Below are 120,774 nucleotides of genomic sequence, written 5' to 3'. Positions count from 1 at the left end.
GTATGTGTGCTGCCATTGGCTAGCTTCAGCTGTAATTACACATAGTGGAAGCTGATAAACGAGTGCAGGGTACGCAATGTCTTCTAGCAACCGCTGATCATCAGGCAGAGAGACAGAACTGCGATCTGCCTATGTAAGCAGCCTCCCTAATACTTACCTGAGCCCATCTTTATCCAGCGATGTTGCAGGAGTGTCTCAACTACCTGGGACTCCCCTCCTCATTGGCTAAGACAGCAGCGTGGCCCAGTTGGCTCCAACTTCTGTCATTCAAACTCAGTCAGCCAATCGGAGGACACAGGGGGCAGTGCTGGGCTGTGTCTGAATGGACACAGGGAGCTGGGATTTGGTGTGGATGTCCCCAAAGCAAGCTGCTTGCTGTGGGGGCACTCAACAGGAGTTCTTTATTGTGGAGAAATTCGATTTTTTACAATTTTTTGATGGGATTATGTTTTATAGCAGAAAGTAAAAAATATTGTTTTTTTTTTTTGTTTATAGCGCAAAAAATAAAAAAAACGCAAAGGTGATCAAAATACCACCAAAATAAAGCTCTATTTGTGGGAAAAAGGATATACAGTACAAAAATGGCCTGGTTATGAAGGGGGGCAAATCTCCCAGAGGGCAAGGGGTTAAGGAAATATTCAGATAAGCTAATTTTTAGGTTAGCTTAGATGTTAGGGCTTGATTGTCAGGCAGAGTCTCCCTTAAAGGTAGAGTTTCAACAGTAGTTTTCAACGGGAAAGAAGAAATTGCCAGGCAACTCAACTAACATCCTAGCACTCACGGTTCCTTGCCAGGAAACACCTGCAACACAGAAGTCTTTAAACCATTTGCTTCTGTGATGGATGGGGAATGGAATTTCATACAGTTCATCTTACATTGCTAAAATCCCCCAACCACACAACCATCACTGCACCTTTTGCCTTCCTTCCTACAGAAACTACTGTAACCTATTTTCTCTCTGCCTGGAGTTCTCAGTGCCTCCAGGCCATTCCTAAAGGGCCATACACACTATAAGATTTTCTGAAGACTTTTTCCTTCAGATTTACCTTTTCTTTGTAGTGCAAGGGCCTGCCAGATTGCATACAAATTTAAAGTGTTTAGGTTTGACCTCATATTATATGGTTTTGGTAAATCTAAAGGAAAAAGTCTTCAGACAATCTTATAGTGTATATGGCCCATTAGTCCCCCTGCTTTCCTCATCTCCATTGCAGGCTTATTGCGCTGCCATAGATTAACTGCTTCAATCAAGTCTTGTAAATATGTAATTTCCCAGTTCAATTCTCAGTGACAGCACTTGTCATTCTGTGTTAGGTAGCACATCCATGTTAAGCTAGTTGCTGTTCTTTTCCTTAACACTTTCTCAAAATTAGGGTGCCTTTGATTTACTAAAAACTTTATTAAAACTGAACTCCAGGCAGAAAGAGAATAATTGTTTACCACGTGATCCCCAGGCTTTTTCTGGCGCTCTTTATTTACATGTAACAAACAGGTTTTGTTTGCTGGAAAACTACTTAGAAACCCCAGACATTTGATATTTTTTTCCAAATCAGAGGCCCTAGAAAATAAATTGGTAGGTTTTGCAATTTTTTTTATTTCACACCGTATTTGCGTAGCGGTTTTTTTTTTTTTCATGAAAAAATACATTTTTGGGGAATTTTATTGCAAAAAACACAATGCATAACCTGATTTTTTTGTAAAATATAAAATATGAAGTAACACTGAGTTAAGAGATACCAAACATGTCACAATTTAAAATTTTGCATGCCCATGCAACGGCAACATAAATGTTACTATACAAAGGTGACGCTTTGAAAGCTTTTACAGGTTACCACTTTAGATTTACAGAGGAAATCTAGTGCTAGAATTACTACCCATGTTCTGATGTTCTCAGCGATACCTCACACGTGTGGGACAATCTCTGTTTGCGTGCATGTGGGACCAATGTGCGAGTTCCCCTTTACGTGCTAGCAGGGGGGGGGGGGGGCAGGGGCACTTACATTTTTTATTTATTTTTTACATTTGTTTATTTTTACTCTGTTGCTCTACATTTATTTATTTTTTCTCACTTTTATTGCTTTCACAAGGAATGTAAACATCCTTTGTGACAGCAATAGGAATGTTATGGGTACAATTTATGGAGAATATAAGGCTCCGTTCACATCTAGGCGTTTTGGGGCGTTTTTGGGGCGTTTTTCTGCTCTAGGATCAGCTCTCAAAACGCCCAACAAGACAAATCCTATTCATTTCAATGGCCCCTGTTCACATCTGAGCGTTTTGACGCTGTATACAAAACGCCCAACGCTCAAAAAAGTACATGAGCTTCTTTTTGGGCAGATTACAGGCGTTTTCCATTGATCTCTATTCAATCTAAAAACGCCTGCACAAAAATCGCGGTAAAAAATGCTGCAAAAATCGCGGTAAAATCGCGGTAAAAAACGCGCGAAAAACGCTACACTCAGGTGTGAATGTAGCCTAAGGGTCTGTAAGACCAGCAAGCTGTAAAAGGCGATGGGAGGGACATCCCCTCCCACTGCTTGTAAAAGCAATCAAATGGCTAATGAGATTGAGGTGCTCTCTCTGGCTGTTAGTGGGCAAACCATGCCAGGTGTACAATTAGCATCTCTACTGATTTACGGGACTCCGGAGCCTCCTGATGCAACTCCTGTTTAGGAGAATCTACCACCCTTCAGTGAATTCAGCTAGCAAGGATAAAGAGACTCTTTGAACTGCAGATTGCAGCACCAGCCAGAGTGACCTGGCTATCCTTACCCACGGAATAGTACCTTATTGCCCTGTCTGGGCTTGACCCGGTCTCACCTTTAGTCCTCCTGCGTTTGATGCAGCTCAGCCCATCCATCCATCCATATGGGATTTCTCCCCCTTGTGACTGTTTGACACTTTATACCAGAGCCAACCCCTTACTACGAGAGACACTCAGCTGATCCAGGGCTTCCGGAGGGAACTCTTTATTAAAACATACACACAAGCTTACACTGCAAGGATCATTGGCAATTGATGAGTGCAGATGTCCTCCTTAAGTTTGTACAGCTGATACTGCTGAGGACTCCTGCATCTCACCATGACAGATCAATACACTGCAGTTGTTTGCTACTTTGCTCTATTTGCTGTATCATACTGGTGTATGAGTGATCCCGGGTTGTGTGTTTTTTTAGTGGCAACGTTGTCATATTAACCCTTCTATGTAGCCTGCTTTTATTATTATTTGTGTTTGATTTTACATATTATGCAACAATAAAGATTGTTTTACATGAGGTCACTGCGGTCTGCCTGGTTCCCTTTCTCCACTAGAGAACTCCTTTGGGTTTCTGTTCCCCATTTCCTTTTTGACTACTGTCTGTGTTCTGGAGTTTGAAGGGCTAGGCGCCACCTTTAGGTTAGCCGGTTTCCCAATTTTGCTGGCAGTGTTACTACCCAGCAACGTGATACTGGGGTGCCGTATTCTCTTTCTTGTACATTATTTGTACAAAGAACCCAATTGAAAGCTGCCCTAAAAAGGTGTAAAAAAGTTTTAGATAAACCTGCACCCACTTCCAACATTGTTCATAAATGGACTGTCAGGAACCATTAATTTAGACTGAGACAGAAAATGCAGTAAAAATCACACCTTTAATGTAATGGTAAAAAATGGTACAGAAAAGTAAACATAGTCAAAACATCAGCCAGGGGTCGGAAGTAACAGGGGAAGTCAAATGAGTCAGTGATCAGGAAACCAGAAATAAGGGTAGTCAGAGGAACAGGATCAGGAACCAGAAGGGACATTAGCCGGGCAAAGTCTTTCACAGGAACACAGCAGAGAAACTCCAGATATGTTGACAAGGCAAAGGCAAGAAAGGAATGAACAAGGCAGCTTAAATAGGCAGAAGGCTGGCTGTAGGCTGGACTGAAGAGCACATAATGATAACCAGGTGAGCCACTGAGGAAACAATGAGTGCTGACAATTATCTGACAGCTGAGCAGCCTGAGCACAGAGAAGAGAGCTGCTGAAAGCCCAGCCCTGAGAGCATCCCCTCCTCAATGACCCCTCCCCCTCGGTGGGCACCAGGCTTGAGGAGAAAACTTCTATGGAAAGCACGGAGGAGGACGTCTGAGTATGAGACCCAAGTGCATTCCTCTGAACCTACGGGAGTTAATGAATGATTGTATCTCATACTCCTCATGGGTCTCAACCTGAACCAGGCAAGGACATGGTACCAAGGTGGTGAAGCGGTTGCACACCAAAGGAAACGTGAAATACATTTGAAATACGCATGTTAGTCTAATGTGTAAGCCACTGGGTTGATCCTAGGGAGTATACAAAAAGGCCCAATATACCATGGTTCCAGTTTCATTGAGGGAACGCGGAGTCAGAGGTTACGAGATAACAGCCAGACCCTATCCCCAACCTGGTAAGAAAGCGCAGGTAGGCGTCAGCAGTCAGCATAGAGTCTGTACCTATCACTGGCACGTCACAAGGACTTTTGGACATGCACCCAAGTGGAACAGAGATCACGGAGATGCTCCTCTAATGCACAAATTCTTTGAGGAACAAATATGTCAGGCAACATGAATGGTTGGAAACCATAATTCGCCAAAAACAGAGACAATCGGGAAGCGCCATTGATGGCACTATTGTGAGCAAACTCTGCCCAAGGTAGGAGGTCTGACCAGTTGTTATTGTGGTCAGAAAGAAAGCAATGTAGGAACTGCTCCAAGGATTGGTTGGCTCGTTCTGCGACCTCATTGGACTGTGGGTGATACGCAGAGGAGAAGAAAAGATGAATTACCAACTGTGCACAAAAAGCTTGCCAAAACCAGGACACAAACTGGCTACCCCTGTCCGAGATGATAACCTTGGGTAGCCCATGTAACCCAAAGATCACCTGAGTGAAAATAGATGCCAGTTCTTTGGACGTAGGCAAATTCTTAAGTAGAATACAATGAGACATCTTCGAGAACCAGTAAATCACCATAAGAATAACTGTGTTAACAGGTTATTATCTCTCAACCTCTGTTGCACATGGGGGACATCTGTGTGGCGGCACTCTGGGGATTTTGAAAATATGAGAATATCATTGAGATAAACCACCACACATTGTTGCAACATATCTCGGAGGACATTGTTGATGAATTCCTGAGCATTGCAGAGACCAAACAGCATTACGAGGTATTCGTAATGTCCGGTCCTGATATTAACTGATATTAACTGCAGTTTTTTTATTCGTCGCCCTCCTTGATCCTCATGAGATTGAATGCCCCTCTCAAATCGAGCTTAGAGAAAACTGTGGCTCCCTTAAGTCAGACAAATAATTTCCTAACCAATGGAATTGGATAAGCGTTCTTAATCGCAATGCGATTGAGACCCATATAATCGATACAAGGTCTCATTTCACCACTCTTCTTTTTCACAAAGAAGAAGCCAGCACCAGCAGGAGATGAGGACTTGCGAATGAACCCTCTAGAAAGTGAATCGGCAACATAGTCCTCCATGGCTTTATCCTCCAAGACAGACAAAAGGTGGACCCAGCCACGAGGGGGCAAGGCACCAGGTTGAATGTCACTTGCCCAATCATACAACCAGTGTGGAGGCAAACCTTTGTCAAAGACAGTGCTAAATTTGTGGTACTCCTCTAGCAAGGAGGAGAGAGAAGAGGTACACAAGACCTTAACCACTTTCTGAAAACATGTCTTACTGCATTGTGGTGACCAGGAAAGAACCTTAGCACGTAGATAATCCAAACAAGGGTTATGCATCTTTAACCAAGGATAACCAATGACCACTGGGAAATGAGGTGAGGAAATGACTTGGATTATCTCATGGTGCAGAGCTCCTACGACCATGATCAATGGAGCAGTCTCATGAGTCACATGAGCAGGCTATAAAGGTCTCCCATCAATAGCCTCAATGGCAAGTGGGGTCACACAAAGCTGCAGTGGAATCGAGTGCTTAGACACAAAGGCACTATTTATGAACAGGCCTGCAGCCCCAGAATCAGTTAGAGCCTGTGTATTGATGGATGACTCAGACCAAGAAAGGGTAATCAAAACTAGAGGCTTATCCTTTAGGAAAACTAGGCAAAAAAACACCACCTAAGGTCTGTCCCCTACAGGACCTCAGGTGCGGGCATTTCCCAGACAGGTAAGACAAGGCTTCAATACATGACCTGCCTGGCCACAATAAAGGCCATCTCTCCCTCCTTCTAAAGGTCCTTTCCTCCGCAGAGAGACATGTGAAGCCAAACTGAATGGGTTCTACTTCACTGGCTGACTCGGTACCAGCAGACATGGCAAGTGAGGGAGGCAAGGATTGGAATGCAAAGCTCGGAGCCAAATGTACAGGAGGCATCCGCAAGCGCTCTTTAAAGGAAGGTATCTCTAGGAGTCTGGAGTCAATGAGAATGGCAAGTGTGAATAATTTCTCCAGATCCGTAAGTATGTCTCGGGCTGCTATCTCATCTTTATTTTTATCCGAGAGACCATGAGAAAAAGCAGCTACGAGGGCCTCATTGTTCCATGCAACCTCTGCTTCCAGGGTACGGAATTCAATGGCATAATTGGCAGCAGTTTTCATACTCTGTTTGATGGGCATAAGGGTCTTGGCAGCAGAAGTGGAGTGAGCAGGAACGCCAAATACCCTTTTAACCACTTCTGGACCGGAAGGATTTTCCCCCTTAATGAACAGGCCCTTTTTTGCGATTCGGCACTGCCTTACTTAAATGGACAATTGCGCGGTCGTGCGATGCTATAAATAAAATTGATGTCCTTTTTTTCCCCACAAATAGAGCTTTGATCACCTGTGCAATATTTTTTCACTTTCTGCTATATTACATTCCCCAAAAAAAAAAAAAATCAATTTTTTTCATCCTTTTAGGCCAATTTGTATTCTGCTACATATATTTGGTAAAAAAAAATCCCAATAAGCATATTTTGATTGGTTTGCGCACAAATTATCATTTCTACAAACTAGGGGAAAGATTTATGTCTTTATTTTTTACTAGTAATGGCGGCGATCTGCGATTTTTAGCGGGACTGCGACATTGCGGCAGACAGTTCGGACCCCTAACTGACATCTTTGACACTTTTGAGGGGACCAGTGACATTACTACAGTAATCAGTGCTAAAAATATGTACTGTTACTGTATTAATGACACTGGCAGGGAAAGGGATAACCCAGGGGTGATCAAAGGGTTAAATGTGAGCCTAGGGGAGTATTTTCTAACTGTATGGGGGAGGGACTTATGAAATGAACACAGAGACCTGTGATCCTATATAGGAGGATCACAGGCGTTCTGTGATCATTTCAGAGAGAACAACGGTCTGCTGTGTTTACAACAGCAGATTGTCCTTCTCTCTGAGCGGGGAGCGATCGCGGGTGCCTGGCGGCAATCGGTTCCATCAGTTTCGTAGATCAGCATCCCTGCTGCTCTAGTGAGGGCGGGCGCGCGCTGGCGGCGCATGCTCACCCCCAGGAGCGCACCCGCGTACCACCTAATAGCTACGGCGATTCGCGCAGCTGAGCCATCCTGCTGCAGTATACATGCGGCGGGCGGTCGGCAAGTGGGCAAACCGATGTAGTACTACGCCGCTGGCTCAGGAGACTCTAGGGGTCAGCTGAGGAGCCAGTGCGTTTGACAGGCGGCTCAGATGGCTGTCGGCCACTCACATCCGTCATTCTTCCTGAAGTGATCACAGAGGCTATATGATCCTGCTATATAGGATCACATGTCTCTGTGATGATCTCACAGATCATGGTTTGCGCAATTGGTTTGCGCAAACCAATCAAAATACGCTTATTGCAAATTTTTTTACCAAAAATATGTAGCAGAAAACGAATTGGCCTAAAAAGGTAAAAAATTTGGATTTTTAATTTTTTGTTTTTGGGAATGTTATATAGCAGAATGTGGAAAATATTGTTTTTTTTTTTTTTTCATAATTGTCGCTCTTTTTTTGTTTATATAATAAAAATATAATAAAAATCGCACAGGTGATCAAATACCACCAAAAGAAAGTTCTATTTGTGGGAAAAAAAGCATGTCAATTTTATTTGGGTACAGCGTTGCACGACCGTGCAATTGTCCGTTAAAGAAAAGCAGTGCCGAATCGCAAAATAGGGCCTGGTCATTAAGCAGCAAAATCTTCCAGTCCTTAAGTGGTTAAAGGAAGCCACAAACTCAGGGTAACTCAGGACAATGGGTTTTTGCATCTCCCCTAGAGGGTTTGCCTAGGCCAAGGCTCTATCAGAAAGCAGAGTAATAATCAATTGAAACAAACAATTGGCCGCGCTTTCAGTGCAAATGACTAAAGTGACAAAGTGAAATAAAGTACATAATGTCCCAATTTAAATCAATTCATGAAAAACACAGTCCCATATATGATTGTTATCCTCCAAACGCCCGAAAATATATATATATACTGTATATGATATGAGTGTGTCTCCTTTCCTCCAACATTCATATGTGCATTACACTCACAAGACGGTATTGACCCCCATTACAGGTAGTCTAAACCAGCATGAAATAGGAGTTTGCTTTTATGAAGAGATGAATCTGAGAGAGCCTGTCAATTACGGTGTTCCTGTATGTCTAGATACTCATAGTACCCATGTAGAGGTGAAAAGAGACAAGCCTCTCATAGTGCAGTAAGTTCAAGTATATTTATTAAAAACTGTGACCCATGATGACATCAGATGCACACTAACAAAACGCTTAGGGTGGGACTAAGCGTGACATGTCACTTCCACTTCCTGGAACGCAGGTGGAACACATTGCGGCCTCCCCTGGTTCACGATTATACTTGAAAACTTTCATACATTGTAAGTGTGTTTTTAACCTTTTTTTAATAAATATACTTTAACTTACTGCACTATAAGAGGCTTCTCTCTTTTCAACGCTACATGAGTACTATGAGTATCTAGACATACAGGAACACCGTCATTGAAAGGCTCTCCCGGATCCATCTCTTCATAAGTTGAAACTCCTATTTCATGCTGGTTTAGACTACCTGTAATGTGGGTCAATACCGTCGGGTGGAGAGGAGACAGACCATATCACTGGTGAGTCATCAGTTTCGGATGTTTGGAGGTGATCCAGGAAGAGATAGATCTTGATGAAGCTCTTGAACCCTTGTTCTTCCCATTGAAAGAGACAATTAGATACTCTGACTGCCGGAAGGGAACCGTAGCTTGCAGATACTACTTGAGGAAATTACCCACATCCAGTGGGTGGATATGTGAGCCCTCATCCTGCCTGAAGGTGGGCAACACAATTTCTGCATTTTCATGAAAGACATAGGTAACCTTTGGTCTTGCTTCCAACATAGGAATTAGGAATACTCTGTCCGGAAAAAAAGGTCAGGAAGGGTTCAAGTGCCCCTAAGGCCCCAATCTCAGAGACCCTTTTTGCCGATGTAACGGCTACAAGGAAAACGGTCACCAACTTCAACTCTTTGATGGTAAGAGGCTCAGTTGCATCATGAATGCGTTGAGCTAGGAAGTCCAGAACTAAAGGGAGATCCCATTTAGGAAATCTTGGCTTCTTCTGGGGTCTGAGTCTTACTGCACCCTTGTGTAACGCTCCTGCGTTTTACGTATGATGTGGATTTTCAGCTGCAGAAATATTCCACTTCAGTAGTCATGTAGAGAAACGCTGAGACACCAATCCCAACTCTCAATGACTCATCATGTGTGGATGATCTCAATTCAGCAAGTAAATACACACACTCAATAAGATGTTTCCTAGAGTGACTTATGTATATAGTAACACAGTGATGATAGGCTGAAGAGACAGGTTGGGTAGAGATGGTAGATGACAGACACTTGAAAGGAAATGTTCTTGAAAGTAAGATAGTAGCAGATGGGATGCAGATAGGTTTAGCAATCATGTATGGTAGTAGATGACAGAGTAGCAGGTGGACATACAAGAGAGATCAATCCAGTGCAAGAACAGGTGGTAGTAGGCTCAAGAGCTAGCAATCTTAGATAATGCAGATGTAGTAATAGTCCTTAGTATGCAGAGCTAGATAGTGTAAGCTTTAGTATAAAGGTTATAGAGGTTTCCCCTGTGGGGTACTTATCACTAATAGCAATGTAGCAGAGGAGAGGTTCGGCAAGAGCGGATGATCCGGTAGCGGGATACAGGGATCAGCGCAGCGTGGTTCCGACAGCAAGGTATGCTTGCAAGCATGAGAGCTTCAAGACAGGTTAGCATCAAGGCACAAAGCAGTGTAGTCGTGAGAAGGGTGAAGGTGAAAACAGCATGCCAGGGTTGATCGGGTGGCGAGACACAGGATCCGAAAACAGAGGTTCAGGTAGCGAGATACAGGAACGTGTAGATTTGACATGCTGAACTCAGAGATCTGGACGCTCCAACCATGGCGGTTGAACGAACACATGTGAGTGAGAGCCGGCGATCTAAATAGCCATCCAGTCCGGCGCTCAGTGATGACAGCATCAGTCTTAAAGGTGTATGCGCACCTTACCAAAAGAGAATGGTGGGGCGCATACACTTATGAAAGAGTAATTAGGGTACCTAAAGGTACCAGAACATTACACCTTGAAGAATTAACGCACCAGAGTATGGCTAGCCCAAGAAATGCCAGTAAACGCTGAGATGGCCGATACCTGGACTCTGAGTGAGCTCACCGAGAGTGGAAGATCCAGACCAGACTGCAAAAAACTCAGCACATCTTGAATTTTAATAGAGGAATGAGGGTTAGGCCTCGCGGCTAGATGTGAGGAGAATCTTGACCAGATCCTTTCATACACTCTATTAGTTGAACTCCTCCTAGTACTCTGGAGTGTAGAAATAGCCTTCTCAAGGCACCCTAAGTTCTCTTACGTAGGCGACCGCCGAGGTGTTGTCCAGCCTGAGCATCACTGGAAGTCCCTTTGTCAAGTGGGCTTGAAAGGCTGCCCGTAGCTCCAGAACATTGGACACCATCCCCTGAGAGGAGAAGTTCCACCTGCCCTGGGCCACCTCCGTGAGGCAGTGAGCACCCCATCCTGTGCTGCTGGCATCTAAGGTCACCACCACCCACAAAGTTGGCACAAGAGAATCACAGTTCAGCAGATGTTCTCGATGCAGCCACCACGGGAGACTGGCTCTCATGTTTGGGGTCAGGAAGATGGGCTGATCTAGATGCAATGTGTCCCACTGCTGCAGGAATCCTTTCTGGAAAGGTCTCATTCTCAAATAATAATTTCACCATGGGAGCCACTGCGACCATGGTCCCAATAATTTTCAAGTACTAATGAGCTTGGAGATGAGTGGTTGAGAGGGCGCAAAGAATTCTATCCCGGACCACTGAGACTTTCACTTCTGGAAGAGACAGCGTTGCTCTCACTGTATTGAGCAAGGCCCCGAGATAGAGGAGGGACTGAGTTTGAGTTAAATATCTCTTCTCTACATTCAGCAGCCATTTGAATGTCTGGAGAGTAGACACAACATGATCTAGGTGTTCCAACAACTGATCTTTGTTTTGAGACAGAAGGAGGAGGTCGTCCAGATAATGATGGAGCCAAATGCCTCTTGTCCTCAGCAGAGCTACCACAGCCAACAAGACTTTTGAAAAGGTCCGTGGAGACGTGGAAAGCCCGAAGGGGAGACAAGTAAATTGCAGGTGCGAGTGACCTACGGCAAACCGGAGATACCTCTTAAACTCCTCTGCAACAGGGACATGAAAATAAGCATCCTTTAGATCTATGGACACCATCCAGTGTGCTGGCTGGACAGCTTGCTGGATAGATAGAAGTGTTTCCATCTTGAACCTTTCCCTCTTGAAGAACCGGTTTAGAAAAGTCAAATCGATAACTGGTCTCCATGAGCCGTTTTTCTTCTAGACCAATAAAAGAGGGGAGTAAATTCCCTGGCCTCGCTCGGGCTCTGGCACAGAAATGACAGCCCCTTGAGACACCAGAGACTCTATGTAGGAAAGTAGTACCTGGCGTTTCTTTCCTGAATATGGTAGAGATGTCGGCAGGAATCTTGACCTGGGTGTTTCGCCAAAGACCCAGTTGTGTCCAGATGAGACTTTCCTGACAGTCCAGGGGTCCCGGATTGAGGCCGCCCAGACATGCCGGAAGTGTAGCAGCCGAGCCCCCACCCGACATACCTGAGCAGGCCCAATCTCAAAAGGACTTCGTAGGTTCACGGTCACCAGAAGGGACACTCTTCAAAGTCTTCCGAGAGGAGGATTGTCTTGACCTCCAATTGCGGCCAAACTCTCTGCCGGGCCTGTAGGTGCGTGCCTCTCTGGTGTGATCTGGGACATATCTCCTGGGTTGCCCCTTCTTCATATTAAGAAGGCGTCGATCCTGGGGAAGAAAACCCGACTTACCGCTTGTAGATCGGGTTATGGCCTCATCCAGCTTATTCCCAAAGATTGAGGAACCCTCAAAAGGAATCCGACACCAGACTTGCTTGGATGCTGAGTCTGTGACCCAGGGGTGGAGCCAAAGAGCCCGCTTTGCTGTCACTGAGGACAACATAACCCTAGAAAGAAGATGGATCAGGTCTATAGAAGCCTCCCCCAGAAAAGACGTGGCCATCCTTAGTTCCTGAATCGGGGAACTTCTGGCCACCTCCTCCGACACGCTACGAAAGGATTCATCCACAGAATCGGCCCACAACTCCATAGCCTTGGACAAAGCTGCTAAGGCCAAGGCCGGTTTACAGTCCATACCTGCCATTAAATAGATCCTCTTCAGATCCGAATCCATCCTTCTGTCCAGAGGATCCTTAAAAGAGACTGTGTCCTCTAACGGGAGGGTCACATGTTTGACCAGCCTCATTACCGCTGCGTCCACCAAGGGAGGAGATTCTAGGTTTTTCACATCCTCTTCCTTGAAAGGATACAATCTGGACATCTTGGAGAGCATGGAGTTCTTCCTCTCCACCTTACTCCATTCATCTGAAATAATCTCCCCCAACTCACCCAGAAAGGGGAAGTTAAGACGCTCCTTGCTGAGTTGTTTAAAGAATTTCTTCTGTTTTGGAGGCGATACAGCTGGATCTTCCTAATTCAGAGTCTCTCTGACCGCTTTAACGAGGGAAGGCACGAGGGCGAATTCAAAGCCCAAACAAGGGTCCTCAACCTCAGAGTCACTGTCCGAAAAGGAAAGCTGATGGGTGACTGGGATGAGAGGATTCAAAATCTTCCTGAGGCTGTACTCTCGCAGGAGGAGAACTTGGAGGAATCACCTCAGAGCCTTGGATCTGGCCGACACCCAATGCCGCTAAGGAGTCCTTGACAACTCTCTTCACAAGGGCTTACAGACGTTGATCGGAGCTATCCCTCTCTCCCACAGCCTAGGAGAAGCATTTGTCACACATGGACTTGCCTTCAGGGATTTGGGTGCCACAACCCCAACAATCCGCTCTGTCCGGGTGTTGTGAGGGGCCAGCTGATGCAGACGCCTTCTTATGACGCGGGGACCTCCGAGTGGATCTTGAGGAAGAATGCCGGTGATGCGATCTTGATCGATGCTCATTCCTGTGAGAGGAGTGTCGAGCATCCGACCGGGAAGGGCTGTAAAACAAAGGAAACAAAGCGGACAATGACTGGGAGCCAGGAACATAATTGATGCTCCAATCCCCCCCTTTAAGCACCCCAACCCCCAAAGCCCTGAGTACCTGTTAAGGGCGGGCTGACTACAGGAGGGCGGAGAAGTTTCCATTCTGGCGCTGACCTGCAGGGATGAGCCGGACAACGGGATCAGAGAAGGAAGAGGGTGATAGGGGACACCCATAACCCTGGGAGCCAGTGTACTCACGAGACCAGAGAGGCTTGAACACAGAGCAGCAGCAGAAGAAGAATCGATTCACAGCAGCAAAAAAAATGGCCTTCCTACAGCAGAATGTGTATACACACACTCTGCTGACATTCTGAGAGATTTTAAATATGGCGCCCGCTGATGTCGCTACTGCGAATGCGCGAAAACCAAGCCTCGTTCCGAGGCGCTCGTGCATGCGCAGTAGGCCGAAAAACTGGCGGCCGGTCAGGAAGTGAATGCTGACCGGCCCCGGACCACTAGCCACAAGGAAAAAGCAGGAAAAAAACAGGTAACATAAAAACCTGCCCCAAATAACAATTAGCTGCCATGGAGTGAAAAATAAAGGACACAGTACTCACTGCGGACCACTAGCCACCAGGGATCCTTTAGCCACCAGGGATGGATATGCACACACCGGACTTTCACATGGGGACAGGCCACCCGCAGCAGCTGGGTTCTCTGGCCAAGGCCGCATGTAGAAATTCTAGCCCTACTCAATACCCCGCAGCAGCTGGGGCTTAGTGGACAATACTTAATACCAAGCTGGCAGAATCATCCATCTCCTGGGATCCAAACGGGTAGGATACAGGTAATCCTTAGGAGGACATAAAAGGAACACGTGTGCTGAACAGGTGCAAAGATTTATGAGAGTGGATGTCCTATAGGGTAGGTTTGGAGGTGGGACTAAACCCGATACGTATGCTGCCATGGAGTCTGTCAGGAAATTTCCATTTCCAAAACGTCCCTTCCTGTTCCAGACAATTAACGCTGCTTTAGTGGTTAGGGGATTCCCCTAATAGACACCTGTACCTCAGAACAGTCCCTGTATGAGGATTTCTCCTTACATTTTGTTCTGGAGACAACTCTAAAATTGCATTTCCTCTCACTTTTTGTCTTTGTGACAATAGATATCAGGGCAAACAGAGTGGTGGATCTCTCCAGTGTGGACATGGATAGCAAAAAAAAAAACTTGACACAGGTTCGACCTTCCAGACAATTGGGGAAGACTTCCAGGTTTTTTTTTTCTGTCTGTGGGGATATTTTCCTTGGATCACGGACATCCTTGAAAGAAGTGGGGAGAGCAGTTGTCACCAGGACAGGAAGACACAGGCAGCACTTAAAATATTGGCAGAAGTTATAACCGTTTCTTCACAATTCTAATGTAGCTAGGTACTGGCACAAGGACTTTAAAATGATGTTTCAAGTTTACTGAACTGATTTTCTGTGGGACAGCATACCTATTTGTTAGGTGTCAATGACTTTTATTACTCTATTCTGATAGGCCCAGATCAGGTGCCAGAGGGGAGGATGTGTTAACCACTTAAGCCCCGGAGGATTTTCCTGCTCAAAGACCAGGGCCTATTTTGCGATTCGGCGCTGTACCCAAATGAAATTGACGTCCTATTTTTTCCTACAAACAGAGCTTTCTTTTGGTGGTATTTGATCACCTGTGCGATTTTTACTTTTTGCGCTATAAACAAAAAAAGAGCGACAATTTTAAAAAAAATAACAATATTTTTCACATTTTTTTATATGAAATTCCCCAAACAAAAAAATGTAAAAATCAAAATTTTTTAACATTTTAGGCCAATTTGTTTTCTGCTACATATGGTTGGTAAAAAAATTTGCAATAAGCGTATTTTGATTGGTTTGCACAAAAGTTATTGCGTCTACTAACTACCGGAAAGATTTATGTCATTTTTATTGTTTTTTTTTTACTAGTAATGGTGGGGACATGCGATTTTTTTTCTGGGACTGCGACATTGCGGCGGACAGATTGGACCCTTGACTGACATTTTTGACACTTTTGGGGGGACCAGTGACATTACTACAGTAATCAGTGCTATAAATATGCACTGTTACTGTAAAAATGACACTGGCAGGGAAGGGGTTAACTTTATTGGTGATCAGTGGGTTAAATGTATCCCTAGGGGCATGATTCTAACTGGCTTGTGATGTAAACACAGAGACATATGATCCTACATGGCAGGATCATATGATCTCTGCAGGTACATCAGGGAGAATAACAGGCGGCTTTGTTTATATTAGCCGCCTGCCTTTCTCTCTCTCCAGCGGGAGATTGCGAGTGACCGGCGGACATCGGAGCTGCCGGTCACTCGCGCGGGGATGTTAGTGAACGAGTGGGGGCGGGAGCGTGCCTCCGGCAGCAAGCGCTCGCCCCCTAGAGGCTCGTAGGCGAGCGACGTAGCCCTACGTTGGTTTGCCTGTACGGGGCTGACTGCCGCAGTAAATAGTCGCGCGGGGGTCGGCAATCGGTTAAAGAAGTGGATCATGGGATAGCTAGTTCTGTTTTCCCTTTGCAGAACTGTGCTTTATTGGCGAGAAACTACCTTTTCTAGAAGGCTCAGTAGCAGTATACTGGCTGTTACTACTGTGCCCTAAGGTGTGCTTGCTACAGTTTAACCTGATTTGCTGATTTATTTAAGAAAATCTGGGACCAGTCATTGCTAGTCTTTGGGAAAGGGAGGGGTATTATTAGCATAGTGGGGGGGGGGTTATTATTAGCAATATTAGGATAGTGGGTCTCTGTCTAGAGTTATTTGTTAATGTGTGTGAGCTGGTTTAGCAAAAACAATTGCAGTCATGCTCACATTGGTGTCGGTAATCTCTGTTAAGGGGTGTGTCAGAGTGGTTGCGGCAGTGTTATTGAGATACTTGGGTCTTAACTCATACTCAGAGATTGTATTTATTCTGCAGCTCCTTCAGGTGCGCGCTACACTAAAAATGATAATTTTTATGTCCTTTTTGGAAGGATTTTCCATCATTTCTTGTCCTTACAGAAATGAGATATCTCCCTAATGGAGACACAAGTGGAAATAAAAAACAGACAGAGGTTCTATCCCTTCAATGCTCTATCCAAAACAAAGCAAACAAAATAAATGTTGGAATTAGGCTTAAAAATGTTGAGGTGATAAAAATACGTGAAATTAAAATTCCATTTTTTTTTTAAATTAAAATAAAAACAAAGTTATACTTACCTGCTCTGTACAATGGTATTGAACAAAGTAACCCCTTATCTCCTCTCCTGGGGACCCCCACCAGCGCTGTTCATTCCTCTTCTTCTAAAAATGCCCGCAGAGCAAGTCATGCTCTAGGGGGGAACTCAAATGGACGCGCTTCTGAGCTGGACTGTATGGGTCAGAAGGCACACACAGCTTGGCTCAGCCAAGCCCTCCTACTCCTTTCTAACAGGATTTGGCTAACAGCAACATAAGCCAATGGCTCTCAAAGCCTGTAAATGCAGGAAGAGAGGAGAGCGGGCTGCTGGTGGGTAAAGCAGTGGATTAATAATGGTGTCAGGTAAGGGTTTAGGAACAAGGGGGTGTAAAAAGAGCTATGGGAACGTTTTTACCTTAATGCAGGAACATGCATTAAGGCAAAAAACATTTTACCTTAAATGACTCGCTCATCCATACAGATAGCAAAAACGAGGTAGTATGTAGCAGGAGGTCAAGAATTCAAAATCATACCATCTTATAATTTATGTAAAAAGCCGGGAACATTGCAAAATACAAAAATTACACTTCTGAGCCAACCCATGCAAAACAATACAAGTGTGATATACAGAAAATTCTTATATTTCATTTTAATTCTTTTGACTGGGCATAGCAGAAACAAGCATTTCTGCAAACGCGTGAAAAACACACTAAAACGTGTGACACACTTGTGCTGCTGTTGTTTCCTAATGGCACCCCAAATGCAGGTAGTTTGGTACATAAGCTTCATCAGCGCATGGGGAAGGAAATTGGCTAAACAGAGTAGCAGTCATGAGTTTTGGTGAGCATTTTGTATGTGACAAAAGTGAAAAATTCACTTGGATCAGTGCCAAAATTTGGTATATGAGCTTCTTTAGCGCATGGGGAAGGAGATCGGCTACACACACAGACTAGGTAAATTACAGGGAATGAGGGAGGGGGAATAAGGAGATGCAGAGATACTGAGGAGAGAGCTGGATGATAGAGGCCACGCTATCATGGATCAGCAGCCATGATAAGCGTGGATAGTACACACAGGGGAACAGAGAAAAAAGGCAGGATCAGCCAGGTATTGTACAACATAGAAAGGGACAATAGACATGGCAAAAGCACTGTGTGTTAATCTTGTGCCTTAAAGAAACAAAGGCTTTTCTTTTTCTTTTTTTACAGTTACAACCACTTTAAGCATTTTTTTTTTCACTAGATAATTTTCCCATATTTTACATCTCAGTGACAATGATTAGAGATGGGCCAAACACCCCCCAGTTCGGTTCGTGCGAGAACTCTAGAACATCACAAAAGTTTCGACCTGAACAGTGAACACTATTGAAGTCTATGGGACCCAAACTTGAAAAATCAAAAGTCCCCATTATGAAGGTTTATATGCAAATTATTGGCCATAAAACAATATGGGGGCCTGGCTACTGCCCTGGGGGACATGTACCAATGCAAAAAAAACTTTTAAAAAAGATTGTTTTTAAAGAAGCAGTGAGTTTAATGATGCTTAAAGTTAAGCAATAAAAATGAAAAATTCCTTTAAATATAGTGCTGTTGTTCCCTTAGTCTGCTTGTAAAGTTATGCATCTGTACCATGCACAGAACCTGCTGCAGCAAAACTGACATTTCTAAACAAAAAAATATTGACATTTAAATAGATTTTCCCTGCAAGATTTCTTAATGTTGTAAACAACAGCCTGGGGAGCCAGTCTGTATGATGTGCCACAATTTAGTGCACTCGGAACAAGATTCAAGGTTTTTTGGATAAATTCTTGGGTCTCTTTCTCCGACTTTGGATGGGAATAACAAATGTTTGTACCACAGTTAGCAAGCCTTATGTGAAGAAGCCAAATTATAGTACACTCAGGGCAAGATTAACATTTTTTTTTTAATTTAAAGTCTGGTGTCTCTTTCCCAGACTTGGCAGGTGTGGAAAAATTGGGGTTTGGGTGTTGGTGGTGCCTTCACTCTATAACCCCATATATATAGGTTATATTCTTGAAAGCAAGAATTGGCCTTGCTGTAAAAAATTAAAATGTGTTGCCCTGGTCAAACAGATGTGGAAAAATTAGTCTTTGGGTGTTGGTGGTGCCTTCACCCCGCAACCTCCTAGAGGTACTCTTGATAAAAGTAAGAATTTGGCCTTCCTGTAAAAAATATAAATTTGATGCCCCAATCAAACAGTTGTGAAAAACTGGGCTTTGGGTGTTGGTGGTGCCTTAACCCTGTAACCTTATAGAGGTACTCTTGATTAAAGCAAGAATTGACCTTGATATAAAAGATTTAAATTTGGTGGCCCCTCAAACAGTTGCAGAAAAATTGGTCCTTGGGTGTTAATTGTGCCTATGAAACCTATACCAAAAAATGAGTTCAAGATGAAATTAACACCCACAAAGCTAGGCAGCCTAGACAGTCTTGCAGAGATCTGAGAGCCCAATAACACTTAATCAGCCACATTGGCATCAGGGGCTTGATAGCTGCTGCTAATCCAGGACTGATTCATTTTGACAAATGTCCAATAGAGTTTAGGGACAAACGTGCTTTTATCTGTCACAAAATCTCCGGCAGCACTGAATGCCAGTTCGGAAAGCACGATGGATGTAGGGAAGCCCAGCAGCTCGATTGCATACTGGGCAAGTTCTGGCCAGGGGTCTATTCTCATGACCCAGTAACCCAGTGTATCTTCTACTGGAAAGCTCTCCCCTTCTCCACCGCTCCTCCTTTGACCAACAGAAGCCTTAAAACTAGTTTTTCCATGAGACTGTAACCTACCAGAGTCTGGAAAGGCGTTACATAATGTAGTAAAGTGTAAGGTATTAGAGAGGTGTAAGGTATTATGCTTGGGGGCAAAAAACATAAATGCAAATTATACTCTGGGGGGGGACCTCTGGGGGAATCCAGAGTGGAGAAGGATTTGGGGTTTCTAGTGGAAGATAGACTAAGTAATAGCATGCAATATCAAGCTGCAGCTGTCAAAGCCGGCAGAATATTAGCATGCATAAGGAAGAGGATATACTCCAGAGATAAAGCTATAATCCTGCCAGTTTATAAAACCCTGGTTTGGCCACACCTGGAGTATTCTGTCCAGTTCTGGTCACCAATCCTCAGAAAGGATGTGCTGGAACTGGAAAGAGTCCAAAGAAGGGCAACAATTTATTCTCCTTAGAGAGGAGACGCCTGAGAGGGAACATGATAGTGATTTACAAATACATCAATGGCGATCCTAGCATAGGTAGAAAACGATTTAGTCCAAGGAGTGCAAGAAGGCACGTGGCCACACAATGAGATTAGAGGAGAGGGGTTTATTCTTAAACTGCGTAAGGGGTTCTTCACTATAAGGGCGGTGAGAATGTGTAACTCTCTTCCACAATTAGTGGTAGCTGCGGAGAGTATGGCTACTTTAACCACTTGCCGACCGAGTACGGTAATAGTACTGCGGCAAAGTGGTTCGTTATCGTCTGACGACGTAGTATTAACGTCGTCAGACACTCCCCCTTCTGGGCGGCGCTTGCGCGCCGCCGGAGGCTCGCTCCCGCTGTTTTCATTCACAGCGGGAGTCGGGCCAGGGGAGGAGCAGCGGCGATCGCCGCTGCTCTGCCCCGATCGCCGGGGATCTAGTGTGGAGATCCGCCCGCTGTGTGTAAACACAGCGGGCGGATCTCCATAGTGACAGGGAGTGACAGATCGGACTGTTCAGCATAGCTGGACATCCGATCTGTCCATGACTCACTCAGGCCCCTCCCCCCCTACACGTCAGTAAGCACCAGGCATACATTAACCCCTCCCTCTCCAATAAAATTAACCCCTTCCCTGCCAGTGTCATTTTTACAGTAACAGTGCATATATATAGCACTGATTACTGCAGTAATGTCACTGGTAACCCCAAAAGTGTCAAAAATGTCAGTCAAGGGTCCGATCTGTCCGCCGCAATGTCGCAGTCCCACAAAAAAAATCGCAGATCGCCGCCATTACGCGTTAAAAAAAAAAACACCAAAAATGACAGAAATCTTTCCCTTTGTTAGTAAACGCAATAACTTTTGCGCAAACCAATCAAAATACGCTTATTGTGATTTTTTTTACCAAACATAGGTAGCAGAAAACAAATTGGCCAAAAATTTTTTAAAAAATTGGTTTTTACATCTTTTTTGGGGGGAATTTCATATAAAAAAATGTTAAAAATATTGTTATTTTTTCAAAATAAACGCTCTTTTTTTGTTTATAGCGCAAAAAGTAAAAATCGCACAGGTGATCAAATACCACCAAAAGAAAGCTCTGTTTGTGGGAAAAAAAGGACGTAAATTTCGTTTGGGTACGGCGTCGCACGACCGCGCAATTGTCAGTTGAAGTCGCACAGCGCCGAATCGCAAAAAGTGGCCTGGACGGAAGACAGCAAAATCCTCCGGTGGTAAAGTGGTTAAAGACTCTTGGACATGCATCTCACAGATCACAACATTCAGGGTTATGGTTAAATGAGCAGGCCACTGACACACACACACACACACACCTGTTCAGGTTGAACTGGATGGACTGATGTCTTTATTCAACCTCAACTACTATGTAACTATGTAACATAAGCTTCATTAACTTCTTCTTACTCCTCTTTAAGGTGTCCTCAAGATATTTTATCCTGTGCTCCCTCTGCGAGGGCAGGATGAGTTCCAAGACTTTCCCCTTGTAACGGTGGTTGCACAAAATATCGGGTCCTTTCGTAGTCTTTGAAGAATAAGAGAACCCATGCACCATAAGTTTGCGGTGGCATGAGAAGCAGAGTCTTCGGGGTCACTGAAGATTATAGTATCTGGTACTGCCTGCTCCCAGCCGCGTACTACACCCAATGTTTCTGGGGACTGAAAACCATCTCTTAAGGTTTGATATATGTCTTCCTCTGCTTCTATGCCTCCAAAAATGCCGGAATCCTTCCCCTCTTCTTGTGTGTTCTGTGGCATCACAAGAATGGTGTCTGCATGAAGTGGGCCTTGGGAGGAAAGAAAGTCCTCTTCTTCCTCCCGCTGCTCTGCCTTGAGTGCCCTGTCCATAATGCCACACAGAGTATGCCCCAGAAAGAACACAAGAGGGATTCTGTCACTGATGCATGCATTGTCGCAGCTCACCATCCTTGTCGCCTCCTCAAATGGTGACAGTACAGCGCATGCATCCTTTATCAGCAGCCATTGATGTTGGGAAAGAAAACCGAGCTGCCCTGAGCCTGTCATTGTTCCATACTCACACGGGTACTCTTTGATGGCCCTCTGCTGCATGTGCAGCTGCTGCAGCATTGCCAAAGTTGAGTTCCACCTGGTGGGCATGTCACAAATCAGGCAGTTTAAGGGCAGGTGGAATTCCCACTGAATTTCAGCAAATTGAACACTGGCTAAACATAACTGCCTGAAATGGCTACAGACTCTTCTGGCCTACCTTAGAAGATCTTGCAAAACTGGATGGTTTAGTAAGCCAGTTCACCACCTCCTCCACATGCTGTGGCTGGATAGCACAGGCAACCTCACTAAACAGAAACAAGTGCACCCTGCCTTAGGACGGACCACATCTACCTTTGCCTGTGGACACAGACGCTGCTGGCCCCCTCATAGTGGCATGAGAAAGTGTCTGCCTCTCCCTGTTGGCCTCCCAGACATGATGCGGGGGGGGGGGAACTGATTACTCAAATTTAATAGAAACTGGGAAGTGTGTGATTGGATGTGCTTTATAGAATTAAAAGCAGTGTTTGGTGCACTTTAAATTAAGTACTGATGGTGATAAAAAAAGAGAAAACTATAAAAAAAATAAATATATAAGAAAGGGTGAACACCAGCGTCACAGTAAGAAAAACTGCAGCTGAAAATTTAAAAAAGAGAGGCAGGCAGGGGACAAAAGAGAAAAAGACAAAAAAGAAACATACAGCAACCAAAACAAAAAAGGTATACAGCACTAAATGTTATGTAATGCTGTGTTAAACACTGCACTACACACTAACACTCTACACTGATACAACCTTTTACAGTGTGGGTGGGACTTTGAGCACTGAGCCGTGATTGGAGAAAGTCATCATCACTTTGTCCAATCGGGGCTCTGACAGTGCTCTGTGCCCCAATTAGCAAAGGCTTGCACCTGACTTCTTTATCCAATTAGGGCCCTAGAATGCACTACGAAGTGTGCAGTGCATTGTGGGGCGCCTGGCAGGCGAACATCCCACCGAGCGACCCGCAAATTCGGGTGTTCGCTAAACAGGCGATGTTCAAGCCGAACTTTCTCAGGACCCAACTGTTCGGCCAACACTAATAATAACCACTATAGAGTTAGGGGGAATTCCCCAACAGGGAAAATAAAGAGGTTTTGTCCTTATAATACTGTGGATGGAGCTCTCAAGCTTTGTCCATTAAGAGCAAAGCAACAGATTTGATTTAATCCCCCACTCACAGTACAGGTATATGCCTACCTTTCCTTCATTCTCCCACAACTCTGTTCAGTACCTGGAGCCAAATGAATTATTTAGTACTTTTAGGTATAGAGGAGCCACTTGGCCTGGTGCTATATAGCTAGCCAAACATGGTTTGAAATTCAGCCAGTTCAGCAGGTACCAGCTGAAGTTCAACCCATGTATGGACACCCTGGTTGAACACAAGTTGATCTATTGTTTGACTTGTGTACAACCAGCTTGTCGTTTTTTTTTGTACGACTAGTGCCGGCAGCTATTGGCGGCAACACTAATCATTGTGTTCTGTTGGCAGGGAAGGCTCCCCTGCTCCCCGCCTGCAGAACACAATAGTGCTGCAGGAGGGATTCCATCATCAACACTGACTGTGTTGATGAGGGAATTGAGCAATTTTTTATCCTTCCACCAAAGAAAATTGCATGACCTATGGCCTGCCAAACACAAATAGTTTACAATCCTGTGTAAGCTACAACTCCAGAAACTTGTAGCTTGCTGTAGGAACCACTCAGATCCAGTGATTTGGAAAACAAGAGGAATTTGTTTATTTACATGCGCATGGAGATATATACAGAGTTCAGTCACAGCCTGCCTCGTGCATACAAATCTACCCAGACAATAGGGTTTGCACTTTTTATAGTGATGAATATTTATGAGGTCTAGGTGTGTTCTGGGCTGGTCCAAGGTGTAACATTACATTTCCATCCAATCAATGTCCACTTCTCTTAACTGGCAATGTAACGGTTACTTCAACTGTCCCATCCTTTAGCGGTTATCTCTCCGGTCAGAGCTAGTTCTGGAAATTGGTCCTGGAATGTAGCATCTTGTTTCCTTATCTCTCAAGGTTTTCTCTGTAGGAACAAGACACATAAACTCTCTTTTCATGCATGCGAGGGGGATGGGGGCCTCTATCACTAGAAATAGGTTCATCATAAAGCATCACTCTAACTGTAATTTAGGTAAAGTATAACTTCTATCTACATTTATAGGTTCATATATACGTTACTTCAGCTGCATTTATGAAAGATTCCTGACTCAGCCAATTCTTCCAACACTTGCGCAGGACTTTTCATGCTAGGGAGGAGCTTGGGTCTGGTCTGAACAAATGTTTGTCTGAACCCAGAAGGAAGCTGTCAGTGTCAGACCAATCAGCTGTGGGAGGGAGGTTCCCCCCCAGCTGCACATGTACAAAGGAGCAGACACACCATTGACCCATACCACCCAACGTTTTGAGAGGGACACCTATTAGCAACAGTATGTAGGAATAGGACGCATCCCCTGCCAAGCTCCCTTGAGGGAGAATTATACAAAAAAAAAGATCAGCCAAACCCACAAGTGCTTATTTTTTTTTTTTACCACTACTATTCCTTTATACTGGCTTTTGAAATTTACAGATGCACCAATTTTGAAACTGGATAAAAGGATAAGCATTGGGAATTTTTTTTATGAAAGATAAAAAGTGCATTTTGTATACAACTATATAGATCAGACCTAAATGAGGAGGAAAGAGAGACAGAGGAACTTTGTTCCAAATCAGGGACACTCCCTCAAAATCAGGGACAGTTGGGCACTTTGATTTACCTAATTTGGCTATGTGGCCATATTGAAAAAATGATATAATGAGCATCCCTCTCCCTTTGTGTATGTGCAGCTGATCCCCCACCAGCAGCTGATTGGCCTGGGACTGACGGCTCCCTTTGGATTTGAACCAGAACTAAACTCACCTTTACTCCAGATGGCTGATTATAGCATCTGAGCAGATTCACTTTATTAGTATGTCACAATATATGTTGTACATTTATTCTGCTCTAAGAAGCCTAATGTACAACTAAATTGCTCCACTAAGTGTATGTAGGATTTTGAAATAAATATTACAATGAATGCTCTATGCTCTTCTATCTTGTGATCTGAGTGCATTACATCACTGCATTCACTGACTGCTCCTCCCTTTGCAGATAGTCAGCATAGAAGAGAGAAGGGAGGGGGGAAGGGTAAACACTGCTAGCTGGAAACACAAATGATGGAGACAGGACAAGTGCAAGGTTTATGCTGTTTCATAATTGTAGGCCTTTTACTAATCACTGTGACCAGCTCCGCACATGCTAGATATATATCATCATCGGATCCAGTGACCCCATGTGAAGCCCCTTTGCAGTGGGAAGGCAGGATAGTAGTGTACGATCACAACACCGGTAAAAACGTTAGGGCAAATGTCACTTATGATGCCAAACAGCAGAGAATTCGGATTCTGGAAGACAGAAAAAGCCTGATACCCTGCAAGAGGTAGGTTTTATTAGACATTTAGAGAAAAATAGAAAACAGTCATGTCTATAGATCGATAGATTATCACAAGGCCTGTTGTGTCATTTATGTTAAACTTCTCATCGCTAATTTTGTATCTTTTTATTGTCTAATATTTATCTGTTCTAAATGTACTAATTTAGAACACATACATTCGGTGCTTGCAATCAGGGTCAATTGGTCCCGAACAAGCCATCACATGTTTGTGAGTAATTGCAAAACCTAAATGGTTCTTGTTGACCATATTTTATTTTACACATTTCATAAAGGACTAGCCCAATATTACTACCAAAAAAAAAAAAAAAATAGAAAGTGGTAATTTCACTTAATGTCCCTCTTTTTAACCACTATACCACCGGAGGATTTTGCTGTCTTACGTCCAGGCCACTTTTTGCGATTCGGCACTGTGCGACTTTAACTGACAAGTCGTGCGACGCCGTACCCAAACGAAATTTACGTCCTTTTTTTTTCCACAGAGATTTCTTTTGGTGGTATTTGATTACCTGTGCGATTTTTTTACTTTTTGCGCTATAAACAAAAAAAGAGTGTACATTTTGAAAAAATAACAATATTTTTCACATTTTTTATATGAAATTCCCCCCAAAAAAATGTAAAAATCAAATTTTTTTTTAATTTTTGGCCAATTTTTCTGCTACCTATGTTTGGTAAAAAAAAATCACAATAAGCGTATTTTGATTGGTTTGCGCAAAAGTTATTGCGTTTACTAACTAAGGGAAAGATTTCTGTCATTTTTGGTGTTTTTTTTTTTTTTAACGAGTAATGGCGGCGATCTGCAATTTTTTTTTTTTTTTTTTTGTGGGACTGCGACATTGCGGCGGACGGATCGGACCCTTGACTGACCGTTTTGACACTTTTGGGGGTACCAGTGACATTACTGCAGTAATCAGTGCTATAAATATGCACTGTTACTGTAAAAATGACACTGGCAGGGAAGGGGTTAACTTTATTAGAGAGGGAGGGGTTAATGTATGCCTGGTGCTTACTAACGTGTGTGGGGGGGAGGTGACTGAGTGACACAAGAACAGATCGCAGGTTCAGCTATGCTGAACCCTGCAATCTGACCCTGCCTGTCACTTAGGAGATCCGCACGCTTGTGTTTACACAAGCGGGCGGATCTCCACACTCGATTCCCCGACGATCGGGGAATGGCAGCGGCGATCGCCGCTGCTCCTCCCCTGGCCCAACTCCCGCTGTGACTGAATACAGTGAGAGCGAGCCTCCGGTGGCGCGCGCGCGCCGCCGAGAAAGGGGAGTGTCTGGCGACGTAGGTCTACCTCGCCAGACTATAACGAACCACTTTTCCGCAGTAGAGCTCTAGTGAGCAGACGGAAAGTGGTTAATAGCATACAAAACTGCAATTATAAGTTGAACTCCCAGGCAATGAATGAGATATCTGCTATTACGGTGCATGCTTTTTTTGCCTGGGTGTCTTCAAAATTGAATGCTTTGAAAGTGGCCCAGAACAAGCATACTAATCAGTAAAGACAGAATACCTAATCTGCATAATTGTGTTAATCAAACAAGACAGCACTGAAACCATTGAGTCATCATGACATTCAGGGAATTCATTTTTTTAGGAGGAGAGGTCAGTAGTGACAACCTTCAAACTACTTATTCCTCAGTATAGGCTTTATATTGCATATGAAAGTATAATATACAAGACATGTAACTCATTTATTTGTATAAGGTACGAGCTTGCAGTTCTACAGTATGTTGAGTGTTGTATCTCTGATGGAGTGCTGTAGGTGGGTTCTAAAACATCCTGACCACTAACACTGGCACATCTGCCATTGGTGTATGGTTGTAGCTACCTCTGAGGCCAAAAAGATACTAGGCTGTATATCATTCAGCACCAGTTGTCAATAAATAGGAGGCTTTGTAGTCTTTTACTTCAGCACTTCCTGTTCCTACTCCCCAGGTATATAGTTGATTACATTTAAAGAGAAAATAATGCAGCGTCATAAGGTAATGTAATGACATTGACATACTTCTCTGAGTGACGCTGCATAATTTTCTCTTTAAATGTAATCAACTATATACCTGGGGAGTAGGAACGGGAAGTGATGACACCATTGGCCTTGGGAGCAAATCAATATGTTTCTGCCTACAAGTTTTTAGTGTAGGAGGTAAGTAGGTTATCTAGGAAGGTGGGATTAAACTCCAGTCCCTGCTGGGAGTAGAAGAAAAGGCTGCCACAGCCTGAATAGATAACAAGTGTCCACGTTTATTGTAAAAAAAATGTCCACATAGCAATGGCAGTCTAGCTCTATGATTACTCCTTTAACGCATTTCACCAAATTAGGGTATAATTATAGAGATTAGTTCTGATTGGATGAAATTGGTCAGAGGGACGGACTTAGGGCAGGGTCTGCCATTGCCATGTCTATGGACATTTTCGAGAGTAAACATGGATGATTACGATCTATCCAGTATTTGTCAGCCTTTTCTTTTACTCCTACTTGGAGAGTTCAGAAGGCTTAGCTTGCTTCCTGCACCTAGATTTCAAGTGGCACCAGGGAGCCGTAGCTTAGGGCAGAGAGTCTGATCTGAATCTGATGCCACCCCAGCCCCTGCTAACATACTGTGATCCTCCTGTTTATTTGAGAAGATATCAACAAGTTATGGGCTTAAGTTGCACTGCTGTATTACTGTATCTAGTACTTTAGAATGTGTCTATAAAAATGGAATCCTCATTTGTACAGCTCTCAACTGTTCCCTATTTATAGGGACTGTCCCTCTTTTGGAACCAAATTCCACTCCTCAGTTTTTTCTTTTTCTGGTCTAATGTATAGACCTCTGTAAGAATGTACGGCATTAAACCTTAATTTATATGACTGCATTGTTCATGATCTTCACAACAGGGGTTGTGGCAAAGGGTGTGTACTAGTGATGAGTGAACTGAGCAAAGTTCGGTTTGCTGGATGTTCACCAAACCCAGCATGAAATCTGCAAACCCCAAACATAGAAGAGAACCGTACTGAAGTCTGTTAGTATGGCTTAATGGCAAAGTTTACCTTTTTTTTTTAAATTCCAGCTTCCCTATGCAACAGTATTCTATTAATATACCTCTGATGCATTAAAGAAAAGGCTTTCGTTGTATTCTAGGATAGGCCTTACTTCAGCCTCCAGACTATTGAAAACTCCTCTATTACTTCCTGCTACCTGTCCCTTAGGTTGGGAAAACTGTTATGATTTAGGAAGCAATTCAGGAGCTGACCTCATTAACACACACCCTGCACCTGCCTTCCCCCTCCAGGAGATTGCTCTACCACACGCTGTACTCGCGTACAGTCAATGACAATGAACACCATTCTCACTAAATACACAGCTAGAGTAGTTCTCATTTTGTACCTTACTGTCCCATATTCCTATCTGTGACAAATGCATAAAAAAGCACAGTAAAAAATGTACCATACTCCGCTCCTAAAACATTTTGGAGCTTCTTTGGCACCTTTTTTGCACATAGGACAGCCCATCTAAGTGAATGGGCTGTCCTATGTGTAAGGAACGAAAACACTTTGAAATGCCCCCTCCTCCCCCAAAAAGAAAACACAGGCAAGAACACATATTCCTGTTGTGTGAACAACTGTGGCAAATGAGGCATGTGGCGAAATGATGGTTGGCAAATGAGGTTTAATGTTCATAAGTGTTGCACTTGAGGGCTAAGAATATGCGTGCATCTTACATACTAGGGGGAGCACAACTGGGGGAATCCATAGTAGATGAGGTTTTTGCAGGTCATAAGCTTAATAATAGCATGCAATGCCAAGCTGCGAATTCCAAAGCGAGCAAAGTACTTTCTTTTATTATTAGAGGTATGGTCACCAGAGAGAGAGGTATAATTTTGCCCCTGTACAAATCATTAGTAAGACCTCATCTGGAATATGCACTTCAGTTTTGGGTACCGGTTCTCAAAAAGGATATCGGGGAACTGGAGAAAGTGCAGAGAAGGGCAACCGAACTGATAAGCGGCTTGGAGGAGCTCAGCTATGAGAAAAGATTAGAGGAGCTGAATTTATTCACTCTTGAGATGAGGAGGTTAGGGGGGATATGATCAACATGTATAAATACATAAGAGGTCCATTTAGTGAACTTGTTGTTGAGTTATTCGCTTTAAGGTCATCGCAGAGGATGAGAAACAAGTATGTTTTGTGATTTATAGTCTTTAACTTTCTGTTATTTTGTTTACCTCTACCAAAGGTTTTTGGCCAAACATTCATTGTTCTGATATAAAAAAAAATAGTTTGGACCAGAAAGTTGCCCATCTCTTTTTGTATCCAGGTAATAAAATTACTGCATGTTTAAAATTCCAACTTGTGACAGTCTGCCCTTTTGAAAATCATAAACATCACAAAATGTGTGTGAAATATTTCTTACAAAGCCAGTTATTTTTTTTTTTATTTCAGTTTTCATTTGGAGTCAGTATTAAGGGAAATGCATGCTGAATAAAACAGGCAGTTGAACCTGGCAATTCTCAAAACACAAGAGATGTGTTAGGATCGTCACATTTGATCAACAGCCAAAACTTTAAGATGTGTAAAACCAACCAGGTCCCTTGAGCTGATTTACATAAAGCTCGCTATTATTACACATTTCAGAAAAATTATCTCACTCTTTCTAAAGCAGAACTCTATCATGCACATACCAAAAAAAATTGGCAGAGTAGTCTCTTGGTTAAGAATAATGTAATATCTGTTCCTGGGAACTGCATATCAACGTTGACGTCAAAAATAAAGCTTTAATCACCCATCCTAGCTGTTTAGTCCAAAACAAATATTTTGATTTCTTTTTAGAGCATGTTTCTTTTCCATTCTATTCTTTGAGCAAATATTTCAAAATGACACACTTCATCTTTTTTCTTTTTGTCCAAGTACACGTTCAAAATTATTGACTGTAGTTGTTCCGAACATTTGCGCAGGTTGCCATCTGTAATATTTTAACATGTTTACCTAATAGGTCATGTCATAGTAATATTTAATTATGATTACCTTGGACCCAAGAGGTTATTAAAATGTCCAAAAAAGAACACAAATACGGGAACTGCTATTGATAATTTGTGTAATAAAGGTAATCTCTGGACATCAAGTCCCCCCCCCGACTAATTGCTATGTTAGTTCCAAAAAAATCCTAATTTAAGAGCCCATTGCTTATCAAATCCAGGGTCTTATGGCACTCCAGGTCTTGAGCCTTCTCTATTCCTACAACAGAGAGGAAGGTTACTTCTTTGAAGAAATTCTCATCAGGGCTGGTCATGCCCTGCAGTGAAGTATGTAATATGGATAACAGGAGGCTAGTTAATTTAGGTTAGTATTAGTTAATTTTTAGAAAATTAGGAGTGATTTGTTATTAGTTGTAGAATTCGTACCCTTTAACACCCAACTGAAAAAAATAAAGCACATTTGGCATTGTTTTTAGTACATATGGTAAATATTTTGGCTTCAAAAATACTTTATATCGACACCTACAGTTTGCACAAGCTTGGTGGCTTTCTGGATGGCAAGGTTTTTAAAGCGGAGTTCCAGTAATTTTTATGTTTATTTAAAGTCAGCAGCTACATAAAGTGTAGCTGCTGACTTTTACTAAACAGCCACTCACCTGTTCCACGATCCAGCGGTGCACTCACCCCACCTGTTTTCACCCTGTGTCTTCCCTCGGCACTGCCGGCATCTTTATTATGGGCACCCAGCTGTGACAGCGTGCAGCTTCACAACCAGGTGCCCACTACGCATGAGCTAGTGGCACTGCACTCTGTTACTAGTCCCAAAGTCATGTGTCCCAGAAGACTTCGGGAGGGAGGAGGGAAGGAGAAAGCTTGGTCTCAACTTCAGCCTTTATCTCTTCAGTTCACATTGGTGAGTCCCTACACATCTAATTTGTGGTAGTCTGGCTTTTTATATGCTACAATTTCCCGTTTAGTTATTGCATGCCCTCTGTTTTTCTGTTTATGCACGATTTACCTGCTATATGGGACGGATACAACCTTCTTTGGGGTCCCCTCTCTCACCACGGCTCCGGTTTCATCTCTCTCCTGATTCTGATCTTTCATCTTGGAATCCCCTCAAAAATAACTCGTTATCACAATCAACCTTTTCACTCTTACCTGTCCCCTTAATTCACGCAATAATATCACTTGCTCACTACTATGTTTGACATGTATTTCCATAGCGTTGGCACTCTCTCTGGTGGCTTACTGACTTTTATTGACCACATAGAGTTTTTTCCATATCTAGACACATTCTTTTCTCCCCCTTCCATTACTACCAGATATATCTCCGTTTATTAGAAGAATCAAAACTAAACTAAGTCTATTTTATTATATATTTTCAGAATTTATTGGTATTGAAGTGTTTATCATTTCATTCCTTGACGACTTCCCTGGTTTCCTATTGATTTCTTCATTCTCATATGGGGCTTTTACTTTTTCACTGCTCATTCCCATGTTATTGGATGTTGTCCATGCCTCAGCCCCGGGTCAGGCGTTTCTCGGCCCAGTCCTGCACCTCCTCTCTGGGATTGGCCTTTTGTAGACATGACACTGCTCAAGGTAGTGCTAACTCCATATATACTTTGATACATATCCCCATTTCCCTTGTGTTCATATCATTATTCTGATATATATCCAAACTTATATTTTCAGACACACAATTTAGTTCCTATGCTCCTGATGAGTGGACGGAGGTCCACGAAACGTGTCGAGCCTACAATTATTCAGCCATCATGTACAAATCTGTTATAATGAAAAATCATGTATCTACAAAGAATATATTCCTGTATTTTATCTGCTCCTTATGAATAATCAGTCTTGAAATGTTACCAATGTGTTTTTGCTTATGCAAATCTTTTAAATACATGATTTGTTATCGATATCAATATATGTTATATTTTAGGTTATGAATTTTGAATTTAATATGTGAACCATGTGTCAGCTCTCTGTAGGTCCCCATTTTCTGGGTCTTAGTAATTGATTTATATATATTAAAAGATTGTGTACCTACAGAGACTTAGTTGTCACAATAAATCTGTTATTTATTAACAATGATTTTGTATATATTTTTACTGCATTTATTCTCGCCTAGATTAATTATATATATGACTTATCATTTATTCATGGCATTTCATTCGTTGTGAATGTCATATTTGGTGTCAGGTCATCATGGGTCCCCCATTCGGGATTTTATTCTGTGTCCATGACATCTAATACAATCATATATATACATATATCTAGCTGCACTCACTCAAAGTCCCACAATCCCCTCTGTTTTTGCTAAAGTTGGAGCAGGTACCTGTCAAAATCAGTGTACCCGCTCCCCAGCTCCTCCCCAAAAGCACCGTTTCACAAACAGGAGCCGGGGAGTAGGCCCTAACTTGGAAATTCCCCTTTTGGGTGGAGTTCCGCTTTAAGTACTATAAAGTTGCCTCAGCAGATGTGCTTGGCACCAAGTATGCTCATTTTGCCATGCTTTTAAGAACATTGCTTGGTCAAAAAAGTTGCCAAGGAATACCACACATATTTGATTGGCTCTAAAATGGTTATATATAGTGACAAAGTGCTTACTCTTGCCTTACTGTGCTCAGTGTTGCCAACCTACTAGATTGAAACTTACTGACACGAAACCAAAAATTTACTGGCAGTTTTTAATAGAATTTCCAAAAGTTACAAAATTACAGTATCAAGTACACATTTCAGTATTTAGGCTACAAACAAGTACAATATGCAATTAGCAATGTGATTTAAGGTGGGTATTAAAGCAAAGATCATGTTTATAATTTTTTTTTTTCCAATATAGTAAGTAAGTAGCTCAGGGGCAGGACTCAGGAGGGCAAGAAATTAGAATGGGCAGGCACACACACATGAAATTGACTCTCACTGTGACACTGTAGGCAGTGTGCCTCACCGACACGTCATGTCCCCTCCTGAGTCACAGTCTCTCTCCACGCCAGATGGTCCCTTCAGTCCACTCCAGTCCAAACAGCACTGACAGTCCCATTCCTGGCTTGCCTTGTTTCCGTCCCGCAGACCCTTCGGCTCCCTTGCACCATGACATCACGCACGCTCGGGCACCGCCTCCACCCCCCCTGCTGGTGCAGTCTAAACACACTGTAGTAAGCACTCGGATGGTCTCACAAGCACCACAGCTGTATTTCTTTTATTGGCAATCTTTTCCTGTTACTGGCATTTACTGGCAGGAGAAAAGTGCCCATTTTTTACTAGCTGCCAGTAAAATATTGACAGCTGGCAACACTGAGCCATGTTCTCATTGACTCTGGCCTATAAAAATATAAGTAACATATGTACAAGGCCATGGGGCATACCCCATATGTGGCCGGTAAGCACAATAATTTACGTGAAAAAATATACATGAATTTTCATTATTGTATATTATATTAATGCACCCCCCACCAAACAAAAACAGCTTGACAGGGAAAATGGTTCAACACCCTGACTAACTTTACTACAAAAAACATTTGTACGAATATACAGAAATGGGCCATGGACAACCTCCACAGAGGGATGGAGACTCCTTGAAAACACAAGCATGTAGCAAATTTACATTCCATCTACTTACAATAAAACCATGCTCTCCACAGAGGCGACCTTCTAACCTGAATAATCTCTATCACTATCAGTCATGTTGTTAGGACCTGGACTTGAACCAATGACTTCTGCTGTGTCTGGCCACCTGGAATGCTAGACAGTTCCCTGGACAATTCCTTGAATGATCCTGCTGTTAATCTTGGTTGCCTTGAACTCTTTGCTCCTCCCATGAACTTCCTGATTTAAGCCATGCCTCTGCACTTCCTGGTTGCCAGAATAGTGTGCCTTCTTCAGCCAATATCTTGCTTTTGTCTCTCCTGCTGCCGTCTGTATCTTTGCTACCATTCATTACCAACATTTAGCTTGCTCCTAGACTACGCTTCTGCTTAATCCCAACCTGCAACTATTCATTACGGACCTTTGGCTTGTTTCTCAACTACGCTTCTGCTTGATCCTTACCTGCTATATCTTCTACTGGACCCTGACTTGCTCACTTCCTGGTGGGGCAATCCTGAGGCCCGTGACCTGGTGCACACATGCAGCAAAATCCATCTCCACAATCAGGAGCTCTGGTGAACATCATCTGCCAGGGTGACCTGCCTGTGTTCCTATCCTGCTGGTTCCTGTGTGAGCTTCCACTGCTATAGCAACTGGTCTTCGAGCCTGACCCCTGATCATGACACATGTAGAGACAGCTGATGCATCCAGCGGCCTAATGGCAACTCTTGACTCGTCATCGTGGTGTGTCTGTAATAGACAAACAGAACAACCTACCATTCTGACTGACTAAGCATATTCCAAATTTGTTCCATTCAGGATCCACATGACTAGCAATAGGCAAAGGCCCTCTCAATTACCAGGCTACTGACCCTTTCCTATTCCAGCCAGACCCACAAGTTAGGATGAAGAGGTTTAGAGTCCATCTGACTGGCGCCCGCAGTGTCCTTCCCTCTGCAACACTGAGGCAACACATCTTCTCCTGGCAGCATGCTGTCATTGCTGGAGTCTTAGCAATAGCTGGCCTACTTGTGAATGTCTGTAAGAACTCTTCAAGGGGCCCTTTCCCACTGGCCCCCCTCTCTAGGGGTTTACCCCCTTCAGGTAGCAGCCCCTGGCTTTAACAGGAGAAGTCCTCTGTGGCAGAAGTTCTTTTTTCCCAGGGGATAAATCAATGGCAGTTTCAGTGATCCCCTCATTAATTTGCAAGAATAGAAGGGAAGCCCCAATATCAACATTTCAATGGTGGTAATGCTCAGCCTCTTTGTAACATGCAACTCTTTAAACTGACCAAGAACTCGGGATACCTCAGTAGTATTAGCCAGGGTGAGGTATATGAACCATCTTGCCTTCAGGACTCAGAATGCTGATGGCGCAAGCTTGGCTTTTCTTGTCTGGATGGTTGACTTCAACTTGATCAATATATATGGACCGCCTCAGATTCCAATTTTTTTTGATGGATAGGAAGGTTTGGCAGATGGGTATGCAAGTCTGCACTACTAGCCCTGGCCCCAGCAGTGTTCTCGTCACTCCCCGTCCTCTTCCAAAGGGAATAGCCACTATTGGTGTTAACAGTTCAGAGGTGGTCCCTACCTCCCTGTTCACATATAGTCTTCTGGGCTGGCAATCGCTCTGCTCCAACATCAGCAACATGTCACTGCAGTGCCCACACTGGCCCCATACTCGCAGCTGCACAGATACAATCAAGCATCTGCCACATACCAGTCCAAGATGCTCCATGTCCCCTCCACTGCACAGTGCCAGACTTTATTTGGACATTAATCGGACTCCTGTGTCCAGTAGGGTCAGATTCTATGTCTCAGTCCACTCTGAAGGCTCTCCGCCAACACATGGGATAGCCTCCGTGCTGCGACTCACTCCGGCATTCGCCATCTTGCTCCTCCACACACGTGTCTTCTCCTCAGCTACACCCAATGGTTGAAGTGACATCTCAGCTCCCTTCCTCCGTTCGGATTGCAAGCCCGTGGACGGCGGCTCCGTCCACATCCCCAGACTAGCTGATGGCCCTGGCTCCACCTGCCAGGCAGATCTCTTTGGTGCTCTCTCTCTCGCCTGGTAAAATAACTTCTTCGCTGCTGCCATAACACTGCTCAGCCTGCAGAATAATACTGCAATGCAGATTGTGTTTCCTGCCACAGACACACATACATCTGCCTCTTCTGTCTTTACTTGAGCTCCGGTTACACCTTTTCGTTCACATGTCAACTGAACTTCCCCACTGCTGCTGGAAACTGTCCTGCTGTTACCAACTGCACGGCAGACATTTTTTTCTACAGCACATGTACTGACACAACTCCCGACGTGCTGTTCACTGTGTCCCAGATTACTGCATTCTTGACCATAACTTGAAAGCACACTTGCACTGATCACTGTGAAGCAGACATTACTTTCTTCCTCAGCACAACACATCCTTTTCTTGGTATTTATTTTTTTTATATTTATTATTGAACTTGGATGGGAGAAAGGAATAATGGGATACTCCAACTGAACTATTCACAGTAGATAAGGACAACTCTCACTTTACCTCACCCGATTACTTGAGGAAGCAGACACACTGCTTTAACCATACTGCCAATTGTATGGAAGAATTAAGTCTTCTTACTCTCACTAGCAGCAGACTTGATGCAGCTAATTTACCTTCAGGACACTCCCTAGGATCCCTTGGATTCACTCCAGTCCACTGCCTCTTCCTCGTCAAGGGATGACCCTCACAAGACAGGGTCAGTGAGATAGATCTGTACTGTACTGTACTGTAGGCAGAATCAGATCCTTTCTGGTGTCTCCCTTCTAGTCAGCTTTGCAGGACCTCTGGGTTCAGCTTCTGTCTGACTTTCAGGCCCTCAGGTCAACCACCAAAGACTGCATGGCAGCTTCTACAGAGGAGGGGCAGCCGCTCCCTCCCTCCAGGACCCCACTCTCAACCTGAAGACCCTGAGCACATGTTCCCCTGGCATTTATACAGTCACCTCTCTGCCAATCACTAGGACTGTAATAATGCCTGTGCCCTCACTTGTCAGGTTTCCTCCCATTGTCCAATATGCCTCCCTATTGGACCAGTGTGAAACGTTCAAACAAGCTAAACTGCACCTGAGCACCATGAGCAGATCCTACCAATAGATCCCACTCCCTGGTAGGCAGAGAGCACTATTAGGTTACTTGCCAATCTTCCTGGTAAGCAGAAAGATCCAAAAGCTATATTCTCTTCTAGCACCTACCTAGGAGGGTGCTACATTATATTTGCATAAAAGTTTCAAAAGTTCAAGCGGTCCATCACTTTAGACAGCAGGGAAATGAGGTGAAGACCAGGCACCTTATCCTGCTAGCTTCACCACTTATGTGTTAGCTGTGCCAATATAGAGTTGCCCTAAAGGAAAAGTACAGTAAAAGGTCTTTTGGCTGTACATCTCCTGTGGATCACAAGAATGCAGTTCGTTCTGCACTCCTGTGACCCATTTTAATGGGTCGGCTGATGTCAAAGAGCTGGCCCAGGCTGGGAAAATATTGTGAAACGACAAACAAACACAAGGGCGCACCAGCCTAGTGCAGAAGAGGCTTTGCCTTGAAACGTGTAAGCCTGTACAGCTTCGGGGGACGATCCAATCCCGATCTCGATGCTGAGGATCTTATACTTTGTTCGATGTGCCTTTTATCAAGAACTCGTTTGTGAGTATTTTTAATCTACTATAATAAACCTGCTCCAAAGATAATGCACTAGGCTGGTGCACCCTTGTGGTTGTTTGTCGTTTCACAGTGTTCCCAGACCACCCTGGTCTAGTGAGGGGCTGCAAGGCTAAACCATTAGAAGGTTGCAGAGCTATCTGTTCTCATCTACAAGCTAAGCTGGATAGAGGATTGCACCACTCAGAGCGCAGAGAATAGGTGCTGAGCACCAACAGTTTACATATTTGCTTGTTTGGGAAAAGATTGCACCCATATGCAGTGGCGGCTGGTGCTCATTTTTGGGGGGGCGCAAAAAGAAAAATGTAATAGGTATTGCTTCGCGCCAAAAAACGCAGTAAAAAAATTGCGTGACTTTGAAGCTGTGCCCCCTTCAATGCAATGAACACTGTGCTGTGCCCCCTTCAATGCAATGAACACTGTGCCCCCTTCAATGCAATAAACACTGTGCTGTGCCCCCTTCAATGCAATGAACACTGTGCTGTGCCCCCTTCAATGCAATAAACACTGTGCTGTGCCCCCTTCAATGCAATGAACACTGTGCTGTGCCCCCTTCAATGCAATGAACACTGTGCTGTGCCCCCTTCAATGCAATAAACACTGTGCTGTGCCCCCACAAAGCAGAGTTCAGCGTGCGTGCCCCTTTCAATTCAGAGCGCCACAGCATTGTCCCCAATCACTGCAGAGTGCCCACAGCATTGTACCCCAATGATTGCAGAGTGCCACAGCATTGTACCCCAATGATTGCAGAGTGCCACAGCATTGTACCCCAATGATTGCGGAGTGCCACAGAATTGTACCCCAATAAATGCAGAGTGCCCACAGCATTGTACCCCAATAAATGCAGAGTGCCACAGCATTGTACCCCAATAAATACAGAGCGCCACAGAATTGTACCCCAATGATTGCAGAGCGCCACAGAATTGTACCCCAATGATTGCAGAGTGCCACAGAATTGTACCCCAATGATTGCAGAGTGCCACAGAATTGTACCCCAATGATTGCAGAGCGCCACAGCATTGTACCCCAATGATTGCAGAGTGCCCACAGCATTGTACCCCAATAAATGCAGAGTGCCCACAGCATTGTACCCCAATGATTGCAGAGTGCCCACAGCATTGTACCCCAATGATTGCAGAGTGCCACAGCATTGTACCCCAATGATTGCAGAGTGCCACAGCATTGTACCCCAATGATTGCGGAGTGCCACAGAATTGTACCCCAATAAATGCAGAGTGCCCACAGCATTGTACCCCAATAAATGCAGAGTGCCACAGCATTGTACCCCAATAAATACAGAGCGCCACAGAATTGTACCCCAATGATTGCAGAGCGCCACAGAATTGTACCCCAATGATTGCAGAGTGCCACAGAATTGTACCCCAATGATTGCAGAGTGCCACAGAATTGTACCCCAATGATTGCAGAGCGCCACAGCATTGTACCCCAATGATTGCAGAGTGCCCACAGCATTGTACCCCAATAAATGCAGAGTGCCCACAGCATTGTACCCCAATGATTGCAGAGTGCCCACAGCATTGTACCCCAATAAATGCAGAGTGCCACAGCATTGTACCCCAATAAATACAGAGCGCCTCAGCATTGTACACCAATAAATGCAGAGTGCCACAGCATTGTACCCCAATGATTGCAGAGTGCCACAGCATTGTACCCCAATGATTGCAGAGTGCCACAGCATTGTACCCCAATGATTGCAGAGTGCCACAGCATTGTACCCCAATAAATGCAGAGTGCCCACAGCATTGTACCCCAATAATTGCAGAGCACCACAGCATTGTCCCCCAATCAATGCAGAGTGCCCACAGCATTGTCCCCCAATCAATGCAGAGTGCCCACAGCATTGTCCCCCAATCAATGCAGAGTGCCCACAGCATTGTCCCCCAATCAATGCAGAGTGCCACAGCAATGTACCCCAATAAATGCAGAGTGCCCACAGCATTGTCCCCCAATCAATGCAGAGTGCAGCGTGCGTGCTCCCTTCAATTTAATGCACTTACCTGGCGGCGGCGGCGGCGGGTTCTTCCCTCCTCGATCCAGTCCGTCCTCTCTGCGGCGGCGGTGGCGGGAAGGAGAGCGGCTTCTCCCTCGTCCTCCGAGCGGCGGTAACGGTGAGTGACTGACTCACGCACCGGCACCGCCCTCATTGTGACGTCAGGGATCGGATGTCCTGGATGATGATTGGTCCAGGCTGGAGACTGGACCAATCACATCCAGGATATCCGAAAGTGGGGGTGTCCAATCGCAAGGACTTGCGATCGGGTTACGCCCCCAGAAGGCTGCCGATCGGCGCCTCTTCTGGGACGTAACCCCACCCCCCCCCCCCCCCCCAGCCACCACTTCCATTACAAAGGCCGGCGAACCCAATTTTTTTTTTAAAACTTTATTTGTTCGCTGTCTTTTTTTTTTTTTTTCTTTTTTTCAGGGGTAGGGGGGCGGCGCCCTGGCGCCCGCTATGCACGGGCCGCCACTGCCCATATGGTCAGGATGCAGCCAGATGCCTGGACCGGCACTTGTCTCAGTCACTCAGTGAGCTGCTGAGAGCCTGAGCCAGTGGCTCCCACTCTCTCCTCAGCGCAGCACTCCAGTGAATGGGGGGGGGGGGGGGGGAGAGCAGAGCGCAAGTTACTGACAGTCACCAGTTTACCTGCTTATGGAGCACTGAGGACTGAGCGAATAGATTTCTTTTATCGCTCAGTTCTCAGTCTTAACAGTGGCGGGACATCGGGCCAATGCTGCAACCACCTAGGAAAGTATGATTTCTAAAAAAAAAAACAAAAAAAAAAAAAACCTGAACTTCTCTTTTAAATGGTATAGGAAGTGATGCACAGAGTGTAAGAGTGCACAAGAGCAAAAATGTGATATGCTGAAGCTTAGCAGTCCTTGGATGTGGTGACTGAATTTGTTTCTTTAGGCTTTTTTCGCCATAATTTAAAGGGTAAGCACAGTGATCCTGCCAATAACACTTCCTAACCTAGGGTGACAAGCCTTATTTGCTGTACTGATTATTTGTATCAGTGTTGTCACCCTAGAACAGGAAGTGTTTTAGGTCTATAAAAAAACATCTCCCATTCTTCTCTTGTACATAAGATGAGTGGTTTACTGTAGTACACAGATATAACTGATCTGATAACTGATTACCGTGCAGCACTGGAAAAATACACAGAAAGTTATCAGGTCACAACATTTTTGGCAAGCTCCATAAGTTTTTTTTTTTTTTGCACTTATCAGACAGATATACCCCAACTCTTTTAAAAGAGAGCAAATAAGAGAAGCTCATTTTAGAGTTTACATACACTTTAAAAAAAATTACAATAAGGAATGTAGAGACGTAACTTGCTATGCGTGGCACCCCATACAAGGAATAATCAAACAAAATAAAAAAATAGAAATTGTGTAGGACTTTAAAGGTTGCCACTATTAATCCCAAACAGGAAGAGAGAGTACTCTACTGAATATACAATCCAAAATTGATTACAACTTATTATAATGTATTAAAAACATATCAAAGAGATAAATGCATGATGGGTATACACAACAACATCCTCCCATATAAATGAGTATGGTATCTGGCTATACAAAAAAAACCTGTTGCAATGCCCATGGGTGTAAATTAATTTAAGTCTTTGGGGCGAAGGATCTGCAATGATCTCCAATGTTGGGGCCCAACAGGAAATCAATGTGCTGGTAATGACACATTGATTTCTTGTTGGGCCCCGACATGGGAGATCATCGCAGATCCTTCGCCCCAAAGAATTAAGTTCATTTACACCCATGGGTGCTTAGTTCTACACTCCTGTGGCCAGTATTCAGCTGACAGCGGGCTAAAGTCCCCTGTCAGCTGACGTCACTCAGCTGGTCCAATCTCTGAAGGGATCCTGACTTTATTGTTGGGATCCACCCAGATGCCTGAGCATCAGCTGGCACAGCCTCTCAGCGTGTCACTGCTGAGAGCCTGCACCAGCCGCTCTTGCTCCAGCCTTCTCCACTGCCTGGCGCTCCAGTGACCAATGAAAGGGGAAGAGCTGAGAGTCTGTGACTATCACTGAAGACCAAGAAATGAGAGATCAGCAGTTTTTGATCGCTCAATTCCCAGTCTTCGAAGCATCGGGGGACAGATGCAGCATTGGATCGATGCAGCATCCATCTAGGTGACTATGAATGTTTGTTTATTTTTTAAACCCTGAACTTCTCTTTTACCCACTTTAGCCCCAGAAGATTTTGCTGCTCAATGACCAGGCCACTTTTTTCAACTTGGCACTGCGCAACTTTACCTGACAATTGCGCGGTCATGCAATGCTGTACCCAAACAAAATGTATGTCCTTTTTTCCCCCACAAACAGTACTTTTGGTGGTATTTGATCACCTCTGCGCTTTTGATTTTTTGCGATATTAATAAAAAAAGAGCGAAAATTTTGCGAAAAATTGACATTTTCTACTTTGACTGTTAAAAAATATCCAATGTATTCAATTTTTGTCATATATTTAGGCCAAAATGTATTTAGCGGCATGTGTTTGACAAAAAAAATCTCAATGAGCGTATTTATATCCACTTTAAGACCGGAAGATTTTACCCCCTTCCTGACCAGGCCATATTTTGCGATTTGGCACTGCGTTACTTTAATGGACAGTTGAGCAGTCGTGCAAAGCTGTATTCAAATGACGTCCTTTTTTTCGCCACAAATAGAGCTTTCTTTTGGTGGTATTTGATCACCTGTGCGATTTTTAATTTTTGAAAAAAGAGCGACGATTTTGAAAAAAAAAAAATATTTTTCACATTCTGATATATAACGTTCCCAAAAAAATGTAAAAATCCAAATTTTTTAACATTTTAGACCAATTTGTTTTCTGCTACATATTTTTGGTCCAAAAAATCACAATAAGCGTATTTTGCTTGGTGTGCGCAAAAGTTATCGCATTTACTAACTACGGGAAAGATTTATGTCATTTTTATTGTTTTTTTTTTTTTTACTAGTAATGGCAGCAATCTGCGATTTTTTGTGGGACTTTGACATTGCAGCAGACAGATCGGACCCCTAACTGACATTTTTGACACTTTTGGGGGGACCAGTGACATTACTACAGTAATCAGTGCTAAAAATATGCACTGTTACTGTAATAATGACACTGGCAGGGAAGGGGTTAACACTGTTGGTGATCAAGGGGTTAAATGTTTGCCTCATGCTTACTGACGTGTGTGGGGGGAGGGGGTTCTGTGACACAGACAGAGATCGCATGTTCAACTATGCTGAATCCTGTGATCTCACCCTGTCTGTCACAGAGAAGATCCGCCTGCTTTGTTTACACAAGCGGATGGATCTTCTCACACTTTCCCCGACAATCGTGGAAGAGAGGTGGCAATCGCCGCCTCTCCTCCTCCGACCCAACTCCCGCTGTGTCTAAACACAGCCGCCGAGACAGCTAGGAGTCCAGCGACGTAGGTGTAGTTGAGCCAGGGGAGCCACTGTGCCGCAGTAGCAGCACAGTGAGCGGTTCTGTAGTGGTTAAGTATCAATTGTGCAGATATACACTATATACCAAAAGTATTGGGACACCTACCTTTACACGCACATGACGTTTAATGCCATCCCAGTCTTAGTCTGTAGGGTTCAATATTGAGTTGGCCCACCCTTTGCAGCTTTAACAGCTTCAACTCTTCTGGAAAGGCTGTCCACAAAGTTTAGGAGTGTGTCTTTGGGAATGTTTGACCATTCTTCCAAAAGCGCATTTGTGAGGTCAGGTACTGATGTTGGACGAGAAGACCTGACTTGCAGTCTCCACTCTGAATTATCCCAAAGGTGTTCTATCAGGTTGAGGTCAGGACTCTGTGCAGGCCATTTAAGCTCCTCCACTCCAAGCTCGCTCATCAATGTCTTTATGGACCTTACTTTGTGCTCTGGTGTGCAGTCATGTTAGAACAGGAAGGGGCCATCCCCAAACTGTTCCCATAGTTCCCAAGTTGGGAGCATAAAATTGTCCAAAATGTCTTGGTATGCTGACGCCTTAAAGAGAATCACAAGTATTTATGTTCTTCTTTGCAGGGGGATCTTTGTGGACAGATATAGACAGAAAATGTTCCAGTTTGGCTTGCTAATGGGAACTAAGAATCTACTAGATGGCTATAATGATAGTCAACATACAGTGCATAATCATTGTATATGAATTATTTTAAAGAGTAACGCCACTTTTGTTGAGAAAAAAAACATTCCCTTTTGGGTTATATATGTACATTACAGGGATTTTAACAAACTTTGTTGCAGATCCCTACCTTTTTGTTATTCTAAAGAAGTCCCTGTGTGTTTGTCTGTGTCCATGTGGAAAGTAAATCTAATGGGAGTGGTTTCATAATTATCATTAAACTTCTGCACCTGCAGGGCTCTAAAAAGGAAAAGGGCAGGGTCTGCATCCCTTTAGAGGAGATTTTCTATTGGGAGTATCTTACCAAAAATGACATTTTTGTTGTAGGGGATGCCTGAAATCTGACTTTCATCTTCGTGTAGTCTTCTGGGAAAATCAGTGAGCCAATCACACAAGCAGGAAACTATGTTTCTGGGGGACGTTCTGTACACAATATGTGTACCGAACACCTCCAGGTAGCCATATTGCATTGTACTTTACAGAACATTACAGAGCTGCCGATTGAAAAGGAAAGGTAACTTTCAATAACATTCAAATACAATATGACTTGAGTTGCAATTGTATTTGATATATTATTATTTTTTTTTTTTTTGCAATTTTTTTTCCTACGAACGTGGAGTCACCCTCTAAATAATGGCATGGCAAGGCACTTGGTGGTAAGAATTTTATAGTTGGAGAATTCATTTTCTAGAGACATTTTTGGAATTAGAGGGGGCAGTAAAGGAATACAGCAGTTAACACTCATTCACATGTCTTAAGTATTGAGTCAAATTAACACAGGCGCAATTATCAAGCAAAATTGAAATCAGAGAAACGTCAATTATACCTTTATTTTGCATGATACGCTAGAAAGTATGCTCAGCAATAACAAAACCTTTTAATCATGTCACTGTATTCCTTTATTGAATACTGTGACCAACTGCTCAGTTTGATAAGCAGGACCATATGGCCAGACATTAATATGACACCTCAGTGGATATCAACACCTTGGGAGGATAAAAATAGTCAAGTAAATAGTATATTGTGCAATGAGTGGTGGTAAATCTCTAAATGATTAAGCTCATATTTCAATATAATAAGGTTACAGCTCCAAAACGAAGGAAAAGACTAATGGTGTGAATGCACGATTAGAATATCGCCCGATCATTCGACCACCGACTTTTGAAAAAATATTTGTCAGTTGAAAACGTTGCCAACATACACGGTCCGAATATCGCCCGACCATTGCACGCCGACCATCGAAACAGTGTTCATCGGTCCTCATGCGTGATGAGGTTATACAGATTTAAACTGAAAACTGAACGACCTCAACACCAACATATAGAATATCGTTCTTTCGCAAACGAGACGACAGAATTTTTTGGGTTTTTCAAACTGTATTTTTCGTTCACAATATCAATATCTCTCATTAATGGCTGGACATTAACGAGTAGAATATCGGCCGATCGCTGGCTGAATGGAAATTTTCGGCAGTTTTTCTTATCGTGTATTCCGGCCATAAGAACTGTCTACGCCAGGGGGTCTTCAAACTATGGCCCTCCAGTTGGTCAGGAACTACAATTTCTATCATGCCTAGTCATGTCTGTGAATGTCAGAGTTTTACAATCCCTCAGCTGGAGGGCCGTAGTTTGAGGATCCCTGGTCTACGCCATGTAGTTTTTTTAACCAGTGCAGCAAACCCCAGGATTGGCTTTTTCCTTTTGAAAATGCTAACTGACAAGCTATGTCCAACCCTATAGTTTCTGATTTACTGTCCATGACATGCATGCAACCAGTGCAGGGACAAGATCATCCAGTGCCCAGGGCACTGATGCAAAACTGCGCCCCCCCCCCCTTCCCTTAGGTTTAGGGTCAAGGCACCCCCCAATTACTGCAATAAACTATTGCACCCAGGGCAACCCCCCGCCCATCCCTGCATGCAACAAAAGCTAGCCATACACGCCTAGAATTTCATTCGAAAAAGCCCAGTATCATCAAGACAGAAAAAGAGGGAAAAATCAAAAGTTTTGAGTTGTCACCAGAATAGTAAGTGAGGGTAAATGTTCTAATGAGGTAAAATATTCCAATCACATTTATCTTAGATGGGAATTCTATTCACTTTGGAGAGATTTCCTTACATCTCATGTGCATCTCCAAGACAGGAAGTAAAGGGAAATCCCCCCAGAGGGACAGAGACAGCTAAATAACTTGATATGGGTTTTTTTTTTTTTTTTCCAGAAAAAAAAGATATGGGTTTTAACCCTTCTATATTCTTTAACCACTTCTGGACTGGGAGATTTTTCCCCTTAATGACCAGGCCATTTTTTGCGCTTCGGCACTGTGTTACTTTAACGAACAATTGCGCAGTCGTGCAACACCATACCCAAATAAAATTGATATCCTTTTTCCCTACAAATAGAGCTTTCTTTTGGTGGTATTTGATTGCCTGTGCCATTTTTATTTTTTTTTATTGCGCTATAAACAAAAAAAGAGCGACATATTGAAAAAAAATATATACATATGTTTTACTTTCTGCTATATAACATTCCCAATTAAAAAAAATAAATAAAAAAATCAAATTTTTTCATCATTTTAGGCCAATTTGTATTCTGCCGCTTATTTTTGGTAAAAAAAAAAAAAATCCCAATGGGCGTTAATTGGTTTGTGCAAAAGTTATCACATCTACAAACTAGGGGAAAGATTTATGTTATTTGTATTTATTTATTTAATTATTTTACTAGTAATGGTGGGGATCAGCGATTTTTAGCGGGACTGCAACATTGTGGCAGACACATAGAACACCTAACTGACATTTTTGATACTTTTGGGGGGACCAGTGACATTGCTACAGTAATCAGTGCTAAAAATATGCACTGTTACTGTAATAACGACACTGGCATGGAAGGGGTTAACACCAGGGGTTATCAAAGGGTTAAATGTGAGCATAGGGGGTGTTTTCTAACTGTGAGTGGGATGGGCTTGTGCAATCAACACAGGGACCTGTGTTTCTAAATAGGAGAAACACAGGAGCCCTGTGATGATTACTGAGAGAACAACAGTCTGCTGTGTTTACATCAGTAGACCGCCATTCTCTCTCCACAGGCAGCGGTCACGGGCCCCGGCCCGTGCATCAGCTTCCCCAGGATCGCTCCCGCGAACCGCCGTACAGGTTATACGGCGGCTGGTCAGCAAGTGTATACAGAAGAAAAAAAAAAAAAAAGGTCTTGGCTTTATTCACACTTTTATGTTCCAATAAGCTTTCCTTAACTCAAGTTGGACTCCAGACCCAATATCATTACATTAGAATATTTTTCGCATTATTATACACCATTTACCAATAACACAAATAGTTCTGAGCACATTCTTATTAAAATGTATCTTTTTCACATTATTATAGTGTTATATAACCCAAAATGACTCATTTGACCTGCAAACTATGTATTTTATGTAAGCCAAATAAAAGTGAAAAGATAAAAAATAAATACATATAAAAAGAGAAGGAAAAATAGAAAGTGCACTCTAGATAAGCAGGGCATATGGGACTCATTTAAAGAGGACCTTTTATCCCTTGTATAACTATCTCCTCACATTCCTCCCCCATCCACATTACAAAAATGCAGTGAGATTTATTTATTTTTTCCTGAAGGGCAGGGGCAAACCCCTTTTTTTTTTTTTTTGGCTCCTCCAGCCTCCCAATTTCTCCTTTTTCACCTAAGTGAGAATGACGTATGCTAGACCATCTGCAGCCTCCTGGGATATTCATGTCATATATCTCAGAAATCTGCATGCAGTAACTCCAAAATATTGCAAGATCTCAGCTGCTAGGTCTAGTGTGTGCATGCATGGAATCTAGCAGCAGGTCATCAGAGGCCTGACTGTAAAAGTATGTAACCCCAAGTAACAATCGGCTCCTGATATACCAAAATGACAACAAAGGAGAAGTGAGGCAAGAGGAAAACCTTAGTTAAGAGCTGAGCAAGGTATCAGTGGACTACATGGAATGTTAAGTATGTATTTTTTTGCATTTCAGAACACTTACAGTGGTATTATTTTTGAAACATTGCTGAAAGCTACCACTGGAGTCCTCTTCCACTCCTCTATGATGACATCACGGAGCTGGTGGATGTAAGAAATCCTCCTCCTTCCATTTGAGGATGCCCCACAGATGCTCAATAGGGTTTAGGTCTGGATACATGTTTGGCCAGTCCATCACCTTTACCCTCAGCTTCTTTAGCAAAGCAGTGTTCGTCTTGGAGATGTGTTTGGGGTCGTTATGTTGGAATACTGCCCTGCAGCCCAGTTACCAAAGAGAGGGGATCATGCTCTGCTTCAGTATGTCTCAGTGCATGATGGCATTCATAGTTCCCTCAATGAATTGTAGCTCCCCAGTGCCGGCAGCACTCATGCAGCCCCAGACCATGACACTCCCACCACCATGCTTGACTGTAGGCAAGACAAATTTGTCTTTGTACTCCTCCCCTGGTTGCCGCCACACACGATTGACACCGCCTGAACCAAATAAGTTTATCTTGGTCTCATTAGACCACAGGACATGGTTCCAGTAATCCATGTCCTTAGGCTGGTTGTGTTCAGCAAACTGTTTGCAGGCTTTGTTGTGCATCATCTTTAGAAGAGGCTTCCTTCTGGGATGACAGCCATGCAGACCAATTTCATGCAGTGTGGCGTATGGTCTGAGCACTGACAGGCTGACCCTCCACCCCTTCAACCTCTGCAGCAATGCTGGCAGCACTCATACCTCTATTTCCCAAAGACAACCTCTGGATATGATGCTAAGCACATGCCTCCAACTTCTTTGGTCGACCATGGCGAGGCCTGTTCTGAGTGGAACCTGCCCTGTTAAACCGCTATATGGTCTTGGCCACTTTGCTGCAGCTCATTTTCAGGGTCTTGGCAATCTTCTTATAACCTAGGCCATCTTTATGTAGAGCAACAATTATTTTTTTCAGATCCTGAGAGCGTTCTTTGCCATGAGGTGCCATGTTGAACTTCCAGTGACTAGTATGAGAGAGTGAGAGTGATAACACCAAAGTTAACACTTCTGCTCCCTATTCACACCTGGGACCTTGTAACACTGAGTCACATGACACAGAGGAGCAAAAATGGCTAATTGGGTCCAATTTGGATATTTTCACTAAGGGGTGTACTCACTTTTGTTTCCAGCAGTTTGGACATTAATGGCTGTGTTGAGTTATTTTGAGGGGACAGCAAATTGACACTGTTCTACAAGCTGTACACTCACTACTTTACATTGTAGCAAAGTGTAATTTCTTCAGTGTTGTCACATGAAAACATATAATAAAATATTTTACAAAAATGTGAGGGGTGTACTCACGTTTGTGAGATTCTGTATGTAGTGCACCATCACCAAGCTCCATGTTTTAATCATCCTAATAGCAACATATTTCTTAATTTTCAAAAAGTTGCAGAGAAAAAAAGGAGATTATTTTGGGATATCTACTTTCCAAAAATGAGGTAATTTGGGGGGTTCCTACTATCCTGCCATTTTTATTTGATATGTTTTATAACAAAGTCAGGGGTACAGTTTTTTCTAAAGAGTTTGGTCTTTTGTGTTTTTTTTATAGTAAAAGATTAAAAAAAAATAGTTTTTAAATACCACCAAAAGAAAGTTGTATCTGTTTAAACAAAAATTAAAAAAACAATTGGGTACTCCATGACTAATTGTCAGTCAAACAATCTCAGCACTGAAAACTGAACATACCGTATGTCTGGTAATAAAAGGCCAGTACTCAAGTGGTTAAAGTGGTTGTTAAACCACTTATATAAAATCATCTAATCCCCTCTGTAATATAACAATAAGTTTCCCTGTGCCTGTGTTATAGAAAAAATATGCCGATCTGTACCTAAATCAGAGCAGCTCCCGGCGCTCAGCTGACTCCTCTGCTCTCTTCTCTGCCCGGGTGACAGCTCCAGCAGGTGGGGTTGAGCACTGCCACTGACGTCAGCCGGGAAAGAAAGGAGAGAGAGCCGAGCGGTCACGTGATTGCCGGGAGCCACTCTGATTTAGGTACAGATCGGCATATTTTTTCTATAACACAGGCACAGGGACACTTATGTTTATATTACAGAGGGGAAGAGATGATTTAAAATTAAATATAAGTGCAGCAGGAGGGGAGGGGGAGGGGTGGGCACTGACAAGAGCAAACAGGCAGGGAGGAGAGGGGGAGAGGAGGAGAGGAGGACAGAGAGGATAGAGCAGGAATGCGGATGACGGAGACACGTAAACTGACCAAAGTGTTAGGGCTCAGCAGCCATTATACACCGTGGTCAGTTTACAGAGTTGAGGGAAGAAACTGGCAGGATCAGCCAGGTTTTTTAGGTTATATAGGGGGCAAAATGACACAGCACAAGCACTGTGTTGTAAAACATGTTTAAGTAAACAGAATCTGTTTTTTTTTTTTTTTTTTAGTGCTTTTGAGAAATCTTCAAAAATCAAGAAAAAATCTGGTATTTACTGTCTAGCAAAGCAGTTTCAATGTGGGCCTCCAAGGCTTCTACTTTGGCTTGTGTGTTCACTGACAAGTTTTCATAAAAATTATGTGTTTGTATTGTAAAATAGTATTTCTGTTGCCAGGTTTTATTTGGAATTTGTTGCTAGTTGAAGTTGTACAATGGAATTCTTCTTCTTTTTTATGTGTTTATTTACTTTACAGTAACTAGGTGATGCAGGCTTAGCACAAAATGATAGAAACACTTGTATACACGTACATACTTTATCAGCCTTATTCCAGATGTCACACATACGTTGCAACACCTAATCAGATTACACCATTTATCATGTAGTTTGTTGGATCGTGTCATTAAATGATAAAATAGACATTTTATGAGTTCCCAGCTTTTGTTTACATTGAGCTACTTTAGAAAAATCACTTACACAGACAATTTTCCACTTTGGCTTATAATGGGAACTAAGACTCTACTGGGCGGCTATAATGATAGTCAACATACAATGCATAATCCACCTATATAAATTATTTTAACCACTTAAGCCCCGGAAGATTTTACCCCCTTCCTGACCAGGGCCTATTTTGCGATTCGGCACTGCGTGATTTTAACGGACAATTGCGCGGTCGTGCGACGCTGTACCTAAACGAATTTGGCGTCCTTTTTTTCCCACAAACAGAGCTTTCTTTTGGTGGTATTTGATCACCTGTGCGATTTTTTTTGATCATGCGCTATAAACAAAAAAAGAGCATCAATTTTGCAAAAATAACAATATTTTTCAAATTTTTTTTATATGAAATTCCCCCCCCCCCCCCCCCCAAAAAAAATGTAAAAATCAAAATTTTTTAACATTTTCGGCCAATTTGTTTTATGCTACATATGTTTGGTAAAAAAAATCGCAAAAAGCGTATTTTGATTGGTTTGCGCAAAAGTTATCGCGTTTACTAACAAAGGGAAAGATTTTTGTCATTTTGTTGTTTTTTTATTTAACGCGTAATGGCGGCAATCTGCGATTTTTTTTTTTGCGGTACTGCGACATTGCGGCGGACAGATCGGACCCTTGACGGACATTTTTTACACTTTTTGGTTTACCAGTGACATTTCTACAGTAATCAGTGCTATACATATGCACTGTTACTGTAAAATTACACTGGCAGTGAAGGGGTTAACTTTTTTTGAGAGGGAGGGGCTATGTGTGTCCCTAGGGGCGTGATTCTAACTGTGATTGGCTGTGGCTTGAGGTGTAGGAACAGTGATCAACGGTTCTACATAGTAGAACCGTATGATCACCATTCCCACACAGGGGAGAATGACAGGCAGCTTTTTTACATTAGCCGCCTGCCTTTCTCCCTCTCCACCGACGATCGCGAGTGACCGGCGGGTGATCGGGTCCGCCAGTCACACGCGCGGGGGGGTCCGTGACCGCACAGGAGCGTGCCTCCGGCGGCGCGCGCTCGGTCCTGAGACCCTCACAGGTTAGAGACGCAGACCTACGTCGCTCTGCCTGTGAGGGGCTGACTGCCGCAGTAAATATACTGTGAGCAGTCGGCAAGTGGTTAAAGAGTAACTCCACTTTTGTTGAGAAAAAAACATTCCCCTTCTGGGTGATCTATGTAAATTGCAAGGATTTTACCAAACTTTGTTGCAGATTCCTGCCTTCTGTTATTCTAAAGAAATCCCTGTGTGTTTGTATGTGCCCATGTGCAATATGAGTCTAATGGAAGTGGTTTCATAATAATCAACAAGCTGCTGCACCTGCAGGGCTCTAATGAGGAATGCTGCAGGGTCTGTATCTCTTTAGATGTGATTTACAATTGGGATTATCTCACTAAATAATTACTTTTATGTTGCAGGAGATGCCTGAAATCTGACTTGTATCATAGGCAGACTTCTGGTAAAATCAGTGAGCCAATCACACAAGCATATCTGGGAGGAGTTCTGTACATATTCTGTGTACAGAACACCTCCAGGTAGCCATATTGCATTGCATTGTACAGTAAATTACAGAGCTGCAAGAAAACAAAAGTTTTTTTGTAATAACATTCAATTACAATACTACTTGTGTTGCAATTTTATACGCTTTATTATTATTTTTCCATTTGCCATCCCCCCCCCCCCCCAAGAAAGTGAAGTTACCCTTCAAAAGAACTCCTATTTTTCCGGATCCGATGTGCCCTGCTTTGAAATTCACCCATTATTTCGATGAATAACCGCTATAGCGATGTAGCATATCTGCTGTCAGTTTTAGTTCAGAAGTTGGCTGACTTGTTACTCTGGGGACAGTGTGACACAAAATTATGCTTCCTAACATTTTTCTAAATTCCACTGTATTTTATTTTGTAGCACGTCCTATGTACCCCCCATCCCTGCTATACCTATTCCAGGTAATAAAAAACTCTGAATGTGTAAGCAAGGGTTACGTAGGGGTTGCAATAACATCTTGTTGTCAGACCATTCATTAAAAAAAAAAAAATTTCCTAAGATTATATGTTCTTCAAATACAGTGGTGATCGAAAGTTTGAGCACCCCAGGTAAAAATTTGTATTAATGTGAATAAAGAAGCCAAAGAAAGATGGAAAAATCTCCAAAAGGCATCAACTTACAGATTAGACATTCTTATAATATGTCAACAAAAGTTAGATTTTATTTCCATCATTTACACTTTCAAAATAACAGAAAACAAAAAAATGGCGTCTGCAAAAGTTTGGGCACCCTGCAGAGTTAATATCTTGTACTGCCCCCTTTGGCAAGTATCACAGCTTGTAAACGCTTTTTGTAGCCAGCCAAGAGTCTTTCAATTCTTGTTTGAGGTATCTTTGCCCATTCTTCCTTACAAAAGTCTTCCAGTTCTTTGAGATTTCTGGGCTGTCTTTCACGCACTGCTCTTTTAAGGTCTATTCATAGATTTTCAATTATGTTGAGGTCAGGAGATCGTGAAGGCCATGGCAAAACCTTCAGTTTACGCCTCTTGATGTAATCCCCTGTGGATTTCGAGGTGTGTTTAGGATCATTATCCATTTGTAGAAGCCATCCTCTCTTTAACTTCAGCTTTTTCACAGATGGCATCAAGTTACCATCCAGAATTTGCTGACATTTTATTGAATCCATTTTTCCTTCTATTTGTTAGATTTTCCCTGTGCCACTGGCTGCAATACAACCTCAAAGCATGATTGATCCACCCCCATGCTTAACAGTTGGACAGAGGTTCTTTTCATTACATTTTGTGCCCCTTCTTCTCCAAACGTACCTTTGCTCATTTCGGCCAAAAAGTTCAATTTTAACCTCATCGGTCCACAGAACCTGTTTCCAAAATGCATCAGGCTTGTCTATATGTTCATTTGCAAAGTTCAAACGCTGATTTTTGTGGTGAGGACATAGAAGAGGTTTTCTTCTGATGACTCTTCCTTGAAGACCATATTTGTACAAGTTTCTCTTTATAGTGGAATAGTGTACCACAACTCCAGTGTCTGCCAGATCTTTCTAGAGGGATCGTGCAGTCAAACGTGGGTTTTGAATTGTTTTTCTCACAATCCTGCGAGCTGTTTTGTCTGATATTTTTCTTGGTCTTCCAGATCTTGCTTTAACTTCCACTGTTCCTGATGACTGCCATTTCTTAATTACATTCTGAAAAGAGGATATTGACATCTGAAAACGTTTTGCTATCTTCTTATAGCCTTCTCCAGCTTTGTGAGCGTCAACTATTTTCAGTTTCAGTTTTCTAGACAACTGCTTAGAAGATCCCATGGTGCTGATTGTTGGGGCAAGGTCAGATGAGTCTGGGCATTTAAAACCTTTGAGATTGACATCACCTGGTCTTCCCAGACGATGATTGAGAACAATCCATGACACTGGCAGGTCTCAGCCTTGCAAAGGGGCAGTGCATGCTATAAATTCTGCAGGATGCCCAAACTTTTGCAGACGCCATTTTTTGGTTTTCTGTAATTTTGAAAGTGTCAGTGATGGAAATAAAATCTAACTTTTGTTGACATATTATAATAATGTCTAATCTGTAATTTGATGCCTTTTGGAGATTTTTCCATCTTTCCTTGGCTTCTTTATGCACATTAATACAAATTTTTACCTGGGGTGCCCAAACCTTCGATCACCACTGTATACTGTATTTAGGGCATGTTATTCACCTGTAAAACCTCCTTCTCTGTAGACATCCAAAAGCCTTGAGACTACCAGTGGGTGCTGCCATCTTGGATGTGATGTCAGCAGTAGACTCAAAGCTGGGGGTGTGGTGGGGATGCACACAGCCCAGTTTGGGAGCAAGCCTTGGTTGGGGGGGGGGGGGGGCAGTGCTATGGAATTGACTACCTAAATTTTCAAGCAAGTTCAAAGGTACATTTCAAATTAATAAAAATTCACTTAGAATCAGTAAAACACTGCAAGTACACCTCTACAGTAAAATACATGATTTTTCAGTTCTTTTACCTGCATTTTTTTTAAAGTTAGTGTTAGGAGGCTCAGTTCCTTAAAGATATTGCATGCAATATTTGGGTCATATATCCAAATGTCACATGTGATATGGAAAATCTCAATTCACTACAGGTTTGTGCGATATTTACACAAAAATCAGAAACACATGGTCAATTACCAAACAAAAGGTAACCAAATACATTTGTAACCCACTTGCCGACCAGCCGCCGTAGTTTTACGGCGGCAGGTCTGCTCTGTCCCGCGAAACGACATACCTGTTTGTTGCTTCGCAGGACCGCTAGTGGGGGCGCGCACGCGCCACAGTGGGAGCCAATCAGCTGGTCCAGCGGCTGCGATGTCCGTCGGGCACCCGCGATCGCTCCCTGTGGAGACAGAACGGCAGTCTGCAGTTGTAAACACGGCAGACCGCTGTTCTGTCAGTAATGAACACAGGGATCCTGTGTTCCTCTTATTTAGGAACACAGGTCTCTGTGTTCATTCAGCAAGCCCATCCCCCACACAGTTAGAAAGCATCCCCTAGGGGCACATTTAACTCTTTGATCGCCCCTGATGTTAACCCCTTCCCTACCAGTGTCATTAGTACAGTAACAGTGCATATTTTTAGCACTGATTACTGTAGTAATGTCACTGGTCCCCCCAAAAATGTCAAAAATGTCAGTTAGGTGTTTGATCTGTCCGCTGCAATGTCACAGTCCTGCTAAAAATCGCTGATTGAAAATAAATAAATAAAAATTACATAAATATTTCCCCTAGTTTGTAGACAGGATAACTTTTGCGTAAACCAATCAACATACACTTATTGGGATTTTTTTTTTACCAAAAATATGTGGCAAAATACATAATGGCCTATAATTATGAAAATATTTGATTTTTTATATATTTTTTATTGGGAATGTTATACAGCAGAAAGTAAAAAATATTGTTTTCTTTTCAAAATTGTCTTTTTTTTGTTTATAGCGCAAAAAATAAAAATCGCAGAGGTGATCAAATACCACCAAAAGACATCTATATTTGTGGGAAAAAAAGGACATCAATTTTATTTGGGTTCAGCGTTGCACGACAGCGCAATTGTCAGTTAAAGTAATGCAGTGCCGTATCTCATTAAGGGGGTAAAACCTTCCTGTCCAGAAGTGGTTAAATAGGTTGTTATCTAGACCCACACTATTTAACAAATATATTCAATTAGTAGCTGGTTGTTAAGGAGTCGGAACCTGCCGCATCCTTAACAACCAGTTAATAGCTGGTGGTTAAGGAGTCAACACCCACCTCATTAATAAAGTGGTTGTAAAAGATAATTTTTTTTATTTACCTTAATGCATCCTTTGCATTAAGGTAAAAAAACCTTCCAAGATTAACCACCCCAGTCCCCCCGAAATACTTACCTGAGCCTGAACTCAATCAAGCACTGTACCAGAGAGCAGCATCGCTGCTCTCTTTCTCTTGGACTTGTGTGGCAGCAGCTGGAGCCATTGGTCCCTGCTGAGGTCAATCAAATCCAGTGAGGAGGGAGCAGGGGGTAGGGCTAAGCTGCACTATTTCTGTATATAGACATACAGAGCCTGGCTTGGTAGCAAGCCCTCTAGTCTACCCCATGGCAAGCATTTACTATGAAGGCAGACACTGATGAGGAGGAGTGTATAGCTCTGGCATGGGACTTGTAAAAGAGGAGGTTTGGGGCTGCTCTGTGCATACTAAAAAAAATGGTGTGAGGTGCCCCCCCAAATCCATACCAGGCCCTTATCCAAGCATGTAGCTCAGCAGGCCAGGAAAGGGGGGGCAAGCATACAATCCCCCCATCCTGAACCATAGAAGGCCACAAATGACTTCTCCTGTTAAAGCCAGGGGCGACTACCTGGAGTAAACCTCTAGTTCACAGAGACATTCTGCTAAAGGACACTTTGTGAAGATCTTTTTGGCCTTGGGCCACTACTGATGCTAAAGAGGAGTACCGAGAAAGGAAACTTTGCAAAGATACTTTGTTTAAAGGACACTTTTCGAAGATCCCTTTGGGCAAGTGGGCCAGAGATATGTTGGAAGAAACTTTGTTTGAGTTGCTACCCTGTGAAAGAAGGGTAGTGGCTCATTGCCTCTTCAGAGAGAGAGATGCCAGAGTGAAGAATCTCTTGAAGAGCTCTTACAGACACCCACAAGTAAGGCAAGCTTTACTCAGGCTCCAGCATTAATAGCCTGCTGCCAGAAGAAGATGTGTTGCCTCGGTGTTACAGAGAGAGAAGGATACTGTGAACACCAGTCAGGTGGACTCCACATTTCTTCATTCTAACTTGTAGGTAGATGTAACACCCTCCTAGGTAGGTGCTAGAGAGAAAGAGAGAGAGAGAGAGAGAGAGAGAGAGAGAGTATAGTTTTGGATCCTTTCTGCTTACCAGAAGGATTGCCAGGTGAATCTATAATGTTCTCTGCCTACCAGAGAGCAGGATCTGCTAGAGAGGTCTGAGGTGTGCTCAGGTGCAACTCAGTTTGTCTAAAGTGTTTCACACTGATCCAATAGGGAGGCATAATGAACAGTGGGAGGAAACCTGACAAATGAGTGCACAGGCATTCAGTACAGCCCTGGTGGTTGGCAGAGGAAATTCCCTCGGTGCATGCTGGGATACTGTATAAATACCAAGAGCACATGTGCTCAGGGTCTTTCAGCTGGAGAGCAGAGTCCCGGAGGGAGGGGGCAGCTGCCTCCTCCTCTGCAGAGGTTGCCATGCGGCCTCAGGTAGTAGAGAGGAACTAAACCCGGAGGTCCTGTAGGGCTGACACTGAAAGGATCTGATTCTGCATACAGTGAGTACAGATCTGTGTCAAGGGGCCTGACTTGAGGGGGGCATCCCTGCAGCTAGAAGAGTCAGTGGACAGGTGTCAGTACAGGGGATACTAGAGAGTGTTCTGAAGATAATGTAGTTCACCAAGTCTGTTGTTGGAGAGAGAGAGCAAGAAGACTTAACCCTTTCCATACATGTGGCAGTATGGTTAAAGTAGCGTGACTGCTTCCACAAGTAACCTGGTGAGGACAAGTGAGAGTTGTCCTTATCAACTGTAAATAGTTCCAGTTGGACTAATCCACAATAAATACCAAAAACCAAAACCCCTGGAATCTTTATTGAGCAACAAGCCTTTGGGAGTAAGGATGAATGTGTGAACTGTACCCTAATTGACTGTCTGCAGGTAATCAGAGGAGGCCCAACAAGTCATCACACAGCAAGCCCTACGGGGACAGTGCTACAATTGTATAATTTAGGCTCACTGTATGCTTAATAGCTAAGGCTAACTTGTCATGCTGACTATTGTAAAAGCGGTCCCTCCTACTAAACAGTCAGTTAAAGAAAGGGCACTGAAAAAACCTTCATCAGTATCTCCAGAACAGAAGCTGGTAATGATCTGCTGTTACCTTGCAATACATGTCTAGTAGTTGACCTGGAGGCGTTTGTTTTTTTTTTTTCTTTAAAACGGGAGTTTTACTTTTATAAATGATCCATAGATACAGTATCTACTTAACAAAGACACTGACTAGAAAAAATAAAACCAGGCTTTTGTTTATTCTGGCATGGGAAAATATAATTATTTTATTGTATATTGCATTTTATATGTTCTATTTCAAAAATAATCAGAACTTTGTCTCTCTTTTTTTTTTTAATTTTTGGATAGGTACTTTGTATGTTTGATATCTTTCTGTCTTTTAACTTATTAAATGTAATCCAGCTCAATGTGTATTCCTTTGGCAGTGTGATAGATATATTTCAAGGCATCCCTATTGTGGGAAGAAAAGGATATTAAACATTGAAGGAGAGAGACTAGACTGTCTGAATTCCTGGACTAATTTCTTACAAGGGGTTTTGAAGGATGTGAAGCTGTACAAAGTAAAAAATAAATAGGAGATGAAAAACGGCACAGCAAATTAGAAAATTGCTCAGTTCAGTCAAAGGACAATCTTTCCAAACTGATATGCTTGGTCTATGGAAGCAACTTGGAAATAATCCTTTGCTCTATTAGCACGACCAGGAAGGACTTGTATATGCATAAAACCACAAACAGAAGCAACTTTTGGCTAAATCCTCTCTGGAATAAGATATTTTATCCGGAAATCCCATATCCAGAAATTTCCAATAACCGGAGAAAGGAAAATGTGAATAATAGCTGTTTTCAATAATAATAATAATATCGTGCATACACACATGGTCAACTTAGCTTTTTTTTTTCAAGTGACTTTATCATTAAAATTCACATTTCCCAAAGATCAATAGGACACATGTTAGCAATAACAAGTCAAATTATTGTTTCGAGAGGAAAAGTACCTCTTTTTTGAGAGAAAGACCTAAAGCGAGGAAGGATTGGACCTACATTCAGGTTTTTACTGCTATCCAGGGCTCGGTTGGAGAGATTTTCCCTAACTCATGGTCACAATGGTTTCACCAGCCTAGAAATTAGGAAGATTCTGAAAGATGGTTATAGCTAGAAAATACTTACTGGTGTTCTAGCCTTTCTATTTCTCTACTTGCTGTTGAACATTTTCTCTCATTTCCTGTCTGGAAAACATTGTCATCAGATAGCTGTAAAGACTTCACAGGGGGTCTAAACCTTCTCTGCCCTATCCAAGCTTTGGAAAAAACACTTTAGGGTGAGCCTTAATGTTTAAGGGTAAGTCCACCCTAAAACTAAAACCCCTGCATCTATAGATCTCCACGTTCTAAAACTAACCTATCTAGCCCTGTAAAGAAGAAATCAGTATACGTACCTTTTTTTGAAGCTGATCAAACCCAATCTACAGCGGCGAAGCTCTGCAGAGGACACGGTCGACACTGGCTGTAAAATGAATGGGATATTACATTACCCATAGAGTTACTATTGGGCTTCCGTTGCCGGCTTTGTCTCCTGCACCCGCCTCCGCAGCGAAGCCGCGGCTGACAACTCAGCGTGGGGTCGGCTTCAAAAAAGGTTAGTATTCTGATTTCTTCTTTACAGGGGTAGATAGGTTAGTGTTAGAACGTGGATCTATAGATGTAGGGATTTTAGTTTTAGGGTGGACTTATACATTAAGCTGATTTTCTTTTACAATAATGTCTAACAAATGCTAGACTTCTCATTTCTTTTTCCTCCATCAAAGTGCACAGGGCACCTGGGAGACATGTCTCCTCCAATTAATTCTTTGTGAGCACTTTACTTATTTTCAGGTCTCCTTTCCTTTGCTAAGTCTGTCTTGGTTTCCCTCTTCACCATATGTGATGAGGATGCTAATCCACAGTAAGTGCGTGGGGTCCTGATTGCTCTTCCAAAGGTTGAGGTCTATCCAATACCACTTTCCTTCATTTAAAAATTTTCTGACTATTGGACTGGTTGCATAATGCTAATAATTCTGCATTTTTGCGTTCACTTCTAGCTGCTGAATACCAACAACTGACTAAAGATTTCTGTTGATGAAAGTGTGAAGTTACTCATTTCTCCATTACACTACGTCTCACACCTATAGAATTAACCAGATTTAAAATTACTCTGTGAGGCTCTCAACTTAGCTCTTCTGTTAAAGGGTAACTCCACTTTCATGGGGGAAAAAATAGCAAATGAAGAAATAATATTATAGCCTATTCAATTGCGACACAAGTCATATTGTAATTTAATTTTATTTCCATTAACTACATCAGGGGTGTCCAAACTTTTTTCAAAGAGGGCCAGATTTGATGAAGTGAACATGCTTGAGGGCCGGCCATTTTGCCTGACATTCTTTGGACCATTAAAATTAAATGCAAATTAACTATTTTATGCAAAGTTTATTACAAACGGCATACTTTTCATTTCCTCACATGGATGACAGATCTAAACAGGTGTTAAATCACTCTGCCTTTCATATCTGAAGGCCAGATGAAAAAAAAATCCAGGAAGCTGAAATATATGTCAGGAACATTGTAAAGTACATTACATATTATTGATAATAAAGGTTGTCTGTCTCTGTCAACTTTTAGGTTAGAAAAATATGAACAGGAACATATATACATGTTGTATAAATGTGTGTATATATATATACATGTATACATGTTGTGTCCAAATATATTTATAACTGATGTAGACCAACTGACATTTACTAAGATTTTACAATGTATGCATCTCAATTCGGAGCATGCATGCTCCGTAATCAGCCACACAGGGGTTAACCACATATAAGCACTATATGAACCCACCATTGATGATGAATGATGGCAGCAATAATAGTCATGAATGATGCCAATGTAGTAAATAAATCATTGAAAAGTTTTATTCAAAATCAGTTCCATGTATGTATAAAACAGCAGTACACCTTGTACAATGACCCCCGCTAGATCTGCAATGGTGAAGCCAAAAAAAGGGGTTAAAAAAACTCACAGCTTGGTGACCATCAAGTGTGTGTGAAGGCATAAAACCAGCCAGGAACAATGAAGCAGTGTGGACAGTTGTTCCTTGCTCGGGCTGTGAGATGATGATAACGGAATGCCTCAATCCTGGACAGGGAAGGCTAGAAAAGGGGTCACACAATGCCTGGTATAGGAGACAAGGAGGGCCGCCGTCTGTGGTCGCTCTGATCACCCATGATGAGTGCCAGGAAGGGGACCCAGGCGTGACGTCAGACTCTGGGGGAAGGAGGATCAAAACGAGGCTTGAGTTGCTGGTGGCAGCAGCATGTGCGTTGACCCAATGCAGGGGAGCGTGAGGAGTGCCTGCTTCTCGTATGGTTGTCCTGACAACTTTTCTTTTCAATGTTCTATTTACTACATTAGCATCATTCATGACTATTCTTGCTGCCATCAGTATTCATCATCAGTGGGTTCATATAGCGCTTATATGTGGTTAACCCCTGTGTGACTGATACTTTTGAACATCCCTCCTGGGGTGTTTTGTTCCCACACAGCTGCTACTTGACCAGGTGTTTTGCCAACTTTCATGTAGAGGGGGCTGGTCCTGTCATACTAGCGCCGGAATTATTTGTGTTTTTTAGTGCTCCTTAATCAGGCTAAGTCCGAGGCCATGTTGAGCAAGGAATATAAAGCTGGCGGGGGCGGGCAGTGGGTGTTAAGAATAGTGTATTCACAAGTAACAGGGGCGTTGAAATATCCAGAAATCCCAGGGGTCCTGAGCAGCGCTTAGGGATTCACAGGGGCCACATTAATATATTTTTCCAAATTGCACGTGGGGCCGTATTCAGATCCTCTGAAGACGTCACAGGAAGGGATGAAACACGTAAGGCTGGAACGCACAGCGTGGCGCTCGATACGCAGGTGGAATGCAAACCGGAACTCTCCGCTCGCTTCTCTGCATGTAGCATTACCTCTCTCTGAGATTGTCACGGTTACCTTTTACTTACTTGCTGCATCGAACCCATGGATGGGTAATAAACTGTTTAAGCAATATTAAGCTATCTGGAGCTTTTCTTTTTACACCCTGGAACTCCATTGATACTGGGAGAGAGAAGGAGATATCCACTACCATCCCCACTGAGTGACCACGGGGAAATCCACCTTGGTCTGGGAGCCAAATAAGCGCGAGTGGTCTTAGTGCTGTAAGGTACATAAGACCCATGGAATCTGGTAAGTTACCAACTTTACCTATACCATGGTGGAAAGGAACGAGAGCCACTTAAAAATTACAAGTCAAATGTGATAAGAATCCAGATTGAGCACCTGCACTTAAGTGCACCGAAAAAAACAATTTGTGAACAAGGAAAATTTCACTTGAACTTTTTGTCACTATAGTCACCTTATTTATGGACTTGATTTAAACCCATTTGGGACACTTGCACAATAATATTTATTTCTTGATCACTATATTGCATATTTATTTATTGCAATTGATATGTCTTTATCAAGTGATGCATACACTGTTTGGAATTGAATGATTAATACTTCACTCAGTACACATTTTTTTTATGTATATATAATATTTACTTGTATTATTTATTGCACTAAGCACTTGTATTATTGATTATAATAAGACACACATTAATAATTTTGAGTATGTAATAACACTTAGCAAGTGCTATAGGTAGCCCCTTAAAAGGCTATTTTTTGATATTCCTAAACCTTTGTGCTATAGCAGCTGCTGCTTTGCTTTAACACCCACCAATACTATTACACACCATGTGGCGCGGGGGATATTCCACTGGTTTATCATTTTTTCATGTAATATTTCACCATGGGATAATCTTTAACTTTTCCTTGTTATGTACCAGCTAAGGGACAAATTTTAAAATAGACAAATTCATTTCTTGCATGTCCACCCACGTAACATATCTTTTGGAGTGCCCATGCAAGCTCCAATACGTGGGTCGCACGACGCGCGAGCTAAGGGTGCGTTTAAGGGAACATGTAACGAATATAAAAAATGGTTTTAAAAAACACAGCTTGTCCAACCATTTCAGACTGGTACATAATAAGGACCCCTCTGGTTTAAAATTTTGTGGGATTGATAGAGTAAAGCCCAATTGGAGGGGGGGCAATATGAAACAGGGAATCTCACAAAATGAGGGGAAATCGATTTATTTATTCAAGACTATGCAGCCTGAGGGACTAAACGTAGAATTTGACCTAAACCGTTTTTTATCTAACTGGTAGTATATTATCATATGGATATGTATATTTATTTATTTTTTAGAAATATATACATATAAATTATTTTTAAAATAATTTTAGCCATTCATTTTAGCCATTCACTTTTATTATCTAATCATTTTCAATACATTTTAATTATGATATTTTAAATTGTATCAGAGATAATAATTTTATCTCTGTAGATGTTGTATTTTCCAATTTTTATCATTGCTATTATTCTTTGGTCCAATATTGATTAACAATTAAGTAGATCGGGGGTTTATATATATATATTTCTATTTTTGGTGTCCACTTATTTAATAGCAGGCCTGGGCTGATAATCTCCAACTGTGTTGATGGAGAATAATGATTTTATACCTATGTTGATTTAGTAAGTGTCCTAAATGATTGCCCGGACGATATATTTATTAATATGTAATTGGGTTAAGATGGTTTGTTTTCATTTAAATTTTAAGCCAATCTGTTGTATTATGGCGGCTTTAGACTTCCTGCTGGGTGTATTTGAGGCCAGTAACACCTAACAGGAACAGGAAGTCAACTCTTGCTAATTAGATGAGGAAGTATATATAGTACGTCCATCGCCGCACACCGGAAATACGTCTTTGATAATTCCCAAAGGGGAGGGCGAAACGCGTCAACGCAATTTCCGGTTTATGGTCATCGGCACGTCACTTCCGGTACGGTGGAACGCACGCCGGGACCAGGAACCATCCACGGCCAGGAAAGTTTCCAGACTCGCCTACAATTGTATCTGCCTGAATTTTTACTACTAAATGTGAGTTTAACCTTTTATCTATACCTATTAAAAGTTATATCGGAATCACACTATTGTGAGCCTTTTTTCTCCACCTATGTACATCGGAGTACTGAGAGATACTGAGAGCCACAGACACCTTATCCCTAAGGATATCTATATCAAGTTCCTTACCGGGACATAAGCTCTACCGACCCTTTTGGCTATATAGCTTAGGGGTCATCTCAGTCCGGTAAGTGGAACATCCAAAGGGGGAGGACTGGCACTATTCACAGCACGAGATTGATGGCATGATTTTGCACTTTCCTCCTGACACTGTAGCACTTTTTAGGACTCCTTTGGACTTTCCTTGGTTTTTATCTATTTATTGATTGGACTATCACTGCTTATATATTGGACTGGCACTACTTTATTTTATATTATATCTTCCACTGATCCAAATATTTATAACCCCGCAGAGGGGATATCACAGGTTATTATTTGCACATGAATTGCACGTTGCACTTTAATATTATTCATTTATGAGTGGTATTTATTATTTATTTACTATATACTATTTATTATCGTATACCTCTTTGCGCTGGTATTTGGCATTGCATTTTTAGAAATTTGGTCACCACCATATTTTTTGAACAGCTGCATGCAGGTATAGCACATTATATTTATTCATAGCGCGGTACACCCTTTATTTTATTTTATTTCCTTGTTATGTGTCTATGGGTGTGAGATCGGATTTAGTGAACGATTCTGAAATCATCCTGTGGCATTATATCTCTATAAGTGGGACCTGAGGCATTGTTGGCTGAGAAGCTAAGCAGATTGGAGCTATCCATCAATCCATTCATCCATCTATTCATGTGGGATCCTTTATCATTTAAATGCGGTTTTATATCTCTTGTAATTTGAGGTCTAAACTTCTGGTAAGCTGCTTCTTTTTTTTACATGGCAGCTTGTGCACTTTGGATTTATCGAGATTTCTTACTCACAGTGGACTTTTTCAGTTAACACTTGGACTTTATTAGTATTTATTAGTTTATTTGTTTGATTTTTTGCTATTGTTGAATTTTATGTGACAGCGCAACACTTATCTATTATGAGTTGTTTGGATATTTGTGTTTAATTTCAGTAAGTGCTGCTGTCATTATCACATTTCTTCTCATATACACATTGATGCTTTGAGGTCTCTCTAGCGTAGAATATAAATATATTCACCAGTGCTCTACACAGCTCTCCTACTATATGGTTACAAGAATGTGTGTCTGATTTAAAGAAATTGTAAACCAAAGAATAATTGGACAAAAGGCAGATTGGTAGATCTACTATCTCTATTTATTCTAACAGATGAATCACAGGAGACATATGGTACCAGCTGGCAAAATTGATTTTTCCAACTGCCCATCTCTATACTCGATGCCTGTAAAACAGATGATTCTGCCAGGTATTCCCAGTTTGCTATTAGTAATACAGTAAAAACATTGTTTATGTAGGTCCTTATTTCATTCTCAGCTCCACACTTTTTGAAACTAGTGCATTCCAGGAAAGAATAGCAGTTATTTTTAACAAAGTTACTTTTTGTCTTGTCTTTAGGGCCACCAAGGTAGCATCTTATTAACTTCTACTATCCTAGGAATCAGCTTTTACTTTCTAGAGAAAGATATTAAGAACAATATAATATATGAAAAATCCCTTACTTAGCAAACCTGAAATATTTAGAAAGACAACCTTGAGCCAATGACTGTTTTACATTTGTTTATTTATTTTCTTACACAATAATACTTTATGTTTTACTATAAATCTGACATGTAAGCATTTTATACTAGAATTTGACCTCTGTTCAGCTGTCCCAAGTGTGAATTTAAAATGACCTGATAATGTTTAATTTTGAAATTAAATCCATATGAAACTAACTGCACACAATTCCTTTATGATTTTCAGCACATTTGCAGCAAAATAAATCTGTTATATTTGTTCTCTTTCCCAACTGCATTTACGCATCAGGTGCTGATGTGTCATATAGCTTTCAGTAAAGCCTCATGCTTTTTTCTTTGTCCTAAACTCAAGTCAGTTACTTGGACATTATACAGATGCTGCAGTTCACTGAGTTGTCAGTAAAGGCCATGCATACATTTTATAAAGTTTCACTTAATTCAGAGTAAGCACATTTAAAAGATTGATTGCTATTTTAAATGTTGCATAATCCATGGCAATGAAAACATACATAGGGTGATTTATGAGTATGCATATACATAGGTTTGTCAAGTCCCATATTACCCAAGTTGTCCATTGTAAATAACTGTTCAGACCTCAAGCTAATTGAAAGAGCATAAAGAATTAAAGAAGCTGTTTTTAAAAAAAGGAGAGTGTCACCTTGAAAGAGCACCATTTATTCTAACTCCAATTGTTGTAAAAGTTACTTATCCCTTTCTGGGACCTCTATGCCTGACCTCTATATAACTGGAATGCTCACTGTGGACAATCTTCATCAGATAGCTGAACTCGCCAAACACTTGGCATCCACCAATAACTCTATTGCATGCAGACACGGTGGTCACATGATCGCAAAGCTCCCAGTCACAAGTATGCTTCGGAAGCTTTGCAGTACCCACCAGTTACTGTGTCGGGTGCATGCAGGGAGTGTGAACTCAGCACAGTAATGTGTTTATATAGGGCTGCATGCGTTTAAGCCCACCCAACCAGAGGCTACATTTAGACCACAGTGAGTCCTGCATTGTTCTTTTCTCACCTGCTGCTCTTCCACCCCATTTTCCATCCTTGTTAACACTGCTGGCTCCTTAGCAGGTTTTGATTATGACTCAGGCTGACAATATTGTGATACTTTGACTTTCAACTTCCTGGGACCTGTGACCTATATACTGTGTGTGTGTGTGTGTGTGTGTGTGTGTGTGTGTGTGTATGTGTGTATATATATATATATATATATATATATATATATATATATATACACTGAACGAAATTATAAACGCAACACTTTTGTTTTTGCTTCCATTTTTCATGAGCTGAACTTAAAGATCTAAGACTTTTTCTATGTACACAAAAGGCCTATTTCTCTCAAATATTGTTCACAAATCGGTCTAAATCTATGTTATTGAGCACTTCTCTTTTGCCGGGACAATCCATCCACCTCACAGGTGTGGCATATCAAGATGCTGATTAGACAGCATGATTATTGTCCAGGTGTGCCATAGGCTGGCCACAATAAAAGGCCACTCTAAACTGTGCAGTTTTTTCACACAGCACAATGCCACAGATGTCACAAGTTTTGCGGGAGCGTGCAATTGGCATGCTGACTGCAGGAATGTCCACCAGAGCTGTTACCTGTGAATTGAATGTTCATTGCTCAACCATAAGCCGTCTCCAAAGGCATTTCAGAGAATTTGGCAGTACATCCAACCGGCCTCACAACTGCAGACCACATGTAACCACACTAGCCCAGGACCTCCACATCCAGCATCTTCACCTCCAAGATTGTCTGAAACCAGCCACCCGGACAGCTGCTGCAACAATCGGCTTGCATAACCAAAGAATTTCTGCACAAACTGTCAGAAACCATCTCAGGGAAGCTCATCTGTATGCTCGTCGTCCTCATCGACATCTCGACCTGACTGCAGTTCATTGTCGTAACTGACTTGAGTGGGCAAATGTCCACATTTGATGGTGTCTGGCAGTTTGGAGAGGTGTTCTCTTCACGGATGAATCCCGTTTTTCTTACATCTTTGAATTCAGCTCATGAAAAATGGGGTCGGCCTGTCAGTGCTCAGACCATGGGTCGCACACTTCATAAAATTGGTCTGCATGGCTGACGTCCCAGAAGGAAGCCTCTTCTAAAGATGATGCACAAGAGAGCCCACAAACAGTTTGCTAAAGACAAGCAGACTAAGGACATGGATTACTGGAACCATGTCCTGTGGTCTGATGAGACCAAGATAAACATATTTGGTTCAGATGGTGTCAAGCGTGTGTGGCGGCAACCAGGTGAGGAGTACAAAGACAAGTATGTCTTGCCTACAGTCAAGCATGGTGGTGGGAATGTCATGGTCTGGGACCACATGAGTGCTTCCGGCACTGGGGAGCTACAGTTCATTGAGGGAACCATGGATGCTGACATGTACTGTTACATACTGAAGCAGAGCATGATCCCCTTCCTTCAGGGACTAGGCTTAGGCAGTACTCCAACATGATAACGACCCAAAACACACCTCCAAGATGACCACTGCCTTGCTAAAGAAGTTGAGGATAAAGGTGATGGACTGGCCAAGCATGTCTCCAGACCTAAACCCTATTGAGCATCTGTGGGGAATCCTCAAACGGAAGGTGGAGAAGCGCAAGTTCTCTAACATCCACCAACTCCATGATGTCTTCATGGAGAAGTGGAAGAGGACTCCAGTTGCAACCTGTGAAGCTCTGGTGATCTTTATGCCCAAGAGAGTTAAGGCAGTGCTGGAAAATAATAGTGGCCACTAAGGATGATCGAACTTTTGAAAAGTTCGGTTCGACCAGAACACCCGAATTTTCCAAAAGTTTGGTTCGGATTTCAGAACCCCATTGAAATCAATGGGACCCGAAATTCGGTAATCAAAAAACACCATTTTTAAGCCCTAAAACCCAATAAATGCCCCTAAAAAGTGCCTAGGGTTCTGGGTCATGCCCCATTAACTATTATTCACACAAAAAAAGTTCTTAAAAATTGTCATTTTTGATAAAAAAGCCAATTATTTAAAAAAAAAAAAAAAAAAGAGAGATTTTTTTATTTTTTTTGGATTTCGTATCTGGGGGGTCTAAAAGGTGTGCATGTGAAGTTTCAGCTCTGTAGCATGTCCAGAACCATGAAAAAAAAAAAAAGATAATTTTTCAGTAGAACAGGGATGTGGGTCGGGACCCTCCTTTAACTTTAACACCTATATGATCTTTTTTTCTGGTTCTGGACATGCTACAGAGCTGAAACTTCACAGGTACACCTTTTAGACCCCCCAGACACAAAATCACACAAAAAAGTTCTTAAAAATTGTAATTTTTGATAAAAAAGCCAATTATTGAAAAATTAAAAAAAAAAAGAGATTTTTTGATTTTTACTTTGGATTTAGTATCTGGGGGGTCTAAAAAGTGTGCATGTGAAGTTTCAGCTCTGTAGCATGTCCAGAACCATGAAAAAAAAAAAGATAATTTTTCAGTAGAACAGGGATGTGGGTCGGGACCCTCCTTTAACTTTAACACCTATATGATCTTTTTTTCTGGTTCTGGACATGCTACAGAGCTGAAGCTTCACAGGTACACCTTTTAGACCCCCCAGACACAAAATCACACAAAAAAAGTTCTTAAAAATTGTCATTTTTGATAAAAAAAAGCCAATTATTGAAAAAAAAAAAGAGATTTTTTGATTTTTACTTTGGATTTCAGATCTGGGGGGTCTAAAAAGTGTACATGTGAAGTTTCAGCTCTGTAGCATGTCCAGAACCTTAAAAAAAAAGATTGTTTGTATTAGAAAACTTTCTGACAGGGGGTTGGCTTCGCTGCTGTAACACCTTGCCGGTTTAATAGAAGGCATTTTTTTGAGTTCTTTGCAGTCAGGAAAAACATCTGAACTTGTGTATAGTGGTACTGTGCACAAGTTCTGATGTTTTGCCTGCCTCCAAAAAACCCCCAAAAAATGCCAGCAAAAACACACCTGGGCATTTTTTTTTTTTTTTTGACGCTAGCGTTTTTTTTGGCATTTTTTGGGGTTCTTTTGAGGCAGGCAAAACATCTGAACTTGTGTATAGTGGTACTGTGCACAAGTTCAGATGTTTTGCCTGCCTCCAAAACCCCCCAAAAAATGCCAGCAAAAACACACCTGGGCCTTTTTTTTTTTTGACGCTAGCGTTTTTTTGGCATTTTTTTGGGTTCTTTTGAGGCAGACAAAACATCTGAACATGTGTATAGTGGTATATATACACACATACATATATTTATATACACACCTAGACATATATAGGTGTGATAGTAGCAGAAATATATTACTGTAAATGATTTCATTAGCGCAAGCATATATTTCTGCTACTATCACACCTATATATGTCTAGGTGTGTATATAAATATATGGATGTGTGTATATACACCACTATACACAAGTTCAGATGTTTTGCCTGCCTCAAAAGAACCACAAAAAATGCCAAAAAAAACGCTAGCGTCAAAAAAAAATGCCCAGGTGTGTTTTTGCTGGCATTTTTTGGGGGTTTTTGGAGGCAGGCAAAACATCAGAACTTGTGCACAGTACCACTATACACAAGTTCAGATGTTTTGCCTGCCTCCAAAACCCCCCAAAAAAATGCCAGCAAAAACACACCTGGGCATTTTTTTTTGACGCTAGCGTTTTTTTGGCATTTTTTTGGGTTCTTTTGAGGCAGGCAAAACATCTGAACATGTGTATAGGGGGTATATATACACATATATGTCTGAATATATACCCCTAGACATATATAGGTGTGATAGTAGCAGAAATATATTACTGTAAATGATTTCATTAGCGCAAGCATTTATTTCTGCTACTATCACACCTATATATGTCTAGGGGTATATATTCAGACATATATGTCTATATATACCCCCTATACACATGTTCAGATGTCATGTCTGACATCAAACATGTCCTCAAAAAAGCACTGGCAGTGGCAGCCCCTGCAGCATAAAAAATGCTTGGCTGGTGAGAAGCCATATGGGTGTGCCGAAGCTATTCAGAGAAAAGATCATTTCTCTATAGCGGTCACCCTGCTATGGAAGGGTTTTGTCACCCTGCCATAGCAGTCACTGCCAGTTAACCCTACACTACACTACGGTCCCCTTACACTTAACACTTTCCCTACAGAAACTCAATTTTTGAAGCTAACTTAAGTGTAAAGGAGCACTCTAACTACACTAGATATCCCTTTCCTCACACTAAAAATAGCTAAATGACACTTTTAAAGTAAAATTAACAGATCTGCTTCCACTCTCTTCCATGTCCAGTATAACAATGCTAGGAATATGGCGGGGGCGATCTTATATACTGGGGGGCGTATTCACTAATGATTGGTCTAGGGACCCCCTAGTCACTCCAATCACATTCCTAGCATTCTCCTGCCCCCTCAATTGGCTTTTGCTAATGGTTCTGGTCCAATCACGGGCTTTTAAAGCCCATTTCCTGAAGCATTGCATTTTGGGCGGTTCTGGTTGCCGAATTCCGAACTTTTCGTGGCAAAAAGTTCTAAATTCGGCTGAACCTCGAACACCCAATGTTCGGGCCGAACCGATGGTCGACCCGAACCGTTCGATCATCCCTAGCGGCCACACAGAATGTTGACACTTTGGGGCCAATTTGGACAATTTAATTTAGGGATGTACTCACTTTTGTTGCCAGCTGTTAAGACATTAATGGCTGTGAGTCGAGTTATTTTGAGGGGACAGCAAATTTACACTGTTATACAAGCTGTACACTCACTACTTTACATTGTAGCAAAGTGTTATTTCTTCAGTGTTGTCACATGAAAAGATATAATAAAATATTTACAAAAATGCGAGGGGTGTACTCACTTTTGTGAGATACTGTATGTAGTATGTATATATATCTTGTATATGTACTGTATATAAAAGCAAGCAGGCTTGATTGCTTAGTGCTAGCAGGAAAAAATGAGGTCAGTTACCTGGCTATGCTCTCTAGTAAGGGAGTCTGGATCACAAGACTGGTTGGACTGAATTGCACATCTTCAGACACGCAAGACAGTTCACACATACTGTATGTATTTTAATTGTGTATTTAACTGTGTACCTGGATTTCAGCTTCAAATGTGGGCTAAACGAACATGATCTGGATTTGATTTATTTTATTGAAGCCTGTGGGCACATAACTTTGGTGCCCTAAGTGTTGACCCTCTGTTAGGGCCCTTTTATCCTGACATTTGCTTTTTTTCTGATATAAGTTTGCTATAAAGTATGTGTAAATAATCTTATAATTTATTATTCCTACTAATTATGGAAAATTGTGTGGCCACTGATTTTACATAAATATCTGCCACTTTGCCTATGCCTATAGACATGTGTCTAGTGTACCTAGTAATAAATCTTCTCCTGGTCTAAGTACAATGTTCTTACTTTAATCTTACTGTAATAAAAACAGCCACTGCTGTTCTCTATACTTGCACTCCGCAGGCAACAAGAGGTAGGTGAACCTGCTGGTTCCCACTCAAGGTTTTGCTCCCTTTTTGCATTGAGTGCAAAAAGTACAGATTAGAGAAAACAGAACAAACAGTATACTGTATAGCAATATTCTATTTTACTCATATGTATTTTGTAGGTTTATGTATTGAACTGTATAAGGTTACTAACATTATGTTGTATGAGGACATCTAGTGGTGGCTTAGGACCCCTACAACATGTTTATTTATGTGTTTTGGTTTCACCCTCTGTCTTACCCTCCTTTTTCATTCAGTTCTAGCTAAACCCTTCCTGTTTCTACCAAGATCAGTCAGTATTAGTTCTTTGCTTAGGAGAGGTATTGGGTTTAATTTACTAAAGACAAATAGACTGTGCACTCTGCAAGTGCATTTTCACTCATTTTCTCCAGAAGAGCTAAGCTGCCTGTGGGGGGTGCCAAGTCATCAGATTGCCATACTGTCCAAACAAACGGGGTTGATTTACTAAAATTGGAGAGTACAAAATCTAGTGCAGCTGTGCATGATAGCCAATCAGTTTCTAGTTTCAGCTTATTCAATTCGGCTTTGTCAAAACAATTGGAAGCCAACTGCCTACCATGCAGAGCTGCACCAGATTTTGCACTCTCTAGTTTTAGCACATCAACCCCACTGGGTCTATAAAGGTCAATCAATGCATAAAGTGGCATTTGAAACAGAAACATCAGTATAGACATTGTCATTCACTTCCTATGATTCTCTAATAAAAATACTGAAATTAAACAGACATTCAGTTCACTGACTATGGGAACCTATCTAAACATTCCCAAACAAATTGGTCACTTTTAATTGGACTCTTTCATGTATGGCAACTTTCACATATGTACAACAGTGTTTTCTAAATGTGATTTGAGATGATGCCACAAAGTAACCCATTATGCGCTTGTATTTCTTTCTAATAGGTTCTTTGAATACATCTTTCTGTACAAAGAGTCAGTGATGTTTCAGATTGAACAGACTACTAAAATATGTGTTAAGAACACTCTGACTGCACTATGGGATCCATATGACATACCTGAAAATTCTACCTATGAAGATAAGTACTACATTGGAGGACCTGGGGACCAAATCATAGTCCAGGAATGGTCCGACAGAAAGCCAGCCAGAAAATGTAAGCATACACTGCTACCAGCTTTAATAATGGAGACTATACTTTGCATATCTACAAATGTATTTGGAATTACCATGGCAACTATAATAATACTGATTTCACAAGAAGAAAAAAAAGAACAATCACAGGAAAATGTATTTTTAATGAGCTTATATTTTGAGTTAGTATTGCAGTATATACTGCACTTTATTAAGGATTTGAGACATTTCACATACTCTTCCATATTTCCATTATATTAAATCCTAAATAGAGATTTGTTAATGGCAGATTGGCAACTAGACGGAGCTGTCAGTCACTCATGTACAAAATGTAAGAAATGTGAAAATGTGGAATAGACTCCCTCAGTTGTGGAATATACCCCCCTTACTTCCCACTAGTTCCAGGCAGCTCAGTTGATTGTTGTAAAAAAGATCTGGATGCATTCCTAAATGAACAAAATATAACTGGATATTAACATATATAGGTAACAACACAGCTCCCAACTATCCCTTATTTGGAGGGACTGACCTTCACTTAGAGCAACTTCCATCTGTCCCCTTTTCATCCTTATTTGTCCCTCATTTTCATCTGATGTACAGTATAAACCTGTATATTAATTGTAATATTTATCTATTGAAAAATGTTTTACGGTGCCAATCCCTTCATCTGATTACTAAATTGTTGCATTTGTAAATTACCAAAGCCAATATAAAGAATTAGTAGTTGTAAAAAAAGTGCTTGTGGGTTTAACCAATCATTTTTTGTTTATTAACACTCCATGTACCCAGATTGTGGCAGGAGTGTGTCCTATGCCTACATACTTTTGCTAATAGGTATCCCTCATTCACATCTCAGAAAGGTGGCGGATATAATAACACCAAAAACTTGATGATCCAGGGAATTTCTTATTACTTTCCTCTGCTGGTGCAAATTAAGCCATGTTTTACACATTTATTTTATTTCCTCTATCAACTGTGGGTATAGGGTTCTATTATATTAATTATTTTTTCCTATTTGTTGAACTGGAGAGACTTGTGTCTTTTCTCAGTCTAACTACAGTATATAACTATGTAACCCTACCTCCCCATGAAGCAAAACTGCAGCCACCCATTAACTGTAAACATATCTGCTTATTGATTAAATCTACTGTATTTCTGCAGACCTACATTACATATTTCATCCAGGCCATAGGTCTGTTGTGTTTGAAGCAGAAAAAAAGCAATTTCCATCAATAATTCTAAACAATGATGCTCATGTCGTATTAATGCCAATGGTTTTCTACTCATTATTTAACCCACTCCCTCTGAACTCACGCTCTCATAGATCTGCCTCTTGCACTCACTTTACTGCTGCAGTAATCACACTTCATTCAGCTAAGCAGTAAAAGCCTGTAACAAAGAAATATACTGTAATATATTACAGTTCTGAATTTTTTATCTCCATACTTTAGTTCTGGGACTCCCATGGCCGTGAGCTTATTCTCTTTTCCTGAACTGGAAAGAGGGGCAGTTGTTTTCTTGGGCTGCCTCTTGCTGATGTAGCACCCTCCTAGTTTAGAGTAGGCTGATAGGTAAATGATTGTAGCTCCTCTGTAAGAAGAGAAGCAGGGGTTGATTGCTTAGGGCTGCTCAGTGTTACATATGCTGCTTCAGTTCTGCTCCTTCCCCGAGTCTTCTAGAGACTAATAGAAGCAAAGTGCCAGGGAAAGCAGAACAGGCAGCCTGAATATTTGTGGGACTCCAGACAATCCCTGGGGAGGTGTGCCCAGTCCATAAGTAGTCTGAGGCCTGAGTAGCAGTGCAGTGTTCCTGGGTGCAGTTCTGCAATGGGGGACCCCTGAGCAGGGGTTCTGCCCTTGGGGCAGGAGAGCTAGATCAGCCAGAGTGAAGACATCAAGGTCCAAGCTAGGCTTAGCTGGGGGGGCCTATACGAAGATCCATTCTCCAGGGATTGAGCCGGGTCAGGAGGAAGCTCACTAGAGTAAGCCAGAAGGAAGTTAGTAGCAAGGAGCCCAACTGTCCTGTGGTAGTGATAATTGATATCTCCCTTATTAGGAAGAGCCTGTGGATATCAACAGGAGGCAATCAGTGATCCTGTGACTAAGTGAGTAAATGACCCCCTATGCTGAGGAGAAGTGGCAGTGTGTAGCTTTTAACCTACTGAGGGAGTACAAGTCACTAGCAGCATCAGGAATCTTGTGGGACAATCAAGTGCAGCCAGCAGTTTTTGAAGAGCAGCCATAAGTGAAGCCAGCAATATGTAAGGCACAGCCTGAGGTTGAGGAATCCTCAAGTTGTTTCAGTTGCAGTTCACCAGGGGTATCCGATGCCCCATTATCCCTATCCATGTACCTGTTCCAATAAAAATCCTAAAAGAACCCCTAGACTGTATTCTGAGCCAGTGAAATAATGGAAAAAAATCATGTGTGCCTGCCTGTGTGTGCTACAAAAGGGAAAATTCACAAGCAACTCTTTAGGGGGTTCTGCCTGTGTATTGAAAGTCACACCTCTGAAGTATGTTATACTCTCACTCTCCCTTCAGTCTATGCAAAGTTTAGGGATGTTTTCTGCATGTAAGGGGCAGACTGGCTACCTTCCCCTGCTGCACTTTTGTATTTTGACAGGGGGAATACACATGTCAGCACTTGCAGCTATTGCCTCCAAGCGGTCATTGAATGCTGGCTTTCCAGCATCATGGCTTCTGTTGAACAGACAGCAATACACACAAACCAAAGGTCAGCCGGTTCCTGTTGAATCAGCTAACTTTCGGTCTGTGTATACCCTGCTTTACTCTGCTTACTTTTATTAAAATTGTGGTACATACACAATAGACTATATGCAATAATGTACCTTCCAGAGCTTCCCTCTTTGCCTTTGCTGCGGGGCAATTACCTAGCCCACTGCAACTGACATCTCCTCCTATTATATTAAAAGAACCAAGTATATGATATTGTGCAAACTACATAACAAGTGACGCAAAAAGAACACTATTCATAGAAATGTAAAATAAGTGTTCAAGCAAGTGAAATAAAGTCCACTCCACAAGTGCAGGCAGTGATCTTCGCATTAAATGTGTTTCCTTCTTCGGCCATACAAGTGTTACAAAGCAGCTTACTAAAATGCCAGACCCAATGACACGGAGGTCTGAATAGGCTCAGTGCAGCCACTGAAGGATCTCTGTCCACTCGGGCAATATTGCATCTCCAAAGGCAGCTTACACAAACTCCAATCCCACAGTTGTAAACATTGGAGAGAAATAGAGAGGTAACTGCATGGTGTTATCACATCAAATAGAAATGTACTCACAAGAAACAAATGCAAACAAAACAGCACTTCGTTCCAGCTGATGGGTGAGCGTGACAAAATCACCGCTATAGATTCACCCAATACACATTTTGTCAGCACAAATGTCGTCCGGGGGCAATGGGGTAATGTGGAGGGTATCTGTGTTTAAAGTGGTTGTTACCTTTCAAACCCCTTTCACTGGCAGCCCCTCTGTTTTGTTCATGGATAATGCACTGTGTAAGTGTATTTATAAACGATGCTTCTAAATACTTTTTTTGCAGCCACATTCATGCCAGTCACGTGACTCCCGACCGCCCTGCTACTCTGATCCAGGGCTACAGCGGGAGGGGCCAAGATCTCCCTCTGACGTCAGCCAGGGAGGTCATGTGGTCACTCGGCTCCTCTTGCTGTATCCCTGGATCGGAGTAGCAGAATGGCTGGGAGTTAAGTGACTGGCCTGAATGTAGCTGCACAAAAAGTATTTAGAGGCCTCGTTTGTAAAAAAACACTTTGGCAGCCCCTCTGTTTTATCCAGGGATAATGCACTGTATGTGACAATTATTAAACATGACTGATAGCGGGGGGACACAGACATGGAGCTGACAGGCAGGAAGGGAGGGGAGAGGGGGACAGAGGAGGACAGGAGAACATGGGATGACAAAGGCACGCAGGCAGACTATGGTAATCAAGGCACAGCAGCCATGATTATTGTGGTCCAGACACAGAGGGGGAAACAGAAAGTGGAAGGATCAGCCAGGTTTTTTACAGCCTAGAGAGGGGCAGATCAGACAGCACAAGCACTGTGCTTTTTAACCTGCCATAAGGGAACAGAAGATCCCTTTTTTTTTTTTTTTTTTTTTTAGGGTTACAAACACTTTAATTACATTTTTGTATAATTGATTGTGCTCTTTTGAGAGATTTTTGTATTAATAAAGGATATTTAAATATAATAAAGTCTCATTTATACACCATTCAGTCTCTATTAGTATGATTGTTGTTGTGACTGCTGAGTCATAACTCATTTTTGTAGTTGGCTTATAGTTACCTATTGAGGCCACACAGAATTTTAGTGGACTTGCTAGCATTTATTCTCATTCCTCATAGTTTTTTGTAGTGGTCCTGGAGATTAGTACACTTTAAAGATTATGAGCCTGTGGCTGTTCATTTAACCCATGCATATCCTCATCTACCTTTGACAAAATACTATGGTCCACCAGGATGGCACCACAGTTTTCCTGAGCTCTGACACTCTGGGCCTCTCAGAGGTTTCTAGAGGTACATCTGTTTCATCTGACACTGGGTTCCATTCACAAAAACAGATTGTATGCGGTATTTGGGTGTCCAGACACCTTTTCCCTAAATACTGCATGCGATCCTGAAACTGTCAATTCACTATACCGTTTTGCGGTATTTATCGCAAAACACTAAAAACGCTTGGTAAATACTGCATGAATAGGCATGAAACTCAGTTCACAGAAGGAAATAAATAATTAAATAGTAATTAGGTAGTGGTCGAGGCATGCAGTATTTAACTAATGAGTACTGGTTTATTAGGAGTGGGTGGCCGCCGGTGTCCTTAACAACTAGTAACTGTTATGGTTGTTAAGGAGTGGGCGGATGCCACTTCCTTAACAACTGATCAGTCATTAGTTGTCAGTGTCTCTCTGATTAATTAGAGCCTTCAGTCACCAGACTGGACTTGTTATATGCTCACATACAGACTGCTATTTGATTAGGTCATAAACACCAGTCTGTTTGGATAGGGACTACCTCTGTCTCTTCACAATCTCCCACTTTCAGACATTAGTCTGGCCTTGCAACTTTTCTGTGTGACCAGACAGGTCTGGACTGGTGTTTAGCATGTGTCCTGCAGAACATAGGAGAAGAGCCTAATTAGAAAATACCATTCTGTTGTGGGCAAAAACCCATCTGACCCACATCAATTTTACATATGCCCAGGGACCCTTTTTCCCTGCTGAAACAGCCCCTATTTGCATCTTTACACAGTAAATATTTATACTGCTCAAAAAAATGAAAGGATTTAGCGCCGGTTCACACTACCGCGACGCTACTTTAGGTGGCGACCTCCGAGGTCGCGGTGCGAGCAGCGCGCCGCGACCTCGGAGCGGCCGCCACGGACTTCATAACATTGAATCTATGGGGGTCGCCTCCTGGTCGCCCCAAAGAAGCTCCGGACCCTTTTTCTAGGTCGGAGCGACTTGTGTCGCTCCTATTAGAACGGGTCCGTAGCTTCCCTATGGGAGGCGACCTGCGGCGACCTGTGAGGCGACCAGGTCGCCTCACAGGTCGCCCTAGTGTGAACCAGCACTTATTGAAAACACAACAGATCTCAATGGGAAAAAGTATCATTCTGAGTATCTATACTGATATGGACTGGGTAATGTGTTAGGAAGGAAAGGATGCCACATCGTTTGATGGAAATGAAAATTAATAACTTACAGAGGGCTGAATTCAAAGACACCCCAAAAATCTAAGTAAAAAAATAATGCAGTAGACTATTCTATTTTGCTGAATTTCCATTGCAGCAACTCAAAATGGTACTCGGTAGTATGTATGGCCCCCACGTGCTTGTATGCATGCATGCATGACAACATCAGGGCATGCTCCTAATGAGACGACGGTGTCCTGGGGTCTTTCCTTCCAGATCTGGACCAGGTCATCACTGAGCTCCTGAACAGACAGGTACAACCTGGTGGCTTCACATGGACCAAAACATAATGTTTCAGAGGTGTTCTATTGGATTTAGGTCAGGCGAGCATGGGGGGGCCATTCAGTGGTATCAATTCTTTCATCCTCCAGGAACATTGACCTGCACCAGGAGGAACCCGGGACTCACGGCACCAGTGTAGGGTCTGACAATGGGTCTAAGGATTTCATCCTGACACTTAATGGCAGTCAGGGTGCCATTTTCTAGCCTGAAGAGGTCTGTGCATCCCTCCATGGATACACTTCTCCAGATCATCCCTGACCCACCACCAAACCTGTCATGCTGCACGATGTTACAGGCAGCATAACATTCTCCACAGCTTCTCCAGACTCTTTCACGTTTGTCACATGTGCTTAGGGTGAACTTGCTCTCGCCTGCGAAAAGCACAGAGCTCCAGTGGCAGACCTGCCAATGATGGTGTTCAATGGCAAATGCCAATCGAGCTCCATGGTGCCCGGCAGTGAGCACAGGGCCCACTAGAGGACGTCGGGCCTCCAGGCCACCCTCATGAAGTCTGTTTCTAATTGTTTGGTCAGAGACATTCACACCAGTGGCCTGCTGGAGGTCATTTGGTAGGGCTCTGGCAGTGCTCACCCTGTTCCCCCTTGCACAAAGAAGCAGATACCTGTCGTGCTGATGGGTTAAGGGCCTTCTATGGCCCTGTCCAGCTCTCCTAGAGTAAATGCATGTCTGCTGGAAACTCCTCTATGTTCTTGAGACTGTGCTGTGAGACACAGCAAACCTTCTTGCAATGGCAAGTATTGATGTGCCATCTTGGAGGAGTTGGACTGCCTGTGCAACCTCTATAGGGTCCAGGTATCACCTCATGCTACCAGTAGTGGCACTGACCCTAGCCAAATGCAAAACTTTGTATGGCCCCCACGTGCTTGTATGCATGCCTGACAATGTCAGGGCATGCTCCTAATGAGACGAGGAATAGTGTCCTGGAGTATTTCCTCCCATATCTGGACCAGGGCATAACTGAGCTCCTGAGCAGACTGAGGTGAAACCTGGCGGTGTCAGATGGACCAAAACATAATGTCCCAGAGGTGTTCTATTGGATTTAGTTCAGGTGAGCATGGGGGCCATTTAATGGTATCAATTTCTTTATACTCCAAGAACTGACTGCATACTCTTGCCACATGAGGCTGGTCATTGTCATGCACCAGGAGGAACCCAGGACCCACTGCACCAGGGTAGGGTCTGACAATGGGTCCAAGGATTTCATCCCGATACCTAAAGGCAGTCAGGGTGCCATTTTCTAGCCTGTAGAGGTCTGTGCATCCCTCCATGGATATGCCTCCCCAGACCATCACTGACACACCACCAAACCAGTCATGCTGAACGATGTTACAGGCAGCATAATGTTCTCCATGGCTTCTCCAGACCCTTTCATGTCTATCACATGTGCTCAGGGTGAACCTGCTCTCATCTGTGAAAAGCATTGAATGTGTGAAATTCTGATGTTCAATGGAAAATTCCAATCGAGCTCCAAGATGCCAGGCAGTAAGCACAGGGCCCTTAGAGGACATCGGGCCCTCAGGCCACCCTCATGAAGCCTGTTTCTGATTGTTTGGTCAGAGACATTCATACCAGTGGCCTGCTGGAGGTCATTTTGTAGGGCTCTGGCAGTGCTCATCCTGTTCCTCCTTGCACAAAGGAGCAGATACTGGTCCTGCTGATGAGTTAAGGACCTTCTATAGCCCCGTCCAGCTCTCCTAGAGTAACTGCCTGTCTCCTGAAATCTCCTCCATGCTCTTGAGACTGTGCTGGGAGACACAGCAAACCATATACATATATATATATATATATATATATATATTAAGAAATATATTTACAGTATGTGTGTATATACAGTGGTGATCGAAAGTGTGGGCACCCCAGGTAATCTTTCGCATTAATGTGCATAAAGAAGTCAAGGAAATATGGACAAATCTCCAAAAGGCATCAAATTACAGATTAGTTTTTTATTTTTTTTTATTTTAGAAAAGCTCAGTTAGAGGGGTATGTATGATAAGGGTGCATCTATCCCGAAAATAGGAACAAAGCGTGACCTGTAGGATTGATCCCAACCAGAGACCTCCTACAGGGAAAGAGCGGGGGAATGGGATATTTCTGATGCTTGCATATAAATAGTATAACAGTATGGTCAACAGTTCAAGTAAAGCAGGAGATGTAGATGGATTAAAAAGATATATCCTTTATTAACATATATAGATCAAATAGATAAAAAATTTTAATTACAGATTAGACATTCTTATAATACGCCAACAAAAGTTAGATTTTATTTCCATCATTGACACTTTCAAAATTACAGAAAACAAAAAAATAGCGTCTGCAAAAGTTTGGGCACCCTGCAGAATTTATAGCGTGCACTGCCCCCTTTGCAAGGCTGAGACCTGCCAGTGTCATGGATAGGTCTCAATCCTCTGTTCGGAATGTAATTAAGAAATGGCAGTCATCAGGAACAGTGGAAGTTAAAGCAAGATCTGGAAGACCAAGAAAAATATCAGACAGAACAGCTCGCAGGATTGTGAGAAAAACAATTCAAAACCCATGTTTGACTGCAAAGATCTGGCAGACACTTGTTTGTTGTGGTACACTATTCCACTATAAAGAGATACTTGTACAAATATGGTCTTCATGGAAGAGTCATCGGAAGAAAACATCTTCTACGTCCTCACCTCAAAAATCAGCGTTTGAACTTTGCAAATGAACATATAGACAAGCCTGATGCATTTTGGAAACAAGTTCTGTGGACCGATGAGGTTAAAACTGAACTTTTTGGCCGGAATGAGCAAAGGTACGTTTGGAGAAGAAGGGGCACAGAATTTAATGAAAAGAACCTCTGTCCAACTGTTAAGCATGGGGGTGGATCAATCATGCTTTGGGGTTGTATTGCAGCCAGTGGCACAGGGAACATCTCACGAGTAGAAGGAAAAATGGATTCAATAAAATTTCAGCAAATTATGGATGGTAACTTGATGCCATCTGTGAAAAAGCTAAAGTTAAAGAGAGGATGGCTTCTACAAATGGATAATGATCCTAAACACACCTCAAAATCCACGGGGGATTACATCAAGAGGCGTAAACTGAAGGTTTTGCCATGGCCTTCACAATCTCCTGACCTCAACATAATTGATAATCTATGGATAGACCTTAAAAGAGCAGTGCGTGACAGACAGCACAGAAATCTGAAAGAACTGGAAGACTTTTGTAAGGAAAAATGGGCAAAGATAGCTCAAACAAGAATTGAAAGACTCTTGGCTGGCTACAAAAAGCTTTTACAAGCTGTGATACTAGCCAAAGGGGGCAGTACAAGATATTAACTCTGCAGGGTGCCTAAACTTTTGAAGACACCATTTTTTTGTTTTCTGTTATTTTGAAAGTGTAAATGATGGAAATAAAATCTAACTTTTGTTGGCATATTATAAGAATGTTTAATCTGTAATTTGATGCCTTTTGGAGATGTTTCCATCTTTCCTTGGCTTCTTTATGCACACTAATACAAATTTTTACCTGGGGTGCCCAAACTTTCAATCACCACTGTGTGTGTGTGTATATATATATATATATATATATATATATATATACACAGTATATATACAGTATCTCACAAAAGTGAGTACACCCCTTACATTTTTGTAAATATTTTATTATATATCGTTTCATGTGAAAAAGCTGAAGAAATGACAAGTTGCTATAATGTAAAGTAGTGAATGTACAGCTTGTATAACAGTGTAAATTTGCTGTCTCCTCAAAATAACTCAATACACAGCCATTAATGTCTAAACCGCTGGCAACAAAAGGGAGTACACCCCTACGTGAAAATGTGCAAACTGGGCCCAATTAGCCATTTTCCCTCCCCAGTGTCCTGTGACTCATTAGTGTTACAAGGTCTCAGGTGTGAATGAGGAGCAGGTGTGTTCAATTTGGTGTTATCGTTGTCACTCTCTCATACTGGTCACTGGAAGTTCAACATGGCATACCCATGGCAAAGAACTCTCTGAGGATCTGAAAAAATAATTTTTGCTCTACATAAAGATGGCCTAGGCTATAAGAAGATTTCCAAGACCCTGAAAGTGAGCTGCAGCACGGTGGCCAGGACCATACAGCGGTTTAACAGGACAGGTTACTCTCAGAACAGGCCTCGCCATGGTCGACCAAAGAAGTTGATTGCATGTGCTCAGCATCATATCCAGAGGTTTTCTCTGGGAAATAGTCGTATGAGTGCTGCCAGCCTTGTTGCAGAGGTTGAAGTGGTGGGGGGTCAGCCTGTCAGTGCTCATACCATACGCCGCACACTGCATAAAATTGGTCTGCATGGCTGTAGTCCCAGAAGGAAGCCTCTTCTAAAGATGATGCACAAGAAAGCCTGCAAACAATTTGCTGAAGACAAGAAGACTAAGGACATGGATTACTGGAACCATGTCCTGTGGTCTGATGAGACCAAGATAAACTTATTTGGTTCAGATGGTGTCAAGCATGTGTGGTGGCAACCAGGTGAGGCATACAAAGACAAGTGTGTCTTGCCTACAGTCAAGCATGGTGGTGGAAGTGTCATGGTCTGGGGGTGCATGAGTGCTGCCGGCACTGGGAAGCTACAGTTCATTGAGGTAACCATGAATGCCAACATGTACTGTGACATACTGAAGCAGAGTATGATCCCCTCTGGGTATTCCAACATGATAAAATCCCCAAACACACCTCCAAGGCGACCACGTCCTTGCTAAAAAAGCTGAGGGTAAAGGTAATGGACTTGCCAAGCATGTCTCCAGACCTAAACTCTATTGAGCATCTGTGGGGCATCCTCAAATGGAAAGTGGAGGAGCGCAAGGTCTCTAACCTCCACCAGCTCTGTGATGTCGTCATGGAGGAGTGGAAGAGGACTCCAGTGGCAACCTGTGAAGCTCTGGTGAACTCCATGCCCAAGAGGGTTAAGGCAGTGCTGGAAAATAATGGTGGACACACAAAATATTGACACTTTGGGCCCAGTGTGGACATTTTCATATAGGGATGTACTCACTTTTGTTGCCAGCATTTTAGAGAATAATTACTGTGTGTTAGGTATTTTGAGGGAACAGCAAATTTACACTGTTATACAAGCTGTACACTCACTACTTTACATTGTAGCAAAGTGTAATTTCTTCAGTGTTGTCACATGAAAAGATATAATAAAATATTTACAAAAATGTGAGGGGTGTACTCACTTCTGTGAGATACTGTGTGTATATATATATATATATATATATATATATATATATATATATACACCAACAGATTAAAAATAGCTAAAATAAAGAACCATTATAGTTTCCCCTTTAGCAATAATTCTTACAAACTACATTCTGACAAACCCAACAAGCTCCTCTTTTTGTCTTTCCATAGATACCAATAGAAGTATACACTTGTTTTACCTACAGGAAAAACTGTGGACAAACTGAAAAAGATATTACCTTTAAAAAAGGGGAGATAAAAGTGCATGAGGAATTTCATTGACCTTAGGAAAGGAAGCTTCCTTAGTTACCTATAGTGATTTACACGTTACTAAGATCAACAATGCCTGTTCATTTACTTTCAGAGCCTGTTATCCCAGGAGTATAGCTAAACATTAATGCTGGACACAGTGGAAACTTGTATATTGAAAGGTTGACAGTATGGTTCCTATGGGAAGTCTTCAAACCTTACAGTGCTATGAATAGATTCACATGTTACTCTGAATAGGTCTGAGATGGTAATCCAATTCATATTGCGCAAAGTCCTTTTTTATCCAATTTTCTTCTGCTTTAAATGTCTACACAGAGACTGAGATCCCTCTGGTGAGTGTACTCCGGCAGAAATTAGAGAAAAACAGCTGCAAAATGTCTGATGTATTGACCAGTTCTTGCAATGTTAGAACAAGTGGTTTCAAGCACAAAGTTGGGCAATAAAAATAATAAATATTACTTTAGACAGGCACCTGCTATGTCTTTTAGCAGCTCTCACATTTATTCACTGTTCTGATTCATCTTTTAATCTTCTAGCATATAAATACATCTACTACGCACAGCATAAATATCAGTATTTCATTTTATAATCAAAGATGCCCAGAGATGTCAGATGATCTTTATCTGATTGACATTAGGTGATTGTTTTTTTATAATGATGTAATGGGTAATAGGTAAACATAAAGTTCAGCAGATACTCTCAGCAAACTGATAGTGAGAAGAAAAGGCTACTGCTAGGTTGGAATTTTTGGGCAAGGCCCTACTGTTCCCTCAAGATAGCAACAATGACAGGAGAGCATTATTCTTGAGTCAGATTGCAATTAAGCCTCATTTCGCTTTGGAAAAGATTCCTGCACTACTTTGGTCCAACTTTGGTTCGATTTCAGCCCATTGAATAACAATAAAGTTGTATCCAAGTTGGATCAGCATCTTAACTGATCCAACTTGTGACATGCGACTTGTGCTCAGAGGCAATGTTAGTACTGCAAAATGAAATGAAAAAAAAAAAAAACGAATCCATATCAGACCCAAGTTGCACTCATCTCAAGTCGGATCCTGTTCATTAATGTCTGACCGATGTTGCAGGGCAAAGTCGGATCGGAAGTCGTGGGACTTTCATGTCGGAGGAGTGTGAACCCAGCCTTAAATAGAAACCAGTAGTGCTGTTAGGCCCGGTTCACACTGGTGCAACATATGCTCCGGCTTTGAGAGCACGTCGCATGATGTGTATAAATCAATAATTCCCTATGAGAGCCATTTTAACTGGTCTGACTTGTGTCGTTTCGACTTTGGAAAAGGTTCCTGCACTACTTTGGTCTGACTTTGGTCTGAATTCAGCCCAATAGATATCATTGAAGTTGTATCCAAGTCATCCTAACTGATCCGACTTGTGACATGCGACTTGTGCTCGGATGTAATTTTAGCATTGCAAAATGTATTGAAAAAAAAAACAAATTCCTACCAGACCCAAGTTGCACTCATCTCAAGTCGGATCCTGTTCATTAAAGTCTGACTGATGTTTGACTGATGTCTGACCAATGTTGCAGGGCAAAGTCAGATCGGAAATCGTGGGACTTTTATGTCAAACCAGTGAGAACCCAGCCTATTGCCTGGTTGCATTCAACATTTCAATTCCCAGGCCTTATGGGCCATACACACTATAAGATTTTCTGAAGACTTTTTCCTTTAGATTTACCAAAACCATATAATATGAGGTCAAACCTAAACACTTTCAATTTGTATGCAATCTGGCAGGCCCTTGCACTACATAGAAAAGGTAAATCTGAAGGAAATCTATCCACAAAAGTTGGATAGTGTGTATCCAGCTTTAGTCATCACTGCGTTCTGAAACCTCAGAACATGATTTCAAACTTTTTGACATCAGCACAAGTTATCTTTTACAGTTGAATTTCCTTCACTGGAGATTTGTATGTGAGGGAACTAAATGGACTAACTGGAACGCCATGCATTATGCATCACAGTAATGTCATCGCCTTATTTTAAAATCAATAATGTCATATAATCAAACACAATAAATATAACATTCTAGTTGGTTGGGATGGGGGGGCCAACATATTACACTATCAGTTTAGTTCTAGCAGCAAATAATGTGTTCTGTTGACTGGATAATAGGAGCCAGATTTAGTAGAATATCAACAGAATAGATCTTAACAGTTCACCTCATTACTGGTTGCAAGCAATTTAACTGATTTAGGTATCACATCTGACCAGGGATATTTTTCTAAGATAATAGGTGCAGGAACTTCCCCCTTCTGAGTCATCCTTCATCTATCTCTGCCCCCTACCCACCTCTGAGCACCATCCCTTGATTGCACCTGCTACCCACCTCCCTGTACCACCCTTTTTAAAGAATACAGAACAAAGTATCATTTTGTGCTACTAAGTAATTTGTATGGAATTTGATAGACCCCACCCCAGAAACAATAGATCCCCTAGCCACAATAACCCCCCCTTCACAAAAATAGATCCCCCTACACAAAAATTGTTCCCCCACCAACAACAATAGATAGATCCCCTTGCAGCCAGCATCAATAAACCCATCAGAACACCCCAGCACTCCTTGCCATGAAATAAATTCAGTGCGGGAGGTGCCGGAGGTTCAGGAGGTGCCGGAGCTGCGTTCCCCCACGTTCCCGCTGACAAAAGCCCTGCATCCGACATTCTGGATAATACTGAGTTATGTATAAGTAAAACCAAACCTTTACTCCCTGCCTCCCACTTTCCTTTATGTTGCACATCAGCCAAGGACAAAATTGTTCTGATATTGTTACCAGCATTGTGATAAAAGATGGGCAAATGTTTGCGTGTGGTCAAAATGCATCACCTGGGCCAGAACCAAGGCATAGTTTTCACAACTTTTATTTTACACATGTGGTCAAGTCTGACTTTGATTTGATCATTTACACAACCTGAAAAAATAAAAACATACAATGACTTCACAATAGATAAGTGAATTATTCCTCCTACTTATAATAAATATTGGTTTATCCACACAACATTATCTGTGCAGCTGATTTGCACCTATTCTGGCCAGTATTATATGGGAACAGGAAAGCAGTGCACTGTCCTATACGCAGACTGAAGTATTATTTTAAAGAGTATCTATGGTCAAAAATAAAAAAAATCAAGTATCTAATAAGGCAATCAAAGTTTTTTCATATAGTCCTTAGAAAAATAATGTTTTGTGCAGAACAGTGGCAAGTTGTTTAGCACTTTCACCTAGCAGCATTAGAGTTGTTGGTTTGAATCCCAACCATGACTTTACATGCATTTTCTCTCTGTGCATCTGTGGGTTTCCTCCGGGTACTCCAGTTTCCTCTCACACTCCAAAGACATGCTGGTAGGTTAATTGTATCCTGTCTAAATTGGCCCTGGTATGTGTTGTAAGATTGGGGTGATTAGACTCCAAGGGGTAGATATGTTCTCAATGAGTTGCACCAGTCCAAAACTGTATATTTAAGGGCATTATAGCCCACTTTTATTTATAAGAAGGGAAACATTCACAAATACATCAGTTGCCCACCCAGGAGGCTCCACTATTATCTTAACACTTGCACAATCAGAATACTTCAGCCCAGGGCCATCTTTAATATTGATTGGACCCCGGGCAAACATTTTCTTGGGCTCCCCCCCCCGCCAATCCACTTATTAAGCATTTGCAAGGGGCGTGGACTGAAGGTGCAGCTGCTTTAGGCCCAACAACAATGACTGGGCCCAGGGCAGCTGCCCCTTTTGCCCTGTGTTAAAGACGGCCCTGCTTCAGCCTCCTGGCTTACTCTCTAGACACAGGGCTGCTTCAGGCCTCAAGCATAGGCCTTAGGTCTGCTTCTCAGAACAATACAAAGAGTTCCTTAAAGTCAAGCTCTCTCAACAGAGAGCTTACCTGTGAATATTGGGGAAACCAGGGAGTTGTGGGAAAAGGAATTAAAGGGGCCTGCAACTGCATCTACATCTGCACATGATGAGTTGGCACTCTGCTACAGAATCATTTGTGAAAGAAAGCAAGCATATTTATTATATAATAAAAGTACATAGTGTTTGGATGCATATTATTGTGCTGATTCCATAACAGGAAAGTTCATGTTTTGTCTTTGGATTTCCATTAATATGTTATATACTTGTTGGAATTTAGAATTTATAAATGTTACTTTTGGAAGTGTGCAGATAACAGTTTTCTCATTTGTTCACTTTGTTTTGCCTGCAGCTGAAACCTGGGTTGGAGCATATACAGACAAGGATTGTTACCCAGTGCAAGAAACTTACACCAAGAATGAGAGCATGACTACCTCCACGCGATTCTTTGACTTAAAACTAGGCATAAAAGATCCATCTGTATTTACCCCTCCGAGCAGCTGTCAAACGGCACTGACACAGTTAATGAGTGATGGCTGCTGAAATTAGCAGGCTTCCATAAGTGTCCTATTATACAGTATGTAGTTAAAAACAGCTTACATTTAGAAAGGATAACAGTATTTTTGTCATGCTAAAATTAAAAGGTAACTTTACACATATGTTTTTATTATATACTATAGCTTCAGTGCCCTGATTTTTTGCGATCTGAATAATTTATAAAGCAATACTAGGAATGATACCAAAAACAAAAAAACAAAACTGTCTGTGGAACTATGTACTAATGCCCTTACTTCCCCTAGCAACCAGCTACCACTTTGAAAGCATTTCACACTAATTTAAACACACATACCCAAAAAATAAGCACAGCACTTCTAAAATAAGACTAAATCATAAAGTATTATAATGATAATACAGTGAAAACCTCAAAAAATACATATGTCCATGCCTGCGAACATACATGTATAATCTCCAAGAAATAATTGTATGTGAAATGACAAATATATCAAAAAATTATTTAAAACATAAAATCAAATGGTCAAAATATAAACAAAGTGACCATAAAAAATTCAAAGCAATTCCACTTCAAATGATATAGTAAATGCAATAAAGAAAACAGTGCAATGTCCCTAAACCAACATGCGCAAGTTTAAATTTCCAAGTGCTCGTAGTGATAAACTTCTGATGCAGGAAACAGCTAGAGTGCTCTACCTCTCCACCTAGTGCACCACAAAATGCTCACCTGAATGCACAGGCCCCTTAGGTTATTGAGGGTCTAAAGAGCTTAGTTGATGCAAGGGTTAAATTAATCTAAATTCTAACACAGCAAATAGCTGTATACAGCTAAACAAGGCTTCGCTTAGACCTGTCTTTTAAATGGCACATCGGACCTCTTATCCTCTGATGAAGTCTCATAAGGATGCAATGCTTTAGGTGGAGCCAACCCAATGACATTATCCTGCTGAAGAAAGGAGGCCGCTAGTGATCAACACTGAGCGAGATTGAGCTTCAGTTCACAGCGCTGTGCTAAGCATATGACCATTGTTATTTACAGAAGACTGATCTCTCTTTATTAAGCCTCTGACCTTGTGTTTCATGGTAGTGTTTGTTATTTCCCCGAAGCACTTTTTAATAAAGCTTGCAGTGAGCACTATGTGAGTTATCTTTCTCATTTACTTGTTGTGTTCGGAGTGAACTGCTGAGTTTAAACTACTTGTGTCTACTAAGCTGATGGCTAGGACCAAAGTGAGTGGATGAATTTAACCCTTGCACCAACTAAGCTCTTTTAAACCTCCAGTACCTAAAGGGTTTGTGAACTCAGGTGAGCAGTTTGTGGTGCACCAGGGGGAAAGGGAGAGCTCCTCTGGTTGATTCCTGCATGAGAAGATTATCACTAATGGAAATGTAAACTTGCATGTTGGTTTATAGACATTGCACTTTTTTTATGATTGTATTTACTATGTTTTTTAAGTGGGATTACTTTGAAATTTTATGAGCATTTTGTTTATGTTTTTACCATTCTATATCATGTTTTAAATAATTTTTTGATATATTTGTCATTTCACATACAATTCCACAAGCATTTTTGAGGTTTCCACTTTATTATGGTTGTAACACTTTATGATTTAATTTTATTTTAGAAGCACTACACTTATTTTTTTTTTTCGTATTAATACTATTGATGAACCTACAACTAACTTCAACTCCTCCTGACAGGCATATTTAGAAAACAGTGAAAGGAATGTGGTGCTAGTTGTATAATGCAGTAACCTAGAGCACAAAGTATTTAACTGAAAGAAATAGTTGTCCTGTTTCTGGATTTAATAGTATGCACAATACATATAGATGTACAGTATACGTGAACAGAATTGAAATATACATTTTATGTGAGCTAATTGTGAAAAATATTTTTTATATTTCCAAAGTAATTGGGAATATGTTCACTTCAATTGTCAAATGAACATAGGTTATAGCATAGATAGTCACGTTACATGAATTCACGTATACAAAGTGATATACAATACAGCAGTTAGCATACTGGAGGCTCACTCACTTTAAACCCTTCAGTCTGGTCACTGCTTGTCTCTTGTCTTGCTCTGGAATCCATGGGCCTGATGGACTGGCTGTGTGCTCTGCCTTTACTCAAGAGCTTTTCTTTTCATGTCCTTGTGGCAATCTTTACGGGATGTTGCTGGGTTGAGAGTTATCAATTAACTATCTGCTGTATGGGTAGAACTTCTGGAACCACTCTTTGATGAACTGAGGCTGGGTTTCCTGGTTCTAAGCCTTGATGACCTTTCTTTAAATTAGAGGGTCACATACAGTTGGTAAGCTCATATTTTTTCCATAAGAGGTGGTGTCTTCGCGACTGGACATCTTTCTATTTTGGTGATGGATGTTTACCACTCCGATGTGATCATATGAACACCCTAAAGAGGATATTTCTTTGCACGTGGACTTATTAACATTTTATATTGTATATAACTTTGTATATCTGAATTTATGTAGCGTGACTCTCTATGCTATAATTTAGGTTACACTGTGTAAAATATCTCACGGTAGAGTTGCAGCTCAAACTAATTTTTCTGTTCTATTTTTTCATGTATTCACGAGCACAGTTTCTTTTTGATTTTTAAAATTTGAACATGGGTATAAGGTATAAAAGATTTTTACAAACTCTAAAACAAATTACCAATTCATGCGCTGATCCTAAACTTAAATGTCCAGGCTGGTGATCCCTTTAGAGAGGCACACACAGAGATGTAAATGATGGGGCGTTGCAGCTCACCTAACCCTCCACTGGGTGGTGGACAATCAACTGTACAAAGAAAAAAGAAGAGCGCGCCAAGCCGCCCTTGCATAACACCGTTTATTGTAGATAAAAATAAATAAAGCTGTAGATTAATACACTCACATTTGAAAGATGAATATGAGGCACATTGATAAAAACCAAGACGTCAATAACTCCTATGGACAACCGCACTCCCGATCGCCATTCGCTCTCTCTCTGCATCCTGCAAACTGAGACTTCCGGGAGTTTTTCAACCCCAAGTAATGACAGTGGAAATTAATGGAGCTAAGCATTCAGATTTTACAACTGATGTCCCTTAAAATGTTGTTAATTAAACTTGAGCATCCCCACAAGTAATTCCAAAACCCAAATGAGTAATCAACAGAATTGAGAAAATAATTTGTTAAACAGAATGCTCAATTACCAGGTTGCTTTACTATGTACAAAATTTGAACTGAAGCTTCCCTATCAAATGCAGTATATTGTTCTGGGGACCATCTAGTTTAGCTTCAAGTACAGTACCACACAAATGTCTTAGAGTCTTAAAACAATTGCACACTTACGTTCCATGAGTCATTGACCACTAACACATAGAGACTCACCCAAAGACTTAAGAGTGACATTTAAGGTTTATGTTTAAAGAAAGTTGAGTATTTTGTGCAATTTATCCAAACAATACAAATACATCTGATGTTTCATACACAGTGATTCACATTGCTAAACTGTAAGTTATCATTATGTGTGTGCTTTAATGCATCAGATTCCAACAAACACTGACATTCTGCCTTAACTTTGTATTGATGCCTTTGTATTTTAGGATACTCAAGTTATTCTTACATGCTTTGCTTTGTATACAATTGCAAACCCAATCAGGGATAGATCATTTACTGTGGAAAAAATAAATAAAATTTAACATAAGGATATTGTATGCATGAATAACATCTGAAAGACAATCTAAAATATTGCAAGAAGGATATAAATAAAAGTTTTATTGCTGAGTTGTATTTGTTATATTTATTGAAAATACCTCTTACTATACTGTGGATCATTTAACTAATGTTCTAATCATTTTTTGGACAAAAAATATATATGTGCTGCTTACAATCCTGAATACTTGATATTTTTGTTATATTATGAATACACTTTATTATGATAAAATATGGGTGGATTTTGGCTATCAGCTCTTGTCTACTTTTTTTGTTCAATGGGTACTATATGGATGCTGTAAATGGCAATTACTCTTTTACGCTTACTCATTTACTAAACATTTAAGACATATCTCTGCTGCAGTTTTTAAAGTAAACTAAAATGTTTAAAAATGTTTCTATTGTTACTTTAACACTTACACACTGCTCTAAAAAATGAAAGGGACACTTTTTAATAGGAGTATACCATCAAGTCAGTTAAACTCCTAGGATATCAATCTGGTCAGTTAAGTAGCAGAGGGAGTTGTTATTCAGTTTCAGCTACTTAATAATATAACCAACAGGTGCACTAGATGGGCAGCAAGGAGACAACCTCCAAAACCGCAATGGTTTTACAGGGGGAGGCCATGACATTTTTTTTTCCTACTCATCTTTTCAGACTAGTTTTGCATTTGGCTAGGGTCAGTGTGGCTACTGGTAACATGAGGCAATACCTGGACCCTATAGAGGTTCCACAGGCAATCCAACTCCTCCAGGTTGGCACATCAATACATGCCATTGTAAGAAGGTTTGCTGTGTCTTCCAGCACTGTCTCAAGAGCATGGAGGAGATTCCAGGAGACAGGCAGTTACTCTAGGAGAGCTGGGAGAGCTGGACAGGGCCGTATAAGGTCCTCAACCCATCAGCACGACAGGTATCTGCTCCTTTGTGCAGGGAGGAACAGGATGAGCATGCCAGAGCCCTACAAAATAACCTCTAGCAGGCCACTGGTGTGAATGTCTCTGACCAAACAATCAGAAACAGACTACATGAGGGTGGCCTGAGGGCCCGATGTCCTCTAGTGGGCCCTGTGCTTACTGCCCGGAACCGTGGAGCTCGATTGACATTTGCCATAAAACACCAGATTTGGCAGGTCCACCACTGGCGCCCTGTGCTTTTCACAGATGAGAGCAGGTTCACCCTGAACACAAGTGACAGACGTGAAAGGGTCTGGAGAAGCCATGAAGAATGTTATGCTGCTTGTAACATCGTTCAGCATGACCGATTTGGTGGTGGGTCAGTGATGGTCTGGGAAGGCATATCCATGGAGAGACGTACAGACCTCTACAGGCTAGAAAATGACACTTTGACTGTCATTCCATGCCCCAACATTGTCAGGCATGCTCACAAGCACGTGGGGGCCATACAAACTACTGAGTACCATTTTGAGTTGCTGCAATGAAATTTCAGCAAAATGGACTAGCCTGCTGCATAATTTTTTTCACTTTTATTGTTGGGGTGTCTTTTGTCTTTGAATTCAGCCCTCTGTAGGTTGATCATTTTCATTTCCATCAAACGATGTGGCATCCTTTCGATCCTAACACATTACCCAGTCCATATCAGTAGAGATATCCAGCATGATATTTTTCCCCATTGAGATCTGATGTGTTTTAAAAAGTGTTCCTTTAGCTCTTTTGAGCAGTGTATATATAGCATATTAGAGTGGTGCAGAACAACATTTATTTCCTAGTATTTAAGCAACCCCTTTATTATTCATCTTCTTACACAGTGTAGAAAAAGCTTACTGCTAGTATTTACTTACAAGTGCTATTAAACTATTGCTGAAACAGGAATAGTTTCAGCTTTTCAGCATCAATACCCAAATGAGACACAGGCATACCCAAAGAGAAAGATTTGTACTCTTATTTTACTTTATGCAGAACTAGCATATTACATACTGTTATAAAACAAAAGCAGCAAAGTAATAAACATGGTTTAATGCCTTGGACATCACTACTGAGTTTGTAAGCCTTTTGTGGTTATAAATACCCATAATATTATGGACTGCAAAGTATACAACACACTGTAATTCATTTTTCTGCTTTTTTTGGATGCAGATGAGTTGACATGAATATCTGTATTTTTGTGGTTGAAATTTGCAAAATTCAAAAACAGTAACACAATGCAACAAGAGGAAGACGTCTACTGCTAAACCTTTGTTAATACACTTTTCATATTTAATTGTAATGGGTGATACATTTTATTAATTTTTTTGGCAAACCTCTGTTCCAAAATAAATCACTCATATAAATATTTTATTTTTAAAAATGTAAAATGTCAATAAGATAATAAGATCCATGTTCAAGAAATGCATTTAGGTGCTATGATTGAAATATGTTAATGCGATATTTTGCAGGGGTTTTATTACAGGACAAGTCTACATCAATGCATCAAATAGAGGCAAGGAAGATGAGTGTCGTGTGTAAATCCCTTTCCCCTGTTGATCCCCATTATTTACCCAATTCGGCAGGTCATGGGTGTCCAAGTGATGGTATATAGCAGATAAAACACTCAAAGCCTCTCGGTCAACCAAATGATGGTGCATGGAACCAGGGAAGGAGGAGAAGCAAAAAATAGTGTAATACTGCAAAAAAAATTTAATACGCAAGTAAATAAAATTTACACTTACAAACATCGCATGTAAAGAGGCATGGAATATGTAATGGTAGGCTGTCAGTAGCGTGGCCTTAACGCGTTTCTGCAAATATGCTTTCATCAGAAGATAATGCCATTCTATATACCATTACTTGGACAACCATGACCTGCTGAATATCTGGATCTACTTTCCTAATATATTTCAAGCGATTTTGACCCAGGTGCTATATGGCACTCTGTGTCCTACAGATCTGGTGAGCAAACTACATCTCCATCTTTCAGTTGGTGTTGGGATTCCTTTTCCACCTGATCATCACTGCATTTGGACAGTCATGTCACTCTTACACTGGGGATTTTAAGTTTAATCAAAATATATTTGTCTTATATTTGGACTTTTTATCAGACTGGTTACACCATTTTGTCACCTTTATGAGTATTTCTTATTTGATTACTGTCTTAACCATTTAATATTCCTTTGTGGGTCTCTTATTCACTATGTATTAGCGCTACACTTTTTTATCTCCTATATATCACAATGTTTTTTGTCAGTTGTTGTGTGTAGCAGCTCTTTTATGGTTAAGCGCAATATTTTTATTTTATAAAAAATCAGGTGTCGCAGCCAAAACTACCTAAAAAATGAAAAAATCCCTTTTTTCCCAAATTGAAATGAATCTGAGCCAGGCTAATGGAAAAGGGAGGAGAGGGGTTAATATGCAGATCAGATCAGAAACAGGATGAGGTAGACATGAGTAGTGATGAGCCGAACACCCCCCTGTTTGTTTTGCACCGAACAGGGGAAACATTCTTGCAAACATGCAAACTCTATTAAAGTCTATGGGACACGAACATGAAAAATCAAAAGTCCTAATTTTAAAGGCTTAAATGCAAGTTATTGGTTCAAAAAAGTGTATGAGGACCTGGGTACTGCCCTGGGGGACATGAATCAATGCAAAAAAATGTTTTTAAAACAATCGTTTTTACAAGAGCAGTGATTTTAATAATTCTTAAAGTGAAACAATAAAAATGAAAAATTCCTTTAAATATCGTGCCTGGAGGGCCCCCTTAATGTGCCTGTAAAGTGGTGCATTTGTGCAATGTTTCTAGCCTGCTGCAGCAATACTGACATTTATAAAGGAAAAAATGTAATTTAAACTTGCTCGCGGCTGTAATGTATTGTTGGCTCCTGGCAATACAGATTTAAAAAAATGAAAAAACCGATGTCGGGTCTCCCCCGAAATCCATACCAGACCCCTCGGGTCTGGTATGGGTTTCAATGGGAACCCTGCGCCAAAATTTAAAAAAAACACGCCGTGGTAGTTCCCCCTACAATCCATACCAGACCCTTATCCGAGCACACAGCCTGGCTGGCCAGGATGGGGTTGGGGCCGAGCGAGCGCCCTCCTCCTCCTGAACCATACCAGACCACATGACCTCAACATGGGGGGATGGGTGCTTTGCCCCCCCCACCTCAAAGCGCCTTGCCCCTATGTTGTTGTGGACAGGGGTCTCTTCCAGACAACCGTGGGCTGTGGTTGTAGGGGTCTGCTGGGGGGAGGCCTATCGGAATCTGGAAGCCCCCTTTACCAAGGGGACCCCCAGATCCCGCCTCCCCCCCCATGTGAATGGATATCGGGTACCCCTACCCATTCACCAAAAAAGTGTACAAAAAAATAAAGACAAAAGACAGTTTTGGAAAAGACTTTTATTAAAAAATAAAAAAAACAGTGTCCCCCAATGATCAGTCGCCCGTCTGCCCGAAAAAAAAAGAAGAAGAAGCTCCTGCTTCTACGGACGCTTCCTGTGCTCTGAGCTGTTTTGATTTTGACAGCTCCTTTATAGGAACCTGATGTCACGAGCCGCCCCACAGTGCACTGCTCAGGTGCAGTGAATAAATTACTGACGTCATGTAATTTATTTACTGTACCTGAGCAGTGCATTGTGGGGCGACTCGTGATGTCAGGTCTCTATAAAAGAGTTGTCACAATCAAAACAGCACAGAGCGCGGGAAGCATCCGTAGAAGCAGGAGCTTCTTCTTTTTTTTTTTCTATTTTTCGGGCGAACGGGCAACTGATCATCGGGGGACACGATTTTTATATTTTTTAATAAAAGACTCTTCCAAAACTGGCGTTTTTCTTTTATTTGTACACTTCTTCAGTGAATGAATAGGGGTACGATGTACCCGATATCCATTCACATAGGGGGGTGGGATCTGGGGGTCCCCTTGTTAAAGGGGGATTCCAGATTCCGATAAGCCTCCCACTGCAGACCCCCACAACCACAGCTCATGGTTGTTGGGAATGGACCCCTGTCCCCATCAACATGGGGGGCAAGGTGGTTTTGGGTGGAGGGCAGAGCCCTCCCTGCCCCAAATCACCCACCCCCCCCCCCATGTTGAGGGCATGTGGCCTGGTATGGTTCAGGAGGGGGGGGGGGGGGGCGCTCACTCGCCCCTACCCCCATCCTGACCAACCAGGCTGTGTGCTCAGATAAGCGTCTGGTATGGATTGGATTTTAGGGGGAACCCCACTGTGTTTTCTTTTTAATATTGGTGCAGGGTTCCCCTTAAAATCCATATCAGACCCAAGGGGCCTGGTATGGAGTAAGAGGGGGACCCCACGCTGTTTTTTTCAGCAATACTGACATAAACTGATATAAACTGAAGTGCCTATATATACCAGGCTTGCAATGTGAGGATCTGTGGGTTTGAATCCCCCAGCCAGCAGGTGATTTATTGGAAATCAGAGGCTAGAGTCCATGATAATGCGGGAACTCAAAGTTCCGGCAAAGAAGCCCATTTGTTCATCATTCGACGAACGAGTGAACAGCCAATGTTCAACTTGAACTCTAAGCTCATCCCTAGACATGAGGCAGACATATACTGTAGAGGGGTGAATGACAGTGTATGGATAGATTTTAATACTGTTGGCACTGTTTCTGGTTTGCACTGGTCCTGGCTGGTGATCAAGAGGCTTTCCTTTCTCTCACACTGATTGGTACATGGCTATTTATGCCTCTTTTTTTGCTATGCACACCATTAATACAAGTAATACAAACACTCTACCAGTGCTTGAACGCTGAAAGATATTTTTTAGCTGTAAAATTTTTATGTTGAATGTGATTTATTGAATTTTCAAAGTTAGTATTGTAGAGACATTTGAGTACATATTGGGTTTCAACAAACGCATATGGTTAAAGAAGGACAAATATAACTCAAAACCATTTGTCATAGGACAAAATAAAGTAGCCATATATATTAGCCCATCGTACATTGAAAAACAAAAGCAACATCCTTGAATACGATTACAGTAAGAGCTATCACATCCAAGTAGCTTAGGTACTCGATTAGAAATTACATATTGACCTTGACACAGTTCTTAGTCCTCTGCATGCAGGATGGCATACCCCTGCATACCAAAAGAAACATTTAACAAGGAAACCTTAATAAAACACTCTAAATGCCATAGAAAAGAGTACAGAGCATAGGAGACAGAAGGGGGAAGAGAAAGAAAAAAAAGGGGGTGAGTGGAAATGGTTAATGGAAGGGTGGACAAAAACCAGGTAGGATACCTACACCTGATAGGTCCTGGGAGTATCTGCATGGCTGAGCAGTTCATGAATGAAGGGCCCAAAGCTAGAAGAGTAGTGTTGGGAGAACAGTTCAGGCCGAGCAAAAGTTCAGCCCGAACATCACCTGTTCGCCTGTTCAGGGAACACCCGAATTTGCAGGTCTTTTGGCGGAATGTTCGCGCCGAGCGCCCCACAATGCACTGCTCGCTTCACAGTACATTCTGGGGGCCCCAATTCGATGAAGCCTTATACCTGACTGCTGGTCAGGTGGAAGACTTTGTCAATTAGGTTAGAGCCCTGATTGGACAAAGTGATAATGACTTTCCATTTTTGTTTAAATTGTCTGCTGCAGTTTATCTGACTGCGATGCTGGTGTTTTTATATTTCTGTCAGTGTCAGTCCTCAATTTAAAGTGTACCCAACACCACTTTTTAATCAATAAAGTGCATCCAATCACACATTTTCCAGTTTCTAATACATTTGGATAATTAGTTCCCCCCCCATCATGTCTGGGAGGTCAACAAGGAGAGGCAGATGCTCCCATGCCACTATGAGGGGGCCAGCAGCATCTGTGTCCACAGGCAAAGGTGGATGTGGTCCATTCCCAGGCGTGGCACATTTGTCTCTGTTTAGTGATGTTGCCCATGCTATCCAGCCACAATGTGCAGAGGAGGTGGAGGACTGGTTTACTAAACCCTCTTCATCCTCCTCAGCCTCTATGACCCAAGCTGACACTAGTGCGCAGTTCACTGCAGCTGCCAGAGAGGCTTTTTCTGCCTCCTTGTCCACAGCTACTCCTGCCATAGCCCCAGCATTATGCATCCCCTGAGCCTGTTATATAATTGAAGTATCTCATCCCAGAGTGGACCGATTCTGGGGCAGATACCCAAAACATGAATCATGGTGCAAGGAGTCTGTAAACATCTTAAACAAGAGTCTGAAATGAAGGGGTTAATTTTTTGTATGATAGTAGGACATATATACCACCTGGCCACAATCCTGTAATTGTGTTCTTGGGTGTGGGATGATCAAGATAATTTAAAAAGGAAATGGCAGTATTTTGTCCCAGTCTATTTCCTCTGGTACTCTGTCTAGTTCCTTCTCTCATTTCGCCATAAACAGGAGAGGATTCAGATAAGATTCCTTCAAAAGAATTTGATTTATCTGGGAAAGCAAGTGGTCCAGCCTGTCGTATCTGGAGAGTAACGCCTCAAATATGAGGTCTAGTCAGTACAGTAATACAATGTTATTTTGTCAAGGAAATGTATTAGTTGGATGTATTCATGCCAAGCACTCTAAGGGCTGTGATAAAAAGGGAGGATGCACGAAAGAGGAACACGTTTCCCACCAGAAAGTGTTTGACATTACAAGGAAGTGTCCCCCTCTTGCCAAGATAGGAATTTGGGACAGTGGAAAGTTGGGGGAAGAAGGCATTCTCAAACAGCGGGGTCATAGGGCTAGCTCTTGAAAAGGTAGGCCTCTACTTAAGTAATTGTCCCATACCCATAAAGTAGCAATAGTCGCAAGTGGCAGTAAGTCTCTCGAGGGTCTGTGAGTAGGATCTGTCCATTGTAGGGGGAGAGGTCTTGAGAAATCAGGTTGTTTTCTAAGATGGTCCACAACTTAGTAGATTTACCATGGTACCAATCTAACACTCATAGCACTGACGCCACTTGGAAATACAAGGATAGGTGGGGGAACGTCAGCCCTCCTGTTATGCACAAAATTTTATATTGTTCTCATTTGCCAGTCCAGTTCACATGATACCATAAGATCGTTCGCAGCCTTGTAGCTCTCTTTGGATGTGGAAAATTCTGAAATGGTAATAGAATCACAAAGAAAGAACGTGCACTGGCCTCATACACCACCTTTTTTTTTTTTTTTTTTAATCAGAGAAAAAGTTTATTGAGCAGAACAAATGTGAACAGACATTGTCTATTACACCAACAATGTTCTAAAGTATAGGAATGATATGCAAAGGCAGTACATGTAGTGGTCACAGCCATGCCATCATCATCCGTAATGTAGTACACATTGAAGAGATCCCGATATGCAGCTAAGCTATTACAAATGTCAACAGAAGTATTTTACAGCAAGCACAGTATTGGACAAGGTATATCAAAAACAGGGTAGCAACACAAAATTCTGTCTATGACAAGATCAATAAGCGCTAAGCCTGGTATCACCAGCCAACCTCCCCATAGCTTCTTCTTTTCTAGGCCAAGGGTATATCCTATATGGTTAATCAACTCCCTGTTGGTCAGGGGCTGGTCTGACTCCTAATATTGTAGAATAAGTCTCCTGGCCTGGAACAATACCCTAATTATAGCTGCCTTAGTAAATTTGGTCAAGTTATTATCCATAAACCATAGCTGTGATGCATTTCGAGGGGCACAGATGCCTACTCTTAAATAGTCCAGACTCAGTGACAGTCCATCAATCTACACTCCAATCCCCCTGTCCAGCCTAGAAAGGGCAGGGCCTCAGAGGGTGAGAGCAGCAGTACCAGGCCAAGAAATTGATATACTGATTATTGACAGAACAAGACAGACACCAGAGCTTTGGCACAACCTGGAGAATACCTAAAACAAACGTGAAGTGTTTACATTGTCTAGCTGAATGCTCAAAAACATGTCTTCCATGTTCCCTCAGATGTGGATCGCTATGCGTTCTACACAAAGCCCTAGTTAGTTCTAATGTCAGATATGATGTGGTTAACTAATAAATAAAGTTTATCCAGTTTAGCATGCCACTTGATGTATCAAATGTTGTTCTCAATGAGCTTTCATAAAGCATATACCCCTTGCACAGGATTTACTCACTCACTGCGGAGCCACCATACTACCAGCACATTGTCTGGTTCCACATGCAGGCATGTCATGACTTTATTAGATACATGCTGTAGTATTGGTACACTCACTTTTAAACTAATTCACTCCCCCTAGGCCATCAAGAGACTGAGAAACCTGTCTAACTGCACCCCTCTTTACTGCTTGCTACTAATTGAGAGATGCCCATCGATGTAATCTTACACACCCTAGGACTGTCTCTGTGGTGTCAATACCATTTCATTCTGACATGAGCTGTTTAACTTACTCCAAAAGACTAATCCACTCTAATAGCTCTCCCAACACAATCTATAATCCATCCCTTGGCCACAACAACGTTTCTAGAGGTTATAATCCTCAGCAGGAATAATTTAGTCAAAAATATATCATATCTACTTTTTACTGACTGAAAAGTCTTTTGGAGGAGGAAATGTCTCAGTGGGATGCCTCCAGAAGGAATTGTACTTGAGTGCATATAGAAAGTGGGGAGGTACACAATAAATTATTACAATATTCTCACTTACTCACTTTTGGCATATAGGATAAGAACACCAATGATAATAACCACCAAGTGGTTATTTATTAAACTGATCTAAAAAATTAGAAAAAAATTGAAAGAGTCAGGGTGTATTATGTACAAGGAAACAATATTTACATGTAATAAGAATTGGGAAGGAATTAGTTGGAATGTATAACATTGGGGGAACAAATATTGCAAAAAAAAAGAGGAAATATACCAACAACAAGCCTCCTAATAACAATAAAAATAATGTCAACAATGAAAAAACAACTAAAATGGAGTTAGTTGAAAACACCTGCAAGATAGTTTTTAGGTAGCAGAACAAGGCTACTGAAAAGAAGCACTGAGCTGTTTGAAAATTACAAAATCCTGCAACTTTCTTGATGATGACCTAAGTCAAATGTTAAAATACAATATGAATAGGGAAGGAACTAGTAGGCGTGTAAGAAATGTGGAGTTGGCCATACATGGGTAGAAAGGAGAAAAAAAAACACAAAAGGGCAGTCCTTTAGAAGAATGGATAACAGTGGATAACAAATATGGCAAAACAATAAGAGGAAGTATAAAAATAAGAAGGATTTAACAGAAAACATCATCAAGGTAGTTTAGGTAGCAGCAAAAGGCTACTGGAAAGGATGCAGGCAAAAGCTGGGAAAGGGGTTTACTCTTGTGGACAATATAAAGCACTCTTGGGGGAGGTTGGGTGGGTGTCCTCCATGTAGTTAAAAGGAGGGCTGTTTTATGACTCCTGAGAAGGAGAACATTGAATGTACAGTAGGTCTTTCTATGACACAGAAAACAGACAGTGGGAAGCAAAGGTGATACAAGATCAAGGAGCTAGACCCAAATAATTATCTCATCCAGAGTTGCCTTTTTTAGCGGTAGTTTGCCCCCACTGTGGCCCACACAACAAGAACAAAAAGAGGGAAGAGGGGGTCAAAGGAGGAAAAATGTAAATCATGGTAATTTGACTACTAACATTTGTAATCTTACTTGTTCTGATTTTATTGAATTTGAATTGGATCTCTTACATAAAGGTCTTAATTATGTCTCATCTTACCTCCTTAGTCAATATGAATTGTCAATTGATTTAAATAAATGTAAAAGATACTATGCTACGAAGGGTGAAGATAATTCTATAGATACAAACATAGAAGAGGGAAGAGGCAGGAGCTGCATCTTGTGATGAGATGCTGGCATTGAATACCTTGGAAAAACTCTGGGAAGAAAGTCACCAAGAAGGAATACAGAAGCTGTACTGAATAGTGATGGACGAACATCGGCCGGGGCGGTTCTCGAACGCCAGCCGCAAATTTTCTCAAAAGTCCGTGAACCGCGAGTTCGCGGCGGGCCCCATTGACTTTAATGGGAGGCGAAAAAAAACTTTAGGTCATATTTGCAGCCACAAAAGATGTACTAGCTGTGCACAAATAGTCCCAGCACATGGACAATGTCATAACAGAAGTATTGCAATTGAAAAAATTGCCCTAAATGTTTTTATTTTTTTTTTACAGCAAAAAAATATATATTTTTTTTTCATAAATCAGCCAGAACTGACAGCAGCCGGTAAATACATTGTAAATACATTGTCTAATACATATAGGGTCCATTCACACATCTGTAAAATGGGTCCACATCCATTCCACAATTTGGCAGAACCTTTACAGACCCATTGTTTTTCATTTCCAGTCTGAAAAATTAGGCATTCACAGGATAAAGAAGTAAGTGTCGGCCATTCCAGGCCCCAAAAATTAACCCACATGCGTTTACCTGACAGCTAAGAATGTAGTATTCTGTGGCTGAAGGTACATTAGGCATTCACAGGATACAGAAGTAAGTGTCGCCCATTCCAGGCCCCAAACATTAGCCCACATGGGTTTACCTGACAGCTAAGTACATAGTATTCTGTGGCTGAAGGTACATTAGGCATTCACACAGTATACAGAAGTAAGTGTCTGCCTGTATAGGCTCCAAAAATTAGCTCACATGGTTTTAACTGACAGCAAAAAACGTAGTTTTTGATGGCTAGAGGTATGGTAGGTGTTCACAGTACACAGAACCATAAGTGTCGGCCTGTATAGGCTCCAAAAATGAGCTCACATGGTTTGAACTGACAGCAAAGAACGTAGTATATGATTGCTAGAGGTACAGTAGGCGTTCACTGTATATACAAGTTGGTGGCGGGCTGTTTAGGCTGAAAACATGAGCTCACATGGGTTGAACTGACAGTAAAGAACGTAGTATATGATGGCTAGAGGTACAGTAGGCGTTCACAGTATACACAAATAGGTGGCGGCTGTTTAGGCCGCAAAAATGAGCTCACATGGGTTGAACTGACAGCAAAGAATGTAGTATATGATGGCTAGAGGTACAGTAGGCATTCAGGGTACACAGAACAGTAAGTGTCGGCCTGTATAGGCTGCAAAAATTAGCCATTCAATGGACATGAAATGTCTTTTATGCCGCTGTATTTAGTGAAATGGGGGATGACCTGTGTTGGGTGCTAAAGGTGGTGCCACATCCCAATATAGTCTCAAAAAAGAAGGATTTTCCCCTGTTGGTGGGATTTTTTAGGCACTCATGTCTACACAAGCTTTGTTCAAAAGTATTTAATATTTTATTGAAATAACAAAATTAACAAAGTAATAAAAGGCAAGTAAAGTAGAAATACATCACATAGGCACTTGAATAAGGCACCAATTGCAGGGTGAGGACTCCAGACCCGACTAGTTTCGGAGTTATACAACTACTCCTTCTTCAAGGGGACAAAATAGGAGACCCTGAATGGTGGTCTGTAGGTAATTGATCAAACAAAAGTCAATCAAATGCGAATAATGATACAGATATTCATACAGTACATAAGTTTGTATAAAAAGATTTGAAGTATAATCACAACTTACATTCTGTGCGGTGATGGGTAAAACTATATACCTGCCGGTATATGTTAAAAACAGGTGCTCTTTGCGCTCTGCCAAAAACACGGGTTGATTGTGTGGTTGATGAAATCCAATAAATGAAGCCCTCATAGGCTTGTGTTGTAGGGAAAGATTATGCCCATATATGTGGAAACTCCCAGGAAGACATCAAGTCAGAGCAACTGGATCCCAATAATTGGCCGATCGGCTACAGAAGAGAAATATAGGATCATAAAAGTATGTTGGTCTCATAATATAAGCTGGCCATATTGTTTGAAAAGGGGACAATAAGAAAGGCTCAGAGATGGAATGATAAGTTTCATCTCAGTGCCAGAGTGACAACATATATTTTGGAAAGAAAGCTAACAATCCCATTCCTATATAGGTGGGGAGGAGAGAAAGCCAATAGGGGATTGGTGAATACCCATGATTATCCCTTAAGAACAATTGTATGTTCGTTTCCCCTAATCAACGAATGAGGGCCGGATAAAGCACAGTTACCCCCATCATCTATAAAAAGATTTGGTGAGGTATCAATAAAAAAGTTACCTTTTGCACGGTGTTTAGACAGACTGGATTAGATCAGGTCCTCACAGTGTTCTCAGCAAGCAAACAATGAATTCACTGCTGAGAAGAGGGTATATGTGTGGAGTCAATTGGACTTCACAGCTGTGTATACTTAACTGGCTTGGTTCACTTCTCCCTGTGCTGATTGCCTGATGGGGTCCCTGGTGCGGAGGGGCCGGGCGTTCCTTCGCTCCATTGGCCCGGAGAGCGATACAGCGGAAGTTCGGCCGGCTCCTGCGTTCCACCGGCACGTCACCTAACCCGTCAGCGTGGAACGCAGGCGGGGTATGGTATGCGTCACCGTCTGTGGGTCTCGCGATGCGAGACCTTAACATGACAGAAGACGCAAAATGCGGCTCGCCACTAGGTGGCGGCCGCTTTCCGTGCCGGGTTGTCTGCTTGATAGAGATTCACTGGCGACAAATACCACATTTTTCTGTCCTGGGCGGACAGAGACTGACAGGCATTGAATAAAAAATTGTCTCATTATAACGAAGAAGTATGTTTTGAAGGAAAATAGTATATTATAGCCCCATTGAGGCTATCATCACCGATCTTTCACCGTCCTTGTAAAAATGCAAGGGAAGAACGAAAGGCATGAATAAAGAGACAAAAATACAAAGATTTTTCTTATCATTTTGACTTCAACCCATAAAGGTTCTGGATGAGCGCAGGAGCATCTGTTGAAAGAACAGAAACCAGAAATGGAATTATATGCAAGCATTGAACATAAAATGCATTTGAGAAAATAATGGTATTGCCAATATTGACCCCTATTGATGACAGATTAGGATAACAAGATGGTTCATATTTGGAAATAATATGGAAGTTTGTCAGCAAAGGAGGGCTTATTTCTCCATTCCTCCCTAACTGAAACCTTCTAGGAAAGGTTTAAAAGATACCATCTCGTTTAACCCTGGGGGTTCAGTAGCTTTGAGGAGATAGATCCACCGTAGTTCCATTTGCAGGAGGACCTTGTTCCAGTCTCCTCCTCTGGAACTAGGGTGGATCCTATCTAAAATCAAAAATTTGATTTTGGGACATTTCCCTGGATGAACAAGTGCCGCATGTCGTCCGAGGGGGAGATCAGGGTCACAGGTCTTAATACTCTTTATGTGTCTGTTGGCACGTTTAAAGAAATCTAACTTGGTCTTGCCGACGTAGAAACAGCCGCACTCACAGAGCAGTAAGTATACCACTCCGTGGGTGCGGCAGTTAGCGAAATGTTTGGGCCTAAATACCTGGCCATTCGGCAGGGTGGGATTTTTAGATGTCAGCATAAAACCACAGTATCTGCAACTGCCACAAATATAAGTGCCCTTATATTTGCACGGGTCATGTTTTTCTTGATCTTTAAATTCGCTCTGAACAAGTTTGTCTTTAAGCGACGGTACCTTGCGATAGGTAAAATGGGGTTGTTCTGGGACGTATTTTCCCACAATGGGGTCCAAGGCAAGCACATGCCAGTATTTGGATACTATTTTTTTAATTGTTAAATGTTGTTCCGAATATGTTGTTATTATTCTTAAAACTGGATCATCCTCTTTCTTCTCTTTGGGGGACAGTAGTTTACTCCTTTCACTGGAAATTGCTTTTTTGTAAGCTTTTTTCAGGATTGTTTTTGTGTACCCCCTGGCCAGGAGTCTAGTTCTAAGATCATCCGCTGCTTTGCGGAAGCCTTCTAGATCTTTGCAATTACGTCTGGCTCTCAGATATTCCCCATATGGTATGGAGTGTACCAGAGACCGAGGATGGAAGCTGGATGCATGGAGGATGGTGTTCCCCGCAGTGGGCTTCCGAAAAAGGTCACTGTGGAGAGCACCATCCTCCCCCCTCGTTACTTCCACATCCAAGAATGTGACCACGTCCTTACTTGCATTCATGGTAAAGGTTAGGTTAAAGTAATTTCGATTCATCCTGTCTATACAATTATCAAGAAGTTCAGATGAACCCTGCCAAATCATAAAGATGTCGTCTATGTATCGTAACCACATACTGATGTGGTCCGTATACATAGAGGTAGTTTCATTTGTAAGAAAGAATTGCTCCCACTCCCCCAGATACAGATTGGCATAGGATGGGGCACAACAAGTGCCCATCGCTACGCCCTGTATCTGGAGGTAGTGGGAGCCATTAAAGGTAAATACATTGTGATGTAAAATATATTGTAAGATAGACAGGATGAATTCTCCGTAGGCGTCGAGGGTATAGTTAGATGTTATGGCGTGTTGTACAGCTGCCATCCCCCGTTCATGGGGGATAGAGCTGTACAAGGCCTCGACGTCAACGGTGACGAGTAAACTATCTTGTGGGATTTGTATGTCCTCAATTTGTTGCAAAAAGTGTATCGTGTCACGGATGTGTGAGGGTAAGGCCGTTACCAAGGGTTTGAGGAAAGCATCTACCAGTTTACTGGCACTGTCGGAGATGGAGCCCCGACCTGATATAATTGGCCGTCCGGGTGGATCAGTCGCATTTTTATGAATTTTAGGAAGTGAATAAAACGTTGGAGTGACAGGGAATGGTATACGTATAAATTCCCATGTATGCTTCGGAATCACGTTATTCAAATATGCTGTATCAATTAATTGATAAAATTCTTGTTGATACTTGATCACTATGTTTGACGTAATTTTGCGGTACCAATTCTGATTTCTAAGAATTTTGTAACACATGGCTGTATATTGTGAATTGTTCATAATGACAACGTTTCCGCCCTTGTCAGCCTGTTTAATTGTGATTAAATGATTTTGTGATAATTTATTGATAGCCAATCTTTGGCTGGTCGTGATATTTGATGTTTTGGATGGCCGAATATTAATTTTTTCGACCTCTTTTGTTACAAGCTTAACAAAGGCGGAAACGTTGGCATTAGTGGAAATAGGAAATTTGTCGGATTTTTTCCTCAAAGATTCGGTCTTGTGAATCGGATTTGGTTGTTTGGGGTCTACACCCTCAAGGAGTGATGGCAAATCAATTTTGTCGATCAAATCATCGTTCTCTTCCAATAAAGATATCAGAGTATCTAAAATGGAGTCCTTTTTGGACTTGGGTACATTGGATATGTTAGTTTTGTCATATGCGGCCTTGAAATTCAACTTACGAGCGAAAAGGTGAAGATCTTTAATAAAGTCAAATTTTTTAAGGGAGGTATTTGGACAAAAGCTGAGACCTTTGGATAAAACCTCGATTTCATCTGAGGATAGCTCATAGTCAGACAAGTTAATGACTGACAAGTCCATTTGTGCCGAATTGGTGGTGGGGCCCATAGAAAGGTGAGGTGTGGGGGTTTTTATTGTGTCATTGGTGTGAAAGTCGGGGCTCTCTGATGAACCAGTTCTAAAAAAGTGGTATCTTGGAGATTAGTAGTGGATACAAGTGAGAGAGGTATTTGGGATATATTGGGTGTAGGTATATTAGTGAGAGGAGAGGTGACATCTGGTGGTGGTTGAGTGATATTATCTGAATGGGAAGTGTGTGACTTGAAAAGTGAAAGGTTGGGGGTTCGTTCTTGTTGGATATTAGATTTTTTCATTGTCTGTCCAGTTACTGTTTCATCTTGGAATGCTCGTTTTCCTCCTTCCTTAATTTTTTGTTTAATTGAATTTTTTGGAACATGTGATGTATTTTTGGATGAAGGGTGAGATGTATTCGTCTGATATTGTTTTTTAGGTGGCCCATTGTATAATATTTTATTGGTGTTCCACTTATATGCCTTTTTCTGTTCAAAGGCCATGGTGTCTCTATTTAATTTATTTTGTTTTTTTATCAAAATGTTGCGATTGTGAATTTCTAGATGTTGTTTGAGTTGTTTTTCCTTTTCATCAAAGAGTTTATGTGTTTTGTATTTTTTCATTTTGTCACATAGACTGTTAATTTCTTTGTCTAGGATTGCAGATCGACGAGTGTATTCGTTGATTAGTTATGTCATAAGGGTGGCTGAGCAATCAGTCAGGGCTTGTTCCCAGTTGGTCTTAAATTCCGGGCTTAAGTCCTCTAATAGTGGAAACAGTTGAATTCTAAGGCCTGTGGGGTTTGTTTTATTTTTAAGATAGTCCTGAAAAGATTTTACATGCCAAAAATTGGCTGATTTTTTCTCAAGGGCTTTGGACAATTGGAAGAAGAGAGCGGACAGGTCCGCATCTGCATACTCCCTTTGTCCAAAGTCCCTGAGATAATGAGACATAAGGTTTTCCCATTCATCTCCCGTGTACTCGGCCATGATGACTGAAACCAACCAGGAGGAAAATGGGGGTTCCTAAAAATAAGTATTGGAGAGACGATAAATTCGATACAATCAAAATTGGAAGATGACTACCAATATCTGCAAGACCAAATGTGGTAACACTGGTTATCTGTTCACATTAACAAGTTATGATTAATGGTTCAAACAAGTATTGTTGAAAATAATAATATATAAAAAGAGTTTTTTACTTCTGTTTATCCGCGAAGGGGAAGGGGACAAAATCACCTTCGCGGGGGAACAGAAAAGGACACAACACAGGTTAAGCGGGGAATGGTATTTGCTACCTGGATAAGTCAAATGGGGGATGACCTGTGTTGGGTGCTAAAGGTGGTGCCACATCCCAATATAGTCTCAAAAAAGAAGGATTTTCCCCTGTTGGTGGGATTTTTTAGGCACTCATGTCTACACAAGTTTTGTTCAAAAGTATTTAATATTTTATTGAAATAACAAAATTAACAAAGTAATAAAAGGCAAGTAAAGTAGAAATACATCACATATGCACTTGAATAAGGCACCAATTGCAGGGTGAGGACTCCAGACCCGACTAGTTTCGGAGTTATACAACTACTCCTTCTTCAAGGGGACAAAATAGGAGACCCTGAATGGTGGTCTGTAGGTAATTGATCAAACAAAAGTCAATCAAATGCGAATAATGATACAGATATTCATACAGTACATAAGTTTGTATAAAAAGATTTGAAGTATAATCACAACTTACATTCTGTGCGGTGATGGGTAAAACTATATACCTGCCGGTATATGTTAAAAACAGGTGCTCTTTGCGCTCTGCCAAAAACACGGGTTGATTGTGTGGTTGATGAAATAAAAATAAAAAAAAATAAAAAAATTTTATTGATACCTCACCAAATCTTTTTATAGATGATGGGGGTAACTGTGCTTTATCCGGCCCTCATTCGTTGATTAGGGGAAACGAACATACAATTGTTCTTAAGGGATAATCATGGGTATTCACCAATCCCCTATTGGCTTTCTCTCCTCCCCACCTATATAGGAATGGGATTGTTAGCTTTCTTTCCAAAATATATGTTGTCACTCTGGCACTGAGATGAAACTTATCATTCCATCTCTGAGCCTTTCTTATTGTCCCCTTTTCAAACAATATGGCCAGCCTATATTATGAGACCAACATACTTTTATGATCCTATATTTCTCTTCTGTAGCCGATCGGCCAATTATTGGGATCCAGTTGCTCTGACTTGATGTCTTCCTGGGAGTTTCCACATATATGGGCATAATCTTTCCCTACAACACAAGCCTATGAGGGCTTCATTTATTGGATTTCATCAACCACACAATCAACCCGTGTTTTTGGCAGAGCGCAAAGAGCACCTGTTTTTAACATATACCGGCAGGTATATAGTTTTACCCATCACCGCACAGAATGTAAGTTGTGATTATACTTCAAATCTTTTTATACAAACTTATGTACTGTATGAATATCTGTATCATTATTCGCATTTGATTGACTTTTGTTTGATCAATTACCTACAGACCACCATTCAGGGTCTCCTATTTTGTCCCCTTGAAGAAGGAGTAGTTGTATAACTCCGAAACTAGTCGGGTCTGGAGTCCTCACCCTGCAATTGGTGCCTTATTCAAGTGCATATGTGATGTATTTCTACTTTACTTGCCTTTTATTACTTTGTTAATTTTGTTATTTCAATAAAATATTAAATACTTTTGAACAAAACTTGTGTAGACATGAGTGCCTAAAAAATCCCACCAACAGGGGAAAATCCTGTATTTAGTGAAGCCAAGGACCAGGAATTGTTGTGGGTGGATGGCGGTCTTTCGGATATTTGTGGCCTGGCATGAGGAATTTCGATGAAACCTGGTCTATTGTTCACATGTGTTGAATTCCTCAGAGATCCATGCCTCATTAATTTTTATAAATGTGAGGTAGTACTAGTCTACACTGTCATGAGCTAGGCGAGTGCGCTTATCGGTCACGATCCCCGCTGCTGCGCTGAACGTCCTTTCGGACAGGACACTGGATGGGGGGCAAGCCAACAGTTCCATTGCAAATTGTTCAAGCTCTGGCCAGAGGTCAAGCCTGCCCACCCAGTAGTCCAGGGGTTCATCACTCCTCAGAGCGTCTACATCAGCCATTAACCCAATGTAGTCGGACACCCATCGGAGACCTTTTTTTACGCTCCAACATTTGAGCCACAGAAGCCTGCCTTTTTCCAGAAAAACGTGACGACGGCATCATGGAAGGTGTAGTGTTGGACAACTGTGAGGAGACAGGAGAAGGAGAAGGGGGAGGAGAAGGTGAAGAGGCTGGACGGTGAGAGCATGGAGTGTGGCTTTGTGGGTTCTGACAGTTTTGCTCCCACTGGGCTTGGTGATGGGATTTCATGTGCCTTCTTAAGGCAGTTGTCCCTAGGTGAGTGTTGGGCTTACCGTGACTTATGCGTTGACTGCAAAGGCTGCAGATGGCAACACTGGTGTCAGCAACGGACACATTAATAAAAGCCCACACTGCGGAGCCATGTGCGTCCTGGGAGTGCCAGATGTGACTGTACATGGTTGATGGCTCGCTCCTGATACATTTGCAGTCTGCTTTCTACCTCTTCTGCAATGCAAGTTCTGCCTGCCTCTCCTCCCTATCTGCCGGTCCGTCAGTCCGCCAGTTCTACAAATAATTGGCCAGTAACTGTTGTCACTGTGTGTAGCAGAGTTAACACAGCAAAAGAGGCCAAATGTTTGCAGGACTAAAATACAATCTTAGAAAAGTATACTGTTAAATAACACCCCACTTCAATATGTGGCCAGGGGGGGGGGGGCACAGGTTTATTACACCAGTTCTACAAATAATTGGCCAGTAACTGTCACACCAGTTCAAAAAATTGGCCAGTGAGTTTGGCGCTGTGTGTACCAGACTTCACTCAGCAAACTAGGCAATATTGTTGCATGACACAAATACACTTGAAAAAGTTTACTCAGATAACACCCCACTTCAATATGTGGCATGGGGGGGGGGGATTGGTCTATCACACCAGTTATGATACATTATAAATGCTTTTGTCACTGTGTGTAGTGTTGCTGCAGAAACGCTTAGTATCACCACCACACCTGTCACAATGCTGCACAGTGCACAATAATAGTACTAATCCACTGTAATATGCTTTCTACAAAGTATATTATACTGTGGATCTGTGGATTACCCCCCTGCCCCCCCCCCCTTTTTAGTGAACTGCACAGCAATACCAAAAAATTTGCAGCGCTTTACATGACTTTTGTGGACATTAACAGAGCAATTTGTGTGTGACTGCAGCCGATCTCTAACTGCCCCTAAAGCAACCACTGGATACCTGCCCCTATAGTAAAGAGACTGTAATAGACCCTATAACAACATCGGAGCATTTTAAATGACTTTTGTGGACATTGACAAAGCGATCTCTGTGTGACTGCAGTCGATCTCTAACTGCCCCTAAAGCAACCACAGGATACCGGGCCCTATAGTAAAGAGACTGTAATAGGCCCTAAAATGACATTGGAGCAGTTTAAATGACTTTTGTGGACATTGACAAATTGATTTCTGTGTGACTGCTGCCGATCTCTAACTGCCCCTAAAGCAACCACAGGATACCTGGCCCTATAGTAAAGAGACTGTAATAGACCCTATAACAACATTGGAGTATTTTAAATGACTTTTGTGGACATTGACAAAACGATTTCTGTGTGACTGCAGCCGATCTCTAACTGCCCCTAAAGCAACCACGGGATACCTGGCCCTATAGTAAAGAGACTGTAATAGACCCTAAAATTACATTGGAGCATTTTAAATGGCTTTTGTGGACATTGACAAAGCGATTTCTGTGTGACTGCAGTCGATCTCTAACTGCCCCTAAAGCAACCACAGGATACCTGGCCCTATAGTAAAGAGACTGTAATAGACCCTAAAACGACATTGGAGCATTTTCAATGACTTTGGTGGACATTGACAGAGTGATTTGTGTGTGACTGCAGCCAATCTCTAACTGCCCCTAAAGCAACCACAGGATACCTCTCCCTAAGCTCAAAAAATACTAGACCTATACCGAAATACCAGCCCTGAAAAGGACATTTGTGGACATTGACAGAGAGATTTGTGACTGCAGCCGATCTCTAACTGCCCCTAAAGCAACCACTGGATACCTCTCCCTAAGCTCAAAAGATACTAGTAGACCTAAAATTACATTGGAGCATTTTAAATGGCTTTTGTGGACATTGACAAAGCGATTTCTGTGTGACTGCAGCCGATCTCTAACTGCCCCTAAAGCAACCACAGGATACCTGGCCCTATAGTAAAGAGACTGTAATAGACCCTAAAACGACATTGGAGCATTTTCAATGACTTTGGTGGACATTGACAGAGTGATTTGTATGTGACTGCAGCCGATCTCTAACTGCCCCTAAAGCAACCACAGGATACCTCTCCCTAAGCTCAAAAAATACTAGACCTATACCGAAATACCAGCCCTGAAAAGGACTTTTGTGGACATTGACAGAGCGATTTGTGACTGCAGCCGATCTCTAACTGCCCCTAAAGCAACCACTGGATACCTCTCCCTAAGCTCAAAAGATACTAGTAGACCTATACCAAAAAATACCAGCCCTGGAAAGGACTTTTGTGGATCTTCACAACTCTATATGTGTTTAGCAAACTCTCCCTGACGAGCACAGCAGACCTCTCCCTACACTGGCAGAAAGTGGAATGTGAAATGGCCGCCAGATCGGTCTATTTATAGGGTAGGGGGACTGTCCATGTGCTGGAATGTTTCAATTGGCTGTCTCGTTCCACCTGACGGCTGTGTCACGGGTCAAAGTTCTCCCCAATGTAAACAAATATGGTCGCCGCAAATGACGCAATGTGTTTGGAAATTTGGCGGGTAGCGAACAAGCAAAATTTGCCGCGAACCGACCGACGGGCGAACCGACCGACGGGCGAACCGCAAGGCCATCGCTAGTACTGAACCTTGTAAATAATGCCAATGGCAATTAAGACAGGGAGGTGTACGTATGGATAAGAATCTAGGAGACTTTTAGGGAATGACAGTACCTATGAAAAATAGGAAAAAGGAAAAAAAAGTCTTAGAGTATAAGGAGACCCTAAAATTTTTACTGGACCAGGCCTTTTCAGATACATGCATATAAAAGCATTTTGGACCATCCTATTGGATTCAGAATACTTTACCTTGACCTTTAATAGTTTAACACATGATGTAGTGTGATATATATATATAAGAGGAATAGCGAGAGAGAGGACAGAGATATTTTTGTTGACAAGAGCAAAAGTTTGGGGCTTTTTATTGATTATGCACTAAGTTTTTAAAACAGGTAGTAATTTTTATATATAGCCTTGTTATTGCCCATATTTTCTTATACTATTAATAAACGCCTGAAGAAAGGTCCAGGGATGGATTACAGATGTGTGAAGCGCTATTGGAAAGTAGGGTAGTTCTATTAAAGTAAGGCAAATAGCTCACATCAGTATGAAGTCTTATTGATAGAGACAGCCTGCTAATGTGTAAGATTGAATGGATGGGCACCTCATAATTAGAAGGAACAAGATGAGTGGGGTACAGTTGGGTACAACCCCCCGTCCTTCCCTTGATGCCCCAAGTGTCGCCAACCTATTTTTAGCTAAATGGGAAGAAGAGCAATTTTTTGTAAAAAATACAGTACAACTCAAATATTACAGGTGGTACATAGATGATATTTTGATAGCATGGGAAGGAAAACAGCAGGAACTTATCCATTTTTTGGAAAACACGAATCACAATTGTTATGGTTTTAAACTTACAGGAAATGTGGATAAAAACATCATCCAATTTTTAGATCTTGAGATTTATCGCAATCAGAATAAATTGCATACTAGGACATTTTTCAAAGATGTAGATTGTAATAGATACATTTCTACAAGAAGTTGCCCGACTTGGGTCAAAGCGATTCCAAAAGGACAGTTCATTCGCATAAGAAAGGAACTCTAGTGATGACCAGGATTATATGGTTCAAACTGATAAACCTATTCAAAAATTCATAGAAAAAAAGATATAAAGAAAAGCATCTAGTGGAGGTTAGAGATAAAATAGCAATAACAAATAGAGAAGAGCTACTCAAACCTAAAGTTAGAGGAAATAAAAAACATGAACTAGTCTTTGTTACAGGAAATAATTTACAGTATAAACAATTGGAAAAGTATATAAATAAATATTGGTCCATTCTTTTGAGGGATAATACCCTTAAAGAAATACTCCCAAATCGTCCTAGATTTATCTATAAACGAGCTCCTAGCCTAAGGAAAATAATAGAAAAAAATTTACCTGATCCACCCAAAAGAAAAAATACATTTCTGGAAAGAAATGGCTTTTATAAATGTGGTAGGTGCAGAGCTTGTAAAACTAGTAAATATAAAAATAAAATGGAAGTGTGTTTCTCCTCCTCCAAAGGCAAAGAATTTAAGATTGAGAAATGTATTACGTGCGGGACAAGATTTGTCACATATTTATGTGTTTACCCGTGCGGCCTAAGTTATATGGGGTGTACCACGCGTACCTTGGCCACACAAATGGGGGAACATGTTGCCCATATCCAGAAAGGGTTTAGACAACATAGTCTTTCCAACCTTTTCAGTCAATTCCATGACAGAGATCCTTCCTTGTTGTGGTTTTGTGGTATCAATAGAGTCTATAAACTCTGGAGGGGGACCGACATGCGTAAACAGATATCTCAGAACGAAACACAATGGATTTATCATCTCCATACACTTAGTCCAGAGGGGTTAAATCTGGACATAGATTTAAATTGCTATATTAATGATTTTTAAAATCTTTATTATATAGTATATTTGGGTTGGGATTCATTTATTAGTTTATAGGGTTTTTTTTTTTTTTAAGATGACAGTGGGCATAGTTTAATGATTTTGTATTTTAAATAGTCAATTTTATGGAATATGCATTTTTTTATTTTCTTACTATGATCAGTGGTCTCGGGGTGGTCTAGTGAATCTAACATAAATAGAAGAGAGGAAAAAGTGAAAAGAAGGAAAAGGAAAATATTGCTTTTATGTATACATTTGTGACATACCACATGAATTCATCCAGTGAGGGAGGGATATGTCCTATATAGAGTTATAATTTTTTATTTCATTTTTTTATAGTATTTTATATAAGTTTGTATGACTTTAAGTAGTTGTGTGTAATGTTTGTATTGTATTTATTATAAAAGCGCTGCCAAGAGAATCAGGAATTACATCCTTATATTTGGAGGAATATGTTTCCCATAGATGTCTTTTTCGCTATAGGTCTTTATCCAATCATGTTTAGTCTGGGGCTATATCTACCCTTGTGTTCGGAGGGTAAATTAGGCTTCCTGAAGACGCGAATTTCGCAAAATGCATTGTTGTCTGTTTACCAGTTGAAACTTCTGGTTATCCAGCGACGTCACTTACAGCTTTTGTGAAATTCACGCCGGCTGCAGACATGGACTGCTCAGAGGAAAGTGACAGGAGCAAAGGGGATACCAAGGGGGATGTTATTTTCTTATTCTATTGACGGATCTTACCAGTGCTGGGTGGGCATTTTGTAATGTAAGCACATTTTTTACTCTTTTATTGTCTTCGATAAAACGGAATTACACTATATATCTATTTTTGTGTCCATATATTGCCTATGTCCTTGGATTGTGGGAAAGATCACAGGGGGTGAATTTAGACTAAGCACCTGTCTAAGTGAAGCGATATAGGTCCTTGGGGCCTGACGTTTTCTGGTGAGTATAAATTGTTTATCGCTACCCACTGGGTGAAAAGTATTCCACTACTCTCCTATATGGTGTGGGGGCCCTAACAGCCATTTTCATCACTTAACCATCGGATTTATCAACTACTATTGCACATTTGAATATTGGACATTTTATTTTTTGCACTTATGCACATAGCACTTTAATTATTTTTACGATATATATGTATTGCAAGTGTTTTTATATCAATTCATTTATTTTAATAATATTTATTTTTTGTACTAGTCTAGCAATATCGAGGATTTGCATTTATGATTGTTATACATGTATGTGTGCACAAGATATACGTATGTTTGTAACATAGGTATTAGTGTTGCACTTTAACACTAGAAGTAAATATTTAAACAGCGCCTTCTTCATGTAAAATATTGTTATATGTGTGGTTTGTCTCACAATAAGGGGCAGCAGTTTTTTTTGGATTTAGTCTTGATTTTAAAATAGTTTATTACTCCTGATGGACTTGAAACTTTAGTAATATCAGTCAAATGTTCCACGTTGTTATTGAAGATCTGATACTTAAAAGATTGGGTATATTCATTTTATGAAGATTAATGCTAGCAATTATTAAGAAATAAAGATTGTGAACTTTGGTAGCCTCTCTTAGAATGCTTAACTATCGTTTATCTTCTGGGGAGGAGACCCAGAATTTAATTTGGTCTAGTAGGGTAGCATAACAGTAGTTTTTGATATCTGGTAAACCCCATACCCTCTAGTGATATATTAGTGGGTAATATTGAGAATGCTACCCTAGGTTTTTTACCATTCCAAATGAATTTTTAAAGTTTTGTATTCAGTCACGTAAAAAAACTAGCAGAAATTGGAATAGGTAAAGAACGAATAAAAAGTACATAATTTTTGGTAATGTTTGCATTTTAAACGCCGCTATTTTCTCGCTTTGGGTTTTTATGCATAATAACAGTACAGTTTATTCCTTTGATGTTTTAGGAAACAGAATGCCGATTAGCACCTGAGCGATTTTCTGTTGGAAGCCTGTAGCTCTAATATGCTCAGCAAGCCAAATCCTATTCATTTCAATAGCCCCTGTTACCATATGAGCATTCTTTCACCTGAACCAAAACACCTGTCGCTTAAAAAAGTACATAAGCTTTCCTCCCCCTCTCCTTCCCCTAGTGCCCCCTAGTTCTATTAGCTAAACAAAAATGCCTGAAGCTGCAAAACAATTGTAATACGCTTATAAAATTCTTGTAATACTCTTCTAAAAACACTCAAAAACTTTCAAATAAAAAACGCCAGTAAATCGATATGCTCAAGTGTAATGCAGCCTAAAGTGTATGTATAGCCAAAACATTTTATTTTCGTTTTGGATAGTACTAACCTCTTTTTAGGTTATTATTGTTGAAACAGAGATGAACAAATAAGCTCCTACCAAAATAAATCAAATAAATCAAACCCTACCAAAAATAAAAAGGTGACTCTACTTCTGTCAAACTACAACTATAAAACGATGTGTTTGAAAAGGAGGTCAGGGTGGAGTCAGCCTTATATAAGAATAAAATGCAGTATTGTATTCAAGAAAGATGCTGTGCCACTAATCCCTCTGGTTAATGTGACAGTGCAAATAAACCAGCGCAAAAAGGTTGTAACTGATAGTGAAAATAATACATATATAATCAATGACTGAGTAAAGTTCATCCAAGATCATAAATTGGTAAAGTGCACAGTGCAACCTGTGCAGTAATTTCAATCATAAATTATGCCATAAATATATTAACAATATTAAATATATAGTGAAAAGTTCCACATAAAATTTCATATAAAGTCCCAAGAAAGTGCTTCAGCAAGTAGCCAGTGAAAGAAAGTCCACGGAAAGTACTTAAGTGCTGAGGGATCTGTGCAAAATCATGCCTGCACTGTGATGTGATATTGTGAATATCCACTCCCCTAGGATACCAGACGGATCGGACTCCTAGACAATACTGTATAAGGGTCACTCAGGCTTAGTCCAGGCAATATCCTTGGGGCTGATCCTCTTGTTAATGTATTGCGCCAAATTCACAAAAGTAGACGTTCTAGACAGGAATATGAATTTTGTGCATTCTTCTTTTAAAATGCATGAGAGACACTTTTGCAAAATCTGTCTGTGCCAGTCTTTATGATTTCCAGGGTCAGTCTACTAATATGAACAGGTTATGGTAAATCCCTTACAATGCAAACATGATTTTCTGTTAAGTTCCCTGTAAACACATCAGATATTTTATATGCCTTTTAACACTTTGCGGAAGTGTTCAAGGCTCATTCCAGCCAGAAACTATAGTTCCTCCTCCCCAGTCCTGATATCACATTTGCTTCAGACAGCAGCTGGTAAAGCCTAAAGCTGGTCAGAGATAGATAACTTTTTTTTTTTTTTTTTTTTTTTGACCAGCCAACTCCTCCTCTGTCCAAATACACTGAATACAAGAAGTTCCAACATTCCTATTCATGAGAAGCTGATAGTTAGATTTTCTTCTCTCTAGCAGGAACAGCTATAAATGAATCAATATTCTGTTGTCCCAGCTGAACCAGCCACATTTAATCCATCTATACAGATCACATGAGGCTCAATTGTAAAATGCATCAGAAAGAGAACTGCAGATGGGTAAAAGTGGCTATTGGAGCAAATAAACCTTATAAGCAGGAGTACCCATAAAGTATGTTGTCTTATTCG

At 41.6% G+C, this 120,774-nt stretch overlaps 1 protein-coding gene across 1 annotated transcript; it reads left to right on the top strand.

Annotated features, from left to right (window-relative positions):
• Positions 1 to 25,150: 25,150 nt before the first annotated feature.
• Positions 25,151 to 89,526, top strand: EPDR1 (ependymin related 1). The gene is made up of 3 exons (XM_082259792.1): positions 25,151 to 25,468; positions 73,255 to 73,463; positions 89,166 to 89,526. Exons 1-3 carry the CDS (start codon positions 25,203 to 25,205, stop codon positions 89,354 to 89,356), a joined length of 666 nt encoding a protein of 221 aa, XP_082115918.1. The 5' UTR covers positions 25,151 to 25,202; the 3' UTR covers positions 89,357 to 89,526.
• Positions 89,527 to 120,774: the final 31,248 nt, after the last annotated feature.

The sequence above is a fragment of the Pelophylax lessonae genome, assembly GCF_965119305.1.
Source record: "Pelophylax lessonae genome assembly, chromosome: 5".
Lineage (NCBI taxonomy): Eukaryota > Metazoa > Chordata > Amphibia > Anura > Ranidae > Pelophylax > Pelophylax lessonae.
This window is presented reverse-complemented; position numbering and strand designations above follow the sequence as displayed.

Excerpts from the sequence above, each read along its gene's own strand:
- EPDR1 (XM_082259792.1), top strand. The coding sequence starts at position 25,203 with ATGATGGAGACAGGACAAGTGCAAGGTTTATGCTGTTTCATAATTGTA. Across the intron at positions 25,469-73,254 it reads AGCCTGATACCCTGCAAGAG|GTTCTTTGAATACATCTTTC; the intron begins GTAGGTTTTATT and ends TCTTTCTAATAG. Across the intron at positions 73,464-89,165 it reads CAGAAAGCCAGCCAGAAAAT|CTGAAACCTGGGTTGGAGCA; the intron begins GTAAGCATACAC and ends TTTTGCCTGCAG.